The sequence below is a fragment of the Amblyomma maculatum genome, chromosome 5 (assembly GCF_055883805.1).
Source record: "Amblyomma maculatum isolate TAMU_Amacu chromosome 5, ASM5588380v1, whole genome shotgun sequence".
Taxonomy (NCBI): Eukaryota; Metazoa; Arthropoda; class Arachnida; order Ixodida; family Ixodidae; genus Amblyomma; species Amblyomma maculatum.
The window spans coordinates 103271460-103393355 of record NC_139348.1 but is presented as its reverse complement, the minus strand read 5'-3'; the positions used below and the strand labels follow the sequence as shown (position 1 = coordinate 103393355).

The window sequence follows — 121896 nt, the reverse complement described above, 5'->3', positions numbered from 1 at the left end:
AAAGAGAAAGAGTTGGGTAATGAAGGCTGGGTTCTGGAATGATTTCGACCACATAAGGATCTTTGTCACTGCCACTCATTGGAGGCACACGAGCTGCCATTTGGCGGCCGTAAAATTGTGGAACTGACATCGAAGCGAACACGCGGCGTCTTTACATTTCGCGCCGCCGCAGTGAAGAGAAGCAAAGAGAGAGACAGAGAGAGAAAGAGAGAGAAAGAAAGATAAAGCTCTGCTTCCCAGAATGCATTGCGCTGCTACGGCTACGGCCTACGCTACGACTGCTTGACGGAGTGGATGGTGGACGCGCTGTCGGACTTTTGGTCGACGCCTTGCGCGGCGGCTTAGCTACGAGATCCCAGGTCTGGCACAGATGCCGCCGAAGAGAAAGGACAGGACTGCCGTCGTTGAAGCGCCAAAGCCGCAGCGCCAAGAGCAGCCTGCCGTTACGGAACATGAGCTCTTTCTGCAGGCCTTCGAAAGTGAGTAAATCGGTGCTGCGGTTAACAACCTCCTAAAGCCAGAAGCTTGGAGCCCGAGCTTCTCGCTTGGATGTGTGTTTTCGCTTTTCGCACCCTTAAAGGAGTTGCATAATATTCTAAGCCTAAAGAGTGCGATCAGAGCGGCTACCCCAGTTTGGGAAGCTCGTAAATCAATCGGCAGTGTCTCGCAAGTTGATAGGGGAACGAGGCGTAGGGCGCGCGGCAAAGCGCGCAACCAGCGCGGCCCGTGAAACACTAGGTTCGCCGTCTCCGGTCTCTCGTTGGGTTGTGAAACATTCTTCCCGTGGTACTCAAGCCACTGCAAATTGCAGTTTGGCGCAGGGATAACTGCAATGAAAGGAGGAAATGGTTCTTGTACTCCGCACCTGCATTCGCGGGAAACTCCTGGTTTGCTTTTCGTGGCCGCACTTTTGTGTTGTCACTGGGATAGTTGTCGATATCGGTGACGAGTCGCGAATGGACGACCTCTTCTTCGGAAGTTCATAATGTGTCCGATCACGCAGTGTTATTCGGTACATCCTATGTTTGGTCTGCGGAGTCGAACGCTGTTACCCGTTACGGGTGGCTAGAAGCAGGTGTGTTGCCAGCCAGGCACTGAATTCTGGCCGCTTGTGCTAGCGTTGGTAAAACAAGCAATCTGTACATTATAGTGAACTAGAATATATTTTAATTCATTATACTGTACATCAAAGAAGTGCGTCGTGAAATGGCAACCATCAGAGACCGATGCGTGTCACGACTTAGCTTGTTCTGAACTCGAGCCTGTTTTTTGCTTTCGGCTTCTTACATTGTTGTCGTCGTTCCGCTGCTGGTAGAGCTGTGTCCGTATTCTGAGTTTGCATCGTTATCGAAAGTGTTTTCATCTCTCCGACTTCGAGTCGTCTGATTGGTGGAAACACCGGAACTAGATGTCCCTACCATTTCCGATTTCGACTTTTCCACAAATCAGATGGCTCGAGGTTTGGTAGATAGCGACGCTTTCGATAACCTTTCAACGCAAACTCTGAATACCGACCCTGGTATCTACCTCACTGGCGTAAGCTGGCTGTGCTAAAATGGTTGCTCATAGTCGCTTGCGTTTCCATTTTTAAAAGGGGCTGATTGTCAGGAATGGTTTAATTAACTGCGATAGTGGCAGTTGCCAGCAGTGATATTGTCGGTAGCATTAATTCGTTTTCTGTTGCGGTGTCTCACTTTGTTTTCTGTGGACACCGCAACCGCGCCGTAAGGGAAAGGAGGAAGGTGGGAGTGAAAGTGGAAAGAGAGAAAGGGGAGCCATAGTGGAGGGCTACGGAGTAATTTCGACCACCTGGGGATCTTTAATGTGCGCTGACATCGCACAGCACACGGACCCTACTTCGTTTCGCCTCAATCGAAATGCAGCCGCTGTGGTCAGGTTTGCCGACTGTGTTTCGATGGAGGCGAAGTCCGTGTGCTGTGCGATGTCAGCGCACATTAAAGATCCCCTGGTGGTCGAAATTACTCCGTAGCCCTCCACTATAGCTCCCCTTTCTCTCTTTCCACTTTCACTCCCACCTTCATCCCTTCCCTTACGGCGCGGTTCAGGTGTCCCCAAAGCAAGTGTGACAGATGCTGCGCCTTTCCCTTCCTGTGAACCAATTGTTGTTATTATTATTAACAAATACGAGAGCTCCACCTTTTGCTTCCAGACTGCCCGACCTAAGAAGACTAAACTGTCTTAAAATAATTCTACATACAGTTTACAACATGCAAGTAGATATGAGACTCACAAATGAACTGACAATATTGAGCCCAAATGAAGACACGCAATTAAAAGCAAAACAGCGTGCAGGCAGTGACACTTGCTAAACCACGTTGACTACTACAGTTCAAATAATGAGCCCCTGCGGGGGTTTGTGGCAAAACTGACATAAATAATGAATGCTACCGACAATATCACTGCTGGCAACTGCCACTATCACAGTTAATTCAGATTTAGTGCATTTTGATGCTGAAAATCTGGTTTAATTTCGATTTCAGAGCCCACACAGATTTACAGGTATCTACGAGCTCGGCACGTAGCATCGGTGAGTCCTGTGCACCCAGGGTGCTGTTCACTACACTGAACTTTTAAAGTTAATTCTGATCGTCTTGTCTTCTCCTGATTTCTTTCAGCCAATATTCCTCCATAGGAATTTAACTTATATGAGTCATCGTATGTCAAGGAACCATAAGAATAGGTATAGTATGGTTTGCCATTCAGTATGTCATTTTCTTTTTTTTTTAAAGGATTACATTTGTTCTGCACTGGTATTTTGTGGTAGAGCAAGAAATTATTTTCATAGTTGTAGCCTTTGACCTGAAAATTCGATAGAATAGTTCAATTAAAATGAGCATTCCTTAAGGTGTGTTGGCCTCCTGCCATGATATCACACAGACATGTCGGGGCTAACATTGATATTGTTCATGCTGGCATGCCTGCTGCCATCTTATATTTTCACCATTATGGCCTCTGGTAAGCTGAGCTGTGCCCTAACTTCAAGTTGCTACACTACTACCGCTACCTACCTAACAGTGTGGACATATTGGGTTACCTGCTACCAGCTGTAGCAAATTTACAAGAGAGATGCAAGATAAGTTCTGACTCGCCTGAAAGGGGTAGGGACACCAAATTCTATTTTGTATGTCTGCTTTGGAGTTAGGCGTAAGGGATTAGTAAACTTGGATCGCAGTGCGAAAATTGGCTATGCACAGAAAATAATTTGATTGATTTTGTTCTGCCACACGGTTTTGGTTTCAGGTTACTATGTGATGGATGTGACATCACATGCTTGTATAAAATCACACGAGACCCACAAAAATTTCAGTATAATAGCTCTTTGTTCAGTTGCTACTATTCCGGCTTTTGGTGCAGGTTAGCATAAACCAAAATGACAAACCAGTGGAAGTTTTTGTATGTGTTGCATGATCTCATACTCACTGGTGTCATTGAAACCTTTGTTCAGCAAACTGAAACCGAAATTGAAAGTACAGAATAAAAAAAAATTCAGTAGCAAATTATGTATTGAGTGCTCACAAATTCCATGTGGGGATTCATGGTTACTGGTGTCATATGCACAGCTCGAAAATGCAATAAGGCTGGGAAAAATTGTGTCTGAGTCCCTTGAAGCAAGTACCTTGGTAGTGAGATTTGAATTGCACTTCACTTGAATTCTTCACTTGCTTTTCTTCTCAACCTTTCATACTCTTCTCCTTAAAGGAAAAACTTCAGAGTGGACAGCATTCTGCACCGAGTCCTAGCACAGCAAGATCCATCATCATGCAGGTTCGCTCTTCCTTTATCAGCATGTTTATTTTACCTTTCTGCGTGTGCTTCATGCTTCTCTCTGTCTTTATGTACATATTGCCATATTCATAAGGATCAAATAATGCAGTCCAATCTCAATAATTTGAACCTGAAGGTTACTGAAAATTTGTCCTAAATAAGAGGAGCTTTTTTGATTTGTGCTGCTTTGAGGGAGATGGAGTGTCCGAGTTAGCTGTAAAATCGAATTAAGAAAGTTCTTATTAACTAGTTTTCACTGCAATGCACTGACAATTTCACTCTCGTTGAGTTGTCTTGTTATGAGAGATGCTTTTTTATGCCTAAAACTCTGGTATATTTAAATTTTTATATATGGATTGCAAACCATATACAATTTCATTGTTTTACTTTATTTTTCTTGGTGGTGCAACGTGCACACCTTGTAGTTTGCTGTTTAAGCTTGAAGTAGAACAGTGTTGAAAGAAATTGGGAGATACCTTAGTTCTGCTTGTTAGGGTATGATGCCACAGCATTAACCATTACCGTCTGGGGCTCCCCACCGTAGCTTTTTGTTTGTTCTTTGCTGCGTGGTTAATCACTAATCTGTGCCTAAATTATTTCATGTATGCTTATTAACCTACAGTTTTAAGGTACCACATTATCTGAAAGACCATCCGAAACGGATAAAAAGCTCTGTTTCTGCCAAGCCCTATGGGCAGGCCAGTGTGGTCCGGGAGTACCGGTCTGACTCGTGATCAAGGTTCTCAGAGCGTATGATTGCCATCTCAAAGGAACTACCTAAGTTGACACGAGCTGCAAACTTGGCTACATCATATGGTCTCTTGACCTATCACAACCTGCCGACCATTCATTGCCTGGTCGTGTCGCCTGCCAAGAGCGTGCTAGTGATTTTTCACTCACAATGCCGACAGCGCCGATGGCGGGTTTACCGGAATATGGGGGCTCTTTAAATACTGTCTCATTCATAAATGCCCAATCCTAGTGCGTGTGCCTGCAAGATGTATTGTAGAGGCAGTATAACTACTGCGGACACTGATTTTTGTTGGTTGCCACGTCTCACTGAACTTTTATCACCAGGTTGCCTAGCCAAATGACGTTGACGTTCACAGGCTTCTACGACCGTTCAGCAAAGAGTAAGTGTCAAGGCCTACCCTTGAGTATCGCTTATGACCTATCATCTTCCTTCAAAACTTAACAGTGTCTTTTTTTTTTGTTGTTGCTCTGTTTCGAATAGAAGACATGGTCACTGCGGAAGCTGTCGTCTTGAAAATTTGCAACAAAAAGAAGAAGGAGCTGGAATTACCACTGACGCAGCTTTCTGGTAGTATTGACAGCTATTTTATACTACAATAAAACCAGCTTGTTCTGTGTCATGATAAGGTGGGAGGCCACTATTTAGAAAAAATGTTTGATATTAAACACAAAAGAAAAAAAAAGTTAGTGGTCTGCATTAAAGGTAGTCTTTGTGTATTGTAGAGTTCAAAAACACGCAGAAAAAATTTGTTTACCATTATCAGTCTTTTTCACAAGATGTGGCGGCCTCTGGAGAGCATTTCAAAATTGGTCTGCTACTGGTTGAAAACGTCCTTGGGAGACGCAGCTGCCTGTGAAATGGCAACGTGTGCATTTGTATACTTGACAGCTACTGCCATCTGTCGCATACGCCGTTGTGGCTCTGTGGCAGCTGTGGCTCTGTGGCAGCTGTGGCTCTGTGGCAGCTGTGGCTCTGTGGCAGCTGTGGCTGGTGGATTCTTTTTTTTTCAACGAGGGCATGGCTGTGCATGCGTAGAGTGGCCTTGTGAAAAAGGCTGTCAGAAAATGTACTAAATATGCATCCCATGCCAACAATCGTAACTCTTGTATACCTTGCCCCACCGAAAAACTTTTGTTGCAGCTATATATATTCATAAAGACGTCAGCCATGTAATGAACCAATGTAATTATATCAACAATTGTAATTTCTTAATGACATAATTGCATAATTACCAGAAGCAGTTCTTTTCAATAAAGAATTCTTTAAAAATATATAAAAAATAAAACCTAGTTACTATGTAATTTTTCATTGCTCATTTAATAGCCCAGTATATGAAATATATTAAAGGGACAGAACACTGGCCAAAATATGGCATGAGATTATGGTGGAGATGAAAAGATCTTGCCTCATATAGTACAGATTGAGTGCTACAATATCAAAGAAAAAAGGCTTTACAATTTTAATTTGCCATTGAAAATTGCATAAAAACAACTGAGGCGCTCTCTATCGGAGAAACCCTATTACTTTCCCTAGTACCCCACGTGACTACATATCGGCAAAATGTCGCCGATTTTTGTAACTGCACACTGTTCTTTTTCTTCTTCGAGCGCTTGTCATAATTTATTATTTTGCGCTATCTCTCCAGTGAATCCCTAAATAAGAACCACCCCCCTCCTTTTGCATCGTGAGGCATGCTTTCAGGTTTTGTCTCTAGATGGCGCCAGAGTGTTTGGAATTCCATGACTAAAGCGATGATAGTGCCCACTAAAACTCGTCGACGAGGCGTGTGTTATTGTGCTGTAACAACATTGAGTGTGAAAGTGAAAAGACTTTACTCTACGCAAAAAATGTCTGATTACTGCCTGGCGAGTGAAATTTATATTTGTCTTCGGTACGCCTTTTTTTGTCGACCACCAGTCATCGTGGTCGCTGCTCATGGTTTCCAGCATCAGACTACATAAAATCAGGCGCATGCACTGACAATTCTCGGTAAAAATTTTCTGCACCGTTTCTACCAAAACCGTTATAGAATCGAACATTTTAGACGTCAATCTTACTATTGCAGCGAAAAAAATTCGAGACCTAAATTCCAGTGTTCTGTCCCTTTAATATATGGAATATATTAAATTTCTTGTGGAATGGCTGTGCACAAGGCAGACGCCTTTGCGACTCTTTGCACTCATTTGCAGCTTTTTTAACTAATTAGCTTTTTTTTTTTGCTCCTTTTTCACTGCTCTATTTTTTTGCACTTTCTACTTTTTTTCTCTTTCTGTTGTTCTTTCTTTTTTACTGGTTTTACTCTTCTACTTTTATCCTCTTTCACTCTTGACTGACAGCTTTCATTGGAACGCAGTGACGAGGCATATTAAAGCTTTGCAAGGTTTTTGCACATTTCTTTTAACATTTTGACATCCCTGGCAGTTTTGACGTCAGATTTCCTTTTTTGGCTCTAATTAATTACTCCACATGAATGGAATTTCGCACAGAAATATTTTTTCACCCTCTACCGCATACAACCATTCATTTAGTTATCAATCAGCTCATTTCTCGACGATGATGTGGCCCCTTCTGCGTACGCACAAATCCTGTCCACGCTATGAGCCTATAAAGGTGTTCACCTTAAAAAATTGCAAAATCTAAGATATTTTTGGTACATAGAAACTATGTAGAAGGGGGTTGCAGATTTTGCTATCTTCTGAGTAATTTTTGCTTAAAACCATAATTTTTGCCAATCGTTTAGACATTTTTCATAAATTAACTAAAATTAAAAACAAAATCGGTCTGTAGGTTCTTCAATTCGAAATGGAAGCACTCCAGGTGGCTCTAACGTGTGCAACCTACATGGTCAAAATATGCATCCCTCTTGTGGATGTCTGTTAAATGCAAACAAAAATGCATATACATAAACAATTGCAGTCGAACTCGGATATATCGAACTCGAAGGGGATCGCGAAATAGTTCGATATATCAATAATTCGATATACAGCAATCTGCTTGTGACGGCACTTACGATGCGAAAAAACGATACCACATTTGTCGTGTAATCAACCCACTCGCATAATATACCCACTTTTGCACCCGAGAATTTGAAAAAAAAAAAAAAAACGTTAAGGCCAGCTCGCTCACATGCGAGCGATTGAGCGATCTCAGCGACGATGCGGCAGCGACAGAGCGAAAATTTTCAAACTTGGAACTGCGTCCCTCTCGCTGCTCGAGCCACCGCGGCAGCTCAAAACAAGGTTTCTGTGTCGCCGCGGCAGAAAGCGGAAATCGCGAGCGTTTTCGCTTGCATGTCGATGGCGCGCGTCGCTCCGTTTCGGTCCTCTCATCCACAGCTCATTTCTTGGCAGCGTGCCAAGATGCTGCGCAGCGATAACGTCAGGGCGCATTTATCTTTTGATAGCTCCTGCTGTGGCGGGGAGCGAACTTGGCAGAGTGCCCGTGATGGCTTGATTGCACAAGCCTGGTTAGATTTGGCACGCCGCGCTTGGAGCGGGCACCATGATCGCAGCAGCTGACCGTGTGCTTTCGTTGATTCATACATGCAAGGATAAACGACTCCCGCAAATAAAAAAAAAAAAAGAACGCGCTGCCGCTTTTTAACGTCTGCAGCCGCCATATCTTACGCTACGTCGCGCGTACAGCACACCGATAAAAATGAATGACTCTCGCAAAAAGAAAAGAGAGAGAGAGAGAGCCACGTCAGCCGCCGCGCGCAGGGGCTTCGCAACACACGCTAAAGCGTCCGAAGTCTGTACGAAAACGGGCTGAGCTGGCTTGGCGCATGCGTAGCGCGTGCTGAAGGAAAGAGATAGCTCGGCAAAAGAATGGGCACACCCACGCACATGGCTTGCAAACGGCATGTGCTGGCGCACGGGAAACGATAACTGCAGATGCGCGCGCCTTTGGGGAATGGGCACGGCGCTGCCCAGAGCAGCCGTCGCCGAACTGTCCCCTCATTCCTTCCGCGCGTGGTTTTAAAACGTCACGCGGCAAACGGCCAAGGGTGATGCGATCGTCTTTTGGGGAAGGCCCACTTTCCAGTGCGTGGTGCGGAGTTCGATATATCGAACGACCGGTGAAATTGAGTTCGATATATGACGCGGCTTTCCTATACTTTTTCATGGAATTTTCAAGGGGATATTCCGCGAGTTCGGTATAACCAAAATTCGATATATCCGGGTTCGATATAACCGGGTTCGACTGCAGGTGCGATTACAGATAGAAATATTTCGGTGTAAGAAAAGCAAGTCTGTCAAAAACGGGTAATATTTCAGTATGTGGAAACGGGCACTGTTAGTTTTGGTTTTGCAAAATGTGCAAGAAGTTACTACTTTGGCAGTACTTTTGGAACGGTTTTAGTTAGAAGCATTCTTTTTTGCCAATCATTCAGAAATAATTTTGTAATTTAATTAATCAAAATTTGAATAATTGTTTATTTTTTTCTTTCAAAATTAAGTTTTCAGAGTGGCCTCCTACCTTAACATTAATGATTTGAATTGCCGATGGGTTTCAGTGTCTCGATCATGCAAATATGAAATGTCAGACACTAATATTACACATTGCTGGGTCCATGCTGGTTAGTTTAGATGTGCTCGAGAAATGGCGCACAACTCGAGAAGGGTTCTTCTTAAGGTCCATACTTGGGCCTGCATTGCTGTAATATTGTTTTTTGTGCACCCTCTCACGGGCACACAGTGAGTGGCATTTCGTACTGGTCACGACGGTAGAACTTTTGTCTATTATGGTTCCATCATCATACACATTATTAATAGGGTTGTGTGAATATTAAAATTTTCAAAGTTACTAATAATTCGAATGTTAAAACACAAGTTGAAATCATTTGTTCCACTAGGGGGATGTATAAAAGCAGAAGAGGGTAGCGGAACCTCGAGCAGCAAAAAATGACACAATACTAAAGGCACTGAAGAGCGAAGTGGATCTGTTCATGGGTTTGGTGTATGTTATAAAGCAAATGTCTTGTAATTTATTTTTGTAATGTGTGCGTGTATGTTATAAAGCAAATGTCTTGTAATTTATTTTTGTAATGTGTGCATCTGATTTAAGTGTGTAGTTAATGCAGTTTCCCAAAACTCATCACATTAAGTCATTTGACAGTAGTAAGGTGTTCATAGTGGGTAAAACGACCTTTTGTTCACACTTCTGATTTAGAGCATATTTACTCACACTAGGGGTCATCAGTTTCATTTTCATGGCAATGTCGTGACAAATGCGTTGTGCTAGTGCACTTGGAGCTACCCCGTCCTCGGCAACCTTGATGCGTCTTATTGGCTGGCTGAAAATGTGCGCATTGCCGCACACCTTGTACACAGTTGCGACCTCACAGTTTTCGTGCTTTGAGAGAGCAGTCAGGAAATAGTATGTTTAAACACAGGCGTATAACTTGTGTGGCACCGCGAAGCTTTTGTCCAAAGCGAGCACAAATTGGAGTCGCTCCCAACACAGCTCGCAGATTTTGTCGCGAAGCCAAACTGCAAATCACCACAGTCTTCAGTATTATGCAGTGTTGCACAGAGATGGGCTTGGATTCATCACAGAGCATTCAAATTGTCTGTTAGTAGGCTTGTAGGGCGTGATCTCGATATTCGACAGACGGTAACTCACTTTGCGCATACTATTTCGTTTCAAATGACAGCACCTGTCCTCATTTACTATCATTATCTCCAGGCCAGGAGGAAAGGCATGTGTTTATGCGAGAAGAAACAAAATAAAAGCAGGGGTTGTGTTCAGTATGCGAGCACGAGTTTGCTACGTGGGTAGACATGGTTCTTTGGATTTGGGTAATCATACCATAAAGCCCGCTTACCTCTTTGGGGGTGGCACTGACAATGCAATTTCGGGGAAGTGGGAAGTGACAGCTCTCGCCACACAAAAATGTGGCTTGCCCCCAAACTAGGCGTACTGTGTGTACATAGTTGGAACGGAAGTCTGTATGCTTTCTTGGGTGGTGTTGTGGTGCTAGGTCAATGCCATACCAGGATGTTGTTGACAAGAGGCTGTCGTCATGCGGCAGCTCCATTTGTCTTTCACGTGCCAGCGGGGAGCTGCGAGGTGCCGCATAACCCGGAAGGAGCTGCCAGTGGTGCCTCGGCCAGCCGCCCGACGGTCATCACGGTGCCCAGCAACAGCTTCTGCCCGAACGGAACCGGTCTGGTGCGGTCGTACGTGCTGCTATTGCGAGTGACTGCTGGCAGTCAGAGCAACGACAGTGAATCTGCAGGTCAGTCTTGCTGCCCTGGTTTCTGCGGGTGATCTTTCTGTTTGTACATAAACTTTTCTACTGCATCTCCCGAGTCTGAGATGTTATGGCAGAGTTTCTGCAAGGTGCAATACAGAAAAAAGGGCTGCGATTATCATGATGCAATAACTGGACTCTTCCTAAATTACTGCTAGCTAATGTCTTTTGCTGGCGATTTCACCCTCTGCAAGAGGGTGGCCTTGTTGGTTGGCACAGAATGCAGGGTTAGAAGTGCGGCTTCATTTGCTCCTGAAATTTTTCAGAACGCGGCTTTTGTTGCTTAGTAGGTGATTAATGGTATTGCCTACAAAAAGTGTGATCCGATCCAATCTGACGAAGTGACTGTGAAAGAATCAACAGGTTGTTGCCATGTCGGTTGCACGTCAACGCTGTATGAGCCGCCATAGTTTTAATGATGGCAGCAAGCCAGTGGCAGAGGTATGACACATACCAGCATCATCATTATCGACCAGATTATACCAACTGCAGGGCAAAGGCCTCTCTCATATTACTCCAACTAACCCGGTGCTGCCCTAGCTGCATCTACTTGGCCCCAAGCGAACTTCTTAACCTCATCTGCCCACCTCACTTTCTACCTCCCCCTATTAAGCTTTGCTTCCCTTGGAATCAAATCTCTTATTCCTTTGTTCGCACTATGTGCCCTGCGCATGCCTATTTCTTCTTAATTTCCACTACGATCTCATTAACTAGAGTTATTTTCAGACCAACTTTGCACACTTCCTATCTCTTTACCTTACACCTACCATTTTTTGTTCCATAGCTACCTGCGTTGTCTTGTTTAAGTAGAACCATTTTCATTAGCCTCTGTATTTCAGCCCCATAGCTGAGTACAGGTAAGATGCAACGGTTGTATACTTTCCTTTTGAGCAATACCTGTAAGCTGCTAGTCATAATCTGCGAGTACTTGCCAAATGCACTCCATCCCAATCTAATTCTGCTGGTTATTTCCCTTTCATGGTCAAGATCTGTGGTTACTGCCTGTCCTAAGTACTATACATATTCGTCTACCACTTCCAGTGTTTCGCTACCTATTTTAAACTGCTGTTCCTTCCCTTGGCTGTTGAATCTTACCTTAGTCTTCTGCATATTAATTTTTAGGCCTATGTTTCTGCTTTTCCAGTCTAGGCCATCAGTCATTGCAATTCATCCCCTGCGTTATCACTTAGCAAGGCAATGTCATCAACGAATTGCAGATTACTAAGGTATTCTCTATCAACCCTTATCCCTAACTGCTGTCATTCAAAGTCCCTGGGGAGGTAGTGTCTCCTTGCCTAACATCTTTCCTTATGGGAATTCTATTACTTTCTTATGGTTGCTGTGCAGCCACTATAGATATCTCCAAGTACTTTCACATACGGCTCACCTACACCCTGATTTCGCAATGTCTGCATGACTGTGGAGTATTCAACTGAGTCAAATGCTTTTCGTAATCAATAAATGGTATGTCTAGGGGTTGTTCATATTCCGAGCATTTTTCTATCACCTTGTTGATAATATGGATATGATTGATAGTAGAGCATTTTTTCCAAAGACCAGCTTGATCCTCTGGCTGATTGCAGTCTAAGGTTGCCCTGAACAGTGATTACCTTAATAAATACCTTGTATGTAACAGATAGTAAGCTGATTGGCCTATTATTTTTCAAGTGTCTTGCATCCCCTTTCTTATGAATTAAGAAAACGTTTGCATTCTTCCGTGATTGCGGTACCGTCGATGTCATCAGGCATTATGCGTATACAGGGTGGCCAGCTTTTCTAGCACAATATCCCTCTCGTCCTCTTAACAAATGTTACCCGATTCTCCTCGGCTGTCTTCCCCTTTTTCATAGCTCAATAGTTGCAATGATGGCAGCACCCCAGTAGCACACTTAGTTGCTTTGGACGTTAAATCCCAAACCAAACCAAATTTTTTTGAAACTAGCGGAGCATGGAGCATAATAAATAATTGTTGACAAGTAAATTTAAAACAAGCCACAAGAATCTGAAAGAGTTAATTGTGAAAAAGTGTTCTGTGCATGTAACATAGCATCCTCTTGGGGTGACAGAATCAAGAGCAGCAAGTGAAGCAGACATCGCAGACTGCCACGAGCCGTTGGGAAACTTATCTGGCTAGCGAGAATGCACGAGTTCTGTTTTCGCTGTGCAAACAAGCAGCTAGGTGCTTCACCATACAGCCTCTATGTTATTAGCTTGTGTTTCAAGCTTACAGAGGCATGCTTGAAGCGTTGCACGGGTGACATCATGCAGATGCCAATCACTAGAAATATTTTCAAGAGTGTTGAAAAGCCACAAAGGGCCAGTTGCCAGCCCATTGAAATTAAGGAAGCCATAGCTTTACCGAAGCGAAAACAGGAAGAACCACTGGCACACGAAAGTGAAGTAAAGGAGCTGAAGGAGGAAAAAGCTATCATTCAGTGCCGCCTAAACTCTCTGAAGGTACCATACTGACCAGTGTCCAAAAATTTGTCAGCACAGGCATAGGACACAAAAACAAACACGAGGTAATGTGCTGACATGAACTTGCCCACCACAGCGGTGCAGTGGTAAGGGCGCTCAACTACTGTGACCAAGGATGCAGAATCGAAACTCGGGCACGGCGACCGCTTTTCGGTGGAGGTGAAAAGCAAGGCCCCTGTGTTCTGTGCGATGCCAGTGCATGTTAGAGAACCCCAGTTGGTCAAAATTTTCAGAGCTGTCCACTGCGGCATCTCTTATAGCCTGAGCGCTTTGGGACGTTAAGCCCCATGAGCCAAACCGAACTCCAAATATGAACCAATATGAACTCCAAATAGTGACGGTGCTTGACCGCATCTGTGATAGGCTGCACCTTTGAATCTATCGAGTCAAAATAACCAGAAACTTTTAGTCAGACTTGATGTTCAGTTATGAAATTTAGAAGCAAGCATATATTCCTTTGATGCTAGTCTGTTCCAAATTGCTGCTCAGGTCAGTTGTGTCATTTTAGGGATCTGTACATGTTTTGGCTGTTTGTTTTGTTTGACAGATGCGTGCGTTGTCATCATAGCATGGAATGTTGAACAAAAAGGAGTTAAATGGGAATTTTTAGTATGTCAGGTGTAGAAAATTGCAATTTGTTAATTAATTTCTAAATATATGCTCCAAAACGTAACTAAAATGCTTCAAAGCTGCTCTAAAATGCTTGTGGCTGCTTCCACTCCTGAGTATGTTGACCCTGGAAGAGACTAAGCACATACACTTAATGTTGTTCCTTGCATTTTGACGGAGAATGCTCATGCAGGAGGCACAGTCAAACTTCGATATAACGAACACGCATATTACGAATTATTGAATATATTGAACTCTTCCGAAATTATTTTGTCAAACACATGTGTTTTTAACTTCTCACAGCGAACGCGGTTCGGCATAGAACGGATATTACGAACTTCGCGACGCCAAGCACTCACTTTAATAGCTGGAGGCAGGCTTCATTGCACTACATGTGTGTTGTGCGGCACAGCAAACATTCAGGACTACCTCGCAGGCGCTGACAGCGCCACAGATGCCACGACGGTATTGAGAAATGACAGCCAAAGAGATCCCCTCCGCGCGCCTGTTTGTGCGCGCGGAGGGGATCTCGGAGGTTATAAGAAATCGTTCGCATCTCACAATCGCTGACAGTGCCGCTTCAGCGGCGGCGGCAGCGGCGCGATCGAAGGTTGCTTTTGCCTTTTTGGTTTTTGCCTCCTTCGCGTTTTTAGTGTTAGCAGCGGCGTCGCGGCGTGGCCGTCGTAGCATTCGGCGTAGGCTGCGTCGGTTGTCGTGTCGAGTGTGGTGCGCGGGTGTGCGTAGTGCTGTGATGGCGGTGAACATGAAAAAAAGAGCAGCACTGATGTTAAAGACCAAGCTCAAGATAAAATCGGGGCCTTCAAGGCAGTTTACAATAGGAGACTGACTGAAACTCTTCTCGTGAAGCATTGAAGCGGCATCGGACAGCGTGAAAGGTGAAACGATTGCCAACTACTTTCGGCACGCAGGTTTTGTTCCAGCAGAGGCCTGTGCATCAAGTGACGATGGGGACGATCCCGATGAAGCAGAAGCAGAGCTCAATGAGCCTGGAACAATTTTTCGCGTTTTGTTGGTGACATGCCCGCAACATGACTGTAGAGGACTTTGTCGGCGACGGCGACATCGCGGCGACCACGGCTGTACTAACGGACGCCGAAATCACTGTGGAAGTTTCTGAACATCCCGCAGACGAAGCTCAAGCTGACCCTGCAGACGATGAGAACATTCCAACTTCACAAGAAGCGCTCGCTGCATTGGATTTACTGCGCCGCCACTAGTGCTATTGAGAGCAGTGGGTTTGCCCTTGTTGAGTGTTTGCAACTGTGGAACAGGGCGTAATACGGAACGCGATCAACACAAAAAAGCAGGCCGCGATAATGCAGTTTTTGCGCGTAAATAAATGGACGTGACCCAAGTATGCACCCTCCAAGTTGCTGTGCCTTCTGATTGAATTTCGCTGCTCTTGTGTGTATTTTCTACGAAATTTTATATTACGAATTATGGATAGAGCGAACTATTTTCCGATTTCTTAACTGTTCGTTATAAAGAGGTTTCACTGTACACGGTTCCATCTTCAGAGCTGTCTGGTGTCCAGGTTCTCTGTGATGAAATGCTTGAGAGAAAAAAAAGAGACAGGAAGAAAGTGGTCTTTGGACCCTCGCTGCTTGCATAACACGTTAGCTACGGCGCGGTCTGACAAGGCAGTCGAGTGAAAAGTCATCTGACGCCCATTTTCCACTCCAGAACCACCATCCAAAAAGCCGCGGCGCAACGGATGCAGTCGTGGCCCAGCTTCCAGTGCTGGCAGTGGAGCCAGCAGCAACGCCCCGGCAGAGGAGAGTCGACACTACGTTGGTGAAATGGTAGTATACGAGCAGCAGCGGTGCCTCCTCACCGAGGGAGAGTACCAGTTGGTGCTCAGGCCCTGGGGACCCAAGGCGGCACCTTTGGCACGAACAGCATCCTGGGAAACTCTCAACCAGGCCGAGGTGGGTGCTGCCGCTGCTACCTTCAATCATTTGCTTGCCTCCCGAGGAGGACAGAAGCGTTCAGAACTGATAGTTATAAATTTTCTGGAGAAGCGTTGTGCATAAAGTCACCATACACCTGTTATGCTGGCCTGGGCAAAGTAGAACGGGTATTGCATTCTCTCACAGGAAGCACACAGGCCTGGTGCTTCAGCGTCTGCATTTGTAGTCGGGCGACGTTAGTTTATGGGATGCGGACTTATGAAAAAAACATTTCTTTGTTGCCTCACTAGTTTCATAGAAGTGATTTTATGTCGACTCCGCATTGGCCAAACAGACTTGACACATAATTTTTTATTGAGAAAAGAAAAGAAACCATTGTGTGAAGATTGCGGAGAGGAATTCACCATAAACAATGTTTTACTTTCGTGCACAGGACTTGAAACACAGAGGAAAAGGTATTTTACTAGATTTTACGATGAGCACATTCCATTCCATCCAGCATTGATTTTAGGTGAAAATGGCCTTGTTGATTTGTCATGCGTTTTTAGCTTTCTAAATGACGTAAATGTTTTAAAGAAACTATAGAATGAGTACATATACTCCACTAAACTTAAGATATAACCTTGTGTCCGGCGCATGATGGCCTGAGCCGCTGACGCGCCATTAAACCTACAATACAATACAATTTTTTCTCTGAATGGGGAATGCATGTCCCCTTGTGATTCAGCATATTTTTTTCACTGTGTTTGCCCGGTCACACAGAAATAAATATTTTTCCGTGAACTCTCGTCCTGCAAACAATTGTCCCTGACTGTACCTGATGGCAATGTCTACTCTAGGGGAAGAGATGCGCTGTTGGGGATTCGGAATTTTGAAAATTGGGAAAATTGCTGGCTGGGCTCACAACCTGCAGCAGTCTGTCGTGCACAACGGCTGGGTGATTCAGCAATTACTGCAGTCCTGTAAGCAGATGTCCAACCTGGACACAAGCACAGTTCCCACCTAAAGACATAAATCGCGTCTGAAAAAAAGTGGGTTCCGCGTGGAGTGGAATTCTGTCCAATTAATTATAAGAGGGAAATTGCACCTGTACACTCCTTAAGCAAATATTTTTGTTTTCTTGCATGGCTTGTTAGTGCCAAAGGCAGCAGAGTTGATGTAAGTGCCCTTTTCTACAAACCTCCTGAACAGCACCCCTTCTGTCTCTCATCATGATTATGCTTGACTGTTATTATGGGACAGGGGGTTGATTCATGTGCGTCTCTTGGGTATGCACTCTAATTTTCTGGATATTTTCTTTAGTCTTGTGTGATTAGTGGGAACTTGAAGTAGTGGTGCACACATTACCTTTCTGTTTGGGCACATAGAAGGGGTGTGCGAATGCTGAATAGCAAGTCTCAAATCAAAAATCGAATAGTTAGAGTGTCAAATGTTGTTGATTGAAGCCAGACATAACACAGCATCCTCATGAGACCTTCATTCAGCTTTCAAGGGACTTGGAAAAATGACCGAATTATCTGAAAGTTCGAATTATCAAATGTTCTTAAAAAAAGCTGCTGAAAACTATTTGCATTACAGTAATTTTATCTAATGAACGCTTGGAATAAGGATGTCTGTATATTTGATTTGGTTTGGTTTAGAGGGTTTAACGTTGCAATGCGACTCGGGCTGTGAAAGGTGCTGTAGTTAGTGGAGGGCTCTGGAAATTTCAGCCACCTGGAGTCCTTTAACATGCGCTGACGTCGTACAGTACATGGGTGCCTTGCTTTTTGCCGCCATTGATAATCGGCCTCCGCGGTTATGATTTGGGATGAAAACTGAACGATTGTGACGATATCACACGATTTCGCTAAGGGTTTTGCTTTGCACACACTTTTGGGAATGTAGACTACAATCGTCAGTGCCTCCGCGGCCCCTTTCGCATTGCGACGCATTGCGACGCAGTAGCGGTGGTGCCTCTTCACTAACCACCACCCCGCTGCGATTTGAGGATGTTTCATGCACGGCTGTGTAGTGATGAATGTGCGGTGAGGCATCCTCAAAACGCAACGGGTCAGCATACTCGAAGCGCAGGGGAAGCATAGGGATGCAAGAAAGAGAAGTATGTGTTACATGACTCCGTCCCTAAATAGAACTAAAGTAACGGTAGTGTCCGGAATGGCGCAACTGGCTGATGCGTGCACCCGATGGCAGTGGCAGGATGATGTTAATTCAAGAAAAGTGAAACTGAAACCATGCTGCACGACTATATTTCAGCTGTGTGAGTTTCCAATTGTCATTACTTCTGCCACACGCTCACGCCCAAGGTGCACAGTCATCACTGTTCCAAGGCATTTCATACTGTGCTTGTATTTGTCTATTCAAGTAGTACCTCTATCACATATGTATTTTTTTATCTGTGCAACGCTAAATCTCGACGCAACATCACTGGTGTGTACTGGGGGAAGGGGATTGTAGCGGTGAAACATGGTTTTCACTGCAATTGTTTCTGACAAACACTTGCAGTTAGGGGCAGGTGTATATCTACGATGTCCAATACGAGTATCTGCACCTAAAAATCACCCTCATGTCATAGAGCCTCCAAGGGTTGATCATTCATATTTTCACGTTTTATTCGAACCATTGTTGACTGGAACAAACTCAGCGCCAGTGTGTTCAAAGGGTACTGCTTGGCGGACATGTTTGAGCACAGGCTGCAAATTCTTTTTCTGTAAACATATTTCAGGTTTTGCTTTTCCCACTCTGTAACAGCCCGCGAGGGTGTAACAGTATTGTAAAATTTAGTCTGAAATCTCTCCATCTTGGGCGGTTGCTGCACAAGTGAATTGGATTTGCGTAGCCAGTCTTGCTCAGTATGCTCGACGCCAGACTGCTGTTTGCCTTAGTGTGACTTGTGGCTTCCACAAACTGCATGCAGGGTAGCCCAGCATTGGAGGCCTTTGAGAAGTGCCCCAAGGTGGCGTTCCGGCTAACTTGGGGCTCCCCTGAGGAGATGACCACTGGGGACACTGCCGACCACTCCCGGACAGCTCGCCCCGTACTGTCCCCCGTGGAGCTGAACGTGGCTGAGCCTGGGCACAAGCACACGCGTAGCAGACGCAATGGTGAGCGAGCAGCAAGCCAGGGCACACAACTGTGTTTTATGCGGATTGCTATTTGCTTTGTTCGTGGAGCGTTTTGACAGGAATAAGGGGTGATAAGCCAATGATCAGGGCCGAAGTTTGTGGAGAATTTGTATTTGCTTTGTAATCTGAGCATTTTTCATTGCACTTGTGGGGATTTGTGAGGACTTGTGGGGACAGGTGGAAAGCCATGGCTCAGGACTATGTGTTTCCTTCGTAATTTGAGCGTTGTGTGATGTTTGGTGGCAGCAAGCCATGGCTTGGAACTGAATTTCCTGACTAATTGGTAGTTGTGTTTTAAATGGCCATACACTGCATGGCGATCTACATATAGCAGTGTCTAACGCACCGTTTGGATGGAAGAAGAAATGCAAGCAAAAATTTGGTGGCAGTACACCTTTAAAACCTTGGGTTCTCCGTGCACCAGAGCCCTTTCATGTCTTAACCTCCATGTTTCCACATCCCACTTTTTTTCATTGTGAGGGAATGCTTTGCTTTTATAGTAAGCCATCATGGATTGGGGGAACTAGGGCATTGTTTGAGGGGCGTGCATTTTTGCCTTCGTATTGGGAAGGAAATGATCGGAGGCACGGATATATTGGGTTTTGTCAGTGCTTTCTGAAAGGCATTGCAGTTCTTGAGGTTAACAAGGTTGAAAGCTGCTACCGCGGAATATGCTTTGGGTGTGAGCTGTGTCAAGTAGCCGTTTCTCTTTCCCATTGTAGGTGAGACGAAGGTAGGCCAGCAGCAGCAGCAGCAGGGCAGCGGTCAAGTGGTGCCCAAAGGATCAGGGAAAGCAGGCAGCCAGCAGCTGCAGCAGCAGCAGCTGTCCCAACGCACTCGTATCGTGTACCAATTCGTGTACCAGCAGCAGACACGGCAGCAGACAGAGGCACGCGCCGACATGCGCTGCCCCTGGTGTCTGCTACAGTGCCGCCTGCTGGCTGCTCTGCTGAAACACCTGAAGCTTTGCCATGGCCGCTTCACCTTCGCGTATGTGGTGCGTACCCAGGTTTCTTTTTCTTTCGCTTGGTAGTTATTGGCGGTTACCAGAGGAGGCTACAATTGGGGCCAGTTAGTAGCACGTCTTGGGGTAACAAGCATGTCAAAAGACGCAAGCAGAAAACTACAGAATGCACACTGCTTTGCGTCGTCAGCGGTGTCGCCATACCGACTAATTCAGTCATGTCTGCAGCTGTGGTCCTTCACGGGTATACGCTAGAACCTCGGGGATATGTTTCTGGATCCTGTGATTTCCGATCTCATGCTCCTGAACAGGGTGGCAAAAATGTCCAAAAGCAAGGTGCTGGACTTCAATTCCAACCAACCATTAGGGCTCAGTGGTTGCGGTGCTCGACTGCTGAACCCAAGGGCACGGGATCCAAATCCTAGCTATGGCGGCTGCTTTTTCGTCGGGCATGAAAGGCAAGGCACCATTGTATGTGCAATGCGGGGCTCATTAAAGAGCATCTCTCATAGCCTGAGTTACTGTGGGACTTCAAGTACTGTAAACTAAACCAAACTTTCCTTCCAGTTAATTGTTCTTGGGTGACGTGGTTGAGTCAGTCTTGGTGACCGACCGCACATGCGTAAACCTAACAGCGTGCAGAGCCAGGTTCATGCGAGATGAAGACCAACATTGAGATGACAGTTAGGTGCAGTAGTGGTTTCTCTCCGGTTCCTCATGCAATGGGCAGAGCAGTAAAAAAAAAAAAAAAGAGAGAGAGAGAGAGAGAGAGTAGTGTTGCAACATATGAGTGGGTTGCATGGATGCAACTTAGAGGAGAGATGCAACGGTTTCTTCGCGGCGCTCAGGGAAAGGGGCTGAAGCGTCTTGTTAAGGGGCTGGGTTTGGTGCATGTAGCATAAAGAGGGCTACAATGCTGTGACAGTCAGCCACCGTGGCACCTTCCCCTCGAGTCTTCGATGCATGGCATCTGCAGACAAGATAGTCCTCCTGCCTGGGCATTACTCTGTGTACTCGTTGCATGGCGAAGTTTCTCCTGCTCCAAGGATAACTGAAATGCACGCCTAGTTTTGCGAGCACTGCAGAAAAGGTGCTGATTAGCCCTGCTGCCAAAAAAATCGACATACATTTTTAAAAACCGAAATTGTTGAAAGATGCACATATAAGTAGAATCTCGGTGATACGAACTCGGCTGATACGAAATTCGGTGTGGTACGAATTCATAAAATTCCCCGGCCGAATTGCATTGCGTTCAGTGGGCAAAAAATCGGATGTTCCGAACACTTTTTCTTTTCGCTACGGGTGATACGAACTTCGGTATCACGACCGGTCGAGGCCCACGCACACACGCACAGCGAGAAAAGCGTGCGCAGCATTGATAGCACGGATCACGCACACGCGCGCGAAAGAAGAAAGAAAAAATTACAGCGGGAAAGAACCGGCTTGGCAACCCGCAGCAGCAACGAAGTTGGCGAAGGAAGGCGGCGATATCTTGACCCCCCTCCCACTCTCTCTTCCCACCCCCCCATTTAGTTTTTTGTTTTAGTCGTGCGCCCGGCCTTGCGGCCCTCTCCACATTTCTTCGCCGCCCCGCAGGCCACGCTCTTCCGCTTTCCGGAGTCTCCGCTGCAGCGGCAACACATTGCTTCGTTTTCTCGTTTGTTGAGGCTGACATCGCATTGATAGCACGTCGTTTTGTGATCATCTCGGCAACGCGAAAAGGTACATCATACTGCAATGTCACGGAAGAGAAAGGCGCTGACCTTTAAAGACAAATTGGAAATTTTAAATAAGGTGGACAAAGAGCCCAAGAAAAGGCGCGCTGACATGGCCAAGGAGCTATGCTTGCCGCTGTCAACGTTGTCAACGATCGTTGGTCAGCGCAACCAAATTATGCAGAATGTGCAGCACTTCGCGATGAATTCTAAAGAAGCCAAAACTGCCCACCATGTGAAGTTGGAAGAGGTTCTTCTAACGTGGTTCAGAGAGGTCACGGCGGCCGGCGTCAACATCGACGGAAAAGTGCTTCGTGAGAAGGCAGCGGACATACTCACACTTTGAATTGGTGACTTTCAGGCCTCCGGTGGATGGATTCACCGGTTCGAGGTGCGTCATAATCTTTCCTACAAGACCGTTTGTGGCGAAGGAAAAAAAGTCGACGACTCTGCCGTGGAAGACTGGATGACAACCACACTGCCGTCTTACATAGCGGGATATGAGGCACGTAATGTTTTTAATGTAGATGAAGCAGGGCTGTTTTACAATCTCCAGCCCGAAAAAAGTTTTTGCTTTAAAGGCGATGCCTGCCGGGGCGGACAAAAGAGCAAACAACGTATCACAGTTTTGTTTTGTTGCAACGCTGACGGATCTGAAAAGATGCCGCTGACAGTCATTGGCAAATACAGTTGAATCCCGCTATAACGAAATTCACGGTGCACGAAAAAAAATTCGTTCTCGCGGAACTTCGTTATCGCAAAAATTTGACGTGAAACGCAGAAAGAATTGCCCAAGCAGCAGCAAAGGCGTTTAATGCCAAAAATCTGTAAGCTTGGTTTGCCTACGCTTCACGGCGAGCAACGCCGTCACGCGATTTTCGCACTCGGTCAGCAAACCCATTGCAACATCGTCGTCTCGGACAGCAACGAAATTCCTGATGACATCAAAAGCGTCCATCACCTGTACGGCGGTTGCCGCAGCCGGCGCTTCCTGTACGTCGTCGTCTTCTTCATCGGAAGAGTCCTTATCATTCCGGCCAGCTTTTATGATCTGCTCATCACTCACATCTTCGTGAACAACAACACAAGCGTCAGCGCCGATGTATTCGTCGAGCTCGAGATTAGGCGGCACGGTTCCTATTTCTCCCAGCGTTTTCCAGGCGGCCGCGATCCCCGGAGCCGGTGATGCCTCTTCGTTGTCGTCTGTAACGCCTGGTGTTAGGCCAGCAGAGTGTACGGGTCGACCTTCGGCAAATCCGGCGTGCCTGAAACAGTTCACAATTACTGAGCGCCCCAGTGTGCTCCAGGCAGCAGACATAATCTGCAGTGCCACGTACAAGTCCACCTTCGTGTCTCGGCCGGTTTCAGTGTTAAAAAGCAGCCGCTGAATTAACCTCCCGCGGTAAGCGCGCTTCAGGCTAAGAATCACGCCCTGATCGAGAGGCTGTAAGACAGACGTGCAATTGGGAGGGAAAAACCTCAGCTCCGTGTTAGTGAGCTTGACTTCGTCGCAGTGATGCGCTGAACAATTGTCCAAAAGCAAGCAAACTTTACGGCCCTGCCGCTTCATGTCGCGGTCGAATGACATCATCCATTCGGTGAAAATAGCGCGGGTCATCCATGACTTGTTGTTCGCCTTGTACTGCACAGGTAGGCTACGAGTTCTCTTAAAACAGCGCGGCTTGGCACTTTTGCCTATGACTAACGGCGGACGCTTGTCCGAGCCATCCATGTTTGTGCAAAGCAGCACTGTGATGCGTTTTTTGCTGTGTTTGCCGCCGTGACAGCGCTGCCCCTTGAAGTCGAGCGTCCTAGCCGGCAACATCTCGTAGAATAGCCCGGTCTCGTCGGCGTTGTAAATGTCTGCAGGCGCGAAGTTGCTTAAAATTCCGGCCATGTTACTCGCCTTCCAAGCAGCTGCTCCGTCCACGTCTGCTGACATTGACTCGCCGCACAACACTTTTCCAACGATGTTATGGCGGGCCTTGAAACGGTTTAGCCAGCCAATGCTGGCTTTAAAATCATCAATGCCAAGTAGGCATGCATAGTTCAAGGCTTTCTGCTGGACGATGCTTCCGGACAGGGGGACGTTGCTGGCTCGTGCTTCCACAAACCACGCATGCACTGCTTTGTCCAACTCTTCATGGAGGGGCCGCGTCACCTTTTTGTGCTTCGAGGATGTGCCTGAAGCAAGTGCCATTCTCACGCTGTCCTTATTGCCTAGAATCGTTGACAGCGAACTTGCAGGAATTCCGAAGTCTTCAGCAATTGCCGCTTTCTTCCTTCCGCTTTCTGCTTGGGCGATTATTTGAGCTTTTTGCTCAAGGGAAAGAGTTTTGCGTTTTTTCACTTGCGTTGCCATCGTGTCCTGCGGATGAAAACTCGTCGTTGTCGAAGAGAAAGGCAGCGAGTGAACAACGCGACCACGACACAAAGCCAAAATGGCGGAACTGCAATCACGTGATTTCATGCTTAATGTGGCTTTGGATTTGACTTGGACTTCTCGCCAATAAAACTAGTTTCGGTTTCGATTTTGAAAGCGAAAATTTCGCTGAAGCGGAAACGCTCTGCAAAAATGGTTCGTTGTGCAGAGAAATTTAGGCCATTAATTCTTATAGGATACTCGCGGGGAATAAAAAATTATTCGTTGTCGCGGAAATTTCGTTGTGGCGGTATTCGTTGTGGCGGGATTCAACTGTATCAAAAGCCCCAATGCTTTAAGGCAGCCGGTCGATTGCCCTGCGTCTACAAGGCGAACAAAAAAGCATGGATGAAGTCTTCTTTGCTTATGGAATTCGTCACGTACCTCGACCGCAAGATGTCTTGCCACAACAGAAAAATAGTTTTGCTGCTGGACCAGTGCACCGCCCATCCAAAACAAATGACACTACAGAGTGTTAAGGTGGTGTTCCTGTCCCCGAACGCAACAAGTCATTTGCAACCACTGGATGCTGGGATTATAAGGAATGTTAAGCACCATTTCAAAGCTTTGTTGGTGCGCCGCCTCCTCGCGAAGATTGAAAGGAAGGACGCGAATCTCCAGATCACTCTTCTGGACGCTGTGCATTTTCTTGCAATTGCCTGAGATCGCGTCGTTCCTACGACCATCGCCAATTGTTCGCGAAGTGTGGGGTTTTCAAATCCGCTGTGGCTACTGCCTCGCAAGTGCCAGACCCGATTCCCATCGATGTCTGCAATCAACTTGACGTCGACTGTTGCGTCGACGATTTCGTCACCGCGGACGACGACTTCGCCACCTGTGGTCTCCGCACGGTTGAAGTTGGAGAAAGCGTCATCACAGCCTGGCATTCCATGCAATGACGAAGATGACGACGACCAAAGCGTTGATGACCCACCGCCGACGGCAGTAGAAACGATGTACGCCATCGATGTTCTGCGGCGCGCCGTGACCTCCGAGTCTGTGCGGGAGAAGACAGCGGCCCAATTTTTTCAGTTTTCAGAACTCTCTGTTATCAGATCTCGCGGAAAAGAAGGTGCAGAAGGATATACGCGATTTCTTTCAACGAAAATAAATATTTTGTACCTGTTGGAAGGCTTGAAAACGGATTTTGCTCAATTTTTGGTGATAGGAAATTTCGGGTGATACGAAAATTATCGTCTCCCTTTGAATTTCGTATCACCGAGATTCTACTGTACCTTGTTCCGCAGTTACATTTTTCAAAATGAAGTGGTTTTGAAAAATGCATTTTAACGAAAAGGAATTTCTTGGCTCGCGGGCGGTGTGGACAGATCACGTGGACAGAGCGTGTCCACACAAACGGCGAATCGCCCATCGCAGGGGTTATTAATATAACATTTCATTAAGTGAATATGTAAATACTAGGTATAATTGTAAGTCAATGAAATGTTTTAATAACTGGGTAATTAATTGGCCAAAATAATTACATTTTTTTACCAAGGTCAGAATTTGACCACAGTTGATGTCTAACCTAATTCGAATACGGCGCCAACTCAGTGGTGACTTGGGAAATTTTTGTCCCTTGACCCTCAAAATTTTATTTCTTCCAAATATGAACAATACAAATGGCAACTAAGCAACGGTACTGATTAGTGAAATGCAGGACTCGTAACGAAAGTAGGTGTGGAACTCTCTGTGTTTTTGCCTTTCTCAACATAAGCAGACTCTAGTGCACCCTTGTCATTTTTCTTCCATCATAATTTGTTTCTAACGCATACCGGCGAACAAATCAATGAGGTTAAACTGTGTTGTTACATGTCCTTTTGCTTCTGGTTTTCTCTGTCTTGGACTGTGCCCCGCCGGGGTGGCGCAGTGGTTAGGGCGCTCGACTTCTGTCCCCAAGGATGCGGGATGGAATCACGGCCTCGGCGGCTGCTTTTCGATGGAGGTGAAAAGCAAGGCGGCCGAGTGCTGTGCAATGTCAGTGCACGTTAAAGAACCCCAGGTGGTCGAAATTTCCGGGTCCTCTACTACAGCGTCTCTCATAGCCTGAGTCGTTTTGGGACGTTACACCCCACAAACCAAACCAAACAGTCTTGGACTGTGAGCTTCCTGGCTTGAAGGTATCTCTTTAGGGGTAACTAGAAATGTCTACCTGTTAACTTGCCCAGCGTGTTACTGCAGCTGTTCCCCACCATACCACGTAACCCATCGGCCTGTGCAGTTGCTGGGCGTTTCTTATACATACGGCATGACCTGCAGTTTCGCACTCTTGGGTCTCCCAAGTTGTCTCAAAACGGCGTATCATTAAGAGAGTAGCAGTTGTTTCAGTCACTGCAACCATCTTCAGAATTAGCCTGTCATTTGCAGAACAGTCATGGAAGATAAAGCAACATAACTGGCCTGTTATTTTGCACCAGAGAACAGTGTGCCTATTGATAAGGATATTGTCATGTGGTGGTGACAAGGCCGTAGGCACCAAAAGAGAAGACAGTCGTAATCGCACTGAAATCAACTCTTCGTTGAGGTGACTTGCATGACAAAAAAAAAAAAAAACTAAACAACTCTGCGGCGGCGATAGCAACAAATGTGCTTTCTGGTCGTCGAACTGAGAATGCTCGTTGCACCCGTTAACGCTCAGTTTAAAGGCGGCAAAGAAACATCTAGATAAAGCCACAAACTGGGACTAGCATAACCTGGAACATTGTAGAAACACACGCAAGTTACTGGAACCTTCGAGATACATGATAAGAAAATGATAAGACTGCGTCCCACGACAGTCAACACGAACAAAGGATACAGAATCGATTCGTGTGCTGGAATCACCGCGATAAGGCGTCATATCGGCGGCTGCTGACAAAGAATAAATAAAGACCTGAATGGTTCGCGACAATATATCAGCAAAGAAAAGGTCTTGAAGACATGTTGTGCTGTGTATTTGGCTATGCATTGAGATCATTGCACGTGCTACACTGTGTGTATGGCGGCAGGAAAAAACAAATCTATGCCCTCTGCAGTGTGATGGTGATGGTGACGGAGATGATGGCTGTCCCCTTTTTAACGGGTTGCCTCCGCCTGTCGGCGTGGAGGAGGCAAGAAAAAAAAAAAAAAAGATAATAAAAAACACACACGCACACACTCACGCACACACAATTGCCGTTCCATGCGACCACTTAGTTCACTCTGGTGCATTCACAGCTGGAGTGCTCCTTTATTGCACCGCCCCATTCCGCCACCAGTATTCCAGGCGTCGTTTAGTGATCTGCTCTACACCTTGCTCCGTCTCGTCGAAACCCATGGCAGCCGGAAGGGCTGAAGCCTCAGAGGTTGGTTTTTTACTGGGGCCTTCTAGGACCACATGTCCTATCGTTTCCTCTGCCACTCCACAGGTGCCGCAAGTGGTGCCCAGACCGCTTGCGAACTTCGCGCGCCATACGTGTGTACGGAGCACTCCACCAGCAAGCCGCTACCGCACGAATTATCAGAATAGTACTCACGGCTGATGGCTGTCTTCGCTGCTCGGTAGATAGTCAAGGTGGGCTTTGCTATCGCTCCACTCATCCACTCTCGCGTCTCCGTCTTCTGCACTTGGTCCCGGATTTTCACGCTCGTTGCGTTGCTGGGATTAGCAGTCGCCATGGAGGAGGGTGCCACCTCGAAACGGCGCCGTAAGTTATTCGTCCGTCTGGTCCATTGCGTCGATATTCCCGCGTATATGATGTGCACCAACGTTTGGTGCGCCAGATTCGTGTCAGGCAACCGGAGGAGCCTGGCCTCATAACTCAACTTTGCTACAGCCTCACGAGCTGCAAACGAGAACCAGCCGAGATCTCCCTGTACACCCTCCACCGGTGTGCTCCTATGGACCCCCAGAGCCATTCGTCCTGCGTCCCTCTGCCGTCGTTCCAAGAACTCCCTTGTGCCGGCAGATAAACACAGTGCAGCATTGGCGTACGTGAGCCCCGGCACAGCCACCATCTTCCATAGTGCACGTACCACCTCATACTTGTGTACGCCCACAGCACCTGTCGGCCCAAGATCCCTCTATCTCGCACCGCTTTGGCTTTGAGGACCCTTTCCTGCGCTGTCATGTAGTTGAGCTAGACTGGTTGCCAGACTACCATTTGAATGTGGCCTGTTAGTACTTTTTGGTTGAAGTGAAACATCAGAAAGAAGGCTTTTGTGTCAGTGTATCAATCAACATAAGCAGTATCATGAATGAAAACAAAAAGCATGAATTTAGAGATTATTTTAGCAAATACTGAATGTAAGTGCTTTCTTGGTCAGTTGTAAGTTTGCTTTTTTCTAGGACTACAGTGTGGGCACATCAAAAGGGGGTCGTCTGTCTCTTGTTGCAGCCACATCCCAAAGGAGCACGCATCGATGTTTCCGTCAATGAATTTTTTGATGGATCGTATGCTGGCAACCCGCAACACCTTCACACGCAGACTGGCTATGCCTTTGGCCGGACTGGTCCTGCCCGTCGCACACCCGTCACTTACGTCATGGTCTGCCGGTCAGTATTGTCTCGTTATCCATGGTGCATGCAACTAGGGGACGTTTGGATCCCCTGCCTCTTTGCATTGTTTCATTTGGGAGTGGTCAGCTGTCTTGCTCTGCAGTGCTGGGCTTGGTCGAGCGCGGATTTGTGAACGGGAACTCGCTCGCTGCTGGTGTGTCGGTGGCTCTAAGGCAGAGGTTCCTTGGAGGGACTTTTTGGTTCCCCAGACACGAGCATTTATCCCTAACCTTTCCTTCACTCACTGCGTTTCGAGACTGGCATATTGTTACACTGCACAGCTTCCCCAGTGTTTATTATTGCCTGGACATTTTTTAAAGGGACTGCACACATACAGAGAGGCATGCAGTTCGCGTGCATGTTGACCAGTAAAGGGCAGAAGCCAAGAGAAGACGGGAAAGCTTTCCTCGGCACCCTGTCAAAAAAATGGCCAGGGATTGCTATTTTGCTTCCTCAGGGTTGAAGGTATATACAGAGAACCCCTCAAAAATGGCCGGGGTTATTTCACAAGGCTAAATGTATGTACAGAGAACCTCTGCTCTAGGGACTTTCCGTGCAAAGTGTAATTCACCCTCGCTTCAAATCCTTTTAGCCACTTAGAAATAGTTTTAGAAGGGATACTGGAAACTGGGAGTGTGCGAATTATTTAATTGAAATTTTTGAATATGAATCTAGTCCAAAAAAATGCTTAGAATACTGAATATTTGATCAGTGAAAAAAAAAGGAAAACAAATAGCAAGCATTGTTCACCTTGTTTATTTTAGAATTCACGTGATATTTGCAAATGAAATTAATCTGAAATAGCATAGAAATGTATACCTTTTGAAAAATTCAGTATAAATTTTATGTAGGATTCCGTGTACCAGCTTTTTGTGCATGCAGGGCCGGCATGGAACCAGGTGAAGCTTCCGTATCGCTGCTGAGTATAGTGAAGTCATGTTAATTTGGACTTCAAGGGATTGGGAAAAATTGTCTGAATTAACTGGAAGCTCGAATTATCGAATGGGCCTGAAGAAACTGGCAAAAAATTGTGAGGGTTTAAGCATGGCTTGAATGTAGTGATAGGGCAAAAGCTGCGAGTGTTGCATAAAATTTTTCTGTGGACACCTGTATTTAATGCGTCACCGTCACAATGTTCGAACGAACCGTCTGTCCTAGACTCTTAGCAACTCACTGTTGTCGTTAGCCTCTACCAACTACCATGTTATGTCTTCTTTTTCTTCTCCAAATCCTGGCCCAGCTCTCGGTCTATACCACGTGACAGTTGCTAGGCAACGGACACGTGGCATGGTGCCATGCCGACAGCTTGAAAACCTAGCGCATTTAGCTTTTGCTACAAAACTATTTGCATCCCAGTAATTTTATCTAATGAACACCTGCACGGTGGATGTCTGCATGGGAGGTGACACCGGAGTGACATTTTGCCCAAGTTTTGTCGCGCATTTTTCACAAAACAGCCCCTTCGCATTTTGAGAATGCTTAACTGCCTAGTCACGCAGTCAAGTATTGCAGTGAAGCGCACAGTGCTGTGAAACGGCAGTGAATTCGAAAATATATTCGCTGTATTCGATAATTTTCGAATATTCAAAGGATTCATTTTTGATTACGGACAGGAGTGGAATAACAAACATATTCGATTCGTATTTGAACTTTCGAGTTTTCGCACACCCCTGCTGGAAACTCATGACACCGTTCTTTATACGTGAGGTCGGTGAGGTGAGGTGAGAGATCAGTCCAGCTTCGGTGGATTTGGTGCTGTTTTATCGTCTGTTACTTGGTCCCGTAGGGCCATGATATGTGCATGATATGTTCCTCTTTTGTGTGTCGTGCTTTCTGAAGAGGACTTTCAAGGACAGTGAATGACCCACCAGGTGTCACAACTGTATGATTAACTTGTTCTTGTTCTTAAAAGTTCACATTTACCGTATTTTTCTTTGTGTGTGTGTGTGTGTGTGTGTGTGTGTGTGTGTGTGCGCGCGCGTGCGCTCACGGAAGTGGTGATGTGGATACCCTCTTACAGGCCGAAGAGAGCCCCCCTCAGCCTTTCGGAGTTCATGGAGCAGGATGAACCGGACATCGAGCAGCCACGGCCCTACATCTCTGGACACAATAGGTAAACACGATATGGGTCTGTTTAATGTCAACTGCAAGCGCTGTGGTGCTCATAGTTTCGCTCATGCATTAACATGGCAGATTATAACACGCTGGGGTAGTTTCAGAAAAGAGGTGTTTTGGAAATGCACACTTTCGTCACAACTAAAAAGGAAAAAAAGACATGGGCTAGACCTGCTGGTTGGTGCTTCTTAAATCACAGCTTTGGGTGACGCTAGGAGCTTGCAATAGGTATGGCGATGATGATAGGTACTACCCAAGGCGTATTCACAGAGAAACGGCGGTTCCTTTTTTATGCGAGAGTTGCGGTGCTGTCAGTTTTAGCCGCATTTGTAATGCTCATGTTCCTTGATTGTAGAGAAAGAGAAAAAAAAATTTGTACATTGTTTTGAAATGTACAATATGTTGAAATTCGTAGTTTTGAAATGTTTCTATGGTGAAAATATTGAAGATTTTTTGGAAATTTGTAAAAAGATTGTTGATTTGAAAAATTCGATGCAGTGTTCATAGCAGCGAGATTTGACTTTAGATGTGGGGCGACTGTATGAAAGCCCATTCACACCTGCGGGTTCCAGAGGTTGTTCTACTTTTTTGGTCGAAAAGTGACAGTCGCAGTCCAGGTGCAGGGCTGCTCGGTTTTCTAGCTTTGTGATTGAGAGTTATAAACCACCTACTGCTCATTGTGGAAGTGGACGGAGGCTTGTTCTACATTGGCTGCTCGTTGACAGTGGCGGCAGTCAAGATCGCGAACTCTTGTTCTGAATGAGACCACTTTTTGCAAGTGATCCGTGGGTTTCTTTCATGCAAAAACACAGCTGCCCACACTCGCTTCGAGTCTTGAGAGTGTGAATTGGCCTCAGCCCTTTGTTGTTACGGTTATCATTTCCAAGTGCTCTGCACTGATGTACTGTAGAGCAGCTCTTGGCTTTTGGTAGGGTTGCATGCCCCCAGGTCCACACACATACACATTGGTCGCTAAACATGTTGTATCAGTAGAATTTCAAAAAATCGTGATACTGCGTTGCGGGAAATGGTATTGGCTGGAAAAATATGAGAGAAAAGCAGTGTAACTGTGTAGGGCATTTTTATTACTGTTTAGTCCGTAAGTGTGTCGTTGAGGTTATGCCACGTAATGCGATCACCATTTCATAATGTTAAAAAAAAAAGCGCGCAGTTGGTCTTGAAAGTGCTGCACGCACATGGGTGCTCTACGTTCACCAAGTAGGAATGTTCACCCTGACTTGTGCGGGTCACTGAGGAGCTCAGGATGGTGAGTGTTATGAAGATAGGAGCTAGTTTTGTGGGTCTACACAAAATAACCTACTAAATTGTTCATCATTGTAATCATTTGCAAAGTCAGCACATGGTAACTAACCTTTGGTGGTCAAATTACTTGGAGCCCTCCACTAGTGCATCCCTCATAGACTTACCGTAAAATTTTAAGCAAGCGAAAGTTGTATAGAAGACTCTACAACTGAGCATGTTACACGCTTCAGCAAGCAGTTTTCGAGCCAAAAATCTGAATTAATCTCGTCCCCATACGCCATTTGCGCTGCTTCGAGTGGAGGAGGTATTCTCGAGACCTTGTTGGAGTAAACGCCGAGGGGCGTTCATCAATCTGAATTGGCCCTAGGGTGGAGGAGCGGCTGTTTTCTCGACTCCATGGAGTAGAGATGGAGCGTTGAGTCGAGGCGCGTTTATGAATACGGGCCTTATTCTTTTTTCTTGGTTTTGCGCCAGTTTCTTTGGGCCGTTTATGGATGGGTTTCATCATTTGAGCAAAAGTTGCCCAATGCCCGGTAGCGTGCATTTTTTGGTTCCCTTGGCGGTGGTGCATGCATTTGTGCAAGCCTATCACTTTGTTCTCCTTCTTTTAGGCTCTACTACCACACGGAGACCTGCCTGCCAATCAGGCCGCAAGAGATTGACCAGGACAGTGAGTCTGAGGACGATCCAGAGTGGCTGCGCATCAAGACGCAACTGGTGAGGAAAGAGCACTGTTGATGCCATGGCGTGTTGTGCCTGCTGCTGATAATCATGGGCAGGGCCCCCTCCACTTGTTGCCAGGTTTACTGTAATGCATGAGTGCTAACTAAAATGCTTAACCTTTTTTTCGTATCATTAAAAAGTGGTGGTTTCACAGGCATGCAAGTACTTTGTGTGTGTGTGTGGGGGGGGGGGGGGGGGGGGGGGCAAATAGTACTCATGCCATAAGTTGCTGCGTAAGCAAATAAGGTACAGTAGAATCTCGCTGATACGATTATGGCTGGTACGAATTTCGGGATGATACGAATTTTAAGAATGCTTTGGACTGACTACATTGTATAGAATACGTTAGATTCGGGGTGATACGAAGAGTTTCTGAACCCGCCGTGGTTGATACGAACGTGCAAACCAGTCGCGCATGCGAGCGGGCCGCCGCGGCCGCCGCTAACTCCTCTCCCCCCGTTGCGAATGATACGAATGACCGTTGTACAAACGCACAAAGCCACCGAGCAGCTCAGCGCAAGAGCTCACAGGGGGAGAGGGTACTCACCACGGCCGCTGCCTCTCCTCTCCAACGCCCCTCACCCCACTCGCCACTCTACCCCCACCTCCCTTTCGTAGCAAACCGACGAGCACTAGACAAAGACTGCCAAGGCGAGGCACATGCCCAGTCGTGTACGTCACTCATTCGCTGGCAGCTCATTGGTCTATCGAAAAGTTGTCTCGCCGGCTGTTCCCAGGAGGCCTGTGACGCTGGCTGCCGCTGCAGTAGTTCTCCGTTCGCTGCTTCTTTCTGTCGTTCGCTGTGACGTGAGCTGCCCAAACGTTAAAGATGCAAGCGTTCGCTGCTGCCGAAATGTCGCGGAAGCGTAAAGCCCTTTCTTTTAAGGAAAAGCTTGAAGTGCTGAAGAAGGTTGACGAAAACCATAAGAAGAAGTGTGTCGACTTAGCAAAAGAGCTAGGGTTGGCACCGTCTACGCTCTGCACCTTTGTTGGGCAGCGAGATGCCATCTTGAAGAATGTGCAGCACTTCGGTGCAAACGTGAAGCAGGCTAAAACAGCATCCCATGTCAAGCTGGAAGAGGTTCTGCTGACTTGGTTCCACGAAGTGACAGCGGCCGGCGTCAACGTGGACGGCAGGGTGCTACGTGAAAAAGCCAACACCGTCGCACTTTAGCTTGGAATTGAAAATTTCCAAGCGTCTGGGGGATGGCTGCACCTTAACGAGCGGCACGGACTTGTCTACCAGATCGTCTCGGGTGAAGGCAAGAAAGTGGACCAGTCAGCTGTAGATGAGTGGCTGAACACGCTGGCGGCGCTGATTTCTGAGTACGAGCCACGCGACATATTTATTGCCGACGAGGCGGGCCTCTTTTTCAACCTTCAACCGGAAAGAAGTTCGTGCGTAAAAGGCCAGGCATGCTAGGGCGGCCAGAAAAGCAAGGAGAGAGTAACAGTACTCTTTTGCTGCAACTCGGATGGATCTGAGAAACTCCAGCTTACCGTCATCGGTAAGTCGAAGAAACCGAGGTGTTTCCGATCAGCGGAGCGTTTGCCTGTCTTTTACAAAGGTACAAAGATTTTTTCTGCAAGTTCTTGACAAGCCTTGATCGGAAAACAGCGTCAAGAAACCGGAAAATTTTGCTTTTCGTGGACCAGTGCTCTGCCCATCCAAAGGAAATGACATTCAACAACGTGAAAGTCAGATTCCTGCCGGCGAACACTACCAGCCATCTTCAGCCACTGGACGCTGGGATAATTAGAAATGTGAAACATCATTTCAAAGGACTTATAGTGAGGCTGCTGGCGAAAATTGACCGTAAAGAAGCAAACTTGCGGATCAGTCTCTTAGATGCTTTGCACTTTCTAGCCATGTCGTGGGATAGTGTAACTTCAGACACAATCTCGCACTGTTTTAGAAAGTGGGATTTGCCATCGGACTTGCTGCGGCTTCGGCAGGAGATTGTCAAGAGCCAGATGAAGACCTCACGATTGATGGCTGGGACAATCTGAAAACTAAAGCTTCGGCTTGGGACTTCGTTACCGCAGACGACAACGTCGCGACATGCGGGCTGATGTCTATTGAAGACTTGGTCAACGAAGCGAATGATTGCGAAAATGAGCCTGACAGCAATGGTGACGCTGACGACGAGTGTGATCAGCCGCCGTCAACGGCAGATACTCTTCACGCTTTGGATGTTCTGCGCAGCGCCGTACGGCAGCGTGAACGACGAAACTGCGGCACGGTTTTATGCCTTTCAAGCGGAGCTTGTCCGTGACATCAACAGCAAAAAAGTGCAAGCATTACGGACTTTTTCGGCCGCAAGTAGTTCGCCATAATAAAGTTTGGTTCATTTTCAATTTAATCCCATGTGGAAGTTGACTTGTTTTGGATAATACGAATTCGAGATGATACGAATATTTTGCGTGCTCCCTTGGAATTCGTATCATCGAGATTCTACTGTAAAACTCTTCGGACATATGTTTTTTTAAGGAGCATTGAGTTTAATATACAATAAAATATGGTTTCTGCATTTTTTGAAAATTTTCGGGAAGAAATATGGACTATTGAGGAAAATGTATGATCCCAACTGCAAGGTTTTTGAAGATGCAACTGTTGAATTGGGCACAAAGGCACTTATTGGCACTTTCATTTATAAGGATTCAGATTAGACCATGTTTAACTATTTCGTTGCAAGGGGGAAAATAGCTGTTTTTGGTAGGTCACTGAAAATATTTTGGCTGCAAATTACTAGCATTTGAAAAGGCATTTGAAAAATAGCTGCTATGCGGAGGAAAAAAAAAGCAAACTAGTACAGTGTAGACCGCTTATAACGTAAGTCGCGGGAGTTGCGAAAATCTGCGCTATAAGCGGTACCGCGTTATAACCAAAACATCGCGTTTTTAGGCTGTTACGCATGTGAAATCGAGCAGCCTACCTTTTAAACACAATTTATTGCACATTTCACATACACACACACACACACACACAAAACAATTGCAACTCGGCAGGAACGATGTTTGTCACAAGTGAATTATCTGCAGAAAAATGCGGTGATCTTCGTCTGGCGGCGTTTTTTCACTGCACTCCGAACGATCTCGTCTTCAACAAAGCTTAAGCACTGAAGCGCCTTATCGCTCAAGCTGTTTTTCGCGCAGTAAATTTTAACTTTGTTCAGACATTCGAGCGCGTCCTTGCAAGGCACATCAGGCATCGGGTCTACATCGTCGTCGTCAGATTCATCTTCGGTCGCAAGCTCCACGCCACTGCGCACCGCTTCGACAATCGCATCGTCCGTGCTCACTTCCTCGCACACAGCCAGCTCATTTTCGTCAGCATCGACATATTCTTTAAAAGTTTCTGTCGCGGAAACAAAGTTGCTCTCAATGAGGCCGGACCACACGTCGTCAGCGTCGACTGCCTCATCGACAACGTCGCCCTGCTCCTCAGCTTCAAGAGCCTCGGCATTGCGCATGAAGCCAGCCTTCTGAAAGCATTTGCTTATCGTTGTGGCCTTCAACTGCCACCACGAAGCAGCAACCATGTCAATTGCGCCCCTTAGATGCACCTTGAGGGGCTGCTGCTGCTGTATGTTCAGCAGAACTCTCTCGCAAAGGCGTTTCTTGTACAGTGCCTTTACAGTGGCGATGAAGCCCTGGTCAAGGGGCTGACTTTTAGCGGTAGTGTTAGCAGGCAAAAATTTCAAGTTGACTACAGTCAACTTTGGCTGGATGTTATGAGCTGTGCAATTGTCAAGGATAAGCACAACCCGCCACTTCTCTGCCACCATATCTTCATCAAACTTACAAAGCCAGCTTGTGAAAAGCTCTTGCGTCATCCAGGCTTTTTTGTTCACTTTATATGTCACTGGCAGGTACTCACTCTTTTTGAAGCAACGCGGCCTCGCCGATTTGCCAATTACGAACAAGCGACGCTTATCGGTGCCGTCCATATTTGCGCAAAACAACACTGTGATACGCTCCTTCGAAGCCTTGAGGCCAGAGCAGGGTTCGCCTCTCAGCGCGAGACTGCGGTTGGGCAGGAGGTTGTAAAATAAGCCAGCTTCGTCAGCATTGTAGATGTCCCTGTCCGCATACGACGAGAACATAGGTTCCAAATTTAAACGGAGCCAGGCTGTGATGGACTCGTCGTTCACTTCGCCGCTTTTGCCGCAAACAACTTTGCAGCTGATGCCATGGCGGTCTTTGAAACGTTGGATCCACCCATTAAGTGGATTAAAGTCGTCGTGGCCTAGAAGAGCACCGAGGCACCTGGCTTTTTGTTGGAGCAGGGGGCCACTTACTGGTATGCTCTGAGCCCTCACTTCTCGGAACCATCTGAAAAGTGCTGCGTCCACGTCCTCATACTTCGACGCACGAATTCTCTTTCGCGACAGCGAAGAAGAATCTTGCTGCAGTTGCTGCCGCACCTTCTCCCGATTCTTGTAAATAGTCGACACGGTTGTGTCGGATATGCCATACTTTGCCGCCACCGACACTTTCTTCAACCCGCTCTCGACGTCCTTTATAATGCATTCCTTCGTTTCGAGCGATAAAGCATGCCGCTTTTTCACGTCGCTTGAAGACGCAGACGCCGACGCCATGACAGCAGAATCAACAGCACAAGTAGCACAAGTCACGACGACGGACACAACGAAAAGACTGGCGGGCCGGAAAAAAAAAAAAAAGAAAAAAAGGCTGCGCTACTGCTTCTACCCCGCACTCCGTGCCGCGCACGCTTGGATTGGGCGCTGCCAGCATGACGTACATGCTCCATGGTTACCATGGTGATGTACGCGCCTGTCTTTCGTCGGGTGCTTCGGGGTTGCCTTCTCCCTCTCTGTTTTCGTCGCGCGCGTCCGCCCAACAGCCACTGCAGCCACTGCTCTCCACCGCGGACTGCGCTCCCTCGAAGGGCGCGGAGAGCGCCCTTCAACCTCCCAAATACCGCGCTATAACCGGTATTCTGGTTTGCGCGCCTGCGTATTATGCGGTCTGCCTATACATTGAGTTCTATGGTACGAATACCGGGAGTCCGAAAAACCCGCGTTATAACCGGTTCCGCGCTAAAAGCGGTTACGTTATAAGTGGTCTCCACTGTACTCGGAAAATAAAAATATGGTGTCTGAAGTACAAATTAGATAATGCATCAAATCTGTTATGGAAAGAGTTAAATAGGAGAGAGTTTAGATTTGAAGAGCCCCCATTTTATTCCTCTCAGAATTCAGTTCGAGTTTGCGTTGACCCTAGTGCGGAGGATACTTAGTAACCTATCTGGTACATTGACAGCAGTGGCGAGCTGGGATCACCTCTTTGTTTGCGCTTCAATGTACTGTGGAGAAGCCATCGCGGTGGACGACTGTCAGCGCATTTTTGCTCTTCACGCCGAGTTCCCCAGATCTGGCCCGCTCATACGTAGGCACAGGGTTGATGCCAGATGGTTTGCCTCCTTTTGCTTATGACATTGCGAAGAAATATGTCTCCCCTTTACATCTTGGCTCCGCGGGAGAGTCCTGCTCGTGCTAGCTTTGTCCCCTTGCACCGTAGCACTGCAGAGAAGCCACCACGATGGTTGAGGTCCGCCACTTTTTAGCTCTTCATACCTTGTGCCCCCAGCCCGCTCGTATGTTGGGATGTGCGTGGTCGATCACTGAACCAAATCTGTGGAAATTTTGTGCGCGGCAATTGGGAAATTGTCACCGAGCTTTTTCTCGCTATTAGTGGTCGTGGATTTTAAGACTGTAACCTCACCAGTCTCATTGGCAGCGAAGCCCGGCATTGTTGTGCATGAAAAGTGATGGTAGAAATTCAGCATGATGTCATTGAGAGTCACATCAATGCAGTGGTCCATTAGGTAGCTATATTGAATGTGTTGGTGTATAGTAAACCCTAGACATTGGATTATGTTAGTTGTGGATTGTGCTTAATGTAGGTTATGGTGTATTATATTAGCACTATGGGGGCAGATTCCAGCTGATTGTCGTCAGTTGTTGTTAATGGTGGATTACACTTGGTTACGGTGGAGTAAATGTAATCGGTGCTTTTGCCTGCACGTGGCCAGTACCTCATTCAAAAGATGACCGGGAAAGTCTTCTGAGCAGAGAAAAGCACTGAAAGTTGAGAGTGACACCGGCAAATCACCACTAATGTTGTGTTATGGCTCAGCACGGAACTACCATATTGCTATTCACTGGCCTTGTTTGGCTCACAAACTACAGCTGTGTCTGCAGAAGTTAGGTGCAGGGCCGCAGGCACAGTCTATGCAGCGGGCACGTAAGGCCAGAATTAAGCTTGAACTGCGTCGTCCTTCAGTTGTATGGCTGTAGTTGCTTTTATATATTTTTAGAGCAGAAGCTCGATATGTCCTACACTTAACTTCAACCTCATGTGGCTCTGAACATTTGACCTTGAACTGTTACGCTGTGCAGTGAACATTGTAGTCTTTGTGAAGTTCCATCTGCACCGCTCCCTCATTTCACTTTGGTAATTGGTTCACACGAAGGGAAAGGCACAATATCTGTCACACTTGTTCTGTGGACACCTGAACCGCGCTGAAATGGATGGAAGGAGGGTGGGAGTGAAAGTGGATAGAGAGAAAGAGGAGCCGTAGTGGAGGGCTACGGAGTAATTTCAACCACCTGGGGATCTTTAACGTGCGCTGACATTGCACAGCACATGGACGTTTCTTCGTTTCGACTCCATCGAAACGCAGCCATCGCGGTCGGGATCGAACCCGGGTACTCCAGCGCAGTAGACGGGTGTCTTACCGTCTACTGTGGTGGAGTACACGGGTTCAATCGCGACCGCTGCGGCAGCGTTTCGATGGAGGTAAAACGAAGAGGCGTCCGTGTGCTGTGCGATGTCAGCGCATGTTAAAGATCCTCAGGTAATACGTCATTTGGGCGAGTGCAGCCGAGAGCGTAGTGCGGCGTTAAAGACAGATACCGCAGCCATGCCAGACTGGCTGCCGAGACTTCCGAACAACGAGAAGCCAGACTAGCTCGTTTCCAAGCAGCTTACAAGGCATGGAAGCGTGCCAATATTGAAGCGGCAGCAGCGACTGTTGCTGTAGCCAATGCCTAATGCTGTTAAACTATAGTTGAGCCTCTACTAATTTTTTACGTCATTTGTTAGAGTGGTCGTAATTTTGCTTTCTGGCAGCCTCTGTATGTGTGCAGTTTTGTTCTTGAGAATTGCGCTGTGCTTGCTTGTAGATGATCGACGAGTTCACTGATGTCAATGAAGGAGAGAAGGAGCTCATGAAGATGTGGAACTTGCACATCATGAAATACGGGTGAGTGAAAAACTCTTGTCTTCGCCGTGCAGTTCTGTAGTGTTCTGTGCCTGTACGTCACCGTCATTGTGTCATCCTTGAAGTTCTGCTTGTCACAACGCTGTACTGTCACCGGGCTAGGGACACCATTTTGCAACATTTAGTAAGCGTCAAGAATATTGTGTAATTCGTTCGTGCAGTGCAGAGGAAATGGCCGATGGTCGCTTAGTGTAATGAAGTTATGAATGTTATAAAAGAGCGGTTGTGACGGGGTAAGGTGAGCAGGTCACTTCATGAAGCTTATAATGGCGCAGTGAGGTGCAGGTGGTGCATGACAGGGTTGATTGAAGATCAGAGAGAAGAGAATTCGCCAAGCAATGGATATGTAATTGGGCTGATGATTGTTGTGAAGTGTTTTGACCATCGCTTCAAGCTGGTGATAGCAAGAACTAAATGCTTCTTTTCGGTGAATGTCTTAATCTGTTATCTACACCTGTGCTGAAGAACATACTGTGTATACTCGTGTTAAGGCCGCATGTTTTTGTTTATGGTTTTGACGGAGTGTGGCTGTGACACGTGACTGGCGTTTTTCTGCGAAACCTTTCCGACTGCTGTGTAATCCTGGTTACAAGTTCTCCTTTTATGCTGGAACACATACTTTTACGACAGATTAGTGCAACCCTCATGAATCTTTCACATTCATAGCTCATTCAAATTATACCTGCTGGGAAGCACACACACTATCACCAGCATAAAATAACTGCCCGGACTGAAATAGGTTTCTAGGTCACCTTGCTGGCATTTAAATGTCTGGTGATTCAGGCGTCAGTGTGAAATGGCCTTTGCCTGGCTTCCTTTTATGTGCACGGCGCTTTTGAGCAGAGCATGGTGTTAAACTGCTGTGAACAATGGTAGGCCTTTTATGGGGAACTGTGGTTAGCATAAAAGCATTTTTGCTGCGGGTTTGATGCGGAGCACACTAGGCCTAGCAAAACCAGATGAACGATGCGCTGCTGCACTGCGTCTTGCCCGAAACGTACGCTGCCATATGTGAGTTGCTGCCTACGTCCAAAGGGAACCACGCTGCGACTGTAGCGTTTATCTATTCCCGTAAGGCTCTGTAAAAGAACTGGAAGAGCAGGCACAGCGATCCACCTGAAAACCTCACTCAAACAAGGGGCACGTGCTTGCGGTATGAAGCTACAATTTTCAGCATGAACCGGGTAACTGCTCACTGTCGCCGACGTGGGGAATGCGTGATGGGAAAGCCAGGCTTCATTTCTCTGGCTCACTCCCACGCCGCTGTAGCAGCAACAGCCGAAGGCACTGTCGTATCGGCATTCGGTGATGGTGAAACTAAAACTATACAGGCTCTTCACCCTCTTAATGCACGTAACATCCTCTACCAGCAAATAAAAGGCCTTCCTTGTCTGTGAAATCTTCTGGAGGAATCTCCGCATGCCAGGAGGCAAATTTAGATGTTGAGGATTCTACTACGGATTCTACCAACTGCATCACATTGAGGTTCACCTGTATTGGACTACAGTGGCTGACCAATTTTCTGGACCCTCAAAGGCTCGAAAAACGGCTGGAAAATCAGGCAGTCTGAACAAACGAATTCCGTAACGGTTTCGTTAACTCCCCACAGCTAGCAGTGTCTTCTATCGAGAATATAGCAGGTGCGCGGGATGCATGCAACGCAGACTCGAGGTTCCATAAAAACAAAATGGCAGCGACATTGTAGCGATTTTTCGTAGCTTTTGACCTGCGATCGAGAGAAAGTCTGGAAAGTCGAACTTAGAGTTTCAAATGTCCAAAATTTTGGCTGGCTCTATGGCCCGGGCACGTGACAGTGTCATGGCAGGATCCGAATATAATCAGGCAGGTCCGGGAAATCAGGCGTCAGAAAAATCAGTCGGTGGCTTTACCTACCTGTTATAGCAAGGTTCTGCTGCACATTTCGACAGGCAGAGCAACAGAGGATGCATTCGTTATGCAAACGCATCCATCGTGGGACAGTTCCACTTGTGCGACAGTTTCAGGTTGGCCCTGAAAAGTGTTTTGTTATGTTAAGGGCCAATGCGGATGTTCCAAGCGGTGTTGTAATAAGTCACAGCACATTTCATTGCTCTGGGACAGTGAACTAGCAGAGTAGCACCTACGATAGTATCTTTTGCATTCTTGACGTGTACCCATCCAGGAAGTGATATCGATGGTGGTCACATTCTGCTGCATAACCCACCATTTGTCATTATAGTGGTTCTGTCGCTGCTCCCCAGGGGTCATCAGTCGCCCCCACTGATGCTCAAGGGGCCCCATCACATTGGTGGTCTGGGGCCACCGGTGTAGGAGGCCGTCTGTGAGCCACAGTCATCGCTCATTTCCGACTGACTTGGTTCTCATTCGCTCATGCCATGTTTCTTTCCAGGTTTGTGGGTGACTGCCAGATTCCCCTTGCCTGCAACATGTTCGTGGAAGAGAAGGGACAGGAATTGATCCAGCGGAACCTGTACCGCAACTTCGTCCTGCACATGTGCAACCTGCTCGACTCGGGCCTGGTCAGCGCATCGGTCGTCTACACGACCGTGCGGCGACTGCAAATGTTCTGTGATGTCAAGGACCACCGTTTGCGCCTGCCGGTTTCGTACACATAGAAGCAGCAGCGACGCAGCTTTGGTTTGCGGCCAGTGGGGAAAGAAACGGTGCTGTGTAAGGGACTGTTTGCCTTCTGATCTGGATTGCGGTGGATGATTGTGGGGAGTCGACCAAAAACTGGGGAAATATGCTACGGATGCAGAGAATGGGACTCACTCTGAAAAGGTGAAATGCAGCGTACTGATCGGCCAAGTGTGTGTCCCATTTGGATTGAACCGTAAGAGCCGTGTGACTATTTTGGAATTGGCACTGAGTAGCTGTTGTCTGCCCTAAGGATGTCAGCAGAGTACCTCTGCTTCGTGAATCATGAGGTGTGTTTTTTTTTTTTTTTTTTTGCGGTTGTGGACAGTGTTGGAGAAGTTTCATTTGCTGTGCACGTAGCATTGTGGCAGTACCCGTAAGAGGTGTTTCCGATAGAGCCGGTCATGGCTGATGTCGGCTGACAGTGTGCCGTCACTTGTGGTACAAAACTTACAAATATTCCTAGAAAGCTGCATCCTGCCATGGCCTGTGTACTCGTCACAACAAAACTACATGTTTGCAAGTTTCTAACCCCTCTTGCGTAGCCAGACTTGCGGAAGTGTTGCTTTTTTTTTTTTTTTCTTCTTTCTTTTCAAGAAAATCAGGGGAGCGGTGCCTTTTTTTTTTTTTTTTTTCAAAAGCATCATGAAAGCAGTTTTCTTTTTATTTTTATTATTTTTTTTTAATTTTTATTCAAGAAACATAATGGACAGGCATATTTTTCAGCATGCTTGGTCAACCGGTATATCAAAAGCGACCTGTTGATTTCGGGGTGAGGGGATGGGGGTGTCGTGGGAACCAGCTTTGTTTTTGCACACTCGTGTTGTATGTTAGCTGGTTTCTCACAGCCTTGGCATCGTGCATTTTATTTGGCTTGCGTTGCACCTGTGTTTCCCACTAGGTTGCTGTTAGAGTGGTTTATTTTTGTCATTTAGTTCAGCCAGCTGCTATTGTGAACAGAATGGTGTGTATATATATTATGTCTCACGCAATTTTGTAAGCCCATGTTTTCAAGTTGTTCTCCACTGTAGTCCGTGGATAGAGAGAGCTCCCCAGAGGTGCTGGGGTGTGTGTAATATTACTGCACCATTTATTTCATGTCATTTTGTTTTGTTGGAGGAACCCGTGCACTGTGAACGAAAGCTGTCATATTTTTGTTGTGGCAGAGCTGTTGTATTTCTTTGTAGCGGAAACTGAACAGAGTGTGGGTGTGTATTGCAAATGCAGCTTGAGTAAAAATTAAGACTGGTCTGCCGTGGAAAATTTGAGCATGTATGGCATTGTAATGAGAGTTTTCCAGTGGGGCATGTAAAAGTGTAGTTGTGGGTTGGGGGGAAGGGGGATTGTAACCTTTTCTTCTGTGTACCATTGTTGAGGCTTGGATAGTGTGTGAATGCCGAATGAAAAAAGAAACTGCCAGCACATATTGTGTTCATGTCTTGTTTTTGGAACAGAGGGGAGGACAAAGTGGTGTTCATTTAAACGTAACAGGCCACACCAGGTTGCTAATGCTGTTTCCATTCACTATCTCGGGAAGCTTTCTTCACGTCAAATATTGATTAAAAGGACCCACACTGAATAAAATTAATTTGTAGAGTGCACATCACTTCAGTCTTTGGTTTCTAAACACCCAGTGCTTCTGTGACATAACATAATGTTAATTTTAAGGGTGATTTCTTGTTATGTAGACAAAATGTTGCTGTATGAACATATGGGGCATTGCATATTTATTGGAGCCACTTACAACTGTTTTTGCAGACCACTGGACAGTTTGTATTCGAATGTTCTGTAGAGTTTGAACTTGGTTTATGTCTTGTGTGTGGGCTGCTTTTCTTGTTTCTGCATATATCTGTACACAAAACGCACCGCGAGGTAGGGCAAGAAGCCAAGAAAGGCCCGTGTGGCTTCCCATTCATGTATATGTCCATGTCATTAGATTGCAGGCATTGGTACGTTTTTGTACACCTGCATAAAGTTTCTAGGTTTCATTCATCTTGTATGAAATTTTACATCTTCCCTTAAAATGGTCATGCAATGCTTTAGAAGAGTTGGTGGGGCTATGTAGAGAAAATAGCATCCTTATTTTTGAACAAACTGAGCGTATAACACTACCACCACAGAGCTTGGGGTGAGCAGATCTCCAATTGAATGTGGCGTAGCGCCAAACTTATGCATCCACAAAAAAGAGAATTCTATCATATCTGGTGATGTGTAAGACCCAGTATAGCTTTATTTTTGTCATCTCCTCTCACTCTAAAGTGGTAATTAGTATCAGTAATTAGTATGGAGGAGGCACTGAAGTCACCTGCCGGAACTCTGAACTGAGGGAGTGTTGTTCTTGCCATATGTAGACTTGGTGAAATTTGTGAAATCGGAAGGAGCGGCGGGGCATTGAGAAAAATTGCCCCCGTGGCAGACGACGGCAGTACAAAAACACTTCGTTGAACGCTTGGTTTATGACATTTCCACTAGTATGAGGCAGCACGTTTTGTTTAGGGGACTAGTTGCAGGACTAACCTTATTGTACTTCGCCCGAGACCACATTAGGAATTTCTGGCCGCTCTTCAGAACAATAAAACTAGAAGTTCTGACCATAATGTGAAGATTGATAAAAAAATTATTTAGACAGCTGCAGCTCGCCTCCTTTTTTTCTTTTTTAGCCCTCTACATAATGCCTTCAGTGCGAGCTGGTCCTCGAAGAGGCTTGGTGCCATTAACATGCGTCACTAGTTGTGTGCTGCTTTAAGTTTAAATGCGTATGTAATGAGTAAATGGCAAGGATTTAGCTCTTGCTCTTTTCAGAACAGGCTGTCTGTCACTGGGACATATTTTTCTCTCGTCACAGAAGTCATTTGGCGATTCAAAGAAAACACAATGTTCGTATTGTTAGTCGAGGCATCATCTGGGGCTAGGGGAAAGGCAGCCATTGCATTTGGTTGCTTTAAGTACGTTTCTGTGTGTGGGGGTGTTGTGCCATGTAGAGATTAACCCTGAATGCGAAGTGCAACTTGTGAAACACTGCCATAGTATTCTCGTGAAACTTCACACGCTCATCTTAGCACTGCTTAAGATCTTTTTGCATGTACCATATGTGAGTTCTCACCCTTCAGTCGAGTCATCTGAAGTAAAAGTGCTTTTCTAAGCCTTGTTGGCATCGCGCATTTCCTTTTGCCTTTTCTTTTGTGAGCCACACATGCTGAGAGCTCTGTTTATTGATCACTCTTGCCGGAAGGCCTGGATTTGTTAATAGGGAGAATTGGTACTGCGTAAAAGCGTTTCTGCACTGTGCATGCGAAGAAGCATCACATGCTTTCACACTGCTTGGGCGTAATGCGAAAGGCCAATTTAAGACATTTGGTCACTCGAGTCCCTCTCCAATTGGTAGTCTTCTGTAAGCTAGGGTGAGTGTTGGTGGTATTCTGCAGTTGTTGAATTGCGCTGACATAACACCGTTTCAGAAAAAACTTCTCTTATTGCAGGAAAGAAAACTGCACAGTTTGCTAAATTTGTTGGCAAAGCTGGCCGACAATTAGGAGCATTTTGATTTTAGTTTGTTTGACATCATAATGACAGTTCGAAACATTTGCTTACAACCACTGAGATACATTGAAACTCGTTAGGCATCACATTTTCAAGAGTTTATTGCCAACAGCACTTGCAGGTGCTAAGTGACTAAGTTGATTTTAGAAAACTATTTGATGCTCCTTCATACGGGTGTGAAATGTTGCTCGTAGCAGCCATTTGAGAAATGAATGAGAGCAAATCCAGACCTAGTGAGCAACAGCAAGTCGGGCCCTGTGACTCAAGACATCTTGTCTGTACTTTTTCAATGTCATTGCATTGCATCTCGCTGCACTCTTTATTTATGCTGTTATAAACACAAATTTCTTTATTGGAAGTGACGTCTTTCTGTGCATTTAGTGCTATCTTGGAGGGGCCAAATTCACTGTAGAGACGGACCATTGTCCCCTGGTTTGGCTGCAAACTGCGACATCGAAGAACAGTCGCCTTCTGAGGTGGAGCTTGATTTTACAGCAGTACAATTTTGAAATAAGCACTTGTGTATGTGACTGCATCCCTCTAATTGGGCTGCACTTATTACACGTCGGGGTTGACTAAATTTTTGTGACGCACAGAAGTGCACGTGACAGAAGTTCGCAGGCATGAACTCTAGTTTCGAGGAAGTTAGACTCAACACAGAACTTAAGCATAATCGAGATCGTACTAGTGCAGACCTGTACACGATTCCTTAATGCATCAATGCAGGAGCAAGAGCGTGTCTGGGTGAGTATGCCGCATGTGCACAGCAGGCACCCAACACTGCAGTGTATGCTCGCAAGACTAGTGTCCTTGATGTGCCAAAACTCTTGGCAGCAGTTTTCACTTTTCCCCACAAATCCAGGAAATCCACCGATTCATGGTTCTTTCATGCCAGATGATAGGTACTACACGCATGTTTGTGTTATCCTCGCAAGGGGAAAATAAAATGGGTGAAATGTGCCAGAAATTATGGTCTGCTGACAGAGGACGTGCAAAGGATGAAAACAGTGGGGGAAGGAATATGGATAGTTTGCAAGGTATTGGAATGTTGCCCAGGAAACTGCAGGGATTTCGCATCTGCAATTGTAAAAAAAAGTGGAATCCACTGTTCTAGCTAATGGAAAGTTGATATAGTTTTAAGATTTTCTGAAGAGAATTGCTTCTTTGCTAGTTGGTGTAGTTCTTTCTGATGAGCATGCAATGGTGAGGGCCTACTGATACCGAAGATTTATATCTGAGCGCAATGTTGAGATTGATGGTTAAGTAACCAGCTTGGAAAACAATGTTCCCAGTATGATAAGCAGCATAATTGGCAATTTCGCTACCAAGGGCTACTGCCTCTCCTCGAAGCAGTTTGCTGTACAATCTTCACAAGGCACAGATAAAAGCATTGGGTCATTTAATGCGCGCAGTTGTGGAGCTATGACTAAGAAAAACCAGGTGCAGACTATGCTGTGTGATCTCGACACACACTAGTCTGTCCTTTAGGTCTCCCCTGATGGGGCTGGGACAGTTAGGTCACCACCGCTAGCGGCGGGGGCTAGCCTGTCCAAATTTTTATCTGTTGTAGGCCGTCATTGCACCCGCCACCGCTTTGGTGGTGGACGACGGCTGTTGTTTCGGCGCGCGTCTTTCTCTCCCTCTTCCTTTTCTTTCGTCTCTATTTTCTTTTCTGTCTGCAGGAGGCAGCGGAGGGGCGGAGGTGGCTCAGCTACAGAGCCAGTAGCAGGCCCGTGCATTTTCTTTTCATTTTTCCTACAGCCACAACAACAACAGTCTGTCCTTGCCTAAGAACGTAGCTACGGACCGCAGAACGACAACGAAACGCGCGTAAACGCGGTTCATGAACTCGAGACCGAAAGCGGAAGTCGTTACACGTCAGTATATCAGATTTTAAATGGATGATTGTCTTTTAATGCGGCGACAAAAGCGTTTAAATTGGAACGCTTTTCACAAATGGCTAAGAGAAAACAAATGGCGTCAAAACAATTTGCTCAGCATTATGTAATGTACTGTCATTGTCATCGCTCTTTCGGATTTATCAAAGCACTTATAGAGAGATGAATTTTAGTTTGTAACGGGAGGGTACGCAGCGCCAAAAAATTGCTCCGCTCGCAACAAGCGTTTTGCCCTAGTGGCGAAGGACGGGACTATTATATCCTCCTCTCCAAAGGTTTTCATCAGCTCTGTAGCTTCACCGTGCTTGATTTTTTGTTTGTTTGCCTCTCTCTTCTTCCTCCTCTCTGACAAAGTGCGCTCGGGGCGGTCCCCGCTCGCACGGACGGACGGCAGCGGAGGGCCGAGGCCGTGTGCGCGCCGTCTTTGACGTGGGTGGTTATCGCGAGCAGCTAGAGACTATGTGAACAACCACCGGATAACCAATTTCCTGCGCGCGCCTTTCTCTGCGTGTTCTCGTGGCTGCCGGGCTTGCACCACCACCACCTTCTTTCTCCGGTGAGAAGACCAAGGAATAACGCTCCGCTCCCGGAGCACCCAGGAGAAACTCCGCGGCTATGACGCGCGACGGCTAGCTACCGTCGCGAGAAAAACTCGCGCTCTCTGCCTCGCGTCACAGCCATCGATTCCCCGAGCGGTGAGTCTCTCCGGAACAGCCGTCCGGCTGCCTGCGTTTTCCGCTCTCTCTTCTTCCTGCGCTCTTTTTTTTCCCTTCCTCTCCCATTTTCGGCTCCTTGTTTTTTTTCCTTTCGGACATGCCCCAAAATGTCTGCGTAGCTTCCATTTTGACGCGCACCGCTCACTGGATTGTTCGCCGATCGTGCGATTCGTTGGCATCTTTAGCGCGCTCCGCGTCTCTGTAACCGATACGTGATATACTCGCTGCACGAAAACTCTCCACCGCGTGTAAACACCGTGGTGGCTAGCCGCGATAGGTCCGGCCCGCAGCTGTGGAAAAGGTTGCGGAGAAAAAAAAAAATAATAATGGAAGGGCGGCCAATGGAGTTCGGAACCCCCGGGTCGATACACGTTGGTCCCAGCGAGCAAGCGCGCCTCGCTGTAGCTTCCGAACACGGCTACCGAGCGTTACGTTGACGCGCGGTTTCTGTAGCAGTGGAGAGCATTTCCTTCCAACTTTCGCTTTCCGGATAGACCTCTGCTCTTTGCATAATGCATGGCTCGAAAGCCTTGCGTGATCAGTCTGTTTTTAAAAGGCGCTCATCGTGCTTGAAGCCGCGCCTCCCACGCCTTTGTAGTCACTCCTTTTCGCACCAGTGTAGCAGTTTGTCCGGCCGTCACCGAACGTCGTGCGCTCCTAATCTCTTTTCCTTTGTCCCTGCGGGGCGCTCGTGCTAATCGTGCGCAGGGCTTATGTTGCATTTCATTGCTTTTTTTTTTTCCTCTCAGTTTCCTATTCCGCTGTATTGATTTCTTGGGGCAAGGCTCCGTTTTCGCCGATCGCGCGTGCCTTGAGGTGTGGTATGGAATCGAGACAATGCCCTCCCTTCCGCTTCTGCAAGTTCGCCGGTCCAAACATCGCTGCGCTGCATGGTTGAAATCAGCCTATCTCTATCCACGAGTTGGTTGATTAGCTGAGAGGAAAGATATCTTCTACTCACGATAACTTTTGGTTGTGTCGTATTCCTCTTCGACTCAATGGTGGACGTATTTGAAAGCTTTCAAAAGGCGCGCATAGCTGCCTCTGGATGAGGAAACTAGCGCCAGACATTTCTTGCGTAAGCTGTACGTATGTGCTGGTGCATGCTTCTTTAATGCAACTTCAAGGACGCGATGCCTTCTCGGCGAGGCATTGAAGTGTCATCGACGCTCTACTTCGAGCCGCTAGCTGGTGCTCAAGATAACGCCCAAAGCAACAGTTGACTGAGGACCTCTCTGCTGACCTCGATTGTCGTGATAACCGCCTGACGACCGCCCGTTTTTATGTCCTACACACCGCTCCTGCGTGCTCTTTCCCTCGTTTCATAATATCGCTGCTCATTAAGCTCCCCATTCCTTCGCTATTTGCTAGTCCGGCGCTTATTTGGCAGTCGTGCACACCGCTTCTACGTCCTTTGAGTGTCTCGAAAGAGACCCCGTTCATGACTGCGAAGGTCGAGTCACGTCTCTCGTCGTATGAACGACATTTCTTTGTTCTTATTTCGCTCCCTAGGAGTTGAGTCGTCAAGGTCTCACGATCTAACTGACGTCTTGACAGCGGAAGTGAAGGGTTGAAGTTGTGCCAGCAGCGCGTACTACACGACACGTCGGGTTCGTGTAGTGCAGCTCTCGCGAACGGCAGTCGAAGATAGCGTTAAAACACTCCAAGATTTTTTTTTTTTTTTCTGCGTTTCTTTCCCCTTGGCATTGTTTTTCTGTGCTCCACCGGTGAAAAATTAAACTAGAATAAACGTGGCCTCATGAGAACGCCAAATCAACCGAAATCTTTTAGCGCGCACGTCGCGAACCCGTCGTTTTGAATGCGTCTACTGGCATCCATCCTTTCCACCAAGGGCGGCTCGGTATCAGCGGAAATTCTTGTTTCATGCATGTTGCACGTCGTCGCGACGGCGGGAGGCATCGCAAAGACGGTGACACACGTGCTGCCTTATTTAAACACTGGAGGCGGGTACTGTGCGCGCCCTCGCCGGGAATGTTAAAGGAGAAAGGGAAAATAAAAAGGAAATACCCGAAAGAGGAGCGTAATGTGGAGGAATAAAGAATTCAAGCTGCTTCTGTTTGCTGATGTCTTGGAATTTTTGTTTTTCTTGGTGTACATGATTCTCTATCAATACAAAATGAACTCTCCCCCTCAAATTTTCATTGTTCGTTTCATTATAAGTATAAGTTCCTTACGAAATATTGGCACCACCAATAAATTGGATGCAAGCAGGAGCCAAAAATCAACCAACTGTACCAGATTCATGTCCTGTAACCTATCGGATACCCTGGTAATTCTCATTTGTATTTGTGCGCGCATGGCGTAATCAGTTGCCACAAGGTCAGTGGCCAGCCTTCATTCCTATCCGAAAGTTTGTTTGACAATATTTGCAGTAATGTGCTTACTTTAGCAGCTCCTCACCCGTTCATGGTCAGCAGATTTCGCCATGCAGCAGCACTTGGCGGTGAGCTAAAATAGAAGCAAATTGTAAATGCAATACGCTTCATGTTCGTTGCAGCTGGCCAAAAATATGCACTTTCACAGCGGAGGACTTGCAATGACTTACATCGCTTGATGAGCGTTGCTGATATCTTCATGTGGAAGTTTCATTTTTCTGGCATCAAGTATTGAAACTACGTTTCCTGAGAAAGAAATTCACCTTATTTGCAGAATTTAGTAGTAGTAATTGTGTTAACGTGATTCTTATCCTGTTGAGTGCATTTAGAAACAAACATCCACTGCTTTTGAGCAGTGTGCTTGTCTTAGTAAAACCTGTTAGAAAACATGATTCACCTGTAACATTGTGATACCTAAACAGCAAAATATTAGTATTTTTACCACCACTTGTAATTTTAGTATTTTACCACCACTTAGCGCAAACCCTTGTATGCAGGCATTCTGTTCTAATGTAGAGCTAGCATTCAGCTGCTGTCTTAACATCACTCTCAGTTGCAGTAAAATTGCTGCAATGCAAAACAACACAACAGCATTCTTGGCAAGTATTGAACCATCTGCATCATCTGACATTGCTGACCTGCCACTCACAGTCTTACATTGAGATATAAAATTGCATAGTTACATAGCATTGATGCTTCTGGACCTGAAATAAAGCATTTCAGCATGGTTTTAAATTGAAACAAACTGCAAAATTTTAGGAGTGTGTTTGTAACAATGTGCTAGACATTTGTGAGCGTAAAATGGCATGTGGAGTTCACCTGCACCTGGTGAATAATTAATTAATTGAATTTATTCTGTTATTCTGTTTTGGTTTCCCTTTGAAAAGGAGGGACGAAACCAGAACAGGTCGCGTACGATAACAAAAAACAAAAGTTATATGAAGGTGTACCTAGAATGACTTTACTTAGTCTCTCTGTTTCCCTGTATACTTTCTTTGCGTCTTTTTGTCCCCATTTTAGGTTAATGCAGCATAAAGGTCAGAGATGGCAAAAAAAAAGCATATACCTAATTTCTAAGCGCTGCTCACATGCAAAGCTTAGCAGTGCGGCTGGCTATCTGTTGGGTATCACTTGGTCTGCAGCATGATTTCTTGCTGTAGAAAGGATGGCTTGGCATGCAGGCAAGTATAAAAGAAAATGTTTTGGGGCTGTGTTGCACCTTGCACTTTTAGCATGAAATTAAATTTTTTGTGGTTCCTGCATCTCAAACATTATACAAATTGGCTTAAACCCATTTTTTACTTGAAAACCATCTCACGAAAATACATTCCATTACTTAGCAAACAGATACATGGCCAAGGTTTTTGCATTTAATTATTGTTTAATTAGCCATAGTCACCCCGTTTTAGCACTCATCACTTCAGTGGAGGCTTTACTAATGTGTGAACTCTGCCCACCCGCATAGGTTGGCACCTTTGTGAAAAGCACTGTGTTATCAGCGTAGCTCTTTGAAGAGTGCGGGTTTAAAATTTTTGGTTGCATGCTTTCTTTGGATCGGTGCTTGAAGCATTCACAAACATGGATCGCTGTGTGCATTTAACCTGCACCTGGCGAATGAAATATATATATTCAAGTTATAGCAAAGTGCAAATTATTTTTGTGGAAGAAATTCAGCCATAAATTATTTTCTTGCCATTAGGCTGATTTCTAAGCAGCCGTTGATTTCTAAGCAGCCGTTCACTAATGTCTTGCACACAGTTATGAAGAAAGCACAAATTTGTCGTCTGCTTCTTAAGGTCAGTTGGGATTCTAGGTGGCAGAAGTCTTTGGAGACGTCTCGCGATTTCAGACTAGACACATGACAAATTATTGCCTTATTTCTCCAACACATGAGGGAACTGAGGTCCAACTTTTCCAACTTTCACATTCACAAGTATGGCGTGAAACAATTGGCCAATATTAAAGGTCTGCACTTTGGTTACTATTCAAGTGTTACAGAGACTATTGTCCCCCATAGTACATGCATTCCCGAGCCAATCTAAAAGGTGCACTCAATAGCTAAGGTGGAAAATTGTAGTATGCACAGAGAAAAATTCATAGGAACACAAGAAGAAAGTAAGGTGGTGAACACATTATTGGTACAACCTTATGGCTTTTTTGTGGAAGTAAAGTATTTTACACATTCTGCCACAAATTGACTCCTTATTAACAATTGTACAATGTGGCAAACAGTAAAAAATGTACTAGTGCGGAAAATTTTGTCGTAAGGCCTGGTGTCTGCCTAATTTCCATCTAATGGAATAGCACCTTATTTCTAATCTAAAATTTAGGAAAATGTTTAAACCACGAACCAGAGGGTTGGGTTTAAGTATTCTAAGATGTCTGTGATCGACTTTGCAAGTCTGATTGAGATTCTCATGACCACATTTCACCTGTCCCATGAAATAGTAACTTTTTAATCTAAGTGGTGTCTGAGCACAACCTTTGAAATTACCAGTGTTAATGCACTGAATTCTTTAGCTCGTTATCTCGTCAGATATTGCAGTAACTATTTGTAATCATCATCATCATCAGCCTGACTGTGCCCACTGCAGCGCAAAGGCCTTTCCCATATTTCTCTAATTAACCCGGTTCTGTGCTAGCTGCATCCACTTGACCCCTGCGGACTTCTTAAAAGACCTCATCCATCCACCTAACTTTCTGTCGCCCCATGCTATGCTTTCCTTCCCTTGGAATCCAGTTTGTTACCCTAAGCGACCATCGGTTATCCTCTGTTCGCACTACATGTCCTGCCCATGCCCATTTCTTCTTTTTGATTTCCACTAGAATGTCAGTAACATGAGTTAGTTCTTTGACCCACTCTGCGCGCTTCCTATCTCTTAATGTTACCCCTATCATTTTTCGTTCCGTACCCTCTGCGTTGTCCTCAACTTAAGTAGCACCCTCTTGTTTGTACATACTGTTTGTACATAACAGCTACTACAAAACCAGAATCTGCAGCCATCATAGTGTGCAGCCATTTTTTTGCCAATGCGGGCTTGACAACTTTGAGGCTGCGCTTGCAAGACCTTCACCACAATTGCCGGCCGCTTGTGTTCCCTTTTAAATGTTGCTGGAATCATTTTCCGAATGCTATTGTGATCCGGGCAGCTTATGGGGCCCTGTGACAACCTGATGAAGTCTCGTTCACATCTGCATAATTCATGGAAAACCATTGCTGCAAATAGCTAATACAGTCAGCCATTTTCCGAGTTGTCTGCTCGAAGACATTTTGGAAGTAGTTCATCAGGTTTTCAACTCTTGTATGTACTGTACATTGTGGTGCATTAAGTGTTCAAAGAGTGCACACTTATGGTAGGCAGTGTATCTATGATAAAGGGACACAATCCACATAGCAACATGTTCTGCTAGCACAACCTAAATTCACTGCAGTTCACCGTGGCGGTTCCCTTCTGCACACTGCAAAAATGGCGGGGCTCATTGATTAATGTTGTATATTCTGGTGCATGTGATAGCCGGCAGCAAAGGGAGGAGATGCGCTCATAATAGATGGCAGAGCATATGAATGTTGTATAACTGATGAGCACCTCGACAGCAAAACCTTCGAGTCGGCAGCCTGCTGAAGTGGTGTGACGCTTTTGGACAATGCGGCGATGGGTAGCAGTGGTGCGACCTTGACATGCTTGGGAACAGTGTTACGGAGAAAGTAGGAGGCATTACACATGCACACGCCAAACGTGGTCGATCCCAGGTTTAGGGAGCACTAAAATCCACTTCGACATAGCTTAGCAGTTTGCATCTTCCCTGTGTTAAGACAGTGCAGGCTGTCGAGAGCGTGAATGTATCTGCAGCTTGCATAGGAGGCGATAGAAAAAAAACCCTTGCACATCTAGATCATAGCCCGAGTGTTATATTTTGCAGTGCTTGCTTTGAAAGTTGTTTGAATGACGGGAACATTCAGCTTGTATTTTAATAAAGGCTTCTTGAGATAATATCGTCATGACACCGTAACAATGTTCAAAACTTACAGGTTTAATATGAACTAAAATAGAGCTAGTTTTGTTAAGTAAAAAGATAACTTTTGTTTGTGTTGAGTAGAGCTACGCGTGCCGCTGGCAGTGCACCCCCACTGTGGTGGTGGCTCAGTGGTTAAGACTATCAACTGCTGATCCAAAAAACACAGGTTTGATCCCAGTAGTAGCGAGACTGCGTTTCGATGGCGGCGAAGTGCAAGGCGCCCGTGCACTGTATAATGTAAGTGTGCGTTAAATAACCCCAAGTTGTTAACATGGTTAAAGAGGCCTCCACTACAACTGCCCTCATACCCCGAGTAACTTCGGAACTTCCAAACCAAACTACTTGCAGTGCTTAATTTCTGGTGCCTTTCCTTTTCTTTTTCTGATATATTTCTTGTACAGATACATAGCAGTAATTAGTTGCATGCCTTTTCATGTTCTAATTATAATTAATTAAACACTGCATCTTCTCTGGCATTATTTCTGCTCTGCAGTTAAGCTATGGTGTCATAACTGGAGAGAAATGTTTACATGATGAATGGGGCCACTCAAAGTTGCATAGGTGTGCAATGGACTAATCAGTTTTGTACACTCGAGGTTCTGGGTTCCTGCGGAGCATTGAGGAAAAATGGTCACCAAGGAATGGAGTCATTAAATTTCTTCACTGTGGATATCAAAGCCGAAGTTTGTTACTTTATGACGGTGCAATATTAGTTGATAATGGAAGAAGTCGGTCATTTGGAACCCATAAAGTTTGATGTGAGCACTATTACAAATTTAATGTGACTGAAATCATAATATGACTTTCTATGCTTTGCGTCATTTCATAGGCTGCAATTGTTTTGCCTTGGGTGATTGTGGCGTTATCATTTTGCATTCTATGCATGGAATAGGTAAGGCAGCATGTATTTTATCTTAGACAACTGTGACACTGTCCGTGACAAGCGTGCATGCGTTGCCAACGTTGCAGTTGACGCAATTTGTTTTTTTTCTTCTCGCGGAGTAGCGTGTGCAGTACAAAAAGCTGTGCCTCAAAGGTGCGAATGGTGCGCTTAACGTCTTGGTGTCGTTGCTGCGCTGCACGTTTTGCAGACGGTGACGCTGCGCCCCGCACGATGGCGTTGCACGAGGGCTACCAGGTGTCGATGGTGGCCGACTGGTTCCATGCCGTGCCGCACGTCGATATCGGTTTCTCCCCCGTCAATTCCACCTTCGACCCCACCAGCAACGTCTACCTGGAGGTGCGTTTAAGAAGGGCCATCACGATGCTAGTGTTTCTTGAAGTGGATGGATTGATGCATTGTGGGAGAAGTTATGGCTAATTTCGTTTGATTGGTGGTGTTGAATGCTGCTTAAGCTTAACCAGCTTTTCGTCCCCTTTTCAAGTGTCGGCTGTATACAGTGTTGGTGTACTAATAATAGAGATTATTTTATATTTCGGAACAGGAGCATGCAATTTTTTCTTATTCCAGTGTTAGAGGAATCTCCCTTTTAAGCTTGTTGCATTAAAGGCTAAAACCGGTGCACAGAAAAAGGTGTATTTGTTTAGGCTAGGTGCTAGGTGTAGCTGTGCCATATAAAGACCAGCTTTACTACTTACCTCTACTAACTCATGATCATGGTAAACAGGAATTGCTCATGTGAGCCCCGCAGGTCTCATGTTCTGCCTGTTCACATAAACAACAATTCTCAGTTTGTATTGCATTATATATTTAGGTCAGCATATAGGTACAGCTTTAATCAAAATGTCTTCAGGACCCAAGGTTTACTTTTGATCCTTAGAATGAAGAGTTGCAGCGCGCCTGCGGACTAAAAGATCTAATTTTTGGGTTTAGTTCTTTATTCTTTGTAATGATGCGTAAGACATTACTGTACACATGTGACCATGCGATATTCGCCTATAACGGCTAAGTAAATTACTATCGAATTTTTGTCTTATTCCTATTGCAGTTTCGGTTTGAAGAGCCGAGCTATAGCTATGACATCAAAGTCAAGTCTTGGGTGCGTGAGGGACAAAAAAAAACTGTTATATAATCGTTTCTCTGTCGTCTTAATTCATTGCAACGCTAAAGCCAGCTTGCCTCAAAAACACGAATCACACCAACTGAAGAATTGATGATTATAGCATTGTTTTTTAATCCCTCACGTGATCTAGACTTGGCTTTGGCTTCGCAGTGATTATTTCGCTGCTGAAACGTAGATGGGGGTGAAAAAAATAAAATTCATTGGGAAATTATTTAGTCACTGTAGGCGAGAACTACATAGTGACCCATATGCAGGAATGTTTGTACGCATCATTAGCAAGGAGGAAAATGCAGCCAAAATTTGGTGTTTATGCTCCTTTAAAAGTTGTGGAGAAGGGTTCCTAATTGCTGCCTCTGCTGAGATTCACAGCCCCAGGGGTGCCACAAATGGCCCACTGTGTGGCTAGAAACCAAACCATGCGGCCTGGAGACTTTCGGCCCATGCCCTATATTTGCATGTTCCATGCGCAGTATTGCAGCAAGTTCGACTGGCCTCAACTGGATTTGTTGCTAATGTGCCACAAGCGCAGTAGCCGCTGCCGTTAAGTAACGAGGTCTTTATCCTCTTCCTGTGCCGTCCATCATGCAGAGCCTTGGCATCCTGATTGCGGTGCCGGGCTTCTGGCTCATCCTCACCCTCCTGGCATTCCTCATCTTCTTCCTGTGCCGATGCTGCGACTCGGGCCTCAAGAAGAAACGGCGCCTCACCCCGCTCAAGTGGACGCTGGCACTCTTCGCGCTGCTCTGCTGGTGAGGCCAACTACTTTGTCCTTTGCTTTTATTTCTTTTCTTGCTCTTTACATTTGTAGGGGTGAGCAGCTGCAGTCTCTTGGAGCTCTCTCGGGTATGGGGACTGCCTCTGTGTGAGCTACAGTACAACCGTGCTATAGCAAACTCGTATACATTAGAATCATGGATAGAGTCAAGTGGAAATGCAGTCTCGTTCTGCCTTCTATAAATGACTCTATTTTTTTCTTTTATAGTAAATAGCGTTTGATTATGGCGACATGCTTTTCTTGAAAATTATGACATCGCAGAATCCGCATAGTCTAAGGTCGAAAGGCCAACACTTGGACGAAGATGGACATTGAAGGTGATAGAAGACGCTTTTCAATCTTTTCAAGGTGCCTTAATCATTAGGTTCAAGAGCTGTGAGGAAAAGCCAACTTTCCAAAGGCCTTGAATTGTGAGGCAAAGCTCGCGGGAAAGAAACATTTAGAGCTAGCTGGGAAAGTAAAAACTGTAGAAGTGCATTGAGGGATGGGGAAGGGAAAAGGGGGTCAATGTTTGCAGCACTGGGTAGCATGAGGCAGTGGCAGCGAAAAGCAAAGGTGCGACGGCACTGCATGGGCGGTTCTGCTGTGGTCTGCTTCATCACGCTTTTATTAACTGTTGCCTCCTAAATGATGCCAGAGCTTTGGTTTTTTTTTCATGGAATAAAACTAATTTTTTTTGCAGCTGAGTTGTATCCTAAAGGTGTGCATGAATATGAAACCTGCTATAATCTAAAATGTGTTAATTGAAAGTAAATAATTCTCACATAAAACAGTGATAAGATGAGGGTAGAAGGCATTTCTGTGTGCTCACTTTGTAAACTGACACTGTGTTCAGTAAACCATTTAATTATCAAATAGCATCCTCAGGGCAGCAAACTCATACAGCAAACATTGATATAGTAAAGATTTTCACTGGTCCGAGCAAATTTACTGTGCAGTGGTTCTGCCGCTTAAAGTACATGCATCAGACTTTCGGTTTGATGTTTTTCTTTTGCATTAATGCACAACACATAAGTAAACATAAATTGTCACATTGAATTTGCCTACACAACGTAGAGTGATTTGCTAATAACTTAACGCCTTCTGTCACAATGTTTATGTTTCGGTTTTAGCTGATAAATGGTATCTATGTCGTCTAAGTTGACATCAGATTATGTAAGCCATAAGAAAGCCCTGCCGAATTGTACCTGCTTTATTGTTTTAATTCAGTCCAACCCCACACCCGTCAGAGCCAGGAAGACAGTGAATGAACACGCAGATATAATGGGGCAATTTCTTTGTTCTGTACGTGAACTAATGTTAACGTGATGTCTGTTGTTCATGTATGGAAATCGAAGCTGAAAGAGTACGAGAAAAGAGACTCGGTCGAGTCATTTACCGAGTGTCTTCAAATCCCATCTGGTGATCTGTATGAGCCAGTGCCTCAAGCACCATTCCAAAGAAAGAAAACATGCTGTGAAAAATTGGTGTACATACTCCATTAAGCTTAAACTTGGCACTGTTACAAGCAGAGATAACATCCAGTTCTAGTTTTATTACATTGTTGGACTGTTGTTTATCCCACAACAAGGATTAAATAAAATTTGTCTAATTATACCCAGATGCTCTGTATAAGACAATCAAAGATATCAAAGGAAGCTTCTGTGCTAAGCTGGGCGTGATAAAGGACAAACGAGGCAAGGACCTCACTGAAGCCTCAGAGATAAAGAAGAGGTGGCAGGAATACACAGAAGAACTGTACAAGAAGGACCCGGATGTGCAAACCCAACATAGGACGGTTGTGATTACTGATCTCGAGCCGGGCATCCTGAAGAGTGAAGTTGAATGGGCCTTAGCCAGCCTTGCTAAGAACAAAGCTAGCGGAATTGATGGTATTCCAGCTGAGTTGCTTCAAAACCTCAACCACGACGCTGTTAACACACTGCATACATTATGTCAAAAGATTTGGACAACCCTGCAGTGGCCACAGGATTGGAGGAGGTCAGTTTACATCCCCATTCCAAAGAAAGGCAGTGCCAAAGATTGTTCCAACTACCGCACGATCGCGCTTATTTCGCATGCTAGCAAGGTGATGTTAAAAATTCTGCAAGGTAGGCTGCAGCAGTATGTGGATCGGGAGCTTCCGGACGTGCAAGCTGGGTTTCGCAAGGGCAGAGGAACTAGAGACCAAATTGCCAACCTTCGCTGGATCATGGAAAAAGCAAGAGAGTTCCAGAAACCCATTTACTTCTGCTTTATTGATTATGCGAAAGCGTTTGACTGTGTAGATCACAGCAGATTGTGGCAAGCTGTCCAAGAGATGGGAGTTCCAATTCACCTCATCTGTCTCCTCAGGAACCTTTATGAAGGGCACGAGGCCACAGTCAGAACTGGGCATGGTCTTACTGATTGGTTTCCGATTGAGAAAGGGGTGAGGCAAGGCTGCATACTGTCGCCCTGCCTCTTTAACCTATATGCAGAGTGCATCATGAGGAAGGCCGGTCTGGACGAGTCTTCAGCTGGAGTGAAGATTGCTGGAAAACGTTTCAACAACCTTAGATATGCGGATGATACCACTTTAATGGCAGAAAGTGAAGTGGAACTCAAGAGACTTCTGATGCGCGTACAAGAAGAGAGTGAGAAGTTTGGGCTTAAACTGAACATTAAAAAGACGAAGATCATGGCGTCTTGCCCTATCAAGTCCTGGAGCATCAATGGACAAGAAGTGGAAGCTGTGACAGATTTTCTGTTCTTGGGCGCCAAGATTACCTCGGAAGGAGACTGCAGCCATGAAATTAGGAGACGCCTGCTTCTGGGAAAGAGAGCAATGGTTAGCCTTGACCGCCTAGTAAAGAGCAGAGACATTAGTCTGCCAACCAAGATCCGTATAACCCGTGCTATGGTCTTTCCAGTTGTGATGTATGGAAGCGAGAGTTGGACTGTGAAAAAGGTTGACCGCCGAAGAATTGACGCGTTTGAATTGTGGTGCTGGCGAAGACTCTTAAGAGTTCCTTGGACTGCCAGAAGATCAAATCAGTCGATATTGTCGACCATAAACCCTGACTGCTCATTGGAGGGTCAAATTCTAAAGTTAAAGCTCAGCTACTTTGGTCATCTGATGAGAAGAGAGGAGTCGCTGGAGAAAGATTTGATGTTGGGAAAGGTTGAGGGTCGCCGGAGAAGGGGTAGGCAGCGAACGCGGTGGTTAGATGGCATTCTCGAGGCATTGCAGATGAAGCTATGTGATGTTAAGAAGATAGTGAGAGACCGGAAAGCGTGGCGTGACATGGTCCATAGGGTCACGAAGAGTCGGACACGACTGAACGCCTGAACTGAATTGTACTTGTTTCAGTGGAATGTTAGTAAAAACATAACCTTTGTTGCTTTTAAACAGCCACAGTATGTTTTCAGAGGACCGTAAACTGTTGGTTTTTTTAGGCGATTCTATGCCTCTTTTTGCTAAAGTTTCGGTTGGTCTGTTTCATGATCCTCACGAACCACTCTGTCTATTATTGCAGCGGTGCGTTGGCACTGGGGTTGTTTGGAAATGACCAGGCTCATGGGGGTGTGGTGGCCGTTCAAAAATCGACCCAGTACATGGAGGACAACCTTAATAATTTTGGCAACCAGGTGAGTCGGGTACCTTCCATCGTACCCATTTTTTTTATCCTGCAAAGCGAGGCATTGAAACTGGAAGGACGTTCTCATGAGCTGGCATTGGTCCTGATTTGCTAAATTGCATTGTAAAATTGACAGCATAACTGTCCTTACAGGTTTTTGAGGCAGCCCTGTAGGCAACAAAAGTTCAGTGCATCCTCGACGGTACGCAAGAAGGCCCATTTGTGGTGTCTTGAAAGAAATCGCTGTGTCGTGTATGGTGGTGTAGTTGATGCCCTTGTACTTTTCTGTGCTAGACGTTTTGTGGTCAACAGTGACGTAGCCAGATACAAAGCGCTCACTTTGCGTTATTCCTGCGCCTTTTCACAGTGGATGAACTACATCACAATTTATCTTCCTTGTGGGCAGTTTTGTGAAACTGACTTCATGAGCCCTCCTTGTCTTTGGCAAAAGTGTTCATTATTTTTTAATTTGCCCCGCCGTGGTGGTGTAGTGGTTAGGGCGCTCGGCTATTGTGCCCAGAGACGTGGGATTGAATTTTTCCCTCGGCGGCAGCTTTTCGATTGAGTCAAAAAGCAAGGCGCCCGTGTGTTGTGCGTTGTCACTGCACGTTAGAGAAGCTCAGGCGATTGAAACTTTCGGATTCCTCCATTACGGCGTCTCTCATATCCCGAGTAGCTTTACGACTCGCCATAAACTTCTGAAGCTGTTCCTTTTTGAAATGAGAGCAGATGTGTACTAGCGTGAGTGTCACTGCAGTTAACGTTGAAGTGTGACTGACAAGTGGTGTCCCGGCTGTCCATGCCACCCTGCAGACAAAGTACCTGGAGCAAGCACTTGGCCGTAATGCCAAGGACCAGTTGGAAGGATTGACCGATGCCCTAGCTGGCGCCATGTCTGACAACGCTGCCCGCAACCTGCTCGACCGTTCGCTGGAGCTCATCAAGGGAAACCTGAGTGTTGGCGCTGGGCGTGCCCAGGAGCTGCACTCCCGCATTGGCCATCTCACTCTCAGCCCACTGCCAAGGGCCCTCCAGCTGATTGAGCTATTCCGGTGGGGCTTCAGTGTGTTTGTTTTTTACGTCCCTTCCCCCCGTTCTTTTACAGTCTTCTCATCTCTGTCTGAAATAAGTGAATTAATGAGGAAACAAAGAAACTCTTAAAAAGATAAATGTGACTGCTTGTCATGTGCCGTGCACAGAGTCAGAGACCTGGGGCGTTTCCTGAGCCAAGTGTGACGGTGATGCAAGCGTGTCAGTTGCTGTCATCTCCTTCACCTTGAATGACTCTCTCTCTCTCTCCACAGGTGGCCAGCGACCATTGGCCTGCTGTGTGTGCTCATACTGGTCTGCCTGCTGCTGCTCTGGGGTGTCATCAGACACTCGCGCTGCCTGCTCATTCTGTGAGTCCTCGCATGTCGTGGCTGTTGTTTTTTTCTCTATGAAAGCATGACGCATAACATTGTTATGTGTTGAGTTTGTAGTGAGGTATTTATTTCTGGCTGAGAAGGAGAGCTCAGTGGATCGAGGCTGAACCAGCTTCTTCAATCCTTCAACGAAGATGCAAAACTTGTGACACTATCCCTTCCCCCCTCATACACGAAGCCCTGGGAACAAGTAGAGCAAGTTCTTAAGGGTGGAATCTGAGCCAAGTGACATGCAGCTTTTCATGAGCAGTGGCCGCTTTTAGTTAGACATGAAATGGCATAGTTGAAATCGCTGATGCACTGCAGCACACAAAAAGAATGGTGTGTAGTCGAACAAGTGTTTTTGACGCAGCCTTGCACATTAGCATCTACAGTCACCACACTAAATCGCCGGGGACATTGCAGATTTGCTGGTGTCAGCTGTTGTAGCGATGCTTGGAGTGCTCAGCTGATATGGATACGGGCAAGCCGGCAGGCTTTCCCAGCTCGATAGTGTTGCAATAGAAGGCACATCACTGATGGGAAAGGGAAGATGGTATTGAGGCTTTGGTGAGACACATGAGCATATAAAGGAGGTAGAAGGGGCTGCAGCCACTTATGTCATGGATATGACGTAGGGAGCTTGAAACTGACACTGTGTGTAGCTTGCTTACTAGTGTTGAGTCATTTGACTCATTTGAGGTCAGTATAACTATTCCTGTGTGCGTTGAAGGGTCCAAGCCACTTCGGCCAGAGGTGCATTGTCATTCATCATTTTGACAGCAGGAATGCGGAGACTGTTTGGCATGACAATACAAAAAGTGTACACGTCTGGGTGAGAAAAGTAGTAAGTAAGCTGTAGCAAACACAGAAACAGTTTTTATGGGAGTCACATGCAGTGTTGAAGAGTGATATCAATGTCTTGTCCTTGCTTTGGTTTGGTTTCGGGGTTCAATGTCCCGAAGCGACTCTGGCTATGAGAGATGCCGTAGTGGAGGGCTACGGAAATTTCAACCTCCTGGGGTTCTTGAACATGCATTGTTCCTTGCATTGGTGATTGAGGAAGTAGGCATCGGAAAATGTCGGTGAGTGAGGATCAGGGTAGTCATCAAAGTTGCCATCGCAACGGGCCATTCTGAGCGGCAGATGCGAGTGACAGTGTCTAAAACTTTTCATCTGCTTTTATACACCAAGGTCACAGCTGAACTCCTTTAGGCACAGAATGCATCAGGCAAGCTGTCTGCGGTGGTCAATGAGGTTCATGAACTAGCAGTGCAAACAGTGGTCTGACACGACTGTGAAAGCATTTTCAAATAGGTAGAAACAAGAGAGGCACTGCTCTCTCTCTCTCACTGACACTGCTGGAATCGGTGTGAACATCAGTGGTTCACAAGTCGTTGCTAGAGTGAGTTTGTCCCCACGCATCTGGTGAGCTTCTTTGCTGCCACCTACGTGTGAGCATCTCTGTTCTTTTACAGGCAACTGGCTGAGCTCTTCATGCTTTGACAGACTCCTGCTTTTACTTTGTTGTTGCATTTCCTTTGTGCAAGAACTCTTAGACCATGTAATGCGAGTGAGGTTTGTTCTCCTTCCTTTCCAAATTGGTGCAGCTTCTCGGTCCTGGGCCTGTTGTCTGTGGTGCTGTGCTGGGTGCTGGTCTCCCTCTATCTCGGCATCTGTGTGGTGAGTGGCCTCTGGCACACTGCAGGCCAGGGGTCCTTTTATCTCTTTGTGATCAATGGGGGACCACAATTGTTTCCAGAAGTGCTGAGCAACATTGCATTCTGGGCTTTTTCATTGCCTGCCAGACATTCATGGAGAAAACAAAACAAGAATGAACATGCATGTGTGGTTCTCAAAAACGTGCTCCAATTCATTTAGTAATGGTTAGCCATGGGGTAGCACAGTCTACCATAGGCAGTTGCACTATGACTGCTACTGAAATCAAGCGGGTAAAAGACAGGCAAAGGTTAAAGCATGCACTGATTTAGGCTTTTTTTATCGAGGAAGCCAGGGAAGCACACTAGGAAACCCAAGGACTCCACAGAGACTGATTTGGGGACCCCTGGAGTAGACCTCCATAGCCTGTCCATATGTTGTGAAATAGTGTTTGGTAAAGATGATTGTATTGGTACTAGAGTGGGTCTGGTAGACAGATAATACATGGCAGCTTACCAAGAAATAGCTGAGAAAAACGGGTGGGTTGTGGAATCAAATTCAAATATTTGTTTTTTCAACCCCAGTGCCTAATCATGGGTGGTGCACACATGACAGGAGGGGAGAAGTTTAGCAGCTGCATGTGCGGCACCGCAACAGTCCCTATGGCAGCAGCCACACTTCTTCCTCAATAGCATTTGCAACCAGAATTTCATTTGACGAATGACCTAAGGGACGCCTGTCCCTCTACAACAAATCTAAAGCATCAGTAGCGACTAATGTCACCTGAAAAAAACAAAAAACAATGAAGCAAATAGCTAAAGGAAATTGCACACGCGGTAGGCTAGAGTCTTGATAAAATTCATTTTAATGCAAGCATGCATTTAGCAGCTACATTTGCAACTGCTACTGCCCATCACGGTTCAGTCCACCAAGGAAGATGGACATGTCGACGTGGAACGGTTACTATAAGAGGATTTTCAGAAATCCTCGTGTGTTGTTGTTGCCGTAAGTCTCAACTAACTAAGCACTCATTCTCTGGCTGGTTAACGCTGTAAACACTTTTGGTACAAGGCAGGTGCTGTCAGGGTTTCATTTGTCGCTCTGGTTGTGTGCTTTTTGTGTTCTAACGACTCTAACATAGTCATTAGTTGTTAATTGTATATTGGTTTGTGTAGGCCGGCTCCGACTTCTGCCTGGATCCAGAGCCATTCCTTCAGAAGCAGTCCAGTGGAATGGTGGACACTGGTGAGCATTCTCTTGTTGTGAGGTGGTTAGTTCATGCTTGGCTATCTTCGGAAACCTCATGAAAACAGTGCTGCTGTACATAGTACATGCAAATGAGCCGCTTGGTGAGAAAGTTAAATTTTGCATTTATAGATGGTTACTTCTGTTACAACCATCATGCTGCAATCCATGCAAAAGGGACACGCACTCACGCTTTTTGTCGTTGAGAATTTACCTTTTCATTTCCGTATTGGGTCCCTCAGTTTGGCGCTCTAACTAGAGCGGTTCATGGCGCTGACCTTGACAGCCTGCCAATATGCTGTGTGTACCGATAACATCTGGGAGTGTTTGTCTTTTAGCCAAATCTGCGGGAGTAACGCTCTCCGTGGAAGTCCTCAGAATGCCAAGTTTTAGATTCTTCTCGCTGCTGTGGCTTTGTGGTGTGTGGAGTTTGCGATGACATCGTGGTAACTAGTTTCTACGAGTTTCAAAGAACTTGCTTTTAGACATTGAGGAACAGAAATTCCAGTGCAAAATGATATTCTCAGCGTAGAATGAAAGTTCTTTGCTAGGTACGCTTCATTCATGACGTTTTGGGGCTTGTTTTGGATTATACGATTTTCGAATAATACGTCTTAATCTTCAGTTCCTGTGAGAATCATATAAGATTCCACCGTATAAGGGGGCTTGGCTGCAGTAATGAATTAACTTGCACCCATATTGATTGCTGTTGTAATGCGAAACCTATGATGTGATATCTACTGGTGCTTTTGTTTGCATAGAAAAAAAGGGCTCGCTTTTCTGTGACCACAATTTAGGGCCATTGCTATCCTCAGAATACTGAATCAGACTTCAGATACCATAGGACCTTGCAATACAGTGCAATAAGGAGACCTCTGGCATGGCTGTTGGTTCAGATTGAGTGCCAGACAATTTGTGCCATTGGAACACTTAGAATTGTCGCATGGCTGCTGTGCCTGCATGTCTTTCATGCATTGTGTGGTGTTGACCCTTCCTTCCCTCCGCTTCTCTCATTCCAGTTGTGCTCAACTACTATCTTCACTGCAGAGACGACTCTTCTAGTCCATTCGTAGAGGTGAGGATTCTGGCCTGGGCTCGCTGCCCTCCTGAAAGCGTCAGCTGGCATACTGTTAATTGAGTGTGGGTCTGGTACACCATGGCTGTGGGGAAAATATCCGAAGATGTGTCTGCTGCCTCTATCACTGTATCTGGTCATTGTTGGCACTTTTGTCTATTACTTGATGATTGAATTGGCAGCATAGTAATTCGAGGTCATCTCTCAGATAAGCGCTTGCTTCTTACAATTCACATCCCTCGTCGTGCTGGGGCTGTTACGAGTCCCTGGGGCTGTTACGAGTGCCTGTGTTCGCGTGCCTTGTTTGCAGCCACTCAGAGAGGCGCGAGCAGCTGTCGACGGCGTGCAGACCCTGCTGGCACCAGTCACACAAGTGGCAGACCGTTATTTTCCCCGCAAAGAGGTGGGTATACACCGGCTTCACGCTGCCTCTTGTTTTGCTGCTGTGGGCAATTCGGTGGTGATCGAAGCTTCAGTGACCGCTGGAACTTGAAGACCTTTGCACTTGGCAGGCGCCTTGCCGTGATTTTGTTGTATAGGGCACACTCGCAGGGTTCTAGGTGTACAGCCCATGCAAGGAGTGCACTGCATCTTTTAGCCATAGACACATAGCGCCATGTAGGTGTAGTGTCAGGAAGTCTTGTTTCATCCTATACTCTATGTTGGAATCATCCTCTGCAATAGCCGTTAACGAGTTTTAGATCAAATGATGTAACAGTAGCATCTGGGTTGTTCAATATAAGTGTTCCAGAGTCCGTTTAGGGTGTATGTACGAAATGTCAAGTGAACCAGTGTCCGGGTAGTTCTGACCTGAAGGGAACTCGTGCATTTGCCACGCCTCGGCTGTGTAAAGAATGGACCACCGCTGGCTGTAGTGAAGCCTGGTCTGGTTTTGATGGCGATGTGCTCTCAGCGGAGGAGCCTGTTGCAGCGTGTTCGCTTACACGCTGTCTCTTTCTCTCCCCCTCGTTGCTGCCAGGTGCACTCCCTGCTGAGCCAGCTGGGACAGGAGCTCACTGGGAGTCAGAACGCACTGGGGATGCTCGGCATGCTGCTGGACTGCCGCCCGCTCAACCGCGAATACCGTCGCGCCATGGATGCCACCTGCACTGGCCTCCTGTAAGCGCAGTCTCCCACTTCCTACTACCGTCTGTGCCCTACGCATGTCTTCTCTTGCAGCTATGCGCTGTGTACAGGGTACTGCTCAGGCAGTGCAGCTTGCCGTTCATAATTCAAATTGAAAGCGGTTCAAAATTTTGTTTTAATTGTGCAGAGTTTGAATCATTGGGGAACCTTTTTTTACTTTCGTTTTATGCATAGCATGCAGCACTCCCATAGCTAGTGCTTGTTCAGTCATCGACCTTTTTTTTTTTCGAACTCTTCGGGGCCCTGAAAATGGTCCGAATAATTGAACAGCCTGAAAAATTTATGATCTTAAGAAAGCAACTTTTGTGTGAAAAATCAGTTTAAAAAATCGTTAACATTGTCGCTTCTCATGTTTCGTTTATATGATAACAGAGAGTTAAAGAATGGCACGGCCTGCAGTCTGTTACCGCGATCTGTAACTGTGCGTTCCACTGCATGTGCCCAGATCGCCTTGATAGTGCCGGATGGGGCTTCACATGCTAGACGGCGGCATGCAGGCCTGCCACGTTGGTACCTATTGGACCATGAGCACTGGCACCGCCTGGTAGCAGATCATGGTAGAGCGGATCGCACTATATGCTATCTCTCTCATTAGACTGTCTGAGCGAGAGTCATGCTGTCATCATGTTTATTTTGTAACAATGTGACTCAGCTCCAGCGTTAATAATTAGCTTCTATGGGTAATGATGGTTATGCCCCCCCTCCGGCATGACAGCAGCATCATGAAAGCTGAGGTGGACGCTGCTCCTGTTCCATTTTCAATCCAATCATGCGCTCTTGTAGGCCACCTCGTTGACAGAATGAAGAGTGTACGATTATTGCCACTACTTCAGATGGTAACAATGAACAAATAGTGAAGCTAATTCATCCAAATAACTCCATTTAAATACAAAATAGTGCCGGTTAAAGCTGCAGAGAACCGGTCGGTTACGTCTACAACATCCGCTCACGTCTATACCATGCCAAAAAAAAAGTTTTCAGCTGTAGAGAGCAATCTCCACAGTATTGCTGGTGCCTATTTTAACTTCCATAACTGTGAACTAATGAGAGTCTAGTCCTTAGTATAAGGCTGCTTGCCTGCGCCGTTTCAGCTGAGAGTTTTGCTGTCAGAAATGATGGCCTTATGGTGGTTGTGACCATTATCAACTTGTGGCAACGCATATTGTGAAGCATGCGAGCTAGAACTAGATAACTGCATCAGTTTCCATGGTCATGGTCTTTATGCACTGCCTATGAGTGGTGTTGCTTTCAGCACTTTGGTACTTGTTAGCAGTTCTGTTTTACTTTGAGAGTGTTTTCGTCTTTAAGAACCGCTTTCTGCTTGTTAAGTGGGAGTGAGTAGGTAACTGCTTGCATGTAGGGGTTGTTTGCTGCAGGGTATCTGGACATTTGCTTGAGCAGGACTTGTTGTTGGGCTAGTTGGTTTGATTCCATGCTTGTGGCTTTGCAAAATTTACCAGTTGTAATGTCTCAGGCGTATGAAGATATCTCATCATTTTGTGCCTTGTTCTGATTATGTGGTTACTGTCTGTAAAAATGCGCGTTCTTACCCTCCCTTCATCGTACCTGAGGCCTATGTCATGTTTAGTTTGGTCATGAAGGTTCCTGTTTATGATTTTTGTGGTCACGTGTCCTGATAGGCCACCTCTTAAATACTGATCCACCTTGCTTTCGTAATGAAAGTTTTTTGTTCATCGCTTCGTCTTGTCGTGTTTCTTGTATACTGGTTCACCTCGTTTTCGTATTGAAAGTTTTAGAGCGCAGCTCTTTGGCGCCCGTTCCTGGGTGGTTTTTGCATCATTGTCCTTGTCCCTGGTAACCAGCTCCACTTTCACTCCCACCTTTTTTTCTTTACTGAGGTGTGATTAAGGTGTCCACAGAAACAAGTGTGACAGATACTGCGTCTTTCCATTCCTGTGAACCAATTATGAAAGGCACACTTCAGAGCTCAAGTAGAAGACTACCACACATGGTGCACACTGCAAAGATGAGTGATCCGGACTATCAAACTAGCTGTATATACGCAAACTATATCAAAATATGATGCTGTTCTCTGTGAGCATATGTATTCTCGGTTACTGCGCATGTTACCCTGCAGTTCGGTGTGGGTGCTCAGTCACAGAGAAAAGCATCATATTTTGATGTAGTTAGCGTATATACAGCTAGTTTGATAGTCCGGATCTCTAGCCGATTGTCCCTTGGCTTTCGAGGAAAGACTGGCAAGGATGTAGCCCGCCCTCATTTTCTTTTAAAACATACTGCTAGAAATTTGGTGAGACGCTAACTTTGGCTACAGCATTTTCAAGTCACTTTAAGATATTTACGAAGTTTCTTTCTTCTCATCTTCAGTTTGTGGCATTAGTCTCTTCACCGCTCAACTTTCATGGGCCCACGCGCAGCATCCTGATAACTTAATTGCTCTCTTCATTTCTCCGACCACAAAGCTTCCTTCATGACACTCGAAAACTCTTAGTGAAGTGTTTCCTGAAGGAAAATGTGTGAAAAATAAAATAGTTGTCCGTAATTGTGCATACATGTCTTGCTCGAAATCTTTGTCAACCTGTCAAAAAAGGTAAAACAGCTTAGCTGCACTCAAATTTTGCATTAGGAAGTAATGTAATTGTCAGCATTTTTGGTTCAGCGCTTCGTCCTGTCATCTTTCTTGTAAACTGGTTTGCCTCGTTTCCATAATGAAAGTTTTTGGTTCAGCGCTTTGTCCTGTCATCTTTTTTGTAAACTGGTTCACCTCTGTTCGTAATGAAAGCTTTTTGCTCAGCACTTCGTTCTGTCATCTTTCTTGTATACTGGTTCACCTCGTTTTCGTAATGAAAGTTTTTGGTTTGGCGCTTCGTCCTGTCATCTTTCTTGTATATGCTGGTTCACCACATTTTTGTAATGAAAGTTTTTGGTTCAGCTCTTCATCCTGCCATCTTTTTTGTAAACTGGTTCACCTCTTTTTGTAATGAAAGTTTTTGGTTCAGCACCTCATTCTGTCATCTTTCTTGTATACTGGTTCACCTCGTTTTCGTAATGAAAGTTTTTGGTTCAGCGCTTCGTCCTGTCATCTTGTATACTGGTTCACCTCGTTTTCATAATTAGTTTTTGGTTCAGCGCTTCATCCTGTCGTCTTTCTTGTTCTTATGCTTCGTCTTTATGCGCCGAATCCCGCAAGCATAAGCACATTGCATACTGTGAATCCAGTTTGAGACACTTTGTGTCAAAGTGTGCAAACGTTTTTCTTTATGCACTTCTGGGCAGGTATTTTGTTGCGAATATTTTCTCAGGTCACATTGTTTTGTCCTCCTGTTAGTTGTTGCGACTTGCAATGCTAGAACTAGCATATAAATGAGCAGTGAGGTGCCTGTGTGCTGTGCAATGTCAGAGAACTTTAAAGAACTCCAGGTGGTCGGCATTTCCGGAGCCTTCCACTACGGCATCTCTCGTAGCCATAGTCTCTTCGGGACGTTAAGCCCCATAAACCAAACCAGTCTTAGTCTCTTGCTTTAGTGTCAAAGCTGATACTGGTGAACAGCAAGGAAGTGAATCGTCAAAAGGATTGTCAAGGTTTAGAATTCTGTGATCTGCTCCCCGTTTCTTTTGCACATGCAGGGAGGGCACAGCCTTCATGCTGGCTTCTGCCCTCGGAGGCGGACTGCTGTTCACGGTGCTTATCTGGGTAGCTTCCCACACCTGGATCCACATTCGGCAGAGGTGAGCACTCGACAGCATTGTCTGGCTGCAGCTTGTAGTATAGTTGCAATACGGCAGATTGAGCGAACTTGCAGCAGAAGAGCTGATGGGAGAAGGCAGTTTGTGGGAAGCACCGCACCACCACCAGGGTGGTGCGTTTTGCATGTTGAGTGTACTGTTCTCTCCCCATTTTTTTTTTTAAATGCTAACATAAGCCAATTGATGGATTGCAGGATCTGGAAAAGCGTAGATCAAAGCAAGTAGATTGAGACTAGTGTTGAAGGCTTGTGCAAATACTAGCTTCTTGGTTTGACGTAGGGGTGTACGAATATTCGGAATTTTGAATACGAGTCAGATATGTTAGTTATCCAATTTGTGTGTGCAAAAAAGCTGACATTCAGAATTTTCTAAAAATTCGAAATTTACCGAATGGGCCGAATTTTTTGGATTCACCACGGCTTCATGGCACTGTGTACTTCAGTGACTGTGCGGTGAAACATCCTTCTAAAGGACTACGAAACCAGGAAAGAATTCCGTTCTCACTTGTGTTTCAAATGCAGAAAACCATAGTGCAGGCGTTTACCAGATAGATAGATAGGGATAACGTTAAGAGGTAGGAAACGTGCAGAGTGGGTCAGAGAAATAACTAAAGTCACTGACATTCTAATGGAAATCAAGAAGAAGAAATGGGCATGAGCAGGACATGTAGCGCGAAGAAAGGACAACTGATGGTCGCTTAGGGTAACAAACTGGATTTCAAGGGAAGGAAAGCGTAGCAGGGGGCGGCAGAAAGTCAGGTGGGCGGATGAGTTTAAGAAGTTCGCAGGGGTCAACTGGATGCAGCTAGCACAGGACCGGGTTAATTGGAGGAATATGGGAGAGGCCTTCGCCCTGCAATGGGTATAGTCAGGCTGAGGATGATGATGATTATGTGACACCAAGGGTCTTCGGTTTTCTCCTTATTTTTCTGTCCCATTCGATCATTCGAGTTTTTTGTTAATTCAGAAATTTTTTTCTCGCCCCTGTAAGGCTGAATTAATGAGAATTTACCATATTCAGCAGCGATGTGACCATTGCACCCGGTTTCATGCTGGTCCCTCCTGTAATAGTATAATTGTGAAACAAAATTCTGTATAACATTTATACTGAATTTTTCTGTAGATTATACACTTCTGTGAAATATCTTCAGTTATCCATTCATGATTATCGATTTTTACTAATTTTGGTGTACTGCTATCATGCAGCACAGAGCTTTGTACTATATGAGGATTACATGTTTAGCAATGAATTGGTATTTCTGTCGTGCATATCAATATTTAAGGAAGGTAATGTTTGCAAAAACAAAAAAAAAAGTTAATAAATGAGAAAGAAATGGAATAAATTCAGGGAAATTGTGAATGTGTCACGTTGGACTTTACTGCTCATAATTGGTATTGTGAATTTTAGTCAACCAACAAAATTTTTTAAATCTCCGAAAAACAATTGGTCAAGTTTACTTTTTTCATCTATAAAGGTGTTCCCCAAAGACCTGGAATTATATAATTGTTTGTAGAAGGCAATGTACCCAATATTCCTTCCCTCCAGAATTAAACAAGAAATTAGGTGTGTGCGAATGCTGAATAGTTACTCGCGAATCGAATATAAAATTGAATCGAGAAAAGGAAAACCCGATAATAGAATCGAATATCGAACTTTTTTTCAGTAGATCCAAGCATACACAATGCCTTCAAGGAACCTTCCTTCAGAGAAAGTTATCCGAAAGTTCGAATTATTGAATGATGCTAAAAAGTGCCGAGAACTGTTGACTCCACAGTACTGTTCTCTAACTGAACAGTCGGATAATGGATGTCTATACATTTCAGATGAAAGCTTAAGGCAGCGGATATTGTTAATGATTTCCGAATTGTTACACCTGCTGCAGAGCGCATGTTTGAGGTGCGTGTGCACCACTGGCCCAAGCAATGCATGTTTGAGGGTTGTCTATTTGGATGATCGCTGGCTTCCCTTGTAGCACATCGATGTGACCCGTTCGAATAAACAAGTGTCCGATGCTGCAGATTTACATGGGAGTTGGACAGAACCATGCGCCTTGTCTAAATTGTCTGCATTTCTGAATTAAGTGAGGGTAAGATTGACAAGATTTTACTGCATCTCGTCTTCCCTGCTTTGGTGCAAAGCCTGTTGTAAATTATGTCAAATATTCGGTCTTCTGAATACCAGGTGTTCGATTCGCAAATTGAATAATTTGAGAACTTGTTCGAGTATTCGCACACCCCTACAAGAAATAGATCAAACTTGCCCACAAAAGACTCCATGTATTATGCAGTGTTGCTTACTTTGATATAATTTTTTTTTTAATCCAGTTTTTTTTTTTTTTTCTATTTCCCAGTTGCCTTTCCTGAATGCAATGGTATCTCTCCCTTGCTCGATTTTTATCTTTGTCGAGTTTGAACCTGCCTTTTGCCTTTGTCACATCGTGCCACCCTTCATTGCTTTAAACCAACTTCTCTTATCACTGGGTAGCGAAATTTCCCAGGACTGTATTTCCCTTTTTAAGGAGAGCACTTTGATGTGGTCAAAGAGCATTCATTGAACCGGAGCCTCGGTGCCAGTTTGCATGCCATCATTCTGCGAGTTGCTCCTTGCGATGCGGGTGTTTTACGCAGGACATTTATATTTCATATAGTGTCATTTGCAGGCAGTTTAGGACCTTATGTTGGGTGTATGAATGAAAAGGGGCAGGTTCTGGATTCGTCTAGGTGACTCGCATGGAGGAGGTAGTTTCGAGTTGAGGGTGTGACTCGTTCAGTTGGTGCCGAGCAGTGTCAGTGTTGCGCAGGGTTTACCAGAGGGGCAAGTTGCGTGGATGCATCCCTTTTCCAAAGTCTCCGTTCAAGCAGTACAAACGGCTTGGAATGGACATAATACGGTAGAACCCAGCTATAGTAGACTCGGATATAGTAAAAACTCTGACGTAGTAAGGTGAAAATGAAGTCCCAATTCATCTTCCATAGACAACTGTGCATTTCCCCCCTTTATAGTGAAGATATTTTTGGTAAAAATTGGTTATAGTAAAGTGCATCTGACCACGGCGGTGACTTCCCATGAATTGACATCGTCGCACGCACGCTACCTAGTATCATGAGGCAATATTATTTTAAAATAACATCAGAGTTTTTTTTTAAGTAACTTTACCGCTAGACTTAACAGCACTAAGGAAAAGCCAGCTTTACATAGGTGCATAACACCTTACCACTTCAACTGCGAAACTGTCGTTAATTGCTACCTGTGACAAGAAAAGCAAAACCTCTTTCGTGGTTGTGGTTTTGTGTTTACAGATAAGGAATGGAAAACAGTTAAGGCGAAAGCCTTTCTAGGCTCATAGGTAGGGGAAATTTTTTTTGCACTTACTAACACTTAAAGAAAACATCTGTCTCCACTGGGGATCGAAACATTACCTCCGATCCCCCACAGCCGAGCGGGCAAACCTAGGCATCACCTGTCTTGTTAGAAACCGTCATAATTCTTGTTTAGAGTGAGGATAATAGTAGTGATGACAGCGACGCTGCAGTCAATGATAATCATAATAGTGATGACAATGACAGTGCTTTTAGTTGATAATGGTGATAGTAGCGATAGTGTTGATGGAGATAGTAGGGATAAAAATGACGATGCATTTAGTGAAAACAGACTTGCAAAGTGGTTTTCGCTGTTTCTGCTCTTGAGAGACTTAAGTGCGGTCCTGTAATCTTATTTTCTTGTTAATTATTCAGTTTAGAAAATGGAGCAGTAGATACCCATAAAACAGAATTGTTGGCGACAACCTTTTTTTGGTTGACACTCATTTGATAACTGAGGTCTGAAGCAGGGTGCCTGCATGCGTGCGCGCGTATGTGTTTGTGTGGATGCCCCAGTGCGCACTGCCCCGGTGCGGGGGCGGCTGATGCGCAGGCGGCCGCGAGATACCGTGGACGAGGAGGACCCTTTCCTGCCCCCCTCCGCGGTGGGTGCGCCTCGACGCAGCCGCGACACGTACGCGACCCACCTTCCCGTGCCCTCTCTCTCTTCCCCCCATCACTGACACACCCCCACTCACTATCTGTGTGTGTGCTCTGTGGTGACCTCTTCTTGACATGCTTGGTGACCCCATGTCCCCGCTTGCCTGCCTGCTTGCCTGTCTCTGTCTCGGGAGCGCACCCCGGTGATTTGCTCCTAGCAGGAAGTGGTCTCACTCGCTCACGCTAACTGTGGCACTGGCGGATTCGAATCGCTTGTGGACACACAGGAGTGCGACTCCGTCATGACAGACACGGACATAGCATTAGGATACAGACTCTGTCACTTTGGTGACACGTGGGGTAAGACATTTGGCTGTTGAAATGAAGGTTGTAGGTTTACGCGTGACTGCTGCATTCATATTTTGATGGTGGCTAAAGGCAAAAGCGCTCTAATGCTGTTTATAATTTAAATATCATGAATTCATTGAACAGCAAGCAGGAGTACTGTCTAGGATGAAAGGAATGTGGAAGGAAGGCCAAGGAAGAAAATGAAACAAAAGAGCTGACACTGCTGTTGTGATGCAAGAAATGAAACTGTTGTATCTAGGGTCTTTGCAGTTTCCTGTGACCACAAGCGATTCTAGATGCACTTTCAAGGTTTTGCTAATGTGTGTGTGTTTGTTTTATAACCGTTTGTCTGGCACTTGGCCTTTCTGGCTGACCTCTAATCCAGTTAACAACCTTCAACTCACTCAAGCTTACCATACACGTACACAAGCTAAGCCGACTCGGAAAATGTGTCCCAGTTACGCTCATGGTACTTTATCATGCTATATTGCATATTTCGATGCATTGGCATTATGCAAGATGCAGATTGATAAGCCTGTTTTGTTCTGACTGCTACATCGTTAGCAGATTATTCAAATGGAATAGCAAATTAATGAATGCTGCGTGAGTTGCACAAAGGCACCGATGAGGCTGAAAGTATGAACAGCAAAAGGAATTCAAAAAAGGGACAGTACCAGCACATGCCGACTGTGCACCTGTGATTGTTCTAAACAACAGTGGCGTGCCCCATCACGCTTATATACCATCCAGTATGTAAATCAGTCCAAAAGGCATGTACACATCAGTGGACACGCATCAAGCGTGCTTACAACGCGTAGTGCGGCTTCTGAAGTTCAAAGACAGAGTTCAAGCATGATGGGACATGCCGCCTTTCCTAGAATAGCCAGAGAGAGTTACATGTTGCTTTTAATAGTGCCTTCCCCCTGCACTTGTTCATCGGAAGCTAAATATGGCCGCACAGAGTTTGCAAGTGCCAACACTAGCCGTGCATGTGGTGTCTTAGCTTCTGTCTTTTTACTGAACATTGTGATTTGTTTCGTTGTTATCCCAAAAGCTTTGCTCTCAGGTGCTGGGAGAATTCACGTTTTACACCCGAGCTCAGCTGCTGCTTATCGCAGTAGTTTCCCACCCACTGTTAGAAGCAGTGCATGCTCTCAAGTGAATCTGCCCACTGCAGGCACTTCCCATTCTTCTGATTTAAACTTGAAATTTCTAACCAACGTGACTAATCCCGGTGACATTTTCTTGCTCACCATTGCAAAGCCCCTGTAGCCACTAAAGTACTTTAACAGCTTGGTAGCTTTGATGTTGCTTAACTACAAACTTGCTTTCATTGTTTGTCTTTGTGTCCTGTGTTTAGTTCTTTATGATATGATGTGACATTTGTGCATTGGAGAACTGGAGATTGAATGGGAGGTTCTGTAGACGTAAGATATTGATTGTTAAGGGTACAGCGAGTGATTTCATTGGAAATTGGGTAATTTCTGGGTAAAAATTGTGTGGCGAGGTTAACGCTTGAGGAACGACCAGTTAGCTGAAATGGACCAGGCTTAATTGTCCCATGAACACCTGCTAAGCCCAGGGTTTTAATACTCTGCAAATAGCAGCTATTTTAGGCAGAATCATTTCCTTATATAGCTCAGGTTGGAGGTCCTACGGATAATCTGCTTTGTTTTGTGGTGATTTCCACTGGTCGATTAAGAGACGAGGACTCGAATCGGAAGAGAGCAACCAAAATTCCTACAGAGCGAATCAGGCTTGGTCGACCAGCAGAACATGCCTAGAGCACACAGCAGAAGTGACGCTGAACTGTTCCGGAATTTGAGGTCACATCCTAACGACTTCATAATCATAACCGATAAATACACGGGTGCACAGAATTCTGCAGCTTGCTTTTGTACGCTGTTAATGCTGTAGACATGTTTCAATAGACACACTACAATGTGCATGCACGAAAAAACAGCAGTGCCCGGTGTCCTTTACCAGTTTTTGAAACCACTAAAAAACTGCCAAGAAAAGTACTGTAGCCTCCGGAAGTGACGACATCGCTGACTACAACTTTCGGCAAGATCCAACTCTGGTTGGCAAATTGAGATAGAGCATTCAGAGTTGCTCTAAATGACCAGTGAAACACGAATAAACTACTTTGGTCGACCATCGGAATTCGAACTCTTCATCGCAGAGCAATAAAGCCTTCTCCGGCATGACCAGTGGAAATCTCCATTATTCTTTGCAAGTACTATAATCGAATGGATACTTAAGTTGGTGGCTCTTGGAAGGGCAGAATTGATGAGTTCAATTGATAGTTTAGTTTGAGGAAAAGTGATACAACTCTTCAGAATACTGTAGTTTTGTGGCAGAAAGAAAGCTAGTTCGTTTTTAATGTTTCGTTCCTGTTCCACCTCGGGAAGTTTCCTCAAGTGAAACAGCTTCACGAGATCAATGTTTGCTGGAGACTTGGTGAAGCTACCCTGTGGTTCAGGCTGCGAGGCATGTGCGGAACCACCCTTGTTGTTTTGGTGCGCCTGGCGGCCTTTCGAAGGCCTCTTTTTCCCTGCTCTTTTCTTGGCCTCTTCTGGCACTCCCCCCTTCCCCACAATAGGAATGGACGTACCGCAAGCCGTGAGGAACAGGCCTTTTTGCAAGCCAGGTACACGCCGCCCCCAACGGTAAGCTGCGCAGGAACTGTCCGTCCATTTGCATATCAAAGCGTTGATGCTTTTAGGTTGTCGTCTTTATGCTTTGCTTTCTCTCCCCCCTCATCGGGATATGCTAATCTCTTGTGCAATCTCTGAAGGAAGGACAGTATGGAGGACATTACTACCTTGTTACACTTCTGTCACACTAGCAGATTTAATGTTATTCAATGCATTGAATGTCATTCAGTTTCTTTTGGTGCTACACAGTAAAATATAATGTCATTCGCAAATGGTGGCAATTACGATCAGCTATAAAAAATACTGCACTTTAGGAACATCATTGTGCATGAAAGGCGTTAGAAATTGCTGTGTAACATTTTAAAACTGATCAAAACATTTCTGTACTATAATTCAACCGAAAAATATTACTTTTGGCTGTGGTGTAGCAATTTAGCCATAAAAATCCAAGCCAAGTATAGAGTCACCCACAAATTCGATAAATGTAAACAAACAATGTGGCTGAACACAGAGGAGCACGCATACACGGTGTGGAGACGCACGGAGACATGTAGAGCATGCAATTGACGTCCAAACTGTGAGTCGCTTATGTCACAACGTTAGACAGTTCCGAGGTAACCATACGGGGAGATGCGGCCACCAAGGAACACAGAGCCCAAAATGATTGTGAGTCGCTGCCATGACTGGACCACTGCTGTGACCGAGAGTAATGCCATTCCGCGAGAGCCTGTAGTGCGAATAATTTTACACTTAAATTAACAGGTTTTCAAACAAAACTCTAAAAATATCATTTTTAAATTTCACTGTACGCAGAATATGTTGTTGTGTTCCTTGTTTCTGCTGCGTATCTGGCGTCAGAGTACACATTCGCTTCGCGATCGAATGCGAATGAGTTCCCCAAACTCATTCGATGAAGAATGTCATTCGAACCTAATGACATTCAATTTTGTCGTGTAGCAGGAGAATAATGACATTGGATGCTAATGTCATTCGATATGAATGACATTAAATTTGTTCGTGTGGCAGGGGTATTAGAATGTGGCGCTGTAGGTTCGGCTGTCAAGTGTCAGACCTCTGAGAATCAGTCGCAGTTTAGAGTTCTACTGTGAGTCGAAAGGAAGGCAAGGCAGGAGAAAGGGTAGGATGATAAGTGCAAAGTTGTGATGTCACCAATATCGTTACTTACTATAACTCCGCAACTTTGTAAGTGTTGCACGACCCGGGCAGAACAACACTAGCAACATACAGTGCTCATTGCTTTTGTTACAAAAGTGCTTTATAAGCTGGCACGCTTTTACCAATGTTGCCGAAACATCACGCTTTATTTCTTCTGTATGCTGGCAGTTGTGCCTCAGAACAGGCAACTTTGCCAAATTAATAAGCACACCTGCAGAGAAGCGGTGATGTATCCTTGAGGTGCAGCTTTGAAGTAGTTTATAGTATATTAGTTTATGCTTGGTTCTGAGGTCTAATCTACTAGTTGAAAATGAACTCTTGTCCACTCAACAACTCTTAATTTTATGTACTGTTTAGTGGTGACATCCTGACATTTTGATTATGGGGAGTTGACATTCTGCTTGTCTGCTGCCTTTCTATGCGTTTAATGAAGGTTCCAGCTGAGAAAGGTCACAGTTTTCTTGACGTTTTGCCTACTAAGGGCACGTAACAGTGATAACAGGCTGAATCGAGAAAGTGTGCTTTTACTAACAGGGCACAGAATGATAGGTTCTTTTTGGTGGTTGCCGAGGTTTTTTGATCCTCGCAGCAGGCATTGCATATTGGGGCGTAACCCATGGGTACATTCGAGGCTTTGGCTGGGAGTTGGGGTCACTGGGTTTTGGTACTGCCAGCTCCGAATGCTCGCAACCAGTTTCCTTTTTATTTCTTGTATGCTGTCAAGAGCATTGTGCATCTTGTGACGTAATCCTGCCTGCACATTTCGTTCCATATGAGACGCATGCCTGGCTCGGCTGCAGGGTGAGCGCCTTGTTAGACGAGTACTTCACCCTAATATTTGCATTTTTGAAATGTTCCTGAGTGTAATGTGCATGGTGTCATGGGCACAGCCTGATATGTCATGGTAAACATTGAGGCTGGCTAGTGCAAAGCCTGGAAATAGACATTTCCATTTCCTTTCAGCCTGTTGCTCTATTGTGAGGTTGTCAGTGCCGTCTGCAGTATATCGGGCTGTTTCATAAAAGAGCTTTAGGTGGCAAGTGTTGGTGAAGGGCATCGGGAGAAAAGTGTTGGGTGAACAGTGTTGAAAGAGAGGCATAGAATGGCTTGCCTGGAAATGGGGTGTTGTGTGAGAGGTATCGGATGAAGGGTGTCATATGAAGGGTGTTGGAATAAGTCCATTGTTGAGGGGGGTGTTTCAGGAGGGTCTTGGAAAAAAGTTGTTATAAGAGAGATACCAGATGATGGATGCTGTACTATTAAGTGCATTGTGAGTGGGATGTCATATGAGGGGAGGGGAGTCAGATGAGTGTCTTCTTAGGGGTGTTGTAAGGAGAGCACCGGGCAGGGGGTGTAAGCTAAAGGGTCTTGAATAGGAAGAGGGACATCACGTTAGTGTTGTTGTAAACAAATTTTGTTTTAAACAATTTCTTATAAAGTGTGTTTAAATGTAAGCAGTGTCAGATGAAATGTCAGATGATTAGTGTTCAGATAACTGCATTGAGAGAGGGCACCAAAAGAGGGATCCGGGAAAAGGTTGTAAGAAAGGTGCCATATAGGGGGCTGGGGGGGGTGATATGTTGGAATAAGTGAGTTTTGAGAGTGACCTTGGATGAAGGTAGTTAGATGAGTGAAAGCTAATGGGCATCAGAATAGAGGTGTTGTAAGAGGGGCATCACATGAGGGGATTCGGCTAAACGTCTTGGAATAGGAATCAAATGAGGGTCATTATAACGGGGCCTTGAATGAGGGTTATATTCATTTTCTTGGTCTGCATCACGACACAGTTTGCACAGAACTGCTTACAGCATTGGCATGAGCACAAGTTTCTACAACAGAACTCGATATATACAGAGCTCTGGCCAACAGATTCAGAGCACGAAGCCCGTATTCTGAGTTCTCTTGCTTTCAGAAGTGTTGTTTTTGCCCTCGCCTCGAGTCACCCGATTGGTGGAAACAGTGGAACTGGATGCCCGGTTGCCACTGCGAGCAGTGGCAGGAAGCGAGTATGTACCACCACTTTCACTTCCGGCATTTCCACCAATCAAATGAGTAGTGAAAGTGGCAAAAGCAACACTTCCGAAAATAACCTAAAGTTTGCATACAAGCCCTTAGTCACTGTCGGGTCGCTTGACCTAAAGTTTGCATACAAGCCCTTAGTCACTGTCGGGTCGCTTGAGCCTGTTACGGCGATTGTGGCAGCACAAGTTGCCACAACCTCTGTAGGTCTTGCACTTTCTGCAAGTCTTAGCCATTAGCAAAAGGCAGATAGTGGTGTAGCGTCAGCTTCTTATTGAATTTATCGCGTTACACAACTGATCGTACACACTTGGCAGTTGTTATTGACAATTTTCTAGGTAGCGCGCGGCTAAAGAGCCAGATGCCAAAAGGTTGCTGTTGATGCTGTAGTATGCTGACCTTGCCACATTTTGCGTAGGGAGCGCCCATGAAATGTCATTGCCGAAGATAAATTTGCAGCGGTAGCGTGCTTTAGTAATTGCTCGGAATTAAGACACCCACTTCTAGCCAGCCCAAACATGGTACATTAGGCTGTAGCATGACACTTTGTGGTAACCGCATGGTTTTTTAATATATTTGAATCGGTTGGCCATCGCTGGGGCTTCAGTTCTGCTGTGCTAACTGCTCTGAGTGCAAGGTCACCTCCTTCCGGTGCTTTAGGAGGTTCAAATCATATAGTCTCATAACACGGCATGTTGTACTTCTGAGAACTGAAAGAGCACAAAGTGATTAAACAGAGTAGCTAGTAGTTTGGCAAAATTGCATCGTTTTTTATGAAAAGCATTGTCGGCACAATAGGGCATGTAGTAAGTTGGTCTTCAAGCAATATTGCAGATCCTCTTGCTCGGCAGCTAATTTCATTTGAATCACGCTGTGTCAAAGCAAATTGGTTTACAAGCTCTTCTTACTTATCTCGGAGTAGATTTCCTTAAGCTTTAAATGAACGTAAAAGCATTTGCAGCCTCGCTGCATGCTGGTAAAATCTGAGCCCAAGTAGTGCTTAAAAGTATTATGGTAAAGGTATTATGGTATGGGCTCAGTGTCTCCTGAGCACAAAGGAAAGCTGGTGTTGTAACTTTAACCACCGAGTTTCTAGCTCTTGTAGGGTTAAAATTTCCCTACTGCCAGCAAATGAAACGTTGCACAAGATGACAGTTCAACAGAACTTTTTTTTCTTTTTTGAAGCATGTCATGCTGGACGTTGCTAGCTACCAGTCTCGGCACGCGCCACTCAAAAGTGCTCTTTTAAGATAATGTCTTAATCTGCACCTCCTTTATTGCACCCAAGAACAGGTGAAAATAGTAGCCTTGCTTTTCAACTTCCGCTCTGGTAAATGCTCTGTTAAATAAAACAGTGTCAAACTCAAAACTGAGCCGCACTTGGTGCAGTTAGCATGGGTGAACTGAGAAGGCTCCACTGACAGCCAGCCGGCTGGAGCCTGTTGCCTCTCCCGCCATCTTCCTCTCGCGTTCTTCAAATGTCTCGACCAGGCCAGCATGCGGCCCGTGGCCTCGGACTCGTGGGAACCGTTGTTGGCCTCCAGGGGTGGCCAAGCGCGCCGTGGTGTCATGCCGGAGCGGGCCCTGTCGTTCTCTTTTGTTTCCTTTGCGTGAGTGTCTCGACTCCCCGCATGATTTTTCTTTTTTCCGTTTTTTTCTCTTTTTTTCTCTCTCCCATCCCATACCCCTCCTCCCCCCTTTTTTGGTGGGCGTATTCTCGCCCTCTCCTCCTCCTCCTCCTGCGGGCTGGGCAGTACCACCAGGCGTTGCAGTCTCGGCGAGCGTATCCGACGTGAAAAACCTTGTTGCTGTTTCAGCACCACGACGGCGACCTGACGTGCGCCACAAAGTTCTGAGTGGAAAGAGAGAAAGACAGAGACTTGCGACACTACGACAACGAGAAGACATTGAACCCATCCGCTTTCTTTTTGCTGCTTCCTCTTTACACGGCCTCATTTGTCAAACAGCCATATGCTCTCACCTCACCCGACCTGCAGCGAACCAATCTTATTGCCCAATGTTCACTGTGGAACTTTCTAAAGGACTTCCCCATTCCTGTTTTTTATTCTCTCTCCCTGTCTGATCAATCGTCAGTCGCTCTGTCATCTGATTTCCCATGTTCGAATATGAATGCATCTACTGGAGATATGATGGCAAAAGTGGCTTAGTGCCACCAAGGATTGTTTAAACGGCAACATGAAAGGTTTTTGTTAATCCACCAGGATGCACTGCAAATGTCTTCTTGTGTCCAGCTGTGTTATGGAAGTGCGCTATGCTCAGCATCTGTCTGCAGTACTCCACAGTATGTGGGGATGCTCTTAGTGTGAGCCTGAAAGACGTCTGGACGTTGTACAACATTCCAAGCTGTGGCTTTGAAAAGTTGGTGGGCCAGCATGAATGTGGGAACATGCTTCAACAAGTATTTGGCGGTGGCCATTGGGTTCTTGCGGGATTTCCACAGAGTTGAATTGGAGGTGTTGCATACATGCCAAAGTTATTTGTACATCACCAAGGTGCAGGAAAAAGGGCGATCAAAAGTAGGGAATGTAGATGAAGCGAATGGGACGAGGTCATTTCCTCCTTGCAGTTCTTGCAAACGATGATGCCAAATGGATGATGAAACTGCGGCTCGAGAGAGGTGGTGAGTACAAAGTGTTTTGCTGGTTCACCGAGCCTGACCATTTTGTCCTAGCTCAAACATACCAGAAGGCTGTGCCATGACGCTGCACACTTGTAAGTAGTTTGTTTATTTACGGCAAAACATGTTAGAATCATATGGGCGCACATGAGGACTCATTCCTGCCAGAATGGCTTGCACAAGAGGCAAGTGAATTTACTGGCATCGACACAGTGAGAAGTCGTGAATGGCCATTCTGGCTGCCAGCTACAAGTAGGCCAAGGTGCTGGTACAGTTAGAGTGGTAGATTATGAATAAGTATCTTGGCTCACTCAAGCGAAGTCCACAGTGCCACGACATGCTGTATGACTTCTTCACAATGGCCACCTTATTCATGGGAGGCTGCACAACACGGTGGCCAAGTTGTGCACAAACGCTGCAGGAAGTTGCATAGTAGCATACCGGTTCACGCCGTCACCACTGTTATCACGGGAAGCCACGACCCTTGTCACAGAGGGCCTTACAAGTGGCTGTGCAAGAGGTTCGAACAGGTCACGCAACCCTGTGCCGTTGGTCACGGGTTCTCTCGTGCTAGATCCACAAACGGGAGCTGAGCAAGTCTTTCGGTCATCCTGCAAAGTCTCAAAGGCCACTTGTGCTAGATACTTAGCACGGCCAGCATCGGTCACACGCCCACTGTCCGGCAGTGGCCAGACATTCCTCTTCCCAGCGACGGTGTTCCTCGTTTCTCTACCCATGCAGCACCCGTCGTCCTTCCGGGGAAGTGCCGGTCGGCGTCATTGCCGGTTGTGACTGCCATCGTGACGTCACCTCGCGCATTTGTTTGTTTGTACATGCTGTTTTGCCCATTCTTTTTCTCTTTCTCTCGTTGCCGAGAATCTCGCGCACTGAATGCGAGCGCGTGCATCCACCAATGCTCAACTTGTGTGTGACGCTGCTTCCCTCATGGCATGGATCTCATTGCGGAAGGCTTTGTTTGGTTAGCAACACGCTGTTTGCTTTTAACGATTTTTGTTTAAAACCTATTTCATACACAAGGATACGTGAAGGAAAGTTGGTGCTGTGTACGGAGGCAGTGATAATGCATTTTCTGCATTGCACCCAGCTTGTTGGGTTATTCCATACTGCTTTTCTAACTCTATAAACCCAGAAAAAAAAAAATAACATGAACAGCAGGTTCGGTTTTGTTTTGTGATGCCTTGTACTGCATTGAAAATGCATTTCATCACGGGCCAGAATGGAGGACCGACAGGTAAGGTGGGAGTTATTTCAACTAACTCGTTAGTTTTAAACAATAGGACTGCATTTCGTCATTGTGTTTAACTTTGTTCTTGGCCAAAGGAGGAGTTTGTCAGTACATAGGGGATGCATGTACCACTGGCGTAGCTAGACTCAACACAAACATTCAATGAGGTTTCGGTACATACATTAGTTCTTCGCTTTTGGTTTTTTATTATTTTTTTTCTGTAACTTTGACCGGTTACATAATTTCAGTGCCGCCAAAAAGGCTTACAATTACCAAGTGCAGACGGCCTGTAGTGGCCCGCTATCTTGACAATCGACCTTTGCGTTGAGCCAAACATACATGCTCTGGACCAAATTTCCACACAGCTTGGCAAAGACTTTTCATCTTGCATTCCTTTTATCAGTATTCTTCGCACCCTTTTAGCGTGTACTGCCATTATACAGTGCCACTGCAAGGAGTCATCTGGACCAACTGTTTCTTACTCATTCCAGATGCTTTAGGAACTTTGTTTTCAAGGGAAATAGTCCCATTTCATTATTTCACACGAACCAGGTCACACCACATTTAAGCCACGTGGATTCGAAAGCGTGGAGGTGGATTATTTTCCCATCCAAAGCCTCCCCACTGAGATCCGTGGGCCCCTGCGCACATCTCACATTCTCGGGCTGAGCTCGAACTTTTTGTCATCAGCTCGCTGTACGTAAAAAAAAAAAAAAAAAAAAGCGTCCCGTGCACCCACACGAGTTTTTGCCGGGGTGCAGCTGACGCGAGACGTGTCACTTTTTTCGTTGTCTGCATGTGCAATGTGTGTATACATCAATGATGCCGCTTCGTTTATGCGTTTTTAGTTTTTTTGTTTACTATTTCTTGCGGGAAGGCCACAGAAGCAAAGCTGTAGCTACTGAAAAACCAAAGATGTGTTGTTCTCAAAGCTTCTGTGTCTTCTCGGCTGCCATACATTTGGTCTCTCGGAGCACCTGGGAACCAACACGTCTGGTGCCAATATCATACCCTGGCCATCTTAGCAAAACATATTAGGTACCGAGGTCTACGAGCCTACGAGCGTCCCCACCCTTGTGTAGTGTTCAGAAAAGAAAGTTACTGTAATTACACTCCGACAAATATTGGCAGATAGGAACTGGCGGTGAACTTCTGATTGCGTGCCAGGCTTATGTGACTGTACATATACATAAATATACATATACTATCTGTGGCCATCTGTATTGCTGACAAGGCTTTCCTTGTGATGTTGGCAGTTGTGTGGGCCGTTAAGCAGCCCCCATGCTGCGTGTGTGGTTGCTCTTACCAGGCATACCGAGAAGCACCGTTTGCTGCTTTGTGTTGTGGGCCAGCGTGTTGGCTTCAGGTGCTTCGGCATAGCGTTAGGAAGCAGTAGTACCCGTTTTTCCTGCCGTGCCAGGTTCCGTTTTGTCAGTCGCGACATTGACCAAAGCGAAAACTGTCATCATCCTCTCCGCTCGCTTGCACAACAGCTATTGTTTGGCTACCTCTGTGTAACAATGGCTTGTTTCTTTTTCCCGTGTGAAGATTACTGCCCAGAGGCCTTGCTTCACTGGTGAAGTGCTTAAGGCTCGACTATGTAACCTCCTTAAGGAAAGCTTTCAGAGAGTATAGTAAGGTTTTAAGTGGTTCTTGGCAGCCACTGTAAAGTGTACAGTGTATGCATTTTTTTTTTTTAACTGCTGTGCTTTAATTTGCAAGTGTAGAACGCCAAATCTCTTTTAGCCTTTGAGCAAGTTGTTTTTTTTAGTACTCTTCACGCTAAAATGCATTTTGTTGCAACAGTCAACTTTTACCGCCTTTGTTGACACACATGTGAATGTAAAGTTTTAGTTTTATGTGTATCAAAATGTCCTTTTTTCTTCCGTAAAAGCGAGCATAAAGTGTTAATGAAGCGACTAAAGTATCTCATACTAAACAATGTTTGCTGATAACTCCTTTGTTGTATATTCTGGATTGTGCTTTCCACGGTGGTATCCGTCTACGGACTGCCTGCATTTATTTTGCAAAGCCATTGTTCTCCATTCTTGTCTATACGCATCAATGGCAAAAGTTGAGATGCTTATTAGCCTTCCCGATTCATGGTTGTTTTTCTTTTGCTGTTATATTTATTTCTACCCAGTAAGGTGGAGAAGATCAATCCAGCAGTACATATAACACTAAGATAAAATGTGTCACTCGAGCTGCCAAGTAAATCGTGAACATGGCCAACAATGTTGGAGTCACTTTTTTTTTTTTCATATGAAAGGCCACTTGAATGTCTTTTCTTTTGGCCACCCGAACAAAACCGTTTTGAATGACCTGTGACGGGCGTTTGCTCGGCGCCAAGAATAAAAAAAAAAACTTTCCTACCGTTGGTACACCTAGCAGTTTTGTCAAACTGTAGCCAGAAAAATAAAAATGCTTCTTCAGTCCCAACTGTTGTTGGTGTGATGTCTTTTAAGCCACTGGACAAGCAACTCTTGTTCAGTTCATTCCTCGATTTCATTGGACCTTTGAAAGCATGTTTTCTTGCTTTTCTGCGGAAGTGCCCCATTATTGTAAGGAACTTGTGAAAAATCGGGGCTAGAGTAATACAGTAATGATTCTGTTCTAGTTTCATTCCATTTGTTCCCCCCCCCCATCATTGTTGCGATGCACTTCCACGTCCTGCGGTTGTTCTTCGTTACCCAGTGATAGCATGGGGCATCATTTGAAAAAGGAATATTGAATAGAATCGTATCACACCGGTCTGAGACTCCTAGACTTTGACTGCAACAACAAGCTGAAACACAATAATGTGCGTTAATGTGAGAAGTTGTTCTAGTTGGGGTAGGCATTCGTGGTAAACAAGTGCGAAAAAGACTGACACGGCAGAGAGCACTTGCATCGTGTTGTCTTCTCTGCCATGTTCATCTTTTTCATGCTCATTTACAATGAATAACGTGCAGCTACTCGTGATGCTGGAAGTGGATGTTACAGCTCATCCATTTCTGGCATTCTGGTCAGTCGGGCATTACAGAAAGGGATGCAAGTTGGAATGCAGATCCAGCTGAGCTAGTACCGTACTGTGGTAAGCAGAGTGCCTGGCTCCCCTTTCTTGTGCTTGCCTTCATTGCAACTTGCATTGCGTGCAATGTTTTTCCTCCTTGCTAACAGCCCAGTATGTAAAGGTAGGCTTTACACGAAATTTCATCACTTTAAAACTTTCTGCCACCAAACCTCTCCTAATCCCTGACACCATGTTTTTTTCCAGTCAAAGAAGTTAAGACTTGCATGGTACAGACAGGACTGCTCTGTCCGAAAACAGTCCATAAATCTGCCCCTGGCTTTAAGAACTAAGAATGACTGTTAACAGGCTGAAACTTTCTGCGTAGATGATTCTTCAACATCATATGAATGTAGAAGGTGCCCACATTTGCCCAGTATATTTCCTACAGGTGCAAATTAAGAAAAACTGAAGGAAAATTCCAATTCCGTCAAATATGGTCTCTAACAGGCCCAAAATGAATGACATCAATAAGAACCTGTTTATTAAGCGAACAAAAAAATTCAGTTGTGTTCACATTTGTACACATGGCTCGTCAGGGCCGGAAAGGTTCTTGATTACCACATACACAAGGAACAACTAGTTTCAGTCAGTCTTTTTATTACAGAAATATTTAACAATGCATTTTTTCTGTCTCTCAGCTTGCCTGCCTTAATGGCTGCTAATCTCTGGTCTGAAATTCGTAGCAGCACACTATTGCGGCACTTGGGAAGAAAACTCACATTTGCAACGGAGAACTCAAGACTTCTAAATGCAACCAGTGTTTTAATACCTTTTTTGTAAATTGGCTTTCAAATGAAGGAGCCAGTCGTTCCCAGTATTGAGGATATATTTAATTCCCTCTAGGTATTAATTACTTTTACAAATTACTTAGTGAGGACTCTTCTGCCACGGTTTATTAATACTAAATTCTTCCACAGGCTCCAATTCAAGACAGCTAATTGTGAACGCATCAATTACTGCTGCAGATTTCCAAACCTTGTTCCCGAGTGGATTCTGCGCAGCATCGACGCCAGTGACATGTAGTGCTGTTCGAAGCTTGAAATATTGTTAGAATGTCACCGCGCCAACAATACACTGCATTACTGTGTCCTGCCAATACATTCGGATCCTCGGAAATTTCAAGAGACTGCCATGCGTATCATAACGTCAGTGAAAACTTTGATTTCTTCCAGTGTGGCATTGCACTCGTTTCCATGTCTTTAACATACAAATGTTGGTGAAATGCGTTAGGTCATAAAGGTTAGGTCAGAGAAGTATCAAGTAGCTCAAGAGTAATTAATCGGTTAAGGGTGCAGCTGCACACAAAGTTTATCCCGTGAGAATTTCGTTCTAATCCTCTTCCCCGGGGTTCTACTCTTTTGGTCGGTGGTGGCTAAACGTTCTCTTCGTCATCGCTTCTACTGATGCTGTGGTCTCTTTGCAAAGAATCTTCATTTGAAGCATCCCAGAATGAAATGTAGTATTAAAAAAGTAAATGACAGTAAAGGTTTACAATTGTTTTTGTGTGATGGAGAGGCTGCTAACCACCATTTTGGCACATTCTTCGAATGCATTGTTTGAAAAGTCCTAATCTTAGATGTCATCGACGGCTATTCTGGCCAAAAAAGCTGGAGCCGATGATAGTACATGCCTTCTGGTGTCTTACTGAGTGCTCTCTAACATCTAGAATGATTAAATATCAAAATAATGTTATATGAGAAGGCAGCCTTGAGGTGACGTGTACAATGCATTGTTCACTGCAGGACAGAGCCATATTTTGTAAAAACCTCCTCGCTTGCAAAAAGCTAGAACCTTAAGCATTGAGCAGATGCGAACGACATTTCCATCATGGCATGTTACACCTCCAGAAAAAAAACATTGCAGTGCACGCACAGGTTCATAGCAGGTGGAGGCACATCTATCTTGATTGTTGGAGCTTGTGCTTAAAGGCGCATGGACTAGATAGCATTAACAGTCCGTTCAGAAGGCGCATTGCTTCTCAGCCCATTTGAAACAACGGCGGGAGCCCAGAGTGGCACAAAAGTTTATGTGTACAATTGTACACACCGCCACAAATAAGCAGTAGGCAGGCATACACCACTTTAAGAAAGCGCAATAAAAAACATTGCACCTTTCACACTCCTTTGAGGCTAGGTAAGCCCATTACTCTGCAATGGCAGCCACTACTATATCTACTAGTATATATATATATATATATATTGCCACGTGCCTAGCGCCGCGCGACTGCCGTGCTTGGTGCCGCCGCCGCCGAAGTGGTTGTTGGCTCGAGAGGCGCGCTGGTACTGGACTCTGTGATCGGAACTAGAAGCCGACCTTATTCTTGGGTCCTCGTCTATGTGTACCTCACGACTCCCTGTGGCTTGAGTTGTGATAATATATATATATACTACTATATACTATACTATACTACGATATTGGCCTCGATATGACCGCAAGTGCCACATTCTCCTGTGAGCCTGCTTCTGGTTATCCTACACAACATTCTCATCAATAAGCATGTCATCATGGGCACCTTTGGTTACATCAAACGATAGCAACGATGAAGCCATCCAAACTAGATTCTCCTACATAACCAGTAGCTATGTGTCAGAAGTAGAGGTATCACGCTTGCAGCCAAGTGACGGACACACGCCCCGCAAGAACCAAAGGCTGCATTTTTTTGGAATTTTATTGATTTTGCAAATGTAACTGCTCTAATGTCCAATTAGAATTATCAAGACTGCTGCAGCATGAAAATCTGCATTTCATTGGACCATTTAGCAGATAATTTCAGACTTCTGATCTTGCATTGCATTTTTTGTTTTCCAAATGTTGCGTTATACTAGCATACACTTGTATATGAATACCCCTAAAGGTATTGACTAATTATACTAGACTTCCTGATGCTGTTTCAGTTTCAATATACCAACAATTGCCGTGTCATGTAAAAAGTGCTTAAGTCAAGTGTATAGGGGTGGAAGTGCTACTTCATTTGCTCCATTATTTATTACAACCTCAAAGGCCCCATTGAAGGGGTATTACATGAGGGAATACCCCTTGCACTAGCATTCTGCTCCATCCTGCTCTAATGTGCAATATCGCTCAAAACTGCTCCACTCTGGCTGCCCCAATGTTCTGCCATCAAATTTAGTTGAACACGGGAATAATGCCGCAGCACCGAGGGCAAAGATATAACGCATCTTGCACTAGACTTAATACAAATAAATTTTTTGTAAGGGAGGGAAGCATGGAGTATACTAAATATTTGTAGCAAGTAAATTTAGTGTGAGCCACAGGCGACTGAAGAGAATTGCAAAAAAATATGCACTGTGCGTGTGACATAGCACCTCATCTGAGCCTTTTGAATCGCCGGTGGAGAAAGAAGCGAGAGCAGCCAGCGAAGAAGACAGCACAAACTACTGTAAGCCATTAGGAAACTTGTCGGACTGCAAAAACTGCTTGAGTTATTCTAATGGTTCTGTTGTGAAAACAAGCAGGCACTTCACCATCGAGCCTTTTTGTCAGTGACAAGCTTGTCGGGCCTACAGCAGACAAAATCATACTTGTGGGTTGGTTTCAATCACTAGGAAGCTTATCAAGAATGTTGGAAAGCCATACAGGGCCTATGCCGAGATAGTAAAAATGAGCCCCATCATTCATGAATAAAAATGCTGAAGGATGAAAAGGCTACCCTTCAGTGCCATCTATATTTCCTGAAGGCACTACTGACCAGTGCTCAGGAATTTATCAGCACAGGCATAGGATAAAAAATGATATGCATGAGTGGAAATGGGCTGATCATTGACATGAACTCTAAATTAGTGGCGCTGCTTGAGCGCGTCGGAGTGATGCCTTGACGTTTGGATCTATCGAGTCAAAATAGGCAAACGCTTTAGGTACCTCTAGGTGTTCAGTTATGAATTGCACTAGCAAGCGTTCCTTTTGCTGATAGTCTATTCCAAGTTGTTGCCAAGGTCAGCCTGTGTTACATTATATACCTACATGCTTTTTTGTTTGTCTTGCCAGAGATGTGCAAAGTTGGAAAGGCATTGAAGTGGCATAAAGAGGAATCAGATTGGAAATTTTGTATTCCAGAAAGGGAAAACTGCAATTACTACAGGCGTTCGGCCTTAGCAACTTGCTCCAAAACTATTGTCTCATTGCTCCAAAGCTGCTCCAAATGGCTTTATTAGTTTGCCCAAAACTGCTCCAAAATGCTCGAGCCTGCTTCCACCCCTGAGCTTAGCATGAAAAAAAAGACTGCAATATAATTGCTTACATAATTAACAAAATATCAAGAGGAAATTCAATTCAATCAAATTATTTAGTGGTCATAAACAAATACATAGTAGTATGTGTTGATTTATGTATTCTAATGCTTTGCACCTTATTACAGTGACGGAAGCATGCAATGAAAATTAGGTTTCTATAGTTGTAAAACAATCGACCACAGTGATGTGGTATATATTAGGCTGCCAAGCCAAAGATTGTGAGGCCTAATCCCAGCCATTGTGGCTGCATTTTGACGCACTTGAAGACTCCTGCATATGGAGCAATGTTGGTGTGTGTGTTAGAGAAAGCAAGAGTGGGCAGACTTAATCTTGAGCCCTTGACCATGGCATCCTTCATAGTCAACATCCAGCTTTAAGATAAACCTCACATAAAATTATCACGTCTTTAACGTGCTGGGCGAGACCAGTTAGCCACAGTACTGCAAAGCCCTGTACAGGGGGGCTAGCGGTTTAATAATAAAATTTATTATCTCTCTCGCATACAACTCTCATAAGATCAGCTAGAAATACTAGTTCTGTCTTGCTTGATGATAACTGCACACCAGTTCCCTTGGTCATGGTATTCAGTGTCGATGCAACCCTGGGAGACATGCTCGAGCAGCTCTCGAAGTTCTCCTTGCTGAAACAGGTGGTAGTACCTGGCGAGAGGAGGACAGCATTAGAATGCAGAACCCATTAGGAAGTAAACTCTTAAATCTTTGCAAGATCTTCAAATAACATGGCTACTAACGTGCCAATTTTCTATGCTAGCTTTATGCTACACATGCAACACTGCTTTGTTTAAAACGCTATTATTCAAACAAAACCTCGTTTCTACACAATCTGACAAAAGCATTGTGCAAGTTTACTAAAATTCTTTGCATTACACCACCAGGAAACTAACTTCCTCCTGTAGCGACACCTCGAATTTCCTGTCGCTTCCTCACCAACACACATGCAGATGCAAGACTTTGTCACAAAAATAGAAAAGTTCAGTGATAATAATCACAACTGTCTGCAGAGTGAGACAGTCCTAAAGTAAAGAAGAGGTGGGTGATTTAAGCACACACATATCTGGCACTTGGGGAACCTAAAATGCACTTGAAAGAAGTCTTGGGAGCCCCTGCCCAAGGTAAATGCCAATGAAAATATTTGAAATGGCCCATTTGCTGACTCTGTTAGCGACCACAAGTCTGCCTATTGTAGTGGCTGACTGCAACAGCCTCTGCTCAAAGCTTCGCAATGCATGCATGTCCCAGCATGGTCACTACCTCTATCGCGGTAGTTTCTTGCAGCACTACCAAGGCTATGATGAGTGCACAAGGCGACGGTGTGCCAGTATAAAGGAGCCGTAAAGCATATGGGATGACACGATTTAAAGCGCGCATTTGCAAAATACTGTTTCAAATCAAACATCAACGTAAGCTCGATTGATAAATATGCTATTTCCCAAGTTTAGTGTTCATGACTCTTGTGTAAATTTTTTTTAAAACATCCATGAGCATTACATTACCTTTATTTTGGGCAACAATTTTGCCTCTACCAGGCCTAAAGAAGAAAGCCGTTTTTTTTTTATTTTTTAAAAAAGGGTTTCAGTGCGGAAAACCAGATAGTGCTACATGGCTGAAGTTTCCACTGCAACTGCGTTTGTGTACGATGAACTAAAAGCGCAGATGTGGAAAACAGCATAACATTACTTACAACACTATCCATAATATTCAGTGTTTTTTTTTGTTTTGTCTCCCCCCCCCCCCCCCCAGGGTTTGGTACGTAGATGGCATTTATAAATCTTTTACAACCAGTTCCGCGAGCAGACAATGCGGCATGGAGGAACACGCTTAAAACTCTCTCGTGATTGGCTCAACGGGGCTTCCAGCTTCAACACGGCTGCAAGGAAGTGTTTGGAGGATAAGTCCATATGCTGCGAACTAACAATGGCAACATGCTCAGCACAAAGGATTTAAATGGACTTTTAGATTGCGTACAAAACCGCTCCCTCCTTGGAGGGGTATAAGCATCTAAAAGTTAGTCACACAGACTAGATGGACACAATGATTAGTGCTTGTGCACAAAGCTTCTTGCCTGTAGTGGGTCTCCTGGGTACTCTTGGAGTGCCAAGGCACCAGCATATCTTGGGCCTGGAACTGCGTACGGTTGCAATGCACTGGCAGCGGTGGCTGTGTCATGAGTGTGCCTGCTGATGGCGAAGTTTTCACATGCGGAGGACTCTCTACAGCCATTTTGTTTGGGTTGAGGTATTTCGAAGGCTTGTCCTCAGAATCACCAGTGCCATGCTGCTCCATGGCCCAAACATAGATGAGAGCACGGCCGCCAGGTCGCAGGACACGAAAGAGTTCACGCACTGCCGCCTCTCGACGCTCCTGTAGTGCACGGTAGGAGGAAAGAAAAGACGCTAAGGAAGCAATATTGACAAAAATGAAAGGAAGAAACTATCACAGCTGTGAAATGCTAGGATTGGTGACAACTATGCTTATTACTATTTTAGTGACATAATGAGGCAAGGCTCTCAGGCAAAATGTTCTGCAGCAGCTGTAGCAGATGGAATGGTTGCACTCTTCTCCGCTGTTGCCACACTATCCCACCTCTTTCTGCAGTAACCCTGCTCCGCATGCTTCTATAGAAATCACCTTCTGGTTACAGATTCCTCCATTCTCACCATACCTTTCTCCTCACCCCAGGTTACCACCTGCGGTTACGTCGGTTACTACTAGTATGTACTAAAAGTTCTCACAATGTTTATTTGTGCAGTGATACGAATGTCAGTAACACCAAAGCTGGTGGTATGAAATGCTTGTGAGAGTCAGAGTTTACCAATTCTCGGTGTGGAATGTGCAGAATATCCACTGCGTTCATGCCACTGAATTTGTGCTATCCATCGCAGTGGCTCAGTAGTTAGTGCTTTGGAGCACTGAACACAAGAAGGTAGGATAAATCCGGGCCGTGGTGGCCATTTTTCAAAGGAGGCGATGTCAGTGCATGTTAAAGAACCCCAGATGGTCAAAATCTCCAATGTCCTCCGCTACGGCACTCCTAATAGCCAGAATCGCTTCGGGATGCTAAACCCTATAAACGAAACCAGTCACACTAGCGCATGAGTGAGCCCTAGTGAATGCCTGCTATTGCGGCTATAGAGTAGTCGTGTGCAGTAACCATTCATGAAGGTGTGTGGTGTGGGTGTGTGTGACTGGACGTCTACCCTTAAAGTAATGTGAACTTCACTGCCAGCCAGAGCGTCGTAAAATGCTTATGCCAGTCAGCATGTTTAATACCTAACATAGCTAGCAAGGAGTTGTAGGGTAGACATGCATTCATGCATGGTCATGTATCCATCTATAATCATTTTCTAGAGACAGGCAAAGATATAAGAGTAGTGTGAGTGGGGTAGAGACAGTGCTGGTGTACACAGGTTAGGTGTGTAGGGCTGATGTAAGTGTACAAGTCTTATGGTACATAAGTCGGTGTTGTGATCTATGTTGATATTGCAGTTTAGTGGGGTGGCTATGCAAGTAATATGACATAATATGAGACATAGTACAAAGGGGCCCTGCGTTTCACCTGCATTAAAATGCGGCCAACGCGGCTAGGCTCGTACTCGGATCCCCTAGCTCAGTAGTCGAGCGCTCTGACCACTAGTCAATGGCCGCGGGCCTGTCTACAAGTTGAAATTTCGGGCTCTGCATACTATATACAGGTGTAAACTCTACAGAACTTTCATTTTCAAGATTAGCTGATATGAAATGAAATTCCCTATAAACGCCACACAGACAAAAAGAATAGAACTCTTAGTTAATGCAGTTAAACTACAGCTGAACGGGAAGAATTCAAGAAAGAGACTATGACACAAGGCTGAATTTTGACATGAACTAACTAGCTCAGATCCAGATAGTCGCCTCGGCGGGCGCACAGGTCATGCCAAAGAAGGGAGAAAAAAACAATAGGAAATGCTCTTTCTTAATAAAGAACTAGACTTCACACTAAAGACATTGTGTACACAAAGCTGTCATAAAGGCTGTCACAACATGCAGTGAGGTCGCAACGATCACAGCCTGTTCCAGAGATGTTGCTGACAAGCCTCGCCCTAAGTCAACCACTTCAGCATCCAAGCTTCCTCAATCCCTTTAGAGACTCTCCCACAAAGGGCCCTCAATTGGCAGAGTCATGTACTTGGGCCATCAGTGTGGACACTCGGAAATCAAGGTGCCAGCTGCCAATCACACTTACTCTGGTGGAAAGATGATGCAGCACTGCAATGCTGATGCAGGCATCGAATGCTCCATCTCTGAACGGCATCTGCAGCACATCAGCTTGCAGGACCTCCAGTCCACGATCTTGGCAGATGTCACACAGCCCTCGGCTGCGGTCGAAACCAAGCTGCAGAAAGGAGACAGAATAGTGGCAATGTCGTTTCAATCAGTTGTCAACGTCTTCCACACTCAGGCAGCGGTTAGGAATTGAGAAAAACCTTCCAGCCCTTGTTAATGGTCTCATTTTCAAAGCCGAGCCCTGTTTCTAGCACAAAAAGTTGCCAAGCCTTTGAAGGTGTGTAGTATGAACAAGGCAGATGTATCAGACGCTGCTGGCAAACAAAGATAATGGCTAAAATGATCAGTTCCAATATTACTGAAAAAAAATGAGCTCCTGAAAATTTTTCCAAAAGTCAAGCTATTGTAGCTTTGGTGACGTGGCACAAAAAACTGACCTGAGGCTTTATGAGATCACTGAATGATTTCTCAGTGCATTCGATAGAAATATAATTTCTGCCAAGCAAATGCCCATGTGCCACTTAATATCATTAATAATGATACCAGACTAGGTTTTAATGCCTACATTCAGATCGCCAACACACGACTCACTCATGGAAAATGCATCAAAACACTTGTAACAACCCAATGCAAAACAAGCGCATATTTTCATTATTTTCTCCCAAGAACCATTTTCGAATGGAATGCGCTGACTTCCGAGGTAGGAAATCGCAGTATGGCTGCCATTCGTGCCCATCTTCCTCTTTACAATGACCCCCGGCGAAAATATGAGCCACCTTGCATGGCTCACAACTGTAACAACACGCACACGGGTCATAGTACGGCTTGAGGCAGCACATATGGACAGTTTCTAGGTTATGTCGATGAAGGTCAATCACTGGCTTCGTGGGCTCTACGATGAAGTTGACCAGGGAAATGTGATAGAGGATGCAATAGGGTCCATGAAAATAGACAAAAGCTTGAAGGTGAGGCGGGGTGGGAGATGGCACACAAAGCCAGATGAAAGAGATGAGTAGAAAGCTGTCAGGAGTGTGGGTAGAGTGGAAGTGGGATTTCTGACAACCCTTCTCACTGGACGTCAAAGACCGTGCCGACGGCACTTCACAGCCACAGCTAAACACACATAATTACAGTTGAAACACTGACTGCAATGTGGGTGATCTCCTTATCTTGTGCATCACGATGATATCTTCTTTGGAAAACACCCAAGAGCCTGTAGAACTTTGCACATACCTTGCAGCTAATGTAACCAGTTGTAGCTGCTTATTTTTCATCACAGCTCGACTTATACCATGCATACACCCGTTTACATATGCACTTTGCACTCTGTCCGCTCCTGCTTTGGCCCTTAAAAGTGGTACAGGTCGCATAATATAGTAAATTACAACTGACCCTTTCAGGGCCTCAACATTAGGAAGGGCTGCAAAATAATATTAAGAAAGTTATTGCTCTAAGAAATTTCTATTCAATTCGTGAAAACTCATTCTGGTGACGTAATTAACTGAACTGCATTATGAAGGTGTCATGATAGTGCACAATACACACGGTAGAATCCAAGTTGAGTGTTCTTCTATAGCAGCAACTTCCATAATGAAGAAGTTTTTGCTATACAATATGACCAGGACACACGTACAAAAATACAAAACAACAAGCTACTTCAGCTACTATAAATTCTCTTTTGTGAAAAAAACAAAACAAAAGAAGCTCAGATTTGAGGAACCGACCAAGCATCAAGTGAGCAGTCACCTTCAATAGGTGGCCATGACTTGTCAGGTATTTTCCATTTCCACATCCAGCATCTAGAAGCAATGAGCCGCGTTCCAACGAGTCCAGGAACTGGGCGACCCGGGGCCACTGTTTGTACCGGGTATCGCTGAACTGTCCCGCTATGTGTTCGTACACCTGCACAAACATACCCGAATAACTAACCCCAGCAAAGCTTGGTTCAAGGGAAGCATACAGTGAGTGGAAAAGCAGTTTGTTCACCTTGAAGACATGCTCTGCTTCCAACCTCAGTGCAGATGCCTTGTCTTGGTTTCTGCACAGAGCACAGGAAATGCACATGTCAAGCCTGTTCTGCAGTTCCTGCTTTTCAATGTATTGGCAAGTACCATTACTTGAATTCCATGGCACACTCTGCCCATACTCTGCTTTTTTCAACCGAAGGCTAACACCCTGCTTCATGTCCTTGACCACTCTCATTACACGTTTAAAAAGCTCAAATGCCATGCGCTAAGCTCAGCTGGTGTGAACGAAGAGAAGCCAGCAATTTGGTGGACACAACACCCTGCGCAAGCATCAAGAGTCTACTGCGATTTCATGCTGTACCCTAGAAGAAACATGAGTGAATGACATATTCTAGTGCAGCTGTTTGCCATTAACATTTTGCCATTCTACCTGTCAATATCTTCGAGATTATGAATGGCTCGTCCTCTTGGCACAGCTAAATTTCATCAGTTGGAAAAAAAAAAGCTTCATCAATGAGACTAAATGAAGTAAACAGATTTCAGTAAGCAACTACACCATGCATCACGAAAAGCTATAGAGGTCTAACCATCTTTGAACGAGTCGAGAGCGTTAGCGATCGGCTGGCACCACATTCGCTGTTGCTGCTTCAACCTTGGCTTGATTCCGCCCCAATCGATTGGCGCGATTCGTTGTTCGATGGTCTTGACAGCCTGACACAGCTGCGTCATCTGTCTTTAGTGATAGTAGCTTCCTCTATACCACGTCACGCCGCCTCTGTCCGTCAAGCCGCCTGGTGGATTTGCAAGACACTATGCTCGCGGTCTCAGTCGCAGTCGCCCAGACGGCTTGTGTGCATGGCGTATTTATCTGGGTTAAATGAAGGAGCGGTGCAGATGAAACTTTCTGACGACAACAATGTTCACTACACAGTGTGAGAAAGCGTTGTAGTGTTAGAGGAGGCGCGACCAGCAGCGGCAATAGCTCTCGTGCCTGGGCCAAGGAAGCTGATCTGTTCATTCTGGCACAGGTTCGAAATCCAGCTGCGGCAATGTTTTTTCACAATTTCATTACAACTGAGGTCACGTGGTATGTGCTGTTGCTATGCGATAGATCCGTGCCGTTGCCATGGCAATCGCCATTGTTTACACATTGCTGAATAATGCGATCTTGACAAACGTGAGCAGTAGAGCTAACGCGCTAAAACAGAGTGTATCACCGCCCTTCTCAAAATGCTCTCTTTCGAATTTTGCTTTTCACTATGCCCAGCACTGAAACTTTGTCAAGCATGGTTATTTCAGAAGGGTTTGAGTTGGCAACAGGACAAGATCGCATCTAGCAGTGCACTAACCGTAAGCAATGTTTAACGGCGATTACGACACATGTTTAAAACCACATGTATGTATAGGCAGGGCAGCAACCTACCCAAAACGATGAGAGTCACACAACAGGGCATCTCCTGCAAGAAAGCAGTGACAAAAGTTGAATTCCACGTACCAAGTTTGTAACTATCAGACTAAGCATTTACTATATTAAGGTATGACGCTGCTAGAAAAGATGGATCGTGTTAACGCTGCATGCAAGGTAAACTGGTAATGATACTCACCACATCTGCAACTTCCATTACGTATATGTCTGAAGGTGTATGAAATGCGAACCCCTCGCTTAGAGAGTGTTATGCCGTTGCCTGAGCCATTGTACCTTCTGACTAAGTCAAACTTGCGTGACGCTATCCTGCAATCCGCCAAAAATGCGAGATAAGCCACAGCTTCCAAAGTTTACAAGGACAGTCAAACAGCGCGCACTCTGTAATAAAAGCTGATTGTTTAAAAAGCATGCCTCATGCTTGTTTATCCAACAACACCCCTTCTATCAGTCTTGCAATATGTAGCACCTAAATGAAAACATAACAACTCAACAAACACTGCTACTACTTTCCTGAAATGTCATTGTTATGTTACAGCTAGTAAAACTCTATGTTGCAGTTTTCACAAACTTGACATCTTTAGCAATGTGGACTCTTGCAGTGTCATATTCAAAAGGAAAAATGAGAGCATGTAGTTTGCACACATTACACGTCATTCCTCCAACATCTGAAGGATGAGTGAAATCACACGTGGCACCAAAAAGCTTTGTGGAAAGTGAAGCATGATGCTGATGAGCCTATGATTGGGAGTACTGGGCAAAAATTTTGTGCTGCAACTCATGAAATTCTGAGTTTGTTGTACTAAATATCCTCTGATGCTCACGGTGTTACAGCTGTTTGATAAAGCAGTGACCTTCTCAGAAAAAAGGATCAATGGGCTAGGTCATCTTGTGGAGGCCAGACATACTAGGCACATTCACCCCCGTACCTTCACTCTGTCGGGCATGTGCGTCATTTTTAAAAGTGCAGGGTTATGGCCACATAGATTTTTTTATTACACTGGCGGATGATAACTCTTGCTGTTGCCTTCCAAGCCACATTGTCCTCCGGAAAACCGAGGACTCGATAAGGAACCATTGTGAGAATCGCGTCATCGAGTAATTTTCAATTCTGCATCTAAGGCAAAGCTTGTTTCGTTTCTTAAGCGCAGAATATTTTGTATGCATTGCTGTTTTATCACATCAAAATAAAATATTCATAATAACCATTCCTCATATTTGCATTGTGTTTTGGCCGTAGAGGTCTGGAGCAGGGGGTATGAAGGCGTGCATGGTACAAACAGGACTGACCCATCCAACAATCCTTATAATCAATTGCTACCATAAAAATATAAATTGTAGGGTTTAATGTCTCGAAGCAACACATGGGATATGAGAGTACTCCAGATTAGTTTATACTACCTTTAGCATGCACTGAAATGGCACACTACATTAGCACCTTGAATTTCGCCGCCACAGCTGGAATTGAAGTCAGATCTTCCGGCTCCCTAACTGAGCACGCTAACAACTCAGACATTGTGACGCGCTCGTCATCACGTAAACAAAACAGTAAAGCACACTTCATGTGTAATAACGCACATGCTACTATACTTCGGCACACTCAACAAGCTTGCTCACCCATGAGACCACACGTAGCGGCTGTCGCCCGACAGAATTAGTGCACTACGACAAGGCAGGACTTGTGCAGCCTGGCGACCATCGGGATGCCGGAAGTTCATCACAATCGGAGAACCCAGGCTGAGAAGTGTAATGTCATCGTCGAATGATTCGTGGCTGTCGACATGCGGTGGGATTCCTGGTAAAATACACAATGCGAGTTCAATATGACTGCAACCATAAAAGAGTGGTTCTGCATGACAAAAGGCACATAATTAATGTGCAACCAATAAATATACCTCAACTTCGAAGTCAGACCACTTATCCCTGCCTGCTTAGCAAATAAGTCACAATGTTGAATGGTGAACTTGCACGTTTGGCACAGAATTAAAAAAAGAAGATTATAAGTTGAAGCAGTTTCTTTTTATTGTTAGACTAGGGTGCAAACGGCAAGCACTGTAATCACAGTAGCACCCTGTGTGATGAAAGGAGAGAGAATTAAAAGTTACGCAAAAATGCACCTTCCTTTCCTGTAAGCGCAATTTGTGCGATGGTTAAAACTTTACTGACAGGCACTGATAACACCTGTCAAGAACGCCACCTGTGAACGCAAGGAGCTCACCCTGTCCAGGAAGATAGCGAGTCACAGTCAGCTGGTCAGGAAGTCGGCTCAAGTGATCAGTGGCAACGAGCCGGCCCAGAAATGGCACACATTCATCAGGAATGCCATTGGGCAATGGTGAATTTTTCTGAACACCTTGAAGATTGTAGTCGAATGCATATCCAAAATGGCGCACTTCTCGATGTCGTAGGGCTGTGAAAGGACATCCAAGAGGCATCCTTAATGCAGAGCCCCAACTGACGAGTCCAACCATTCATTAGTTCTTCAAAAAGTAAATGAACTGCAATATGTACAGTACACTGTTCGTCGAAAGTCGTCAGGCCATATGATTTGCTTTAAAGGCATACAGTTGAGCATCAATGGCCAGCTTAAAGACTGGAATGCCTAGAAATGGAGGACCACGATTTGCCTCACATATCTGAAGCCAAAGAGGTGCCATAAGGCTCTCCTACACAACACTGTGTAGCCTGAGGAGTGTTGGCTAAAAGGTGGGCCTTTATTTGAGTAATCATAACTATAACTAATAATCTGGAAGCAAATCAGGATAATGCTTCTATGCATGTGCTGTACAACGTCAGTGCATTTCAGGGGACAGTGAGGACAAACCGAAGCAGGTATGTATCCAGAGATTATTGCACTTCAACAAAAAAAAAAGCTATTATGAATCAGAAAATGTAAAAACAAAATTAGCTATACAAGTGCTGCCACCTGGCGACCATTCTCGAGACAGGAAGCATGAATTCCTGAAGCTGGGTAGCAGTGCCATCTATATCAAACAACGATCACAGTGCCCCATTTTTATGAACGTCAAGAGTCTGAGCCAAGTGGCAGAAAAATGTTCAATTCCTTGCTAATAAACTCATCCCTTAAAGGGACAGAACACTGGAATTTAGGCATGCATTTTTTTATTATTATTATTTTTTTTTTTGCACAAAAGCTTTAAAGTGTTCGATATCATAGCGGTTTTGTTAGAAGCGCTGCAAAATATTTTATTGAAAATGCTTTAATCAGTGCATGCACCGAATGTTATGTGGGCTGATGGTGGAAACCATGAGGAGCAAGTGCAATGATGATTTGGCATCGACAAAAAAGACACATTAAAAACAAATACGAATCTCGCTAGCCAGACAGTAATTAGGACTCTTTAGTGTAGAGTAGCATCCATTTCAGTTTCCACACTCAAAGCTGTTACGGCACAGGAATGTAAGCTTCGCTGATGAAAGTTTTAGAGGCTACATGTCTTTCCTGCTTTGTACCCAATCTTGCGAACATACTACAGCCACTTGTTTGTTGTTTAAAAAGCAGGAATTTGTTTGGGACCTTCCTCAACAGCAAGCGTTCGACAAATGGGGTGTACGATCCTGTCAAGGAGACAGTGCAGTGCAGACGCTTCTTCCTTTGGACTGGGGGCAGTGATTTGACAGAAACATACCAGTGGCAAGTTTTCAGTCGTCGCCTATGCCTCCCAGCTTCTATCTGACATGGAGAAATGGTATGCGCAAATAGAGAAAGAGGCTCTTGCCTTAGTTTGGGCTTGCGGGAAATGGCAAGCTGTTTACAATCGAAACAGACCACAAGTCGTTGGTACCCATATTTACCTCAAAATGTCTTGCTGATCTTGCACCACGGCTACAAAGACTTAAAATGCAAATGATGAGGTACCAGTACGAAGTGGTATATGTCCCTGGGAAAGAACTCGCGGCCAACACGCTTTCCAGAGCGCCTCTGCAAGAGATTGGCGACTTAGAGCTAGAGAGCAACGCCGAAGCTTTTGTACACGGTGTAAGGAAAAACCCCCCTATTAAGCAGCACTGCCTTAAGTTGCTTAAAGTCCAGAAAACGGATCGCGTTTATTATATCTTCGCGAACTCTGCACGAAAGCCTGGCCTTCCCGACGAGATTTACCTCTTGACGTAAGACTTTTCTACGAGCATTGTCAACAGCTTACTGTAGAGGACGATCTGCTACTCTACATAGCTCGAGTGGTTGTCTCATTCATATGCAATAAAGAAATTTTCCGCTTTTTGCACGGTCACTTTGGTATCACCCAGACGCAGGCCCATGCTATGAACTCCGTTTGGTGGCCTACAGTGGCCAAAGACATCAAACCCACCATAAAACATTGTCAAGAATGTGTGAAGACGTCCAGCAACCGGAAAATGCCCCTTTAAAACATAGTTTCCAGCAAGGCAATGGCAGAGAGCTGCAATGAACCTGTTCTTCTTCAACAGGCACCGGTGGTTAATCGTCACAGATTATTACTCTAGATACCCGGAGCTCACCCGCCTAGGGAAACTGTCATCGGTTACAGTAATCAACCACTGCAAATCAATTTTCGCCCGACATGGTATTCCAGAGGTGGTGGTCTCTGATAATGGTCCTCAGTTCTCGTCATCTGATTTCACCAAGTTTTCTCAGGAATACGGGTTTAAACACCTAACATAAAGCCCACACTACCCTCAGAGCAACAGACTCTCTGAGGCTGCGGTGAAAATCATCAAAACTTCAATGAAAAAGACCCAAGACCTGTACTTGACCCTCTTATACAACAGGCCGACCCCGCTGAAAACCGCTTGCCAGATGTCTCTAAACTTCGCAATTTTGAAACCCAATACTGTGAACAGCAGCGGAGAAACTACGATAGACGACACAGCATACAGCAACTTCCAACCCTTCTGGAAGGTGATGAAGTCTGGGTTATAGACGTATAGTAAGAAAGGGAACATGGTGGCACCCGAAAGAGTCAAGGTCATATGTGATTGACACCGGGAACAGCACTGTCGGGCGAAATCGAGCCTATCTTATCCCTCTTCTCAAGCCTGCGGATGAAGAGAGAAACAACCAAGATGTCGTGTACGAGACATCTCTGTATGGAGGCACACACACAGACATGTCTTCGGGAGATTCTCAAACAACCTGCGCTGACGTCTCCCACCAGCACACCAGGAGTGGGCGTTGCGTCATTCCTCTCAAGACTGCTTTTCCATCACAGGAGATGTTGTAGGCAGTAGCCACATGCAGTGGCTAGGCCGGTTAGCTTGGCTGCGCTGCTGCGTGCTTGCGCGACGCTCGCTGCAACTGACGCATGTCTCGTGCTCGTTGCCAGTGTCCGCCGAAAATAAACCTCTCCTGTTGGCATCTAAACAACGATCACCACTTCCTCCAACGAATTCAAAACACTGTGGTACTATCTAGTGGCAAATGTACATCAATGGCAATGAAAAAGGAGGGGTGATTCTTATTGAAGGGTGCAATGGAGAGATCACAATATATAATAAAATATGATGCAGTGCTAGAAGGAAAAGTAACTGTACTTATAAAAATCGGCTATAATTTCCTGAGGTGTGGTCACATGGGGTACAACAGTGACAGTAATAACATTTCTCCACAAGAGGTCGCATCAGTTACTTTTATGAGATTTTCATTGACAAATTAAAGCTACAAATCTTCATTTCTTTGATATTGTAGTGCTTGATTTGTATTAAATGTGATAAACTTCCACCATAGTCTTATGACATATTTTGGCCAGTGTTCTGTCCCTTTAAAGCTTGACAAACGTTAATGAAGAAGTTGTTTTCGCTGAGAGAAAAAGTTCTATCGAGATTTTCTCCATATCCCCTTAAAGAACCCCCGGTGGTAGAAATTACTCAAGAGTCTTAGATTACGGCGCTTTTTTCGCTCCCCCTTCTTCCTCTTTTCTCTGAAGGCAGAGCTGAAATTTTTGTGCAGGTACCGTTCCTTCACTCACAACCAAAATTTTATTTTTATCATGAATATTACTACACAGCCTTTATATCTTTGACGTCAGCTTCTCTGTCATACAGGATACTTTTATGAGTTTTTGGTTATATACAGGAGAATTAACCATGACACCTCCGCCCGCCCATAACAGATAGCATTATGGTAAGACGATGAGGCTAATTACATGACAGACAGAACTCGTTATATATATATATATATATATATATATATATATATATATATATACACACATCCATGCTTCCAGATGACTCACTGTAAGACTCTTCTGGCTCGCCCCATTGGATCAGTTGTGTCAGGGCCATTTCTTCATCCTTGCTGATGGCATCTTTAATGAGAGTCAATCCCTGGGGCAGGTTCTTCTCATCAAATAGGTCGTAGCACCGGTTTCCTTTGATGCTTGGCTCTAGTGTTGTATTGAAACCGCACAAGAGGATATTACTGAGTTAGGTTAAACTTATGCATTCACTTTTTTTTTCTCTCTAAACAAGAGAAGTTCTTTACGTAACCTAACAATTACAATTATTAACTGGGTCCTTCATTCAGCTGCCGCCCTGGTAATGTATGTCGTAGCAGCGGGAACAGCGCGTGATACTATCAACCAGCTTTAACTTTGTAAAGCGCGCAAACGATAAGGCTCAGAACATCAGCATCAAAAAAGATGACGCCGCCTTGCACAAATTTTTTTATTATTTTGGTAACCAGAGAGAACGTGATTAATTTGGCAGTATTTAACGGCTCAACTTCGACCTGTAAACGAACTGAACTTCAATGGGTTCCACGTGCAATGTGTGTGTGTGTGTGTGTGCGTGTGTGTGTGTGTGTGTGTGTGTGTGTGTGTGTGTGTGTGTGTGTGTGTGTGTGTGTGTGTGTGTGTGTGTGTTATCAGGAATGCGAGACGTCAGCTGGGCAGGTATGATGATGAACATCATCTTTTATGCAAGCAAATATGTACTGTGATTGAAATATACAGGTTAGAGATGATGGATAATACGAAACTTATTCGGCCTAGCATACATACAGTGTGGAGCACTGACCGATAGCGACCAACTTCGGTAAGATTACATTTGAAAACATAACAAACCTCGTTCTACGAACGCAGGAAACACAGGGTCCTTTGAGAACGATGGCACGTTGTCGCTGAGATAATCAGCCGCAGCTGCACTAGATTCGACGTCTTCGAAAATTACTACAGCGAATGGTTGATCAGGAATTAACACAATGTCTTGTATGCTGCCGTAAGAGTGAAGTTCATTGTAGATAACTTCGTAGCTCCCGCCGCAAACCGTGCCACAATTACTGAGCACCAGAAACTGAAAACAAACGGGAAGATCAGAAGTTTCCATACTACGCATCGTACTGGAAAGTGGGAAACTCACCCTAGTCGGTTGATCGCACACGTCAACGCCAATGTTCTCGCGGATTATTCGAGCACATCTCGCAACTTTTCGGCGAGCTTTTCTTTCCGACTTATTGAGCTTTTGCTTCGTAACCACATGCTCTGCCGCGGCAAACGCGCTCCCACGTAGAGCCATGACAACACTCTGGGCGCCGCCATGACCTTGGTTGCCACGACAACTGCGCTGACCACGGTCTTGTTATGTCTTGCCATGTTGCGACATATTTCTTTATTCTAATGCTTAACACTGTTGATTACTACAATATGTAAATAGTTTATGTCTTTACAGTTGCGGTTGTGTTTCTAAACAAAAAAAATCTGGGGAAAATGATTTTCTCAGAAATTAGCTATCAAGATAAGTGAGCGATCACATAGATGTTAGTTTATTTTTGTTCACAATCTTCACCTTTCTGAAGAATAATGGTGCACATAAATTGCTTGAATGCTTAAATATTGTTTTTTGATCGTTTTATTTTGGGCGTTTTGCCGGTTTTGCCGTTTTGCTTTGTACTTTGAGCAACACTGCGCAGGCCGCCATATTGTTTTCGTCTTTTCCCGTTTGCCGCCGCCATTGCACGCGCCATTGCTCGTGCGCGTTTTGTCTACGGCTCATCTCGAGGTGGAACGAAGGACTTGTAAGGTTCCGAATCTTACCCTGCTTGCGTAATTTCTTGTCAAGAAGTCTTGCAGCCGCCCAGCGGCCCTAATACATCCCCATCATGAGTTACGGTCGTGCACCGCCTCAAATCGACGGTATGACGTCGCTCAAAGTGGATAACCTCACGTATCGCACTACGCCTGAGGACCTGAAGCGCGTCTTCGAAAAGTACGGGGATGTCGGAGACGTCTACATACCGCGGCATCCTTATACGAGGGAGAGTCGTGGATTCGCCTTCGTCCGGTTCTACGACAAGCGCGACTGCGAGGACGCCATGGATTCACTGGACGGCTACATTCTGGACGGCCGGGAGCTGCGCGTCCAAATGGCGCGCTACGGCAGGCCTTCCGACCCGTACCGCCAGTCTTCGTCGTCACGCAGCGCCCGATCGGGTCGCCGCTCCCGTTCGAGATCAAGGAGCCGCAGTCGCCGATCACGGTAGGCTTCTTTAAAGTTTTCTTTGTTTTGATCAACCGCGTTCTAGATCGAATTCTTCGGGTAGGTTTTCGCTAATGCTAACAAAGGACCGCTACTATGTTCTTTTTTTTTTTTTTTTTTTTTCTGCTCCATTGTGTCACTGGCTACCTGCGGTTACTGCTAAGCAGTAAAGCCATTCGAGCGAGTTTATAGCGCAAGGTTTTTGCTGTAGTACAGCTAATTTGTTTACCAAGCTGAGAATAAAGTCCAAAAATGTGCGTTTATCGGGTTGGCTTGAGATCGCCGCCAGTAGATATTCGGCGCGGCGTCCCTTGACAGTGTTCCGCGTGCTGAACCGCACTGAGTGTTCATACCCATTTGCTTATTCTGAGTAGTAGGCCAGCGTCTCTTCACCACCGGCCGACCTCTCCGCCTTTCCGTTCATTAAAAACCTCGGTGGACGTTAAAGAACCCCAGGTGGTCGAAATTTCCGGAGTCCTCTACTACGGCGTCTCTCATAGCCTGAGTCGCTTTGGGACGTTAAACCCCACAAACCAAACCAATCTCTATCTCTTTCTCACACACTCTCTCATTTGCTTAATTTGAACCAGGTTTAATGGGACGCGATAGATGCCAGGCTAGGGCACGCTTCTGCGTTTTGTGGACATGGCTGCCGGCCATTTGCAGTCTTGAAGTTGAAACGTTCTTATGACCGAATGGTTTGAATGCTGGTGAAAATAATTGACCTTGTATTCACCAGTGGTGTTGTCGCGAGGGGGTTGCGGGTGCAGCGCTTGGGGATTCAGCTGGGAAGTGAGGCAGAAGCGGGGGTGGGGGGGGGGGGGGGGGGGGGAATGAATAGTGTAAAGGCGCGCATTGATACCGCTAAGACACCGACTGGCAATTGTAATCTTCTCGTAGAACGAATTATTGTGTTGTGAGGAGTGCTTGAAAACATATGCCTTAGTTTATGCCAGAGACCACGCCATCTTAGCGTTGGACCGGGCCGGTGCATGTGCGTGTGCGTGTACCCGGGAAACACCAGCATTAACCTGACACCCATCGGAAACCCCTGCGCAGGCACGTGTTAAGACACCTGTCGGCGGCGCAGCCGCCGCATCACCCCTTTTTGTGTATGTGCGGTTCACTCCTTTCCCAAGCGAGGACCGCTGGCAGTGTGGCAGTCTTTTGTCTTGTTAATTTCTCTCCTGTGCTTTTCTCGCTAGTCGGCCCAGTCACACATCCGCCTCACACTTTCAAAACGCCGAAAGGCACGGAATGCCTGGTTCGTGGAATGGCAAGTCTGATCACTACGCGCTGACTAGAGAAAAAAATAATAATGAGGAGGGCACCTTTAGCAAGGCCAGGTACTTCAAAAGGGGAATTGAGAGTGAATGTACCCAAGGGTGCTCGCATATTGCATTGTTCTTACCTTTTCACTCAGAACAAGGCAAAGTCATTACTAAAGTGAGAAACACAACTGAAAGCTTTAAAAAAGTGAGCCTAGAGACTCCCACCGTCTCCCATCTCCAAAAGGTTGTTTTGCACTTAATATTTTCTGTTGGTATGGCATCAATGCGCGTTGGTAACTGTGCAATCTGAGTGGAAGTCGCCTTGCACCTTTTGGAGTAAAGGAGAGGAGAAAAGTTAAATGTAGAGAATACAAAGTAAAAGACTTTCACCTATCCATGTGGCATGTGAAAGGCTGCTTGGGGCCTAATTACAATGCGTGGCATATAAAGTTTTGTGGAACAGGTTCGGTTAGAGTGAGCTGAGTGCTTCTCTGCGGACTCCCATTATGTGGCCTCGTTTACAACCACCGCCCTCTTGGTACTAACCAATGCAGCCGAACACCCTAAGACTGTTAGCTGCAGCATGACGAAGACTTCCAATTGCAATATTTCTGAGGCGCCTTCATTTTTGGAACATTCTGGAACCGGGTACAGGTGACCCTAGCGACGCCACTGGTATTGACCATTGCACGGGTTTATGGGGGGAAGGCCCCTCGAGCCCCTGCATGTGAACATATGAAGCAGCTTGTGCAGTTTTTGGACCATTAGCATTAGCACACAAATTTTGCTCAGAAAACATTTGGAAATTGTGACCTCAGTCATTTCGGGGAAAATTACTTATCAGGAGATTGCTCTTATGAGCCTAGTCTCGCACTGTGCCTCAGCAACTCTTTTGTTCCTTTCTGCTGATTGCAGTGAAGCATAGAATGAGAGCAGATGTAGTGATGCGGCTCTCTCAGTCAGTTTTAAAATTCTTTCATGGCAGGAGCCGACGCCGTTCATCTTCGAGGTCTCGAAGACGTTCCCGAAGCCGGTCCCGGCATCGTCGATCAAGTTCCCGATCTCGAAGGTGAACATACATGGCTGAGAATGGGCGTTATGGCGTGCAGTTACCAGACGTTTGTGATACCGCATATACTGTAACAAGGTAGGGAGTCTGCTTCTGTGTCGGACATGGTGTGCAAGGATTGCTGCACTGTATTTCAGATTTGAATATTTTGTTGCTAGTCAGATGCCAAAACTTGAAGAAATTAAAGGATTTTTTTTCTCATCATTTTCAGTTTCAACAGCCAAGAGAGATGGCTATCACAATCAAGTCCAGGTTAAGCGCGGCGCCAAAGAACAGCAATATAATTGGTTGTTTCTTCACTTCTGATTTCTGTTCTTGAGGAAGGCTGGCTTTAGCCTTGTAGTGAGCTCAAAAGGCACAGGAGCGATTATATCGCCTTTATTTTTCTTCTTCTTCTTCTTCACCCGTTACATTACCTAGACTTGACATCACAGCCATCCCTCGGCTGTTGAAACAGAGACCGAAATTAGATTATAAATTATTCAGCGGTTGTAGGCGGGTATCACATAATACCTTATGCATCATTACAAAGGATAAAACAGTAACACAAAAATTTGGTGTCTATACACCTCTAAAGGTCTCGAGAAATGTTAATTCGCTCTTTAAAGTCACTGTGTTGGATGCGCTCAAGATGCTGATATTCCCATTTGTGGGTGATCATGCATACTCATACTTGCGTCTCATGGCCTGAGTCTCTTTGGGACGGTAAACCCCATTAACCAACCAAACCAAACCATACTTGCAAACTTTCAGCCCCTGTGAGAACTGTAGTGCTTATCTTGATAGCGTTCAGATTAAAGTACCCCACATGAACGAAGCCTTCTGGAGACCTCAGCTACGGCACCTAGTATTGCCTGAACGTCTGATGCTACTTTTGGTATGAGATGCAATCAGGGCCCTTCATTTCATAACAGTAATTTGTTAGCATTCCTCTCAGATAAATAAAGGCAGCAGTTGATTCATGCCTTGCACTTCATGGTTTGGCAAATAATTTTTTTTAAAGCAGAAATTGGTAAATTTTGGTTTGGAAAGCAGGTTTTTCAAAAAAAAAGAATGTGTTTGATGCATATTGTGCCCAAGTGCAGCTAACACAAAACTCTTGCTATTACATCGTAGTATTGTTGCAGTTGCAGAACTACTATTCTGGTTTGGATAAGATGCCGTGAGCCAGTGAAGCAGTTTTGCTAGGTTTTGCACCCTGCTTCGGTTATGTTTAGACCTTGTATTCTACTGTACTGCCATACGCTGTATAAAGTGGATGTTTAATTTCGAATTTTTTTCTTTTCACTTCAAAATATTTTATAGGTCAAGAAGCCGTTCCAAGGACCGTAAGCGTTCCCGCAGCCGCTCTCGTAGAAGCCGAAGTCGGTCGAGAGACCGCCGCAAGAGTCGCAGCAAATCTAGGGAACGTAGCCGTTCTCGGCACCGTGACGCTAAAAGAAGCAGGTCCCGGTCTAGGAACAGGAGTCGCTCGAAATCCAAGGGTCGTAGCCGATCCAAGGAACGCAGTCGATCGAAGTCGAAGCGACGCAGCCGATCAAAATCCCGCTCCAAGTCTAAGGAACGGAGCCGATCAAAGTCCAAAGGTCGCCGGTCCAAGTCTAAGGATCGTGTTCGTAGTGAACACCGTAGCCAATCCAAATCCGAAGAGCGAGGTCGAACCAAGCGCAGAAGCCGATCCAAGTCTAAGGAACGCAGTCATGATGAACGCAGTGTCTCAAAGTCTAAAGAACGCAGTCGTAGCCAGCGGCGCAGCCAGTCCAAGGAACGCAGCCAGTCCCGTGGCCATAGCCGCAGCCCATCGAAGGAGCGCAGCCGATCCCGTGGTCATAGCCGCAGCCAGTCCAAGGAGCGCAGCCCATCTCGTGGCCACAGCCGCAGCCAGTCTAAAGAACGCAGCCGGAGCAAGTCACACCGCAGTCGCAGCCCAAGCCATCATGACAGCAAGCGACGGGAGCACAGCCGCAGCCGGTCCCTGAATGGAGATGCTCGCAGCCAATCACGAAGTCCAAGGGAGATGGATCAGGGCAAGGGTCATTCTAGGTCGCGGTCCAGGTCGTGCAGCCCTCGAGAAAAGCATGGCTCGCCGCCTCCAGAGCCCGCAGAGTCCAACGGTGGTGGTGAGATGCGCTCTCCTGGTAGAGACCGCCGCTCTCGGTCGAAATCGATGGACTCCAACCAAGACATGTGAGGATTGCCTCATGCCCCATTTTCGAGCTGAAGCGAGAAGTGGGGGTTAAGGATGTCTGCCTTGATCTGTTCTTGCACACTTTCCTTCCTTCCTTTTCAATTCTGCTCAGACAAGCTTTCAGCGCTTCTTTATAAGCCTGGCACCGCTGCGTTGTCTCTTCTTTTCCTAATTAAGTTGCATGCCTGAAATTTAACAGTTCATGAAAACTGACGGAAACTTATCAGAACATAGCCGGGGGTGTTCCTTGCTAAAGCTGGTGTTTACTTTTCAATTGACGTTGTGGTTTTGTGCAGGTTCTGTTTTGTTATGAGCTTTTGTAACCCAGCAGCCTGTCTTCGCTTTCACTTCTGTTATTGACGCCATAGTAGTAAGGCATACTTCATTCGATTCACACCACAGGTTTCCGTTGCACTCATTAAAATTCTCCCATCATTCCATAACACCGAGGGGCACCTCAAGGGGGCTGTTAGTTTTACTTTGTAATTCATTCTGTCAGATGGCTCTTTGTGTAACACAGCCAATCTTCATTTTTGTCTCGGTCTTGCATGGTAGTATAAACGAGTAGGGTTAGACCTGCCTTTAAGGAGGGGTCCTGTTTCGAGTTGTGCATTGTTTTCTTTGCGTGTTTTGGTTTCTTTTCTGTGTGAGCCTTATCTTCTCTGTGGTTTGGCTAAATATTGCTGCCAGTGTGTAGTTGACTGTTCTGCTGTGGACGTCTGCTTTACTGTTATGCAAGCAAACTGTCAGTTTCATTGCTGTGTAAGAGCCCTCCTCCTTAATTATCATATCTGCTGTATTAGAGGAAAATTAAAGTTGTGTAAAACTGGAGACTGCCAACAAGATAAAACGACTGTAGTAAGTAAGTGCATTCATGTTTTTTATGCTTTACCTCTATTAAAAAGCAGAGCCTTTGTTTAAGGCCTCTTCTCACCTATCAGTTTGTATCAGGGCACATAGATTAAGTGTGACACTGGAGATTGCCAGAAAGATAAAAGAACTTGTAATAAATAAACACATACAGGGATGTTCTGTTTGTTTTAACTCGTATTGAACTGGCCTCTGTAAGAGCCTTTTCATAGGCTTTCAGTGATGTTCATTTTGTAGTAGCTCTATAGTGGAATGTTGACTTTTCATTCAATCTGCTGTCTTGTAAGCTCAGTATTAGATTACTCTGGTCGAAGCACTACTGCATGCAGCATACTTTGAGCTAGGTGCATTTCCTGTTTTGAGTTCAGTCATTAAAATTGTCACAGCATTTGCAAACTGCAATTTGCCTTGGGTAGAGCTCAAGCCATGTTTTGTGGGCAGTTCATGCATAAGAACCGGCATGACAAGCCACTTGTTGAAGCTGTTATTCCAACCAGTATAAGCTCCTCAGATGTGTTGATGAATGATTGCTGTGATCGGACGGGTTGGCTATGTAGGGATTTATTTGCTGAGAGTTTCAGTACCGATTACTTTCAGCATTGGCTTGGCTGACTGTGTCGTCGTGTTGTTGCCCCCCTGTCTGTGACCGCAGGCGCTGAAATATGAAGGTGTCAGTGGGGCGTTGCTGGCTTGAGCGAAATGGCGGGTTGCCGAGCACGAGTTCCAGCTGTGCTGAGATCGGGTGGTGGCTTCCGGCGTGCGGGCCACATGCTGAACTCCCTTGCGTGCAACTTCCCAACCCATTTTCTTCTTTCTTGCCACATCCAAGCTTTTTTTTCTTGTGACCTATTATATCACCCACTCCTTACCAGATCCTCGTGGGAAAGCTTAACAGCGAAATGCAAGGAGCATCAAGAAAAGGGGAGCAGATTGCAAGGACCTTAAGCAAGCTTTTACTACAGGAACTGGCCGTGTAAGCTTATGTTTTACGGTGCAATAACTTGGCACATTCTGAGGCCCTTACATTAGGTTGCACTGTAACTTATTTACTAGCCTTGCATCGCAGCTCAGCTCGTTTGATAGGTTGGTAATGGTCATCTTTTAATTCTTTCTTAATGGTGATAAGAAATGTTTGCCTGCAAAAAGTTCCATGCCATTTCCTGGCAACAAAATTTGCAGCCCTTATTAGTTGTTTCCAAGTCTGTGGCACCTCTGACTCCATCAGTTTAGGATTTTAGTTTCAAATGCCTGACGTGAATGCACGACTAAATTGAACAACCATTTCAAAGGTACCTCTGGAACAAAGCTTGACTACCTGAGGCAGGTGTCAAGGCCGAGCAAGCAATCGGGGGAAAGAGCGCAGTTTCGGGTTCCTGTTTGCGGCGGTGATTTCGGGTTCCTGTTTGCGGCGATTTGTGACCTGAGCTGCAGCTTGCTGTTGGGTGGCGCCGGTCTATGCTGAGCATCGTTGCTGTGCGAGAACCGGTGTAAGTAATTGCATCATGATTGTGGCTTGCCAATGTCTGACGAAGTCTCGCCACAGGCCGGGGTCCCTCCCGAGGCAGCGTGGCATGTAGCGGCTCAGCAGTAGCTGCGGCCCGTGTTCCGGCTTTGGCTCGTGCGTTGGTGTTGCGGCGGTCCTGGCACATTTGCTGTCTGGTGGCGCCGAGTGCTGTTTGGGATGTTTGCCGGAGCAGCTGCGTGGTTTGTGGCGATTGCTTTTTTTTTTTTCTTCATCCTTTTGTAGGCATGACACCTGTGAAGAGGACGTGAATCGGCTAACAGACTAGCACAGGTTGCATGGAGTGGGACGTGCAGGGTGGCATCAGTGTTTCCTGTTCAATTTAAATTGGCATTTCCGATGAGTTTCAGTAGGCCTGGTAAATAGTGGTTGGACTGCTGTACTTTCTCATTGCGTGAAGGGTTTTTAATGCCACAGTTTGATTCTCAAATGCGGCCGGCAAGAGTCAAAGTAGGTTCAGATGGCTCATGAACATGGACACGGCAAGGTAGCAGTGAGTAGTCATTCGGGCTGCTTCATTGGAAGGGCATTTAATATGTGCAGCGTTTTCTTAGGGTATATGTCAGGGAAATTGGCATCGCTTTGGTTTTTTATCACTTTTTTTCTGTGATTGTCAGGGAATTTAAGGTATGAATGGTCAAAAAATGTTGAGATCATTCCAGGCAGGTAGTACTTTGTGGCTGGTGCACTTTCAGTTGTAAAAATTCTCTGCCAAGTTAACAAAATGGCTGGCCGCGGTACTGTCTTGGTACATGTATGGATGCCTGTTTGCTCAGCTTTACGCTTCACAGGTTGGGCATCCTGGAATTTGAATTCTGTTCATCTCAGCTGTTCATCTCAGGCTCAGCTGCTTGATTAGTGCAGTCTTTTCTGCTACTTTTGCTTCCTGTCAACAGGACCGCTATTCCCAAATCCCTTCATTTCTAAGGTCACACGAGCTGAACTGAAACCTCACGATAAAGGAAACCTCTTGTCACTCTGCACTCTCAGACGATTGGGCTTCGACACAGGAAACTAGTTTTGAAATGTCAGTCTAGTTTCCTGCACCTGGCAGTGTGCTGAGTATTGTCTCTATAAGTAATAAATGGCTTCAATTGGAGTGCTGTCTCTCTTGTATTTGCTTTTAAAATAGGGAACATTTCTATGAATGGTGGATGCCAAAATGTGCTGTGTCAAAGCTTGGAGACAAGCTTAGAACATCTGTTATAGCCTGTGTGCAGCATTTTTATGTTCACTAAACATACCATATCTTCTCATAACAGCTTGCATAGAGGCCCAGGTATAGTTTCCTAGCTGTGTGTAGATGAGTGCTCCTCTGCTACTCTTTCACTCTTTCTCGCCCCACGCTTGGCAGAGGCCAGCTTGCATCGAAGTGCCAGTGGTGCACCAGGGTATGTAGTGCACCCGTACGCACCTCGAAGAGGGGTCCACTGCCGCTGCTGTTGCCGTACAGCCTGGTCACCGCGATGGCTGTCTTATACGATCGATACAGCTGCAATGTGGACGTGCCCTGCATAGCCTTTTGCCACTGGACCATCTCGTCCTTGACCCGCGCCCTTATGCCTGTGCCCACTTAAGCTCACTGCCCTCCTGGGTGGGGCAGGTAAAAAAGCCAAATTTGCTTCCCAGAGTTTGAACACGAGCACCACGTGTTCTGATATTTGCGAAGTGGATATAACGAACCACCCGGCAAGCCCACCTTGCATCCAACATGCACAACTGCCCTTCGATTGCCAGCTTGCTGCTGGCTTCTATATGGCGTGCATGACATCCCAGAACCACTCGACTAACTTCGTATTGGCCCCGCTCCAGCCATCCTCGTGTCTTGGCAGATAGGCAGACAACAGCATTGTGAAAGAGGCCTGGAACGTGTACTTCCTTCCACATCTCTTGTACCATAATCTGACTCTTGCTTTTCATTAAGGGCTATAATTTTGCCGAATGTACTGAAGTGTGCTTACTCGCAGATATCTATGTTCACTAGCCCATGGTATCGATTCACCATTGGAAAGCTTTATAGTTGTTTGCTGTACCCCATGGAAACAGTACCTCTGATTTCCTTGCGTTGAAGGCCGAGCTGTGATAGGTTGGTAGTAGCCACCGTCTGCAGTTGCTGAATGTTTCTCACATTCTCAGCGACCCAAGTGCCACAGGCAGTCGCACTGTACGGGCAGACGGGAAGATAGCTGGACACTTCAGTAAGTACCATGTGGTCTGTTGACTGCTCCGTCACCCTGCAGAGGATGCATGGAGTCGTGAGGCCAGCCGTGAACCTTTCTTCACATTGGGAAGAATAAACTGCAGCTAACTACTACCGCGCAAGTTGTCACACCACAGCCCCTTTCGGATGACGTCTTCTTCCATGGTGTGTACAATGGTTTGAAGGGACACATTCGACTCGGAGAGAAGGAAGAGGCTATTTAAACCCGCTTTCGCAACTGCTTTCCAGGATTTCAATGTCCAAACCGTGTCCCCCTGAATGCTCTTGATAGGACTATTTGGGCATCCCGAGCGCCATCTGGCCCATCTCCCTTCAGCTCCTCTCCAGTTCTCTCGCCAAGAGACTGAGTACGGCATTGGCGTAGATCAGGCCCGGGTCTGCCACCATCTTCCACAGAGCCTGTAACACCTTGTGTTGGTTGAATGCCTACTGTGCCTACTGGACCAACATCTTGTTGCAGACCGTATGGATCCTCAACCCGTGCTCGCTTGGCGCTAGGTAGTCCGCCGGAGCACTGTACCCATACACACCCCAAGGTACTTCAGTTTCCACCAGGATAGTACTCCCCTGTAATGCCCATTCTTACACTCGGAGCCCACTCCCCATGCCAGTCTGATTACGCAGGTAAGCAATGCCATCCCTGTGCCACACGTCCGGCAGTTGCAACTCCTCCGGGGAGTTCGCTTGTGCCGCGAAATCGTCTGCCTAGACGAGGGCTGGTACTCGCACCACCGGCTGACTCTGTGGTGGTGCTCAAGCATATAGCCCAGCCCCGATTCTTCCATCTGCTGACACAAACTGGCCACATGCAGCATAAATAGTACTGGAGAGGAAGGGCAGCCCCGTCTTAAGACCGCATCTTATGTCGACGGTCGCTGTCGCATGCTTACCCCACTCTTCCCGGGCCGTCAACCTCCGAGTAGAGCGCACGAAGGTCTTAGGCGTTTGGAGCCCATAATCCTGCAAGGTGAGCAACTGGATCTGCCAGCCTGTACTGTCGTGGGTTGGTTGTGATGAAAGCGTTTATTAAAAAGTTGCATGGAGGTTGCTCTGGGGTCAGGCTTAGTGCCCCATCCTCCGCCAACCTCAGCGTAACGGCGCGCGTAATCACGTGTGTTAGTTACGCGCGGTCGTTATAATGGGGAAGGGGATTGTGAATCCCCACAAATGTGCTGCTTGATTGTTTGCTTGTCTTCATTAGCATTCCTTCGTAAAAACGTTGGCACAATTTAAGGTTTGTGCTGTCTATGTGTGCCAGTTGGGCTTTTTGGACGAGTTTCAAGTTGGACCAACGGTCCAATTGTGCACTGATTTACGACTGGAGATTTTCCAGTTACCAATTGGAAATTTCGCAATTGCTTTTTTTTTGTACTGGTAACAGGCTGCGTACATGATTAGCAAATGAGTGGAGAGGGTTTGCATGGGAGTGCCGTCGCCGCTTCATCAAGGCGAAGGCATTGCTTCATCGTTGTCAGCAGGTGTCACGGATTTGCGGCGGCTTTGATTGGTCGAGATGGGAAGATGTCATGAAGGTCTCGACCAATCAGAGCATCACCAAAGTATGTGCGAATTTGTGCCTTATATGGTCGTACGCCAATCAGTGATTAAGTACTAATTAACAACAAATTAAATCTGTAATTATGTCACTAATAAAACTAATTACCAGCCACTAGGTAATTACTGATTACTAATTAATACCTACCTAATATATTACTAATTAGTGGCAGTTTTGTTATTAATTATTGAATTCCTAATTAATGCCGCACACCCGGTAAAATTAACCGCACAACAGTAAACGTAAAACAATGCGAAGATACAAGGAGCGCGATCTCGTTGCTGCCAAGCAGAATTCAATGAATAAATGCACTCGTAGAATGTGAGAGTAGTCGCTCGCTTTACTCGTAGCAGCATTCATCACCAACGTTGTTCATCACTACGTCAGTTCAGGCGTTCAGTCGTGTCCGACTCTTCGTGACCCTATGGACCATGTCACGCCACGCTTTCCGGTCTCTCACTATCTTCTTAACATCACATAGCTTCATCTGCAATGCCTCGAGAATGCCATCTAACCATCGCGTTCGCTGCCTACCCCTTCTCCGGCGACCCTCAACATTTCCCAACATCAAATCTTTCTCCAGCGACTCCTCTCTTCTCATCAGATGACCAAAGTAGCTGAGCTTTAACTTTAGAATTTGACCCTCCAATGAGCAGTCAGCGTTTATGGTCAACAATATCGACTGATTTGATCTCTTGGCAGTCCAAGGAACTCTTAAGAGTCTTCGCCAGCACCACAATTCAAACGCGTCAATTCTTCGGCGGTCAGCCTTTTTCACAGTCCAACTCTCGCTTCCATACATCACAACTGGAAAGACCATAGCACGGGTTATACGGATCTTGGTTGGTAGACTAATGTCTCTGCTCTTTACTAGGCGGTCAAGGCTAACCATTGCTCTCTTTCCCAGAAGCAGGCGTCTCCTAATTTCATGGCTGCAGTCTCCTTCCGAGGTAATCTTGGCGCCCAAGAACAGAAAATCTGTCACAGCTTCCACTTCTTGTCCATTGATGCTCCAGGACTTGATAGGGCAAGACGCCATGATCTTCGTCTTTTTAATGTTCAGTTTAAGCCCAAACTTCTCACTCTCTTCTTGTACGCGCATCAGAAGTCTCTTGAGTTCCACTTCACTTTCTGCCATTAAAGTGGTATCATCCGCATATCTAAGGTTGTTGATACGTTTTCCAGCAATCTTCACTCCAGCTGAAGACTCGTCCAGACCGGCCTTCCTCATGATGCACTCTGCATATAGGTTAAATAGGCAGGGCGACAGTATGCAGCCTTGCCTCACCCCTTTCTCAATCGGAAACCAATCAGTAAGGCCATGCCCAGTTCTGACTGTGGCCTCGTGCCCTTCATAAAGGTTCCTGAGGAGACAGATGAGGTGAATTGGAGCTCCCATCTCTTGGAGAGCTTGCCACAATCTGCTGTGATCTACGCAGTCAAACGCTTTCGCATAATCAATAAAGCAGAAGTAAATGGGTTTCTGGAACTCTCTTGCTTTTTCCATGATCCAGCGAAGGTTGGCAATTTGGTCTCTAGTTCCCCTGCCCTTGCGAAACCCAGCTTGCAAGTCCGGAAGCTGCCGATCCACATACTGCTGCAGCCTACCTTGCAGGATTTTTAACATCACCTTGCTAGCACGCGAAATAAGCGCGATCGTGCGGTAGTTGGAACAATCTTTGGCACTGCCTTTCTTTGGAATGGGGATGTAAACTGACCTCCTCCAATCCTGTGGCCACTGCAGGGTTGTCCAAATCTTTTGACATAATGTATGCAGTGTGTTAACAGCGTCGTGGTAACTCAGCTGGAATACCATCAATTCCGCTAGCTTTGTTCTTAGCAAGGCTGGCTAAGGCCCATTCAACTTCACTCTTCAGGATGCCCG

General features: G+C 45.6%; 4 protein-coding genes across 14 annotated transcripts; 3 read left to right on the top strand and 1 right to left on the bottom strand.

Annotated features, from left to right (window-relative positions):
- The first annotated feature begins 232 nt into the window (after positions 1-232).
- On the top strand, positions 233-46495 carry LOC146189064 (polycomb protein suz12-like). 2 transcript variants are annotated; one of them, XM_084603992.1, is made up of 15 exons: positions 233-479; positions 2502-2548; positions 2637-2701; positions 3721-3786; positions 4864-4919; positions 5021-5107; positions 10599-10781; positions 15588-15832; positions 18732-18918; positions 19662-19936; positions 28396-28553; positions 30577-30669; positions 32546-32651; positions 39869-39948; positions 42356-46495. In XM_084603992.1, the coding sequence occupies exons 1-15, from the start codon at positions 371-373 to the stop codon at positions 42579-42581; spliced, it is 1983 nt and encodes a 660-aa protein (XP_084460118.1). In that variant the 5' UTR covers positions 233-370; the 3' UTR covers positions 42582-46495. The 2 variants fall into 2 exon arrangements, with proteins under 2 accessions (XP_084460118.1, XP_084460117.1); XM_084603991.1 differs by having other exon boundaries at positions 234-479; positions 10575-10781.
- Positions 46496-48378: 1883 nt separating this feature from the next.
- Positions 48379-85363, top strand: LOC146189063 (protein tweety-like). Of its 9 annotated transcripts, XM_084603982.1 has the most exons (16): positions 48379-48736; positions 56262-56410; positions 57783-57943; positions 61467-61578; positions 62382-62620; positions 62873-62968; positions 64582-64654; positions 65806-65875; positions 66895-66950; positions 67261-67353; positions 67930-68069; positions 71706-71807; positions 75738-75818; positions 78735-78801; positions 83476-83594; positions 83802-85363. In XM_084603982.1, the coding sequence occupies exons 2-16, from the start codon at positions 56285-56287 to the stop codon at positions 83818-83820; spliced, it is 1554 nt and encodes a 517-aa protein (XP_084460108.1). In that variant the 5' UTR covers positions 48379-48736; positions 56262-56284; the 3' UTR covers positions 83821-85363. The 9 variants fall into 9 exon arrangements, with proteins under 9 accessions (XP_084460108.1, XP_084460109.1, XP_084460111.1 ...); XM_084603983.1 differs by lacking the exon at positions 75738-75818 and having other exon boundaries at positions 48380-48736; XM_084603985.1 differs by lacking the exon at positions 83476-83594 and having other exon boundaries at positions 48380-48736.
- Positions 85364-92473: 7110 nt separating this feature from the next.
- LOC146189062 (tRNA (carboxymethyluridine(34)-5-O)-methyltransferase alkbh8) lies at positions 92474-108404 on the bottom strand. Its single transcript, XM_084603981.1, has 12 exons — positions 108200-108404; positions 107905-108133; positions 107077-107226; positions 103062-103253; positions 102461-102638; positions 101025-101152; positions 100844-100877; positions 99440-99491; positions 99200-99355; positions 97413-97562; positions 95253-95551; positions 92474-93829 (listed from the first exon to the last, which is right to left on the bottom strand). Exons 1-12 carry the CDS (start codon positions 108353-108355, stop codon positions 93688-93690), a joined length of 1866 nt encoding a protein of 621 aa, XP_084460107.1. The 5' UTR covers positions 108356-108404; the 3' UTR covers positions 92474-93687.
- A 360-nt stretch (positions 108405-108764) lies between these two features.
- Positions 108765-117334, top strand: LOC146189061 (uncharacterized). Of its 2 annotated transcripts, XM_084603978.1 has the most exons (4): positions 108765-109315; positions 111572-111655; positions 112961-113842; positions 115366-117334. In XM_084603978.1, the coding sequence occupies exons 1-4, from the start codon at positions 108939-108941 to the stop codon at positions 115370-115372; spliced, it is 1350 nt and encodes a 449-aa protein (XP_084460104.1). In that variant the 5' UTR covers positions 108765-108938; the 3' UTR covers positions 115373-117334. The 2 variants fall into 2 exon arrangements, with proteins under 2 accessions (XP_084460104.1, XP_084460105.1); XM_084603979.1 differs by lacking the exon at positions 111572-111655.
- Positions 117335-121896: the final 4562 nt, after the last annotated feature.

What these genes read in the sequence shown, in the direction of transcription:
- LOC146189064 (XM_084603991.1), top strand. Translation starts at nt 371, where the DNA reads ATGCCGCCGAAGAGAAAGGACAGGACTGCCGTCGTTGAAGCGCCAAAG. An exon ending in GAGCTCGGCACGTAGCATCG is followed by an intron (nt 2,549 to 2,636) that starts GTGAGTCCTGTG and finishes GATTTCTTTCAG; the next exon opens with CCAATATTCCTCCATAGGAA. An exon ending in CACGCGTAGCAGACGCAATG is followed by an intron (nt 18,919 to 19,661) that starts GTGAGCGAGCAG and finishes TTCCCATTGTAG; the next exon opens with GTGAGACGAAGGTAGGCCAG.
- LOC146189061 (XM_084603978.1), top strand. Translation starts at nt 108,939, where the DNA reads ATGAGTTACGGTCGTGCACCGCCTCAAATCGACGGTATGACGTCGCTC. An exon ending in AGCCGCAGTCGCCGATCACG is followed by an intron (nt 109,316 to 111,571) that starts GTAGGCTTCTTT and finishes CTTTCATGGCAG; the next exon opens with GAGCCGACGCCGTTCATCTT. An exon ending in TCAAGTTCCCGATCTCGAAG is followed by an intron (nt 111,656 to 112,960) that starts GTGAACATACAT and finishes AATATTTTATAG; the next exon opens with GTCAAGAAGCCGTTCCAAGG.
- LOC146189062 (XM_084603981.1), bottom strand. Translation starts at nt 108,355, where the DNA reads ATGGCTCTACGTGGGAGCGCGTTTGCCGCGGCAGAGCATGTGGTTACG. An exon ending in TCGCTATCTTCCTGGACAGG is followed by an intron (nt 102,639 to 103,061) that starts GTGAGCTCCTTG and finishes GTATTTTACCAG; the next exon opens with GAATCCCACCGCATGTCGAC. An exon ending in TGCATCATCTTTCCACCAGA is followed by an intron (nt 95,552 to 97,412) that starts GTAAGTGTGATT and finishes CGTGCACTACAG; the next exon opens with GAGCGTCGAGAGGCGGCAGT.
- LOC146189063 (XM_084603982.1), top strand. Translation starts at nt 56,285, where the DNA reads ATGGCGTTGCACGAGGGCTACCAGGTGTCGATGGTGGCCGACTGGTTC. An exon ending in CTCTTCGCGCTGCTCTGCTG is followed by an intron (nt 57,944 to 61,466) that starts GTGAGGCCAACT and finishes CTATTATTGCAG; the next exon opens with CGGTGCGTTGGCACTGGGGT. An exon ending in CAGCTGATTGAGCTATTCCG is followed by an intron (nt 62,621 to 62,872) that starts GTGGGGCTTCAG and finishes CTCTCTCCACAG; the next exon opens with GTGGCCAGCGACCATTGGCC.